At 47.8% G+C, this 136,727-nt stretch overlaps 4 protein-coding genes, 1 long non-coding RNA gene and 1 other non-coding gene across 11 annotated transcripts in view; 5 read left to right on the top strand and 1 right to left on the bottom strand.

The window, feature by feature from the left end:
• Positions 1-3,231: 3,231 nt before the first annotated feature.
• On the top strand, positions 3,232-9,861 carry LOC133361575 (uncharacterized). Its single transcript, XR_009757386.1, has 3 exons — positions 3,232-3,296; positions 3,600-3,785; positions 9,190-9,861. It is a non-coding gene; the product is annotated as an uncharacterized LOC133361575 (long non-coding RNA).
• A 27,267-nt stretch (positions 9,862-37,128) lies between these two features.
• Positions 37,129-88,280, top strand: CRTC1 (CREB regulated transcription coactivator 1). 3 transcript variants are annotated; one of them, XM_061558721.1, is made up of 14 exons: positions 37,129-37,261; positions 39,954-40,061; positions 43,822-43,953; positions 63,290-63,351; positions 63,913-64,022; positions 66,944-67,002; positions 67,958-68,022; positions 70,532-70,788; positions 74,668-74,936; positions 78,006-78,395; positions 81,117-81,218; positions 81,927-82,010; positions 82,840-83,077; positions 83,386-88,280. In XM_061558721.1, exons 1-14 carry the CDS (start codon positions 37,148-37,150, stop codon positions 83,577-83,579), a joined length of 2,184 nt encoding a protein of 727 aa, XP_061414705.1. In that variant the 5' UTR covers positions 37,129-37,147; the 3' UTR covers positions 83,580-88,280. The 3 variants fall into 3 exon arrangements, with proteins under 3 accessions (XP_061414705.1, XP_061414853.1, XP_061414770.1); XM_061558869.1 differs by having other exon boundaries at positions 37,142-37,261; positions 78,033-78,395; XM_061558786.1 differs by having other exon boundaries at positions 37,142-37,261; positions 82,840-83,050.
• Positions 88,281-94,715: 6,435 nt separating this feature from the next.
• LOC133355710 (peroxisomal membrane protein 11B-like) lies at positions 94,716-102,981 on the bottom strand. Of its 3 annotated transcripts, none has more exons than XM_061573071.1 (4): positions 102,693-102,981; positions 100,077-100,195; positions 98,044-98,149; positions 94,716-96,698 (listed from the first exon to the last, which is right to left on the bottom strand). In XM_061573071.1, exons 1-4 carry the CDS (start codon positions 102,746-102,748, stop codon positions 96,212-96,214), a joined length of 768 nt encoding a protein of 255 aa, XP_061429055.1. In that variant the 5' UTR covers positions 102,749-102,981; the 3' UTR covers positions 94,716-96,211. The 3 variants fall into 3 exon arrangements, with proteins under 3 accessions (XP_061429055.1, XP_061429143.1, XP_061429229.1); XM_061573159.1 differs by having other exon boundaries at positions 100,077-100,192; XM_061573245.1 differs by having other exon boundaries at positions 98,044-98,204; positions 100,077-100,192; positions 102,693-102,703.
• Positions 98,610-98,692, top strand: TRNAL-CAG (transfer RNA leucine (anticodon CAG)). The gene has a single exon. It is a non-coding gene; the product is annotated as a tRNA-Leu (tRNA).
• Positions 102,982-109,493: 6,512 nt separating the features above from the next.
• Positions 109,494-120,493, top strand: MFAP1 (microfibril associated protein 1). The gene is made up of 9 exons (XM_061565521.1): positions 109,494-109,711; positions 111,698-111,950; positions 112,494-112,644; positions 114,324-114,511; positions 115,164-115,272; positions 115,705-115,865; positions 117,367-117,526; positions 117,978-118,067; positions 119,270-120,493. The coding sequence occupies exons 1-9, from the start codon at positions 109,624-109,626 to the stop codon at positions 119,453-119,455; spliced, it is 1,386 nt and encodes a 461-aa protein (XP_061421505.1). The 5' UTR covers positions 109,494-109,623; the 3' UTR covers positions 119,456-120,493.
• A 9,426-nt stretch (positions 120,494-129,919) lies between these two features.
• The window catches only part of LOC133355901 (perilipin-2-like), a 10,261-nt gene continuing 3,453 nt past the window's right edge, over positions 129,920-136,727 (top strand). For both annotated transcript variants that reach the window (XR_009756806.1, XM_061573358.1), the window contains exons 1-6: positions 129,920-130,083; positions 132,130-132,185; positions 133,001-133,256; positions 134,203-134,285; positions 135,092-135,293; positions 136,428-136,607. Coding sequence is in view for 1 of the 2 variants with exons in the window: in XM_061573358.1 (XP_061429342.1) it covers positions 132,156-132,185; positions 133,001-133,256; positions 134,203-134,285; positions 135,092-135,293; positions 136,428-136,606 (750 nt within the window). In the remaining variant the exon portion in view is untranslated. The remainder of the gene's footprint in view (positions 130,084-132,129; positions 132,186-133,000; positions 133,257-134,202; positions 134,286-135,091; positions 135,294-136,427; positions 136,608-136,727) is intronic.

The following is a 136,727-nucleotide window of genomic DNA, read 5'->3' as shown; positions in this document are numbered from 1 at the left end:
GAGTGCGGGAGGGAATGAGTGGAGAGTGAGAATGAGTGGAGAGTGCGGGAAGGAATGAGTGGAGAGTGAGAGAGGGAATGAGTGGAGAGTGCGGGAGGGAATGAGTGGAGAGTGAGAGAGAGGGAATGAGTGGAGAGAACGACAGGGTGAGGTGTTGCTCGTCTGTGTGTGGCGTGCTACCCACTTCAACTTGTGTTGGACGCGGAGTGCGACTGGGTGAGTGAGACTGTGTGAGTGACTGTGTGAGTGACTGTGTGAGTGACTGGGTGAGTGACTGACTGAGTGACTGTGAGTGACTGTGTGAGTGACTGTGATTGACTGTGTGAGTGACTGTGTGAGTGACTGTGTGAGTGACTGTGATTGACTGTGTGAGTGACTGGGTGAGTGACTGACTGAGTGACTGTGAGTGACTGTGTGAGTGACTGTGTGAGTGACTGTGAGTGTGAGACTGTGTGAGTGACTGAGTGACTGTGTGACTGACTGAGTGACTGTGAGTGAGTGACTGTGAGTGACTGAGTGTGAGTGACTGTGTGTGACTGAGTGAGTGACTGGGTGAGTGACTGTGTGAGTGACTGTGTGAGTGACTGTGTGATTGTGACTGTGTGAGTGACTGGGTGAGTGACTGTGAGTGACTGTGTGAGTGACTGAGTGAGTGATTGGGTGAGTGAGACTGTGTGAGTGTGTGAGTGACTGTGAGTGACTTTGTGAGTGACTTTGTGAGTGATTGTGTGAGTGACTGGGTGAGTGAGACTGTGTGATTGACTGAGTGAGTGACTGAGTGACTGGGTTAGTGACTGTGAGTGACTGAGTGACTGTGTGAGTCTGTGAGTGACTGGGTGTGTGAGACTGTGTGAGTGACTAGGTGAGTGACTGTGAGTGACTGAGTGAGTGAGTGACTGTGTGACTGTGAGTGACTGTGTGAGTGATTGGGTGAGTGACTGTGTGAGTGATTGGGTGAGTGACTGTGTGAGTGACTAAGTGACTGGATGTGTGAGACTGTGTGAGTGACTGAGTGACTGAGTGTGAGTAACTGAGTGACTGGTTAAGTGACTGAGTGACTGAGTGAGTGGCTGTGTGAGTCACTGTGAGTGACTGAGTGAGTGACTGAGTGACTGTGAGTGACTGTGAGTGACTGAGTGACTGAATGAGTGACTGTGTGACTGAGTGAGTGACTGTGTGAGTGACTGTGAGTGACTGAGTGACCGAGTGACTGAGTGACTGAGTGAGTGATTGTGAGTGACTGTGAGTGACTGTGTGAGTGACTGAGTGAGTGACTGGCTGAGTGACTGAGTGCGAGACGGTGTCTCTGTCGTTCTCTCCACTCATTCCCTCTCTCTCACTCTCCACTCATTCCCTCCCGCACTCTCCACTCATTCCCTCTCTCACTCTCCACTCATTCCCTCCCGCACTCTCCACTCATTCTCACTCTCCACTCATTCCCTCCCGCACTCTCCACTCATTCTCTCTCTCACTCTCCACTCATTCCCTCTCTCACTCTCCACTAATTCCCTCTCTCATTCTCCACTCATTCCCTCTCTCATTCTCAACTCATTCCCTCTCTCTCATTCTCCACTCCCTCCCGCACTCTCCACTCATTCCCTCTCTCACTCTCCACTCATTCCCTCTCTCACTCTCCACTAATTCCCTCTCTCATTCTCCACTCATTCCCTCTCTCATTCTCAACTCATTCCCTCTCTCTCATTCTCCACTCCCTCCCGCACTCTCCACTCATTCCCTCTCTCACTCTCCACTCATTCCCTCCCGCACTCTCCACTCATTCTCACTCTCCACTCATTCCCTCCCGCACTCTCCACTCATTCCCTCTCTCACTCTTCACTCATTCCCTCCCGCACTCTCCACTCATTCGCTCTCTCATTCTCCACTCATTCCCTCTCTCACTCTTCACTCATTCCCTCCCGCACTCTCCACTCATTCGCTCTCTCACTCTCCACTCATTCCCTCTCTCTCATTCTCCACTCCCTCCCGCACTCTCCACTCATTCCCTCTCTCACTCTCCACTCATTCCCTCCCGCACTCTCCACTCATAGTGCAACGTGCCGGCCTTCATAGGCATCCGCTCGCCGGCGCCACTTGCCCTCATCGGCCTGCGAGCGCAAGACGGTGGTGGGTGGGTGGGTTGGGTGGTTGGGTGTGGATCTTCGTCTTTGTGTCGTCTGTGCGAGCGTGTCTGGCAAAACAACCCCCTACCTCGCTGCGGCGGTGACAGACGGCGCTGTGGTCGCTGTGAGCAGCGCCGTCAGTGGGGGGGAGGGAGGAAGAGAGGGAAGGGGGCAAGGCGGATTACCCCTCGTGTCATCCATGCTCCGGTCCATCCGTGGAGAGGAGAGGGACTGGCAACCCCCTCACCCCTCCCGGCCTTTAATTTCACTCAACCAGAGAATCCCACTAAGAATGTGCCAGGGTGAGAGTGGGGGGATGGGGGGGGCACATGCGTTTCTGACCTCTCCCCCCACCACCACCACCACCCCCTATGGGGGGCTGATGGGGGGGCTGAACCCCCCCCCCGCCATCCCCACAACTGGGATCCTGCAGACACTTACACGACGGCTATGTGACCCCCCCCCCCCGCCCCACCGGCTGAGAGAGCCGTGGCTGCCACTTGCACAGCGCGTGGGGGCTGTGTATGGGGGGCGGCGGGGGGGATGATGTCTTTATTATGCATATGAGTGAATTATGTATGTGGGTGCATTGTGTGCATGGGTGTATTATGTATATTTTATGTAAATTAGTAGATTGTACACTCGCCTTTTGCCGGACGGGTGTATTGCGGTAGATGTGAAACTTGCAAGCGAAAGGCAGACGGCGACGTGATGTTCATTGCATCAATTCGTGTGCAATGTGTAAGGGCGCGGTGACACAGACTTATTGCATTTAAAGGTTATAATCCCTTGTTCATCATGACGTCCTTTTTACTCTGATGTCTCAACAGCGTTACGGAGACCGCGTGACGTGAGGGTTCTGCCTTAGTAGTGAGGGTTGTAAGTTGACGCCGAGGAGGGGGGAGGAGGCGCCTCGGCCCCTCATGTGGAGTGACGTCAGCCGCTAATTAATATTAATGAGGGGGTGTCCATTTGGAAGACGTCACCTGTTCATGATTATTAATGAGGGGGACTGTTCGATGTGGAGTGACGTCACCTGCTCATGACTATTAATGAGGGAGTTCCATGTGGAGGACGTCACCTGTTCAGGAGTATTAATGAGGGGGGCTGGCCGACGTGGAGTGACGTCACGCGCGGGACACACAGACATTCTTGGCTCATTATAGCAGTAAACATGTGAGTAGATTGCAGAAATAACATCTCGCCATGGTGGGGAGATGTTATCTGCCTCGTCTGGAACACAGGAGGGCGTGGGTTCGATCCCGACCCTGACGCCTGCTGCTGTATATTTGGAGTTTGCGTGTCTCTCTCTCTCTCTATCATCATCATCATCATCACGGTGGCTAGGAGATGTTAACTACCTCGCCTGGTATACAGGAGTTCGTGGGTTCGATCCCGACCCTGACGCCTGCTGCTGTGTATTTGGAGTGGTCGCGTGCATTTTTCTCCGAGTCCTCCGATTTTCCCCTCCACATTTAGAAACATCGCGCAGAAGGGACAGGCGATGTCGGTCCACACTTCGCTGCGCTGGAATTCTGCCGTCGAGCCGCGGGGTACGGGGCTCCTCCTCGATGCCAGAGGTCGCAACCGGGTACCCGATACCCGGCTACCCGTACCCGTTTGCGACCCTGGTGCGGCCGAGTACGGGTAGGCCGTGAGTCACTGGTGAGTAACCGTTTGTCACTCATTTCCCAACGTCTTGTCTCTTCTCACAATTCAAGTTCCTAGAATCAACCCACCCGCGCCTGCAACATGGCTTCATCCCAGAGGTCGCAATCGGGTACCCGATACCCGTTACCTACCCGTACCCGGCCGGGTACGGGTAGGGTACAGGTACGGCCGGGTACGGGTGCAAGTACCCGTTTGCGACCCTGGTGTGGCCAGGTACGGGTAAGGAATCAAAAGCCGTTTGCGACCTCTGCTCGACGCCCACGGGAAGGGAGTCCCCCAACGTTTAGTCAACTCGTGCGGTGATTCACCAACCCCCTGGCCGCGTGCAGCGTAGCCACCGCCGCCTGTTGCTGACTCCTCCCAACACTCTCGCACGTCTGGGCTCACGGCGGAGGGGACTGCGCTGAGACGTCGCTGAACGCGCGCGGTGTTCCCACTATAACGCGTTTTCGCCGCAACGCGGTTCTTCCATTCGAGAACACTTTTTTCGCAATGCGGAACGCGCCCGTTATAACGTGGAACGCGTCCGTTATAACGTGGAACGTGTCCACGTTATAACGTGGAACGCGTCCGTTATAACGTGGAACGCGCCCGTTATAACGTGGAACGCGTCCGTTATAACGCGCCCGTTATAACGCGTCCATTATAATGTGGAACGCGCCCGTTATAACGTGGAACGCGCCCGTTATAACGCGGAACGCGTCCGTTATAACGCGCCCGTTATAACGCGCCCATTATAACGTGGAACGCGCCCGTTATAACACGGAACGCGTCCGTTATAACGCGGAACGCGTCCGTTATAACGCGCCTGTTATAACGTGGAACGAGCACCGTTATAACGCGTCCGTTAACAACGCGGTTTCTGAGCGGCCGACGACGAGCTACGGTATAACTGCGGTATGAGCGGTATGATGACACGCGACGCGGAATGACGCAGCACGTGGCGGCGTCCTCTCATCTCAGTTATTTGTCGCGCCGCGGGGTGACTGCAGACTGATGATGTTCCAGCGCAAATGTGATTCAAAGCCCCTCGCTTAACGCGGTTTTCACTTAGCGCGGCACTTTTCAGGAACGCAACTACCGCGTTAAGCGAGCGATTGCCCGAATTCCACCGAGGGCTTTGCCCCCTTTCGTGTGGGGGTTGGCTTCGGAGCTTCCCAAGAGGAGTCGGAGGAGAAGAGAACGAATGGAGAACAAAGCGAGGAAGAGGAGAAGGGGCTCAGTGCGAACGGAACTCGTCGCTCGATGGGTTAATGACGCGAGAAGTGCCAGACGGGAATTCACCTCGGGCTGGAAGGGGGGGGGGGGCTGGAGGGGGGTGGAGGTGGGGGGGCAGCTGCATCTTGCAGGGAATGTTACCCTCTCTACCCCAATATTCTCTCCCTCTCCTCACTCTCACAGCTCTCCCCTCTTGGTTGTCTCTTCCCTTGCTCACGTTTTAATATCCATACCTCTCCTTGGCTCTGTCTCTCTCGCTCTCTCTCTCTCATAATGTGCGTTCTCCCTATGCCCTCCCTCCTCCTCCTCCCTCTCTCTACCCTCGCCTTCCCTCTCTCGATATGCCTCGTGGTTATCTGTGCCTCTCTCTCCGTGCCTCTCCTGTGCTCTCCCCTCGCCCTCTCTCCTCTGAATTCTTCTCTTTTTTTACGATCAGAGGAAACAAGAAGATGCTCGGTGTCGTCGGCACTTTGCTTCGTTCATAATTTAGTTTTTTGGGTTTTTTTCATGCTTTGCTTTATGTACACCCCCCCCCCCCCCTTGTCTCTCTCTGCCTGTCTCTCTCTGTTTCTGTGTCTCTCTCTGTCTCTGTGTGTCTCTCTGTCTCTGTCTCTCTCTGTGTGTGTCTCTCTCTGTCTCTCTCTGTGTTTTTCTCTGTCTCTATGTGTCTCTCTGTCTCTCTCTGTCTCTCTCTGTGTGTCTCTCTGTCTGTCTCTCTGTGTGTCTCTCTGTCTCTCTCTGTGTTTCTCTCTGTCTCTCTGTGTCTCTCTGTCTCTCTCTGTCTCTGTGTCTCTCTGTGTGTCTCTCTGTCTGTCTCTCTGTGTGTCTCTCTGTCTCTGTCTCTCTCTGTGTGTCTCTCTCTGTGTGTCTCTCTCTGTCTCTCTCTCTGTCCCTCTCTCTGTGTGTCTCCCTCTGTCTCTCTTTGTGTCTCTCTCTGTGTCTCTCTGTCTCTCTCTCTGTGTCTCTCTCTGTCTCTCTGTGTCTCGCTGTCTCTCTCTTCTCGAATGGCTGCAGTGGTTGCGCTCCATTGCAGAGCGCGGGGGGAGGAGGGCGACGGCGGCGGGGGATGTGGGGGGGTGTGGGGGGGTGGGGACAGTGATCACGGGGCGTGGGTGGCAGTCGGGGATGGGAGGTGGAGGAGGGGGGGCGGACGTGGGAGATGCGGGGGGTGGGGGGCAGATGGCCTGGGGGCCTCCATATCCTCAGCAGTGTTGGGTGGGTGGGGTGGTGGGGTGATGATGGCGGTGGTGATGGTGGTGAAGTGTGTGGTGGTAATGGTGGATGAGTGGATGAAGTGGAGTGTGCGAGTGAGTGGTGAGAGTGGCTGTGGGAGATGCAGGCGCAGACGAGAGAGAGAGAGGAGCGAGCGAGAGAGAGAGAGATAGGAGATGTTAAAACAAGAGCGAGGTGGAGGAGGGTGGAGGAGGAGGAGGAGAGAACGCCCCGAGATAAAGCGATCGACGAAGCTACAAAGGCGCTGCGAGCCACACAAAAGGCTGCGATCCTTAGCGCAACGCAGCCTCAAGGAGCCGCTCCCACACACACAGAAGGCACAGGCCCCCCGTGTAGCCTGCGACAGACTGTTGGGGCAAGGGCTGCGAGCGAGCAGCTACAAAGGCTAGCACCAGTGGCGATATTTACACTCCGCACCAGGTGCAAATTTGAGGCTGAGTCGACCTACGGGAGGCCCAGGACCGCTTCAGATAATCGTCACTGGGTGTTAAATTCCGCGGGCGGGAATCGAACCCGGTTCGCCGGGTTCGTAGCGCAGCGCGCTAACCGCTGCGCCACCGCTCCTCCCCCCTCCCCCCCTCCCCACATCCCTCCCCACATCCACTCCCCACATCCACCCTCCTCCTACCATCTCCACCCCCGCCCCTTGTTCTATTAAATTTTCTCGGCACAAAAAGGCGAAATGAAATCTTGGGGACGGTCATTTATTTATTTCGAGCTGAGAGCCAAGAGCCAAGGAGGCTGTGTGGGCGGTAGCGGCGCGGGCGGCGGTGGGGGGGGGGATCACGATCGTGGTGAGGCTGGCCGGGCTCTTGTTGGGAGGTGTTGGGGCCAGACCCAGCGGCCACGGCGTCTGTTATGGAAGTTCGCCTGACCCATCACCCACGCAGCCTCCCCCCCCACCCCCCCCCACCGATTGGCGACTATCTAACAGGCCACGCAGCCACTTCGCCGATGAGACCCGGAGGAAGTAAAAAAACAGGACGCATGATAATAGTTTTTTTAACCTTTTATCTGGCAACAAAACTGACACCTTTTTTACAAGGAGTCATGTTTGCATAGACCACAATACCTGCAGTCGTAATGCAAACAAAAAACACAACTCTGATCATGTATGCACTGTCCTTGAAGTTGATTGGTCCACACCCGAGACAGCTTTCCTTAGAGCCTAGTCTCACATGGTGTTGGACCAGATGACGCCAAAAGGCGCAAAAAAAGGTGTCAGTTTTGTTGCCAGATAAAAGGGTAAAAAACTAATTATCATATTTTTTACTGGCAAATGAGGTTCCAACGGTGAACAGGACGCATGTTTTAATCCACGGGACCGCATGCCAACCCAAGAGCCCAACGTTGGGCTAACGTCGATGCAGCAGTTCCAACCGCATGCCGACGTTGGGTCAACTCTGGCGTGTTTACTTGGGAAGCCTCCGCACAAAGCTATCGAACGGCTTCGTAACCTCCACATCCACACACACGCACAACGTTACCAATTTCACCTCGCCCATGTGCACGAGGAATAATAAGCAAGTATTGGTTGCAACCATTTACCCGGGGAAATCCGCTGAGATGGAATGCAAGGCGGACACGTGGGTTGTTTTATCGCGACACGAGAGATGGTGACAGATTGGCGAGGCTTTCATCCAGCAGTGGATATATCATGGCTGCTGATGATGATGTAGATGATGATGTAGATGATGATGTAGATGATGATGGTGAGATTCAGGACGCTGTTGTCTAACAGGGAGTCCAAAAATGACAAATCACAATCATTTCACGGAAAGTTTCCGCTTGCAACTACCAGCGATTGCATAGAATCTGACTGCTGCAACGTGTCGGCTTTTTTTTTACTCAGAACTTGATTTGCTACGAAGAAGGGCCATTGCCCGAAACGTCACCTATTGTATATTGTTTCCCTGTTAAGGCCACAACCACAGTGTGTCATTGACGAATGTGTAGAGGTTGTTGTTGTTGCTACCAGCTGCATTGGTTTAATTCGAGCAAAGCTCTATGGACCGGTTTCGAACATTCACTTTCTCATCAGCAGTCAGGCTCGCTTGAACCAATGCTGGTGACCTGTCAGATGTCATCGGCAAGGGACCTGTTGTTTAGATATGGGTCCGAGTTTTAAGTGCATTTTTTGTTCGCCGATCAAATATAAAGGTCACGCCGTGTCCGTCCAACCTTTTGGCGATCAGTATCGGGTTTTTTCGGAAGGACCTATACGGTGCGTTTCGACTGATCACATTGATTTATTTTTCAAATTATTTTAATCGAATTACCGGCACTTATTCCAATATTAAACGAAAGGTAATTGAACATCCATCAACGAATTCCTTGGGTGGAGCGGTGGCGCAGTAGTTGGACGCAATGCGCTCCGAACCCAGCGGACTGGGAGTTCGATCCCGGGCCACGGCTAACACCAGTGGCCCGGTGATATCTGAATCGTTCCTGTCCTGGACACCGACCTCTCTCCTCGACAGCAACCCGCACCGACCAGCCTGGTGAAGTATGGTCGAACACATCTCGCGACCGACACGGCGTGTAGGGAGGCCTTCATCCAGCAGTGGATTGACAAAGGGGCTGTAAATCAACTCATTGAGCGCATCCTGTCTGCCCCCCCACCACCCCGACTCCACCCCTCCCCCCACTCCTCCTCCATCCCCCCCTGACTCCCTCCCCCCCACATCTCGCTGTTAAATTCCCAATCGTGGCCCCAGGGCAGTGTTCCATCAGGGTGACGGGTGTGCTCACGTTGCGTTCACGCGACCTCGCCATAGCGAGGTCTGTAAGATGGGGTGGTCCAGTCGAGAAATAATAATCTGCTATGGTGACAACAGTGAAGGATAACAAAAAAACATGCATACGCATGGATTCTGGAGAATGTTGCCAACGTGCGGTTTTGTTCTAGGAAGTAATGTGTTGTTGTTGTTGTTGTTGTTTTTCTTAGTTGGTTGGCGAGTAAACCCATGCAGGAAGAACTGTGGAGGCTCAATTCCTTTGGCACGGACGGAACAAAAAGCTGCAAAAGTCGTGGACAGCCCCGACGCTTGCGAATGAATTTACACCAAGCGGCAGAAAGAGCAACACATGGATCGGAGGACACATGCAGCAAGTTTGAGACATCGCATTGAATGTTCACAGAAGTCGGGCTTGGGCAGGAAAACGTGATGATGATGATGCTCGCGAACTTTACGTGACACTAAATCCGTTCGAAGGATGAATTGACACCCTGAACACCCATCATCAAATGAGATGCTCCATCTCCAAGAATTATCCAGGTGAAGTGTTTTAATGAATTAAACTTGGAGAGCCTTTGTCCCAAGTGACGTATAGGGGCCCTGATTTTTAAAAAGGCGCTTGAATTCACATTAAACGGCACTATCAATGTCACGTGGGATGTCTTTACATTCATCAAAAAAGAACATCAACAGGCCGATGGGCCGCATCTCCTCCGTGAATGGTCAAAATTATGTATGTGTTTCTCTCTCTCTATGTATCTCTGTGATATATGTCTGCTTATAGGACTGCCTATATGTCTCTGGTTCTGTGTTTTATCTCTCTCTCAAATTTAGCATTCTCAGGAAGAACGTAATCAACCAGGCAGGGTGTTGACTGTTATGTTATCCGACTCGCTGTTGTATTACATTACATTTCTAAGTATACTAGATTTGTGTTTCTATTTCATTTATACCTGATGATGATTGCTTGTGTTGCAATCGAAACGTCGTATGCTAGTATTTAATTTATTATTTTCTCTTTATACGTGACTTTACCGAAAGAACCAAAGAGTAATTCCTGCTAGTCACGAAAGCTTCAAATTAAGTTTAAAGACACCAGCCCACAGTACGTGTGTTGAACTTCCTTCGCACCGTACGTAGCCAACCGTCCTAACTCGGAGGCGTGACGGAGGCTCACGATGGAGTCGCAGCCGAAGTCGGGAGCTCGCCCTAGAAGGACGACCACCGCGTGTGATGACGTCAGCATGGGGAGGGTGGCCTTCATCCAGCAGTGGATAGACCAACGGCTGACAGATATCTGAGCAATGACAACGATTCCCCAGGTAGCCTTAACAGACTGTTGGGGCAAGTGCTGTTAGCGAGCACCTATAAAGGTCGTGGGTGGCCAGAAGCACGCCAGGCCGTCTTTGTGTACACAGTAAACCAGGCGATGTTTACACAGTAAACCAGGTAGTCGTTTGAGGCTGAGTCAATCTAGAGGAAACCCACGACCGGTTCAGATAATCGTCACCGGTGTTGGCCGATGAGCGGGAATCGAACTCGGGTCGCCAGGTTCGTAGCACAGCGCGCTAACCACTACACCACCGCTCCAATCCATCTGAGCTCACACACACACACACCCTACACATACACACATACACACCCTACACACACACACCCTACACACACACACAGCCTACACACACACACCCTACACACACACACCCTACACATACACACATACACACACACCCTACACACACATACACACCCTACACACACACTCCCTACACACACACACCCTACACACACACACACCCTACACATACACACATACACACCCCTACACACATACACTCTACATACACACCCAACACACACACACCCTACACACACCCTACACACCCTACACACACACACCCTACACACACACACACACCCTACACACACCCTACACACACACACCCTACACACACACCCTACACACACCCTACACACACACACGACACACACACACATACACCCTACACACACACACCCTACACACACACACCCTACACACACACTACACACACACACCCTACACACACACACCCTACACACACACCCGACACACACACACGACACACACACCCCCTACACACACACACCCTACACACACGCCCTACACACACACACACCCTACACACACACACCCTACACACACACCCTACACACACCCGATACACACACCCCCTACACACACCCTACACACACACCCTACACACACACACCCTACACACACACCCTACACACCCCCTACACACACACCCTACACACACACCCTACACACACACCCTACACACACACCCTACACACACACACCCTACACACACACCCTACACACACCCGATACACACACCCCCTACACACACACCCTACACACACACCCTACACACACACACCCTACACACACACCCTACACACACACACCCTACACGCACCCGACACACACACACACCCTACACACACCCCCTACACACACACACCCTACACACACCCTACACACACACCCTACACCACACACACACACCCTACACACACCCTACACACACACCCTACACACACACACCCTACACACACCCTACACACACACCCTACACACACCCGACACACACACCCCCTACACACACACCATACACACACACTACACACACCCTACACACACACACACCCTACACACACACCCTACACACACCCTACACACACCCGACACACACACCCCCTACACACACCCTACACACACCCTACACACACACCCTACACACACACACCCTACACACACCCGACACACACACCCCCTACACACACACCATACACACACACTACACACACCCTACACACACACACACCCTACACACACACCCTACACACACACACCCTACACACACTCGACACACACACCCCCTACACACACCCTACACACACACCCGACACACACCACACCCCCTACACACACACACGACACACATACACACACACCCGACACACACACACCCCCTACACACACACACCACCACGCGATGAGACAACGAAAAATCTGACTTCCTCTGGCCATTAGTCGTGGGGGTTCGTGGGGGGGGGGGGAGGAGGGAGGAGGCGGGGCTGCCCCTTAGCCCGACCGCTTTCATCTCCCCGCTAATGGTTTGCAGGCGGCGTGCTGCTGCTGCTGTTGGCTCGCGGCTCGCGGGCGGCCGGATCCCTCGAGCGAGCCCAGCCCCGAAACTCCCTGCACGAGAGGGGAGGGGGGCGGGGGTGGGGGGTGGGGCGAGAGGGGGGGCGGGGGGGGCGAGAGGGGGGGGGGCGGGGGAGGGGGCGAGAGGGGGGGGGCGGGGAGGCGAGAGGGGGGGTGTGGGGGGAAAGAGGGGGGGCGGGGAGCGAGAGGGGGGGCGAGGGGCGAGAGGGGGGGCTAGAGGGGAGGGGCGGGGGCGAGAGGGGGGGCGAGAGGGGGTGGCAAGAGGGGGAGGCGGAGGGAGAGAGGGGGGGGGCGGAGGGCGAGAGGGGGGGGGCGAGGGGCGAGAATGGGGGCTAGAGGGGAGGGGCGGGGGCGAGAGGGGGGGCTCGAGGGGAGGGGCGGGGGCGAGAGGGGGGGGCAAGAGGGGGAGGCGGAGGGCGAGAGGGGGGGCGAGAGGGCAAGAGGGGAGGGGGCGGGGGGGGCGAGAGGGGGGACGAGGGGGGGCGAGAGGGGGGGGGGCAGAGGGGGGAGGGGGGGAGTGGCCGGGAGATTAATTAATTAATTAGGGGCAGGCGACACAAAGGCAGGCAGGGGGACGTCCTCCTGCTGTTGCTGCTGCTGCTGCTGATCCGTGTGGAGTGCGGGACGCAGGAGGGAGGTCGCGAGCAAGACGTGGAGATGAGAAGCATGGGGGGGGGGGGGGGGGGGATGGAGGGGGGTCTTAGCCAAGACAAATGAATGCTGTAGCTGTGTAGCACGACCGCTAACCCGAACCAACTCAATCTTGGTTTTAAGCTTTCGTGACCGCAGGAATCTATACACTTTGGATCTTTCGGTAAAGTCATGTAGGTATAAAATAAAATTTATATACGACGTTTCGGGCGCAACACAAGCGTCCGTCATCAGGTGGGACGGACCCTTGTGTTGCGCCCGAAACGTCGTGATTTATTTGATTTTAAACCTCCGTGACTTTGCCGAAACGAACCGAACCAACTCGCCAACCGGCCAGCAGCACTCGCCTAATGGCCAGTGAGTCACTGGCCCTCATGCCACCGAATGTCAGACCAACCTTGTGGCCGAGCAGACGCCGGCATGAGAACACACCCTGAGCCTCACTCCCATCGCCAATGAGACCGCTTTCTTCAACTACCGAGCCAGCCACAGGATCGAGCGTCAAACCTCGAGCCCTTGCCTACTGCCAAACCAGCCGCTGCTAACTGTCCAGTCAGTCACGAGTACGAGGCTTAAGATATTCAACCAGCCACTAATAAATACTATCCATAACTCGCCAGTAACCCAAGCAGGAACTAATAACTAGCACTACGCCTAGCCTCAACTAACTAGCCAGCCAGTCACTAGTACCACCCCTAGCTCTACCACACTAGCCAGTCACTAGTACCACCCCTAGCTCTACCACACTAGCCAGTCACTAGTACCACCCCAAGCTCTACCACACTAGCCAGCCAGTCACTAGTACCACCCCAAGCTCTACCACACTAGCCAGTCAGTCACTAGTAACACCCCAAGCTCTACCACACTAGCCAGTCAGTCACTAGTACCACCCCTAGCTCTACCACACTAGCCAGCCAGTCACTAGTACCACCCCTCGCTCTACCACACTAGCCAGCCAGTCACTAGTACCACCCCTAGATCTACCACACTAGCCAGCCAGTCACTAGTACCACCCCTAGCTCTACCACACTAGCCAGTCAGTCACTAGTACCACCCTTAGCTCTACCACACTAGCCAGGCAGTCACTAGTACCACCCCTAGTTCTACCACACTAGCCAGTCACTAGTACCACCCCTAGCACTACCACACTAGCCAGTCAGTCACTAGTACCACCCCTAGCTCTACCACACTAGCCAGTCACTAGTACTACCCCTAGCTCTAACACACTAGCCAGTCACTAGTACCACCCCTAGCTCTACCACACTAGCCAGTCACTAGTACCACCCCTAGCACTACCACACTAGCCAGTCAGTCACTAGTACCACCCCTAGCTCTAACACACTAGCCAGCCAGTCACTAGTACCACCCCTAGCTCTACCACACTAGCCAGCCAGTCACTAGTACCACCCTTAGCTCTATCACACTAGCCAGCCAGTCACTAGTACCACCCCTAGCACTACCACACTAGTCAGTCACTAGTACCACCCCTAGCTCTACCACACTAGCCAGTCACTAGTACCAACCCTAGCTCTACCACACTAGCCAGTCACTAGTACCACCCCTAGCTCTACCACACTAGCCAGCCAGTCACTAGTACCACCCCTAGCTCTACCACACTAGCCAGTCAGTCACTAGTACCACCCCTAGCTCTACGACACTAGCCAGCCAGTCACTAGTACCACCCCTAGCTCTACCACACTAGCCAGTCACTAGTACTACCCCTAGCTCTACCACACTAGCCAGTCAGTCACTAGCACCACCCCTAGCTCTACCACACTAGCCAGTCAGTCACTAGTACCACCCCTCGCTCTACTACACTAGCCAGTCAGTCACTAGCACCACCCCTAGCTCTACCACACTAGCCAGTCACTAGTACCACCCCTAGCTCTACCACACTAGCCAGCCAGTCACTAGTACCATCCCTAGCTCTACCACACTAGTCAGTCACTAGTACCACCCCTAGCGCTACCACACTAGCCAGTCAGTCACTAGTACAACCCCTAGCTCTACCACACTAGCCAGTCAGTCACTAGTACCATCCCTAGCTCTACCACACTAGTCAGTCACTAGTACCACCCCTAGCTCTACCACACTAGCCAGTCACTAGTACCACCCCTAGCTCTACCACACTAGCCAGCCAGTCACTAGTACCACCCCTAGCTCTACCACACTAGCCAGTCAGTCACTAGTACCACCCCTAGCTCTACGACACTAGCCAGTCAGTCACTAGTACCACCCCTAGCTCTACCACACTAGCCAGTCAGTCACTAGTACCATCCCTAGCTCTACCACACTAGTCAGTCACTAGTACCACCCCTAGCTCTACCACACTAGCCAGTCAGTCACTAGTACCACCCCTAGCTCTACCACACTAGCCAGTCAGTCACTAGTACCATCCCTAGCTCTACCACACTAGCCAGTCACTAGTACCACCCCTAGCTCTACCACACTAGCCAGCCAGTCACTAGTACCACCCTTAGCTCTACCACACTAGCCAGTCAGTCACTAGTACCACCCTTAGCTCTACCACACTAGCCAGCCAGTCACTAGTACCACCCTTAGCTCTACCACACTAGCCAGTCAGTCACTAGTACCACCCCTAGCTCTACCACACTAGCCAGTCAGTCCTAGTACCACCCCTAGCTCTACCACACTAGCCAGTCACTAGCACCACCCCTAGCTCTACCACACTAGCCAGTCAGTCCTAGTACCACCCCTAGCTCTACCACACTAGCCAGTCACTAGTACCACCCCTAGCTCTACCACACTAGTCAGTCACTAGTACCACCCCTAGCTCTATCACACTAGCCAGTCACTAGTACCACCCCTAGCTCTACCACACTAGCCAGTCAGTCACTAGTACCACCCCTAGCTCTACCACACCAGCCAGTCAGTCACTAGTACCACCCCTAGCTCTACCACACTAGCCAGCCAGTCACTAGTACCACCCCTAGCTCTACCACACTAGCCAGTCACTAGTACCACCCCTAGCTCTACCACACTAGCCAGTCACTAGTACCACCCCTAGCACTACCACACTAGCCAGTCACTAGTACCACCCCTAGCTCTACCACACTAGCCAGTCAGTCACTAGTACCACCCCTAGCACTACCACACTAGCCAGTCACTAGTACCAACCCTAGCTCTACCACACTAGCCAGTCACTAGTACCACCCCTAGCTCTACCACACTAGCCAGTCAGTCACTAGCACCACCCCTAGCTCTACCACACCAGCCAGTCACTAGTACAACCCCTAGCTCTACCACACTAGCCAGTCACTAGTACAACCCCTAGCTCTACCACACTAGCCAGTCACTAGTACCACCCCTAGCTCTACCACACCAGCCAGTCACTAGTACCACCCCTAGCTCTACCACACCAGCCAGTCACTAGTACCACCCCTAGCTCTACCACACTAGCCAGTCACTAGTACCACCCCTAGCTCTATCACACTAGTCAGTCACTAGTACCACCCCTAGCTCTACCACACTAGCCAGTCATTAGTACCACCCCTAGCTCTACCACACTAGTCAGTCACTAGTACCACCCCTAGCTCTACCACACTAGCCAGTCACTAGTACCACCCCTAGCTCTACCACACCAGCCAGTCACTAGTACCACCCCTAGCTCTACCACACTAGTCAGTCACTAGTACCACCCCTAGCGCTACCACACTAGCCAGTCAGTCACTAGTACAACCCCTAGCTCTACCACACTAGCCAGTCAGTCACTAGTACCATCCCTAGCTCTACCACACTAGTCAGTCACTAGTACCACCCCTAGCTCTACCACACTAGCCAGTCACTAGTACCACCCCTAGCTCTACCACACTAGCCAGCCAGTCACTAGTACCACCCCTAGCTCTACCACACTAGCCAGTCAGTCACTAGTACCACCCCTAGCTCTACGACACTAGCCAGTCAGTCACTAGTACCACCCCTAGCTCTACCACACTAGCCAGTCAGTCACTAGTACCATCCCTAGCTCTACCACACTAGTCAGTCACTAGTACCACCCCTAGCTCTACCACACTAGCCAGTCAGTCACTAGTACCACCCCTAGCTCTACCACACTAGCCAGTCAGTCACTAGTACCATCCCTAGCTCTACCACACTAGCCAGTCACTAGTACCACCCCTAGCTCTACCACACTAGCCAGCCAGTCACTAGTACCACCCTTAGCTCTACCACACTAGCCAGTCAGTCACTAGTACCACCCTTAGCTCTACCACACTAGCCAGCCAGTCACTAGTACCACCCTTAGCTCTACCACACTAGCCAGTCAGTCACTAGTACCACCCCTAGCTCTACCACACTAGCCAGTCAGTCCTAGTACCACCCCTAGCTCTACCACACTAGCCAGTCACTAGCACCACCCCTAGCTCTACCACACTAGCCAGTCAGTCCTAGTACCACCCCTAGCTCTACCACACTAGCCAGTCACTAGTACCACCCCTAGCTCTACCACACTAGTCAGTCACTAGTACCACCCCTAGCTCTATCACACTAGCCAGTCACTAGTACCACCCCTAGCTCTACCACACTAGCCAGTCAGTCACTAGTACCACCCCTAGCTCTACCACACCAGCCAGTCAGTCACTAGTACCACCCCTAGCTCTACCACACTAGCCAGCCAGTCACTAGTACCACCCCTAGCTCTACCACACTAGCCAGTCACTAGTACCACCCCTAGCTCTACCACACTAGCCAGTCACTAGTACCACCCCTAGCACTACCACACTAGCCAGTCACTAGTACCACCCCTAGCTCTACCACACTAGCCAGTCAGTCACTAGTACCACCCCTAGCACTACCACACTAGCCAGTCACTAGTACCAACCCTAGCTCTACCACACTAGCCAGTCACTAGTACCACCCCTAGCTCTACCACACTAGCCAGTCAGTCACTAGCACCACCCCTAGCTCTACCACACCAGCCAGTCACTAGTACAACCCCTAGCTCTACCACACTAGCCAGTCACTAGTACAACCCCTAGCTCTACCACACTAGCCAGTCACTAGTACCACCCCTAGCTCTACCACACCAGCCAGTCACTAGTACCACCCCTAGCTCTACCACACCAGCCAGTCACTAGTACCACCCCTAGCTCTACCACACTAGCCAGTCACTAGTACCACCCCTAGCTCTATCACACTAGTCAGTCACTAGTACCACCCCTAGCTCTACCACACTAGCCAGTCATTAGTACCACCCCTAGCTCTACCACACTAGTCAGTCACTAGTACCACCCCTAGCTCTACCACACTAGCCAGTCACTAGTACCACCCCTAGCTCTACCACACCAGCCAGTCACTAGTACCACCCCTAGCTCTACCACACCAGTCAGTCACTAGTACCACCCGTAGCTCTACCACACTAGCCAGTCACTAGTACCACCACTAGCTCTATCACACTAGCCAGTCACTAGTACCACCCCGAGCTCTACCACACTAGCCAGCCAGTCACTAGTACTACCCCTAGCTCTACCACACTAGCCAGCCAGTCACTAGTATTACTTCTGCTGCTGGTTGACGGGACGTGTTTAAATAAAAAAGAAGTCTAATTCAGAGGCAGCGATTCGAATCCAGAGTTCTTCGCGTGTTAAGCCCGCCGAGAGAGAAAAGCCAGCAGGCAATGTTCTCTGTCCCTGCACTCAGCACAATCAAATGACGTCGTCCACGACCAACCCATCGGGCACAAAAACCTTTCTGGGAGCGCATACGCTCGCCGCCAGCATTGGTTCAGGGCATGCAACACTCGGGACCAGGTTTTTCCACATTTAGGGTCTCATCAGCCAGAGTCAGGCTTTGATAGAACCCGGCCGTGCGGTTCACTGGAAGTGTAAAGAGCACGTTTATTGTCATTTTTGGTTCTTTCGGTAAAGTCACGTAGAAAGGAAATAACAAAATAATAATAATAAAACATATTAAAATACTAAAATAATATAAGAGAATTATTTTATAATGTTTTATTTTTATTATTTTATTATTTCCCTTCTACGTGACTTTACCGAAAGAACCAAAAAGATGAATCCCTGCAGTCACGAAAGCTTTAAATCGAAATTTCACGTTTATTGTTTTACGTGTAGAGACAGATCTAGGAGGAGGTTGAGAGAGGGGGGGGGGGTATTGTCTGCGTGTCTCTTTTAGTTCATTCGAATTCTCTCATCGCCTCCTGTCCAACACCCGTCGGCGACAGCGTCTCCGCGTCTTTGTTTGGCCACGGGGTCATGCGGATTGAGCGGTGTCTGGCCGCGTGGACAGCCGGCAAAATAAACAAACTCCCATCGCCACCACCAACACCACCGTTAACATCAAAGACAAAGATCCCCCGCGTGTAGCCTTGACAGACTGTTGGGGCAAGTGCTGCTAGCGAGCTCCTACGAAGGCCGGAACGACGAGGGAAGGGGGTGGGTGGCCGGCACTACGCCCGGCCGCCTTTGTCTCCCCAGTGGCGATGTTTACACACTGCGCCAGGTACTCATTTGAGGCTGAGTCTACCTAGGGGAGGCCCGAGACCGGTTTAGATATTCGTCACTTGTGGTGGCCGTGAGTGGGAATCATAGCAGAGCGTAGCGCTAACCGCTACACTTACGCTCCCGACACCATTAACATCACCACCACCATCACCAACAAGCATTACCTCCACCACCATCAGCATCACCACCACCATAACCACCACACCATCACCACCATCAATATCACCGCCACGATCACCACCACCACCATCAACATCATCAGCATCACTATCACAACCACCATCACCACCATCAATATCACCACCACCACCATCGCCACTATCACCACCACCATAATCAACATCACCACCACACCATCACCACCATCAATATCACCGCCACGATCACCACCACCATCATCATCAGCATCACCATCACAACAACCACCACCACCACCATCAATATCACCGCCACGATCACCATCATCATCACCACCACTGCCATCGCCACCATTACCATCAACATTACCACCACCACCCCCATCAACAGCAGCAGCAGCGCTGATTCCAGCTGTGCCGAGTCACTTCCCTGCAGCGAGGGGTCACACGAGGCCACGGCGGTGCCGGCATTGTTTATTTATTTATCTATTTGCTTGTTTATTTATTTCTCCAGCCATTCACGAGAATACCGCGCCTCGCTGCTCTGTGGAAGTGCCCATTAGCCCTGCCAGTGACCCGATCCCTAACCGCAGAGCCCACCACACACCAGCACCAGCCCTGGCTCTACCACACTAGCCAGCCAGACACTGGTACCACCCTGAGCTCTACCACACTATACAGCCAGACACTGGTATCACCCCTAGCTCTACCACACTAGCCCACCACACACCAGCACCAGCCCTGGCTCTACCACACTAGCCAGACACTAGCACTGACTCTATCACACTAGCCCACCACACACCAGCACCAGCCCTGGCTCTATCACACTAGCCAGACACTAGCACTGACTCTATCACACTAGCCCACCACACACCAGCACCAGCCCTGGCTCTATCACACTAGCCAGACACTAGCACTGACTCTATCACACTAGCCCACCACACACCAGCACCAGCCCTGGCTCTATCACACTAGCCAGCCAGACACTAGCACTAGCCCTGACTCTATCAGACTATACAGCCAAACACTAGCACTAGCTTTATGAGACTATCCAGACAGACACTAGCACCAGCCCTAACTCTACCACACTAGCCAGCCACTAGCACTAACCCTGACTCTATCAGACTATCCAGCCAAACACTAGCACTAGCTTTATCAGACTATCCAGACAGACACTAGCACCAGCCCTAGCTCTACCACACTAGCCAGCCAGTCACTAGTACCACACCTCGCTCTACCACACTAGCCAGTCAGTCACTAGTACCACCCCTCGCTCTACCACACTATCCCGCCAGACACTAGCACTAGCCTTGACTCTATCAGACTATTCTAGATTTTAAGCTTTAGTGATTGCAAGGATTCATACCCTTTGTTTTTTTCGGTAAAGTCAGACTAGCCCTGACTCTATCAGACAAGGCAGCCAGAGACGAACACTCGCCATGTGTACATACGCTGCTGGAGGAGGGCCGAGTCCAAAGAGTAACATCCCCCTCTGATGTGAGCCCTGGCCGGGGAGCCGAGCTCTGATCGTCGGACTTCGTAGCGCGGCGCTCGCTGTCCACTGGCGCTGCCAACTCCCGAATATGATCGAGACTCCACGTGGGCCAAGCGATCTCATCGGCCATGGTCTATCCACTGCTGGACGAAGGCCACCGTCTCATGCGGCCGTCATCACGCGCGGTGGTCTTCCTTCTCGTGGCGCGTTCCCTACTTTGACTGCGACTCCGTCGTGCGTCTCCGCCACACCTACGATTTAGCACGGTTGGCTACGTACGGTGCGAAAGAAGTTCAACGCGCATACGTACGCACCGAGCAGCTGGTTCTACCCCCCGCCCCGGCCCCACCCCGACCGCGTCCCGTGCCGTGCTAAATGACAGGATAACTGCCAGGTCATTTGCAGAGGATGGGAGGAAGGGTCTTGGGGGCTGAGATATTGGGCAGAGCCGTGACGACGAGGAGGAGGTGGTGGAGTGGGTGGAGTGGGTGGAGGTGGGTGGAGGTGGGTGGGGGGGGGGCCCGTGGGTGATTTTCGCATCGCTCAGGCGGCCCGGCCGAGTCATTACCGCCGCATTAGTCACGCGGGCCGCGTGCGCGGTTTGTCGCGCGCCGTGTGAGTTATTACTGCGAGCATAATTATTGGGAGCAATATCATCCTTTTAAGAAACACAAAAATCGATGTCGTTGCTCAGTCGGCCGCAATGCGATGCGCAGTCTTTCGTGTTTCTCTTCCTCCACCCGCCCCCGCCGCGGATGCTGCCGTTTGATGTTTTCCGCTCGCTTCGATTAGCGAGGCACGAGAGGGTTTCGGGAGAGACTTTGCGTAGCTTGGCTCTTCCTCCTCCGTTAAAGGAGCGCATACCATCAGTGGTTTACGACTATACAACTGCTGCTGCTGCTGCATTGCCCACAGTTTTGGGCTGCGTGGCCACAATCGCACCCGCCGATTAGCACGGTTGGCAAACGTACGGTGCGGAATAAGTCCAACAGACATGATAATTGTTTTTTTACCCTTCTATCTGGCAACAAAACTGACACCTTTTTACAAGGAGTCATGTTTGCATAGACCGCCAAAAGGCGCCTTTTGGCGTCATCTGGTCCAACCCATGTGAGACTAGGCTCTAAGGAAAGCTGTCTCGGGTGTGGACCAATCAACTTCAAGGACAGTGCATACATTATCAGAGTTACGTCTTTTGTTTGTATTATGACTGCAGGTATTGCGGTCTATGCAAACATGACTCCTTGTAAAAAGGTGTCAGTTTTGTTGCCAGATAGAAGGGTAAAAAACCAATTATCATATTTTTACTGGCAAATGAGGTTCCCATAGTGTAGATTCAACAGACATGTACATCCATGCAGCAGAAGATGTGGTCTCACACATCGAGGTGGTGGTTGCTGAGCCAAGACGATTCCCTCTCGCGTAGCCGAGTGGTGAATCGCCGCTGCTGTGGCGATGCCCCCCCCCACCGCCGGCCTCCTCGTGCTGGTCCGTGTTGTGTGAGTCGGGCGAGTCCACGTGGCACGCACCGTGGTTTTGCTTTGGGGTGGTGGCCGCATTCTCAGCCCAGCGCCAGGAGCTTTTGTCATCTCCCGTCGTGTGCTTCGTGGGCGCCGTGGTGGCTAGGGAGATGTTTATTGCCTCGCCTGGTATGCAGGAGGTCGTCGGTTTGATCCAGACCCTGACGCCTGCTTCTGTATATTAGGAGTTTGCGGCGTCTCTCTCTCTCTCTCTCATCATAATCACGGTGGCTAAGATATGTTAACTACCTCGCCTGGTCTGCAGGAGGTCGTCGGTTCGAACCCGACCCTGACGCCTGCTGCTGTATATTTGGAGTTTGCGGTGTCTCTCTCTCATCATCATCACGGTGGCTAGGAGATGTTAACTACCTCGCCTGGTATGCAGGAGGTCGTTGGTTCGATCCCGACCCTGACGCCTGCTGCTGCTGTATATTTGGAGTTTGCGTGTTTTTCTCTCTCATCATCACGGTGGCTAGGAGATGTTAACTACCTCGCCTGGTCTGCAGGAGGTCGTCGGTACGATCTCGACCCCACGCCTGTATATTTGGAGTTTGCAATGTTCTCCCCGTAGTCGCGTGGATTTTTCTCCGGGTCCTCCGGTTTTTCCTTCCACATTTAGAATCAACATCACGCGTTTAGAGTATTCGGCTGCTATAAATGTCATTTGTGACCGGGTCACTTCTGGAAAAGAGCTCATAGCTTAGTGCCCCTTACCTGGTAAAATACAAAAAAAATACTTGAGTTTAGTTTAGAATTAGTACCAGCTGCGAACCCGCAAACACAATTACTCCTAATCCCCAGTGGTCGCCGGTCTTGACCTTGAAGTGAGTGACGCCTGGGGAGATAAGTTGGATTCCTGAGCTGAAGCGGCGGAAACTGGGGACCGGCAGTCATTAGTGAGACACGTGGAGATCCCAAGATTTGGGGTTAAAATCCCCGTGGGTCCCAATCCATTGCCCCGACACAGCCTCCACCCCCTCGTCTAACTCCCCGAGGAGGCGCGTGAGTGACGCTCACCTCTCCTGCCCTCGCGTGCGTGTGTGTGCGCATGTATGTGCGTTGAACTTCTTTCGCACCGTACGTATCCAACCGCGCTAATCGGAGGTGCGGGGGAAGGACACCAAACTAAAACCCAAAAACGCAATTCTAAAGATATTCGTTTGTCAATCTCGATGATTTAAAAGTTGCATCGCTAAATTGTCTTCCTAAAATCGGAGGGAAGAGCGTTCCAGACGGCCGCGGAGGCGGCGGATCTGAAAGCGCGCGATGCGGTGAAAAAAAAATCTCACGAGCGAGATTTGTCCTTGCAGTTCACGACCATCACTGTGGGACGTTGCTCTATCCGCTGCTGAATAAAAGGATGGCCTCACCGCAATCGTGACAATTATCCATGCTCTATCCGCTGCTGAATAAAAGGATGGCCTCACCGCAATCGTGACAATTATCCATGCTCTATCCGCTGCTGAATAAAAGGATGGCCTCACCGCAATCGTGACAATTATCCATGCTCTATCCGCTGCTGAATAAAAGGATGGCCTCACCGCAATCGTGACAATTATCCATGCTCTATCCGCTGCTGAATAAAAGGATGGCCTCACCGCAATCGTGACAATTATCCATGCTCTATCCGCTGCTGAATAAAAGGATGGCCTCACCGCAATCGTGACAATTATTCATGCTCTATCCGCTGCTGAATAAAAGGATGGCCTCACCGCAATCGTGACAATTATCCATGCTCTATCCGCTGCTGAATAAAAGGATGGCCTCACATCAATCGTGAGAATTATCCATGCTCTATCCGCTGCTGAATAAAAGGATGGCCTCACCGCAATCGTGACAATTATCCATGCTCTATCCGCTGCTGAATAAAAGGATGGCCTCACCGCAATCGTGAAAATTATCCATGCTCTATCCGCTGCTGAATAAAAGGATGGCCTCACCGCAATCGTGACAATTATCCATGCTCTATCCGCTGCTGAATAAAAGGATGGCCTCACCGCAATCGTGACAATTATCCATGCTCTATCCGCTGCTGAATAAAAGGATGGCCTCACCGCAATCGTGACAATTATCCATGCTCTATCCGCTGCTGAATAAAAGGATGGCCTCACCGCAATCATGACAATTATCCATGCTCTATCCGCTGCTGAATAAAAGGATGGCCTCACCGCAATCGTGACAATTATCCATGCTCTATCCGCTGCTGAATAAAAGGATGGCCTCACCGCAATCGTGACAATTATCCATGCTCTATCCGCTGCTGAATAAAAGGATGGCCTCACCGCAATCGTGACAATTATCCATGCTCTATCCGCTGCTGAATAAAAGGATGGCCTCACCGCAATCGTGACAATTATCCATGCTCTATCCGCTGCTGAATAAAAGGATGGCCTCACCGCAATCGTGACAATTATCCATGCTCTATCCGCTGCTGAATAAAAGGATGGCCTCACCGCAATCGTGACAATTATCCATGCTCTATCCGCTGCTGAATAAAAGGATGGCCTCACCGCAATCGTGACAATTATCCATGCTCTATCCGCTGCTGAATAAAAGGATGGCCTCACCGCAATCGTGACAATTATCCATGCTCTATCCGCTGCTAGGCGAAGGTCTCGTCACTCCGTCGCCATCTCACGCGAGCATGCGATGCCACCATTTCCAGATCCCGTGCATGAGCGGATTTCACCGCTCCATCTCCTCGAGGGACGTACCTCTCTCTCTCTCACTCTCCCGGGCGCGTTCCTCGCCTTTGGTTACCGTTCGTGTCACGAGTCGCATTGAGCGTCCGCCACCCATCGTTTTTTGTCGCCATGATCAGAACCTTTGTTTATTGAGGCTGGAGAAATCCGATGAGCTACAAAGCTCTTTTTCACAGATGTCCAGGAGGTGATGTGTCCCCTACCCTAGCCCCAGGGGGTGGCAAGCTACGGCTTCGGATCCGCACGAGGCTCTTCGAGGAACTGCTTCTTAAAATTTTGACTCAAAACTTTCGTGACTGCCAGGAATCCATATTCTTTGGTTTTTTCGGTAAAGTCACGTAGATAAAAAAAATTCTTTAAAAAAAAAACGTGAATAAAAATACCACGACGATGTATTATTATTTTTTTCTATCTACGTGACTTTACTGAAAGAACCAAAGAATATAAACTGCTTCGTGTTCGTAATTTATGAAGGGGATCACCGTTTCCCATTCGCCACACAGTGCATTGCGGCTCTTGAAATTAAAAAAAAAGCCTCTTGTTGTTTCGGTTGCCTACTCCTGCTCTAGCCCGTGCACTCACTGCCACTATAATAGCCACGAGTGTGTACCCTAAACCACGCGTTCCTCTCACCATCGCTCAGTGTAAGTCAACGCTCAGCGTTGCTATGGCCATTTGTCAGTTGTTTTTTGTTTGTTCCATTCCTTGAGAGCTCATTGTGAATACCGAGAAGGGTGTAGGTTTTTTACGTCTTCTCACTGCCATAGTCGGCAGGTATAATGATCTCGACTTTTGTCAACACCACGACTCGAACCCAGGTCCTCAGTGTTAACGGCTCAGCGTCTCTGACCCCGCAGTCACCCGGCCGAGCGAGCTCCGGTTTAAAGACTTGTGCACGCATTCCTGGCGCTAATAATGCACAGATTTGTCTCGCTGAAGTCTAGTGGGGGTTATTATTTTATTTTAATAAGTGCACTGCAGCAGCAGCAGCTATGCACATTAAAGTAATTGGGTCCGCATTTCTCAACTCTGGGTTCCCACTGGGAGGCAATGACCTGGGATTGAAACTCAACCCAGATGTGGGACCTCTGAGCCATCACCGCCAGGCACTCGAACCGTTGTGCACTTGAACAGCTCCGTTTCTCATCCGCGATGAGATAAGCCGGTAGCCTCGAGTGATCCTGAAGCGAGGCTATGAGATGGGTGGTGTTAGCGAGCGCCTATTAAGGCCGGCGGGAGGCACACGCGCTGTGGGTTTAGGTGTCTGCAGGGTTTGTCGTGCGACAACGCTCCTTAAAGAGATAAAGATCCCCCACGTAGCCTTTCGCAGACTGTTGGAGCAAGAACTATTAGCGAGCACCCATTAGAGCGCATGAACGGGTGGTTGGCGAACACCATCCCCGGCCGCCTTTGTCTCCCCAGTGTCGATGTTACACACCGCTGCAGGTAATTCATTTGAGGCTGAGTCGACCTAGGGGAGGCTCAGGACTGGTTAAAATAATCGTCACCACACGCACGCCTGCCTTACAGGAAGCGCAGTAATTAAAAACTTCCCTCCTCCTGCCATCACCAACGCGCATTAGCAACCGACCGACCCCTCCCACCCCCCCCCCCCCCCCCCCATTCAAAAGCACGGAATCTGGCCCCGTGTTCATGAACGCCACGGTTACAATCAACGCATTCAGTTGACCCGGCTTCTAATTACACACCAAGAACTAGGCGCAATTAGTGGGCAAACCTTCTACGGCCGCAGAGGTCTGGCCCAGCGGTCGCGTTAATTGGGGTCTAAATCTCCCACCCGCACACGCGCGCGCTCACCACGCAGCCTGCAGCCCGCCGTAATAAAACCTGTCACCTCGAATGTTCCGGGCCATCGCGTTCGCTGGGCGCCGCTTTCGCTGATTGATTCAGATCGCGCACGCGATGGAGGAGCGCGGGGCGGTTGCTGGCGGGCGCAGTGGTGAGGCCCACCACTGAACAGCAGGTAGACAAATGATCTGGTGATGCTGCTGCGTTGGTAGTGGTGAGACGCTTTTGCGGCACGAACCTAGTGTCACCTGAGTTGGCGTCCAGCCCACGACTGAACATCAGGTAGACAAATGATGTGATGATGATGCTGCCGCTGCGTTGGCAGTGGTGAGACGCTTTTGCGGCACGAACCCAGTGTCACCTGAGTTGGCGTCCAGCCCACGACTGAACAGCAGCTAGACAAATGATCTTGTGATGATGATGCTGCTGCTGCGTTGGCAGTGGTGAGACGCTTTTGCGGCACGAACCCAGTGTCACCTGAGTTGGCGTCCAGCCCACGACTGAACATCAGGTAGACAAATGATGTGGTGATGATGCTGCTGCTGCGTTGGTAGTGGTGAGGCGCTTTTCCTGGCACGAACCCAGTGTCACCTGAGTTGGCGTCCAGCCCACGACTGAACATCAGGTAGACAAATGAGCTGGTGATGATGATGATGCTACTGCTGCTGCGTTGGCAGTGGTGGTGCACAGGCGAAGTTGATATATTTTGTTGATGGCATTTCGTCAATAACACTGTGTGGGGCATTGAAAATAAAAATAAATATGTAATAGGCGACGTTTCGGGCAATGACCCTCCTTCACATCAGATAGAGAGGCCGTTTGATAATTGGAGGGATAGGGAGGCCTCCCTATGTGCTGTGAAAAAGGACAATAGCCCGAAACGTCGCCTGCTATGTACGTATTCTTCGTGAAGCCACACAGCGTGCTTGACGAATGCGGTTAACACCCACAGAGAGTGTCATCTGAATCGTCCACGACAGCTTGGTGAAGTATGGCGAGACATCCCCGTGACCGACACAGCGTTAAGTGATCCTCATTTCAGCAATGGATTGACAACGGGCTGTTACAAATACACGCTCACGCAGCCATGACGGACGGCACAGTGAAGCCCCAATCGTCGATCCACTGCTAGATGAGGGACTCCCCGCACCAATCCTTGACCATACTTCACCACATCATCGCATCATCGCGCTGGTCGGTGAGGATTGCTAAAGGTGGAATGTTCCATGCGTTGAAAAAAGTGAATGCAGAAAATATATATGTAAGAAATATTAAACAAAAACGTTTTTAAACACGCTTAAATTAAATGTACCGTACTAGTAATGGAAGAACTCCACGACTCCAGGAAGTGGCCCCGAAGCTTGCCATAACGTAAGGGGCCGTGGCCAATTACAGCCAACGTCAGTTGACCGTGGACAATTAGACCCAAGCCGAAACAAACACATATAAAAAATAATGTTTTAAAATACATGTTGTTTTTATTTTTTATGATAGAATATAGTATTGTCATCAGTATGACATAAGTATACCAAGTTTGCAGTCGATGCCACATTGGGAAGTGGGTAAAAATTGAGTTACAAGATTTGAGGATACAACAACAACGACAACAATGAGAACGACGACAACAGACAGAGTGAGTTAAATAAAAGCGTGTAACACATGCCTGCGGAGGGAGTTGGGTTGCTCGGTCAATGGCCAGGGTCAACGGCGGCGTGGTGTATTCCGCAAATATGGCCGACTGTGAGGGCGGGCACAAGCCGGCGTGAGTAGGTTAAACGTTGAGTTGTATAAGGGCACCACGGGGTGACCAGCCTCTCCCCACCCAGCCCCACCCCTCCCACCCCCCACCCAGCCCCACCCTCCCCTCCCCACCCAGCTCCTCCCCACCCTCCTCTCTCCACCCAGCCCCACCCCTCCCATTTTTGGATGCACGACGAACGGACGGACACAATAATCCCCTGTGGGTTGGTGTAACCAGGAGGTTCCTACCAGTATAAAATGGTTATGAGGACATTCCAAAATGAGGGTTCGCAAGCAGCGTGAGTTCCCTCTGAGCAGGTCGGGCGGGGTTAGGCGTTGATTTGGTCGCGAGGCGATGTTGCACTTTACCCCCAGGGATGCACATCTTCCTCAAAGTTTCATAATTAGAAGGTGAATTGCTCAGACGAATCATTCTTCTGAAGGCGCGTCACCCCCTGCCAGAGACAAAGTCGATTATTATCAGACAATGTCTCCTTCACATATCCGTCTATGCCAATTAACATTTTTTTAAATAAATATATTTTTCTTGGTTCTTTCGGTAAAGTCACGTAGAAGAGAAATAATAAAATAAAACAAATAAAACATCATAAAATAAAATTCTCACGACGTTTTGGCCACAACACAAGCAGCCGTCCTCAGATGAAGACAGCTGTCTGAAAGACAGCGCTCCAATGAACACTGCTAAGCTTGGCCGCGTATTTTAAGCTGGGTGGGAGGAGAAGAGCGCCTTGACAAAGGAGTTTACATATCAACAGAAGAATTTAGCATTGACGGCTGCTTGTGTTGTGGCCGAAACGTCGTGAGAATTTTATTTTAATGTTTTATTTTTATTATTTTATTATTTCCCTTCTACGTGACTTTACCGAAAGAACCAAGAAGATGATTCCCTGCAGTCACGAAAGCTTTAAATCGAAATTTAAATATCTTTTTTTTTTTTACAAATCCTATCAACCCCCACATCCTTCTGGGAGTGCGTAATTTCAGCAGCATTCATTTATTACTAAGCAACACTTTGTGACCGGTTTCAACAAGAAGGGTCTCATCAGCCAAGGTCAGGCTCGCTTGAACGAATGTTGTAATATGGCAAGGACCCTCTCTTTAAGACATGGTTCCGAGTTCAACGTGAAATCATATTTTGGGAAACACAACAGAAAATACGAACCCACGTTGTTGTGGAGAATATCATAATGAACCCTAATGTATGGTTAAATTATGTAGTCTTCTACAAATGGAGCGGTAGCGTCCTCTAGCGGACTATTTTATTCTGGCTCATGATAGCTAAGGGGCCGTCCATAAATGACGTCACGCCACTCGGGGGGGGGGGGGGTCAGACATTTGTGACGATGTGTGACGAGGGGGGGGGGGGTGAGAAATTTGACGTCACGTTAAAATGCGCAACTTTAAATAAATATAGACAACACGTTCTACTTAATTAAATAGGCTTTTTAAATAAATGTTTTCTCCTACAACATCAGAGTGCAGCACCACATTAAATACGCACTACAATGACAATAGTTTAAAGCGATTTGAAGCATGTTATATTGGGGAGGGGGGGGGGGCAGAGCTTTGTGACGTCATATTTGAGGGGGGGTCTGACTAAAAAATCGTCCAAAATCGCGTGACGTCATTTATGGACGGCCCCTTACTCCTCGGCTGAAGGAGCGCAAACTGCAGTGCATTTTTATACGGTCCACCGTAAATTAAATTGACAAATGACTGCAACATGTTAATCGTCGTCATCAGCCATGACCTATCCACTGCTGGGTGAAGACCTCCCCAAGCAGTCGCCATCTCTCACCGTCTTGCGATGATGCCACGATCCATAACCATGGCCTGAGTTCTAGATTTGAAGTTTTCGTGACTGCAAGGATTCATGTACTCTTTAGTTTTTTCTGTAAAGTCACGTAGGTAAAAAATAAAAAAAATTAAATCACGACGTTTCAGGCGCAACACAAGCGTCCTTCTTCAGGTGGGGACAACTTAGCGAAAGCGAAACGTCGTGATTTAATTTATTTGAATGTTTTACCTACGTGACTTTACCGAAAAAAACAAAGAGTATAACCATGGCTCGGTGGACGTTCTTCTCAGTCGAGGTCGATCCTCTAGGCATTTGGCTGACACTGGATTTGCACCATCGGCCAAACAATTCTTTCTAACCGTGGCATCTAATGCTGCTGCTGCTGTGTTGGCAGCACAATCAACAAAACCAACTCAACTCGTGTCGTGTGTGCGGCTTTAGAAGGTAAACACGCGCTGTTTATGTAACAGGTGACGTTTCGGGCAATACTCCTTCACAGCAGATAGAGAGGTAGCGACGACGCATCATGGCACATTGATATACTCTGGTCACTCCATGCGCTGTAAAAACGGACCATTGTTTTATATTCGAATTGTATATATTTTAATTCCAAGGCCATACACACACAGTCTTGTTATTGATGAATGTATCTGTTTCTCATAACCAGGACGTGTGGTGCACAAGCCCACTTAACATTTGATTTAAAAATTACGATTATCATCATTTACTCTTATCGTTTCGCCAACCCGAGTTCTACCCCACACGCAGCTGTACCCCGAGTGATGATGCACGCTGCAGATCGATAGCTGTGCTATTAGAGAACAAACACCGTAGAGCCATTGATCAGATTCAATCTTGTTGTTGTTGTTAATGCTGTTGACATCACACGCACCCGTGCGCGTTCATCGCATAACACAGCGGTTCCCGCTAACCCATTCAATTCTTTAGCGGACGACTTCAGATTCACCACAGAATAATACTGGGGGCCGAGGGGGGTTCAATGTGGAGATGTCCTCGGCCATGGTCTATTCACCAGAGGTGTGGACTCGAGTCATGTGACTTGGACTCGAGTCAGACTCGAGTCATGAATTTGATGACTTCAGACTCGACTTGGACTTGCATAACAATGACTTTGTCCCACCTCTGCTATTCACTGCTGGATGAAGGCCTCCCTCCACCAAGACATCGCTCTCTCTCTCTCCATGGGTATTGTGATTGACGCAACACTCACAATCGTTTACATTTAAACAAACACAAAATATCGTAATAGGGGTTTTCCCCTTTTTTCTGGCAACAAAACTTTATCCTTTTTTACAAGGAATCATGCGTGCATTAACTACAATACTTGTGGTCAAAATGCAAACAAAAACCATACTCTGATAATATATGCATTGTCCTTGAAACTGATTAGTCCACACCAAAGACGGCTTTCTTTTGAGCCTCGTCTCAATTGGTGCTAGACTATAGGACGCCAAAAGGGGTACAGCTCAAAGACAATGCACTATCTATACAAAATATCGATTACAGTAATCAACGCGGTGAACGTCTTCTCGGGTGCGATTAGCTCCTTTGAGCTGCCGCGCCGTCGTTTTAGTCTCGACCAAGGGTCGCCCTCTTTCACTCCTATAGCCAGGGCCCTAGGGGCCGTCCATAAATGACGTCACGCGATTTTTGACGATTTTTGACCCCCACCCCCCCTTCGTCACACGGCGTCACAAAAAGTCAGACCCCCCCTCTCAAATATGACGTCACAAAGCTCTGCCCCCCCCCCCAAAAAAAAAAAAACATGCTTCAAGTCGCTTTAAACTATTGTCATTGTAGTGCGTATTTAATGTGGCACTGCTCTCTGATTTAAAAAGCCTATTTAATTAAGTAGAACGCGTTGTCTATATTTATTTAAAGTTGCGCATTTTGATGTGACGTCACATTTCTCACCCCCCCCCCCTCGTCACACATCGTCACAAATGTCTGACCCCCCCCCCCCCCCTAGGTGCGTGACGCCATTTATGGACGGCCCCTAAGCAGATTTAATTTTAAATTATTGAGAGAGGAAAAAACAAGGTAAGCCTAAAAATATTACAAGCGAAAATGTATTCAACTAATTTTTGACGCATCGATAACAAATTCAATGTTCTGGCGGCACGACCGCGTGGCGAGCGCCATGTTGCTTTACTTTTGCTTAAGCTTCAAGATTTGTTTGACTGTTATTTTAGTCGTAATAAGCCTCACTTACAACGAGTCAACGAATTGTCACCAGTGCAAATAAATTGCAACGAGCAGCCAACACATTAAGAATGAAAAATATTTTTAATTTGGTCAAAATTACTGCATAAAAAAACAAGTTATTCCCCCAGTTTGCCTTATATAGTATTATTTCAGAAGTGGAAGTAACTAGGGCTACTTGGGTGCTATTTTAGGCTAAATTAGAAGCTGAAGCTAAATACAAACTGTCTCCAATTAAACCATAGTATAACAACGCTTGTCTTCCCTTGCACTGGTCTCTATCGAGAATGACATTGTGTGATAAACACCGCTTGAAGATGTTACTGCTCATTTTCCAATAAAAATAAATCTCGAAAAGTTAATCTCCGGTGTTAATATCTCTCAGACCTTACGAAAAATAAAAAGATTTACATGAATCTGCCTCTTTATTAAATCCTTTATATTAAGTTCGCTTGCTTGCTTGCGTGCTTGCTTGCTTGCTTACGACCGTGCAAATCTTTCGGTCGTTTTTTAACCCACTTCCCGTGATCCAATCGAGCTGACATTTTCCACACAGACTCGTTGTGACAGACAATTAATGTTCGTGAAAATTTTTTTTAAACATTTTACACTTTTTAGGCAAAATTTTTTTATTTTACATTTATTCAAATAGAACTCATTCATGGCTTTGGCTGAACGTCACAGTATAGGAGCCCAGAGCGTAACCCCTCCACAGGCCGTGGCGGAGTAGCGCAGTTGGTAGCGCCCTCGCTTCCCATGCCAAAGGTCGCGGGATCGATCCCCGCGTCCACCACAGGCGAATATATTTTTAAATCCTTTATATTAAGTTCGCTTGCTTGCTTAGGACCGTGCACATCTTTCGCTCGTTTTTTAACCCACTTCCCGTGATCCAATCGAGCTGACATTTTCCACACAGACTCGTTGTGTGTGACAATTAATTTTCGTGAAATTTTTTTTCAAAAATTTTACACTGTTTAGGGAAAACAAATTAAATATTTAATTACCAATTGCTTAATACTGGCAGACAATCATCTGACCCATAGATTGCAGCCATCTCAAGCCAGAGGACGAGAGGACTCTAGCCGCCACGCATATAAAGGATTTCGAGTGAAAAACTTTGTTTTTACGGGTTTACTTGTGTATATACACTGCTGCCTATCCTTGCTATATAAATCTATTCAAGAAGATATCTTGGTTACATTTTTTTTATCATACAAACAACAACAAAAACATTGTTAAATTTCGATTTAAAGCTTTCGTGACTGCAGGGATTCATCTTCTTGGTTCTTTCTGTAAAGTCACGTAGAAGGGAAGTAATAAAAGAATACAAATAAAACATAATAAAATAATTCTCACGACGTTTCGGCCACAACGCAAGCAGCCGTCCTCAGGTGAAACCAGGTCTGTCGAGGCGACAGCCTCTGTCGCCTCGACAGAAGAATTTAGCATTGACGGCTGCTTGTGTTGTGGCCGAAACGTCGTGAGAATTTTATTTTAATATTTGTATTATTTTATTACTTTCCTTCTACGTGACTTTACCGAAAGAACCAAGAAGAAAAAAACATTGTTATTTTTATATAGACCCTAGGCACAGTGCCTAATGTGGTCCTTTGGCTGACACGGTCCTGCTCCTAGCCGTGACGTATCCTACCCAAGTCCCAGTCACTCTTCTCGTGAACGTCACGGCTCTTACATTGCGTTACGTTCTCTACTCCACGCGTGCACCTCTTCTCAGTAATTAATTACAAGCAAGACCCAAACGTCGCACACCTCCTGCCTTTGACATTCCTCCCCCCCCCAGAAGACGCTGGTGGTGTAACCACCACCCCGCGTTGGAACGTCATCGGCACGACGATGACGTTCCATAAATGGGAAATGAAAGACACAAGTTACAGGCAGTAGTGCGACTGCATGTGTCCATGCAACCTAGACGGCACGGTAAACCACTACGGCCTGCGCTCTTTCAACGCGACACGAACTCAATATCTCTCTCTGCTGAAGCCCTCTTGTCGTGGCCAACAGCAGCAGCAACAGCAGCAGCAAACCTCGACATTGGTATAAAGCTTCTGAAGCACATTGCTGCTGCTGCCATCACACGCAATTATATAAATGTTCAATTTTCTTTGCTAGTGGTTCATTGGTGCATCGAGGAGCCTCACGATATACGCATCAAGAATTGATAACTATTTTTTATTATTGTTGTTATGCAGCCATTAGGGGGCCGCTATATTCGCCACGATGTTTTTTTTTTAAACAATAGGCTGTATAGCCGTACTCTTCAATCAAAATAAATAAGGAGATAAAACGTCTCCGTATATAGTATCTGCCTCTCCGCGCAATAAAAAATATTGTGACACCACGTAAACCAATACGGCCTTCTGCACGTGCATAGCATGCGCCATGAAGCAGGGTCGTTGGCCGAAACGTTGCCTATTATATTTATTTCATTTTAAGGCAACAGTATCACTGACGAATGTGGTGACGTTTTTTCTTTAATACCAGCTGCATTGGTTTAATGCGAACAACAATCTGGACTGGTTTTGACATTCTGGACCGGTTTTGAAATTCGGTTTCTCATCAGCAGTCAGGCTCGCGTGAACCATTGCCAGTGAACTGTTAGATGTTATCGGCAAGGGCCCTCTCTTTAACATATGGGCCCCTAGTTGGACGCATAGCGTGTCAACCCATACGGTTTAGCCCGTATTCTTGTACAGCGAAATTGAGTTTTTAGGTCTATATGGCGTACAGCTCGTTTCAATACGGGCATCAACAAAAATGATTGTCTGTTTGTTTGTGTTTCTCCCTTGTGATGGAACTTTGTTGGATGAGCGTTGCGATTTATATAAAGGAGCACGGGGTGACCAATAATGTCTGAATTGGTCTGTAATGAAACAGGAGCCACTGATAAGGGGTTGACATGTATGTGGACGCAACATTACATAAGACGTCACTCTTTAAGCAGGTCACCACTCCAATATCGTGACAATTCCTCGTATCGCTGACGGGTGACATCGTCCTGTGAACACTAGTAATGCATTGATGATTGGATACTTGTAATCGATTGGTCATCGATGTATATAATGTTCAGTGGGGGGGGGTGAATGTTATGTATGAGGTGTTAAGTGATTGTGGGTGGAGGGGACAGGGGGGTGGAGTGAGGGGGGTGAGGGGGGGCGGGGTGAGTGTAGTGGCTTGTGGATGGAGGGGAAAGGGGGAAGGAGGAGAGGAGGGGAAGGAGGGGAGGGGGGGAGGAGGGGAGGGGGGATGAGGGAGGAGGGGAGGGAGTGAAGGAGGGGAGGGCGGTGGAGGGGAGGAGGAGGGGAGGAAGGAGGGGAGGGGTGAAGGAGGGGAGGGGGCAGGGGAGAGGGGGGTGGGGCGAGGAGGGGAGGGGGGAGGAGGGGAGGGAGGGAAAAGGGGAGGGGGTGAAGGAGGGGAGGGGGTGGATGGGAGGAGGAGGGGAGGGGGGGAGGAGGAGGGGAGGGGGGAGGAGAGGGGGGAGGAGGAGGGGAGGGGGGAGGAGGGGAGGGAGGAGGGGAGGGGGGGAAGGAGGGGAGGAGGGGGGGAAAGGGGAGGGGGTGAAGGAGGGGGTGGATGGGAGGCGGAGGGGAGGGGGAGGAGGGGAGGGGGGAGGAGGGGAGGGAGGAGGAGGGGAGTGGGGAGGAGGAGGGGAGGGGGTGAAGGATGGGAAGGGGTGTGGATGGGAGGCGGAGGGGAGGGGGTGGATGGGAGGCGGAGGAGGGGAGGGGGGAGGAGCGGAGGGGGGGAAGAAGGGGGAGAAGGAGGGGTGGGGGGGTTCAGTAGGCGGAGGCTCAACGAACGCGACCCGCGCCACGCGCGCGCCCATTCACTCAGCATTGAGAGCGAGCGAGAGAGCGAGCGAGAGAGCCACGGGCGCTTCACGTTTCCTGCCAACGTCGCAAAGCTTTGGCCGGGGAGGGGGCGGGGGGGCGGGGTGAGGGGGGCGGGGTGAGGTGCTTGAGGGGAGGGGGCGGGGGGGGGTGAGGGGGCGGGGTGAGGTGCCTGAGGGGAGGGGCGGGGGGGGTGAGGGGAGGGGGTGAGGGGAGGGGGCGGGGGGGGGTGAGGGGCGGGGTGAGGTGCCTGAGGGGAGGGGCGGGGGGGGGTGAGGGGAGGGGGTGAGGGGAGGGGGCGGGGGGGGGTGAGGGGGCGGGGTGAGGTGCCTGAGGGGAGGGGCGGGGGGGTGAGGGGAGGGGGTGAGGGGAGGGGGCGGGGGGGGTGAGGAGGCGGGTGAGGTGCCTGAGGGGAGGGGCGGGGGGGGGTGAGGGGAGGGGGTGAGGGGAGGGGGCGGGGGGGGAAGGAGGCGGGGTGGGGGCAAGGTGGTGGGGGGGGGGAGGAGGAGGAGGGAGGGGAAGCGGCCATCATGGCGTCCAACCCGCGCAAGTTCAGCGAGAAGATAGCGCTGCACAACCAGAAGCAGGCCGAGGAGACGGCCGCCTTCGAGGAGGTCATGAAGGACCTGAGCATCACGCGAGCCGTAAGCAGAAGCCGCGGGCGACCGTGTTTTGTGTGTGAAGCGAGTGAGTTGTGTGTGAGGAGGGGAGAAGGTGGTGTTTGTGTACGCGGTCGCATGCCCGCATGCAGCAGCAACAACAACAACCGGGGGTAGATCTCCCCCCAATAACAACAACATCAGCAGTAGTAGCTCGTTATCGTTCGTGTTGCTGCTGTCATCGCCATGGCGGTGGTTGTTGTTGTTGTTTTTGTTTTCCTCACGGTCCCGTGAGGCCTACGGTTCGACGCGGGGTACACCGCCGGGCTTGGCGCGAGCAAACCCCGCAGAGATTTAGCCGAGTGCGGCTACCGATGGACGGGTCAGGCTTAGGTAGGAAAAACAACAATAAACGTGTATTGTTGGTTAAATATAATTGACATTGTGTTCATGTGTTTTGTTCGCCGAGTCGAACAACATTTTTTGGGGGGGAGTGAAATTTATCTCGGGTAAAGTGGTGCTTGTCACAACTTGAGCGATTTAAAATCTCGCAACGTGTCAACCCTATGGGTAATTTAACATTATTATTGTTTAGCGAAATTAATAAAATACTATAGCAATATTAGGGCGCTTCGTTCGCTATGTATGTGTACATGTCGCGGTGTGTGTGTGTGATGGTTCTCAATGAATGGGATGTGATAATATTCCTGGAATGGGCTAACATCGCGTATGTTGTAATCATTCGAATGATCTCATTGCCAACCTCAACAGTCTTGTAATCATTTCGGTTATATTGGCAATTTAAATGTATCTCATGTTATAATTTCAGTCGTGTGATAAACATAGCAATCGCGTCGTGATCTCGTTCTGTATCGATAGTGTTAATAATCATCTCATAATATTGATTAACACAATTATCGCATTCTCTTCTCAACCATCTTGTTATCATGTAAGTCATCTCAACGCAATCATGTCACAGTCATCAATCATCTGGGTTATCACCTCAACCATCGTAACCACCTTTGATATCATTCACCTTATACATTTTCAATCATCGGACAGTTATCAATAATATTCTCATCTCTTTTGTCATTTGCAAATCTGTCATCTCATAATCTCAACACGGGTAATCGATTGTCTCAATCATCTCATAATGCTGTTAATCTGATAATCATCTCAGATCTCTCATAGGATCTGTCATGTCATGTTCATCAACAGCCGCATGCATTTGCTTGCTGGCTGTCAAAACACGCCGTGGCAATGTAATCAACGGAACCAATTCTCAGGAGCCTTGAGCCTGCGGATCGTGGTTAATGAAAGACACAGAGAAACAAACCGTGCACACGCAGATACACAGGCACGTCAAGGAGAAAAAGTTTATTGAGACTTCGTCCTGGCATCATCAAAAGGACATAAATGTGATCGTAATGATGTTGTGGTATTTTGGGGAAAACATGTGGCGTAGTCGTTGCACCTTCAACCCAGACAATCTAAGTTCGATTTCAGACCAATAGCTAACACCAGTGGCGAGTGATCTGAAGCGATCCTGGGCCACATGCCACCTTGACAAATCCGCACTGACCCAACGTGAATTATCGGCACCCCCCCCCCCCCCATGATTGACACAATGTGGTGTGGCCTACATTCAGGAGGGGTTTTTCAATGAATAGCATTTTTTAAAATTAAACTATTCTAGTTTGAACTCCAGCTGATCTTTCCTTTCTTGACCGCAAAACAAATCCATTTAATTGACCAATTTTTTTTAAGTTCACTGCAGCAGTAACTCTTATTATTTACCCAGGAATTCTTCACTGAAACTCAAGCCTCTTTTTCAGGGTTCTGCATTGGCATTTTGGGCCAATTATTGTTTTGAGGTGTGTTTTGCATTGTTCAATTAAATCTAACAGGATGTGTTTTAGCATTATTTCAGCAGGATTTAAATTATCATTTGAACTGCCAATGTTATTGTTTCTTGCACCATGTATCGTTTTTCATAAATGTGAATCGGGTAATGTGACGTGGATGCCACAGTACTGTAAACGTATATTTTTTCATGTTCCCTGTAACATACAATACATACATATTTTATGTAAAGTTAGGTATTTATAGTCAAAACATCATAATCGCATCCATCCTTTATTTTATTTATTTCTACTCTATAATTTTAGCAATATCTGATTCATTTCATGCAGCCAGCACCATGAATTCAGTATATGAAATACAAATTGTGGGTTTTGATGGCATCTTTGAGCCAAAGGTCAGATCGCTGAGCTTGCACTGGGGAGATGGTAGGTTCAAATCCAGACAGCCGCTGTTCATTAAACTTGGTTCTCCGGTGAGGTGATGGTCTTAACCGGTCATCAGTGACTGCACAAAAAAACATCACTTAGATTTTTTTGTGCACTTAATGTATCCAAACTCCACCTTTTTCAGATAAAAAATATTGGTTTATCTTCTATGCGATGGACAATTGGTTCCTGTTACTATATTGAGCATAGGTCACTTAAAGGAATCACAAGAGCTAGCTCCTTGATATCCTGTCTGACGTTTTCTACAAATGAAGGGTTGCGCGGATCTGCAATACACCTGAACAGATTCCTCGTCTAAATAACGTGACGCCGATAGCACAATCGGAATACATTTGGAGAATAAGATGTTTACAAGGTTTAACAAACAAAAATCCTCCATGGAACCTCACGCGTCTATATGTTTGTGTGTGCTGTGTCGTTTTTAACAGCTACACTTCAAGGCCCAACAGCTGCAGCTGGCACAAAGCCGCACTCAGTACTATGGAGGATCACTGCCCAATGTCAACCAGATCGTGAATGCCCCGCTGGATTTTCAGGTAAGCATCCTGCATGTGCAGTTACCCACCTCACTGCACGGTGGCCCCCCCTGAGCAACTGGTCTCCTTCCATTGCTTCTGCGAAAATAACGCAATGAATAACAGTGGCAACTAGGCCCCAGGGACAGCTACCTGCATTAGAGTGTAATGCGCACCGCACAACTCTCATATGAAATGGAATGTTCCAAATGAGTTTCGGTCAAACCTGTGTCATTAGAAATACGTGTAGATTTAATATTTGGATGTGCCATTTTTCTATGGGGGTGTATATTGGGTAGTGATCGAAGTGGGAGCTTCGTGGTAGATAGAGTCCTTTGTGTAGCGAGCATGTGTATTGTATTTGTTTAGCATTTTACTCGCTGAGGGTCCATTCTTCACACCGTGGCATTTTGCAGATTAAGCGAAACCACTCTTTCAAACGCATTCATGTCCTCGGTACATTTTTTTATTTAGTTGCTTTGTTTTATGAGCCCTGCGGCCTACCGCCAATTCAACGGTTTGTGTTTTTTTGATGTTCAGACAAATTATGAAGTTTTCATCGCATGCAATATATTGTTCTTTGGGTCTTTTGGAAAAGTCACGTAGATAGGTTCAAAGAAAAACTAAAAAAAATACCTATCTACGTGACTTTACCGAAAGACTCAAAGAATATGAATTCCTGCAGTCACGAAATGTTTATGTCAAGATTTAATGCAATATATTGATGTGTATAAATATAAACTGGCACGTGATGGGGCCTGTGGCCTGAAGTTTGAGAGCCACTGGTGTATTTGACCGTATTAGATGTCCTTTATGTCAGTGCACATGACATTTCATGGCCAGGCATATTATTCGGCGATTGTGAAGTAAATATTCAACTCTGTTGCATATTTGTTTTGTTGGTGGTGCACCACTTGATCTGTGTGTGATTGTGTGCGGTGAGTACAATTTCTATAAAGTATATCATTACAAGTTTGCAAACCAATAACACAGATGTTTTCTTGTATACATGCATCTAGGCTGTGTTTTGCAAATAAACTTGAAAATCACAGCCAGCTGCTCAATCATATTGCTATAGTGACATTGCAGTGATGTCACTACGGAGCCATAATCGTGTGTTTGAGTGTAACTTCAAAGCCTATCTTTTTTATTCCTAAAACTTAACACAAAATAGCCTTGAGCATACAGCCTAAATAAGGTGAGAGCTATTAGTTTCTTGAGTTTCACATTTCCTTAACAGGAAACCATCATGCTAATTCCATGTAGAAATAGCACTGTCTTTGTGTCAACATGTGCCCCAGTTGATGGAACTATTGTGGAAATCAGGCTATCAACAATAACATAATTTTCATAATGGAAATAATAATAGCATTTCAAATTGTTGCAGTCAGCCTGACGACATCATCTGGAATGTGCCCTATCTCGTCCGATCACAGAAGCGAAGTATGGCTAAATCTGGATAGTGCTCACCATTTACAAACAGGTTATTAGAAGCTGCAGGGCTGCGATTGATGCAGAAGAGGGCAGTGCAACAAAATCCATTGTACTGCACTATACTCCCAAGTCCATGCGCCCCCCACATTCAACCTGCACTAACCAGGGAAGTGGAGTATGGTCACATAACTCATACAACCCGCATGGTGTAGGGAGGCCCTCATTCAGTAGTTTATTTGCTAAAGGCTGTACATATACCACTCGTGGATGCCATTTTTTCAATATAGTGTCATCTAAAACTTAAGGGATATTTGTTTTTGGGTTTCGTCTCCTCTTAAGATGTTAAGGGGAGGTGCCGCAAACTGAACTTAAAGAAATGAATCCACCTCATGAAAATTTTTGATGCTATTATTTTAAGACATACAAGCACAAACTGTATTGGCACAAACATAAGGAAAACATTTGCAGTGTACTGACCTGTTTTCTCTGGCAGTCTCTATATACTCACCTCATGCAAACTATACTAACGGTGAACCCCCCTCTATCAATAATATTGTGGCTAATTACTTAAAGTTCAACAATTGGTTCAAACACAAATTTGCTGTCGCTAAACACACCTTTTATCCAGTTAGGTTTACTCAAATCAATAATACTCTGCAGGCGGCTAGCCCTTCCCAAAGGCGCAGTGGTATCACACAGTTTGTTGGCGTAGCGAGTATATAATTCCCCATGGTTGACGGCTGCTTCCGGACTTTGTTCGCAGTGTTTGTTCGCTAAGTTAATCGAGTGACGGCCAAATTGTGACGTAATTTGTCCACTCAGTAGATACTGAGTTAACTCATAGATTGCGAGTGTTTACTATATTTACGTGCACTCAAGAGAATACACTGGCAGTTTGGTCGACACTGAGGTAATTATATGAAATTTTGTTTTAAAAATAAATTGAGCATTTACCGTTCATGGAAAGGGAAGATTTCAATGACCACCTGGGCGCATGCCCAGGCGTATTTACAAATCGTGTGTTTGTGTGTAACGAGAAGGGTGAGATTCTTTCAGCAGAGTAATGATTGCTTGCAGCAGCTCTAGCATTAAGGTTAATCATGCCCTTGTGCGTAATTGCATTGCTGATGGGAAAAGGTATGTGTGGAAGAATTTTACTTGGGTTCAGTTCGTTTTCTGAACATTCCTCAAAGGGTTGACGACCAATGAACAGAATAATTAACAGCTGTGGCAATGGAATTATATATTTAAGTATGTTTTGCCATTTTCACGAAATAATGTGATTCCAATTACATTTCAAACAAGTATTCTGTTACGAATAGCTTTGCTAAGGCAGATCCTCAAATCTTGTTTGACGCCATCAAATGTGATCATCATCAACCTAACACAACCGCATTTTCATCTCGAGGCTAACTCAGAGGACTGATGAGTTGCCGGTCATCATTTTTGCATGAGGGTTTGTGACCAGCAATTCTAAAAGTGTTTTTCACCTCCAGTCGTCACAACCCACACCCCCACAATGCACCTTTTTATATAGACAGTGCGCAGTGGCTTCAATTGGCATAAAATATAAACACATCTGGTCATGCTGCATTAGCGGTGGTGCACAAATAACGAAAAAACTCAACACATTCGTCAAGGAAGAGTGTATATAATAGTTGACGTTTTTTGCAGTGGTTATGAAGAAGGCCCGTTGCTTGAAACGTCGTCTATCTTTCCTTTTATGACAGTATTATTGATGATTGAGTTTTTTCATCACGACAAGGTGGTGGTCTGTCACGTCGGGAGGACTGGAGTTGAGAAACACAACTTTTAGTCTGAAAAGTCAATAATTAGGCTGATGGCCTAAAAACTATTTTATTTACAGGTGGAGATGCAGAACAGAATTATGCTTATAAATACATGTTTTAACTATATTTCTCCACTACAACGCATAATGAGTTTGTGTGCGGCATAGCTTTTTGTGTTGAACAAGGTCCCATTGTTTATACGGTATGCTCTTTACTCGAACATTCGGTAATCCACCAGCATAACCGGTTCAGGATTTGCTTAAACAAGTTGTTATTGATAATATTGCCTGAAAGGGCAAGAATCTGATGGACTAAAACATACTTTTGTATATTTGTGGAGACATTTAATGAATTCTGCTGATATACACTTCTTAAATACATGATGTTTTCTGAACTCATCGCTGACTTGGTTTTTATTTGCATATTCGCGGCTTCCCTTGATCCTTGAGCGCCGCCAGATTTTCTTGGCCTTCGTTGTAACAACACTTGTATGGATGCATCCAGTGGGTTTTGAACAGGCAGGATATTTTTGACAGCCGAGGGGTTTTGCTCCACAGACGTCCTTCTACACAAACCTGGACACGACGCGGGGAACACGGCACCACGGCCTGGTTGAACGCGTGTCCAGCCGGAGCCGCCTCATATCCCCGCACCGCCGTCAGCTACCCATCGACAAGCACGGCCGACAGATATCCTTTATACTGAGCCAGCATTGCGACAATTCTATCCGTTTGTAAGAATCTGTCCTGTTGCACGCTTTAAACCATGCATGCACACTGCGGTCGATGTGCAGCACGTTTCAAAACTAAATGTACTCCCACATCTCTAGTTTTTTCTAGAATCGATGTTAGTTTTGACGAAGGGCGTCTTGTACTTTGTGGGAGGTGACGCAGCTGTTCGTGCTGCAGAGATTCTGAAATACGTTACTTTATCTTTACTCTACAACCGAGCAGATGGCAAAGCAGGCTCACTTGGGCTCACTCCTGCTTGATAGCCATTTTATTTAAGAGGGGGCAGGATTGGATCCGACACTGGTACCAGCTCCAAAGAAGATGTTCTCTGCAGCGCAAAGATGGTCGTATTGGGGGGGGGGGGGAGGGATTCTGGAGACTCCACCTGAGCATTGATTGATGTGCACTCAACGAGCACACAGCATCAGCCCTTTGCTTTCAACCCATGCCATATAATGCACGTGAGTCACTATGCTGCTCTCAGAGTTTTGTCCTTGGTGAGGCGGTATTATGGCCGCTTGGAAGAATTGGTGATTGCAATTTATTTTACAGTGTTGGACTTGACACTTTTCCCACTGCAGCCATTAAACACAATACACGCGTCTGTCCCTACGACACTGTTTTGTTTTCCTTTCTCGGCGGCAATTTGGATACATTTTGTTGAAAAGCAAGACTGCTTGTTTTTAATGCTGAGAGAAATCCTTAGATGGCAAATGGAATTACAGTTGATCGTCGATTATCCGGCACGCAATTATCCGGCTTATAACATTATATGGCGGTCCTGGGCCGATCCGGCAAAACCGCTCCAAAGGTTGTACACCAGCCCGGTGAATGGCACTATGTGCGTGACAAAAAAGATAGCTATGCTTGATTTCAGTGTCAAATACATACAGTACATTAAACACTACATACAACAACTTAAACAATGAAAATACTGAACGTATATACAATTTTCTTCTAGATTTGAAGCTTTCGTGACTGCAAGGATTCATACTCTTAGGTTTTTTCCGGTAAAGTCACGTAGGTAAAAAATAAAATTAAAAGTTAATTAAAGTATCAGGTGGGACCGTCACATTTTAGCTGTGACGGTCCCACCTGATGACGGAGACTTGTGTTGCCTCCGAAACGTCGTGATTTATTATTTTATTTTATTTCCATGATTACATTTTATTAACTTTTAATTTTATTTTTTACCTACGTGACTTTACCTAAAAAACCTAAGAGTACAATTTTCTTGACTAATAACTACAGTAATAAAAACTGAAAAATATTCATTGCAATTCGGCAAATAGTGCGTGTAATTCTGCGTTTGCCAGAGCACCGGTCTAAAGGCTGCATCAGTCTCCTGATCGTCAAACACATGTTGTTGAAACAAGAGCATAGATACATCACCCCATGCAGAGTCTTCGAGTTTTGAGTGGTAAGTATGTTACAGTAAATACACTAACTTTTTACAGTAGGATATTTAGTTTTGTATATTTGTATGTTTACGCTAATTTCAAATAGTAAACAAATTTAAAACACTAAAAAAACATCTATGCAACACCGAAAATCAACGTTATACAAGAATGTGCAAAAATTATATATTTTAAATACTGATGCGATTATCCGGCGTATTTAAAAATCTGGTGCCCCCTCCCCCCCCCGAAGCCACTGAATAATCGATGATCTACTATATAAAGAGACACCGTCGTTGGTCTTTTTCATAGGTATTCTGACACTTGGTGAGTGTTTTTAGATGTTTGTGTGCTTGGGTATGTGGGTGTTTGGGTGGGTGGATTGGTGTGAATGATTGTGTTGTCCTTCCCCCGCACCTCCGATTAGCACGGTTGGCAAAGTATGGTGCGAAAGAAGTTAAGCATACATACATACATACATCGTGGGTCGACTGGTTGAGTGGGTATTTGGGTGGATGTTTGGATGAGTGGGTTTTTGCGTGGGTGAGTGGGTGGATGTGCGGTTATCTCAGTCGTAGCAGCTGTCACTGGATTGGGTTGTGTTGCCGTGATGAGGCCGTGCAGTTTTAGGCCTTTCCTCCACAGTTATTGTATTTTTTCTTCAGTTTCTGCCACGTACAGTTGCCAGCTCCAAGGGTTGCATGTTGCATAACAAAGGACACGTGCTTGCACTTGGCAGGTGGCAAGGGCACAGGGCCAGCTGCTCAGCCACTCTTAGTGACGCTTGACCATTGCCAACAAATTTCGATTTAAAGCTTTCGTGACTGCAGGGATTCATCTTCTTGGTTCTTTCGGTAAAGTCAGACAGAGTCTGAAATTCAGACTCTCAAATTCAGACTCTGTCTTATCGACAGATCTGTTCTTCACCTGAGGACGGCTGCTTGCGTTGTGTCCGAAACGTCGTGAGAATTATTTTATTATGTTTTATTTTTATTATTTTATTATTTCCATTCTACGTGACTTTACCGAAAGAACCAAGAAAACATTGCCAACAAGTCCTGGGCTTGGGCTGGGTGGTACGGGGTGTGCTTGAGGCAGCGTCCGATGCGTTTGTTTCCAACTCCAGAGGCAAACGTGTGGTGTGGATTTGTGTGATTGGGGTCATATTGAGATTGGTTCTCTGACATCGATTGTTTTTGACGTCAGTTGTGCGCCTGTGTTTATGTTGTCATTGATGAGTAGTATCAGCTACAGCGTGATTAATAATAGTTAAATATAGTACATTCGAATGTACTTAATGATACTGCTGGTACTTTTTTATTTTTAGGTTTTTAAACAATGGTACTTGCAGTAAATAGAATAATTTGGTGTTTTGACAGGAAGCATATGAAAAATAACTTCATGCTTGAAAATTGACAACCTATGTTGCCCTTTGATTTTACTCTGTTCATAAATAATTAGTGTGAACCAGTGTAGTTAAATATTGAGTGAATCATAATTTTATAACAGCATGAAACTCATTACTGTAATTGTTCCACTTCCGATTAGGCCATGTTTTAGATTTGTTCAAATAGACAAAGTTGGCTTCTCAGGGGAGATAATTAGTGGATTATTAATCATATGCACAGTGTAAGAATGTGCCCTTTCTACCTAACAAAGGTTATGCAGAGCCTGGCTTTAGGCATAGATGAAATATTCCGGTGGAAAAGATATAATGTTATTTCATGGGATAGCCGCATAAAATGTATTTTTAATGATTTGCATGTAACATTGGTTGAAAGGAAATGTTTATACAGATAAGTCCTTCAATAAAATACTAAATTAGTTCTGAAAATTGCCTTCAATCCATCCCTATGATTAGCTCTTAAAATTTGTATTGCTTTACAGTGGACATTTTCATCTGGTTAGCCTTAAATTAAATACATAAAGTATGCACACATGGTTTGTAGATCTAGTTGAATATGAAATGAGTTTGATTTTTTTAAAATCTCTTCCACGTAAATAATCCACAGGAAGATGAGTAACAATGCTGTTTCTTTGTGCTGTGAACTCTAATGCAAATTGCTTTCAGTAGCTTTGAGGATCTGCCTCCCGTAATCTTCTACTATTGTCAGTGGTTTCTCCGCCAACTGCTCATTACTGAGACATCCTTCATTATAAACGTATTGCCCCCGGCTCAGTGTAAAGTGATGCTTGTAGCTGTTGACATCTAGGATGTGGGGCGTGAACTTCACACATTGTTCACGAGGCATTTGGAGATTCGTTGATTCAACGATTTAAATAGATTCTTACACCAAATAAAATAGCATTTAGGCTCTCCGATGTGTTTCCGGGTTGTTACAAGTGTTGCCGACCTATCCATACTGGACATCTGTAAAAATGAGCTTCATAGCTCATCGGATTCCTCCATTCTAAATAAAGATTCTGATTCTGTTCGATGTTTCACTCCCATGTGCCGGGAGCTTCTTCGGAATCTGAATCTTCTTCACAAATTAAAATCTTTCAGGAACTCAAACTTTCAGTTCTTGAAAAAGCTTCCAATATCTGGAACTAAGCAAAAATCTCGATTTAAAGCTTTCGTGACTGCAGGGATTCATATTTTTGGTTCTTTCGGTAAAGTCACGTAGAAGGGAAATAATAAAATAATAAATGTAAAACAATTACATTCTCACGACGTTCGTAAATAATTAGTGTGATCCCACACCATTGTAGACCTGAATCCCTGCAGTCACGAAAGCTTTAAATAGAAATTTTATGATGGATTAGTTAGAATTCCTAGAAATAAATGCAATTTTTTATGATAATGTACCTGCTTGAGAGTAGATTGAGCAACACAACATATGAGACGGCACAAACAAGACGGAAAATAAGGACCGTTCGTTAAATTGCCGGTGGTGGGTCTCGTGGTTGCACTGCACGCCTGTTTTTACTGGAGTGGACATAACGTAACCTGATCAGCATTGCAACACGTGTGGCTGTACTTGCGAAAATACGCAAAAATTACAGTCGTGGCATTAAAAACATAAAACAAAATAAATATAGCCAGAGGTGTTTGTGGAGGCTTTGGGTACATTTCAGGTGGTATTTATTTAGTTTTTAAGTGGTACCATATGTAACTTAACCCTAGCATGTAAATTTTTATATTTTGTCACAAAAGCGGTGACATGGCATTAGATTCGCTTTTTAAATTTGGAGCAAATCATCCTGGTTGGGGGTTTCTTTGTCATTAATGATTTTTTCAGAGATTGCTGCCGGATTTATGGGTCCGGTTTACGTTCTTTGCGAAATAACCAAACAGTGTTAATTATGCTAATGAGACCCGACATTTTTTTAAATGTATCGTTTTCTCATTTCTGGCACTGGCCTTTCTTCAGAGCAGAGAATCACAGAGAGGATTTGTATCTGTTGTAAAGAAAATTACTTTCCCGAATTGTAACACGATTAAATTTGTTTCCTGTTTTTCAGTTCCACAGCCTTGTTAAATGAAGGTTGAAAGTGTTAATGTATCAGCTCCTTACTTGCGGCCATCTCTGTAATGCGTGAGGGCATGATAGTTCTCATAAATTGATCCTGTATGAACAAAACGTGAGCGTGAAGTTGTCTTGCTGTTATGGACTTAGCCGATAAAAAAAAACTGCCCAAATGCATCAGTGTTTCCTCGCCCACTAGTATCATGGACGTACTGTTTCCTGCGTGCTTGACGTGAGTGCTGTCATTATCACTACTTAAACGCTTGTGGAGACGAATGTATGTAGGAAAGCGTTACAGAATCCATGTATAGTAGACTCGATTATCCGCGTGTGGTTTATCCGATTTGTGGATTAACTGCGCACCTGAGATTTTGACATAAATTAATAACTCATGGATTTTCCCTTAAGCCCAAATTAAGAATCTAAAAACAGTTATACATTGGCAGCGTATAAATATACGTATAAATATACGCTGCCAAGCTTGGTGGTGTTCATTCAGACGCTGTCTTTCCGACAGACCGGTTCTTCAACTGAGGACGGCTGGTTGCTTTGTGGCCGAAACGTCGTGAGAATTATTTTATAGGTTTTATTTTTATTATTTTATTATTTCCCTTCTACGTGACTTTACCGAAAGCACCAAGAAGATGAATCCCTGCAGTCACGAAAGCTTTACATCGAAATTTAAACATATATTTCTTAAATGTTTGAATGGAATTAGAGACTTACGGTGAAATTAATAAATAACAACATACAAATCTGCTAAATGTAAGAAGTTGAGCCATCCATAATAGAGGTTTTTGGGTTAGATCCCGAAGCATTGAATGTCCATGGCTTATGACCGAGTTCCCGATAGCATAAACAGTCAAATGGAAAAATAACAAAGCCATTAATCATCAATAAAATTGCTTAAGGTCATCAATTCTCATCACGTGACCAATCTACCATCATCACGCACATGTATTTTAGTTTTTATTTAATACACAAGCACAAACAAGAAAAAATATACTGCTTATTTTTTTCCCTTCAATTTACTCTCAACTCTATGACGGATGTGCTTTGGCTACAGGAAAAAAAAACCAGGCTTGTTTTGCGTCGTCGTGAAACGTGTTGTGTTGTCGAGCACAGAAAAATAACATTCCACCATTTCACGCATCTGCTTGAGCCTGCAGCTGTACAGCCACAAATTTCTTTGTAAGCCATACACCACTGCTCCTGTTCACAAAGGCTGCCCTGAGCAAGAGTATGTGGGTAGCATGAGTGTCCATTAAGTCTCGGTGAAACCGTGGCTAGGTTCACAATTACTTTGGTCATTCCTCCCGTTTGCCTGTATTTAACCCGGCGGCACGCATCACTGTCGGGGATGGAGCTTTAAAAATCCGTGCGTGGACTTCATTATGACTTTTAAAACGTGCCCTGCATTCGTGCAAGCAGATCTGGTGGTTGGTTAATTGATTTATTACCACACGCTATTTGCACAGCTGCCATTTGGGATGAGTGAGCCAGAGATCTGTCCCCGGTTAAGAAGATGTCACCTGTCTGCTTGTGTGGGTGTGTGTGGGGAGTGGTGGTGTCGTGGTAAGTGCACTGCGCTACAATCGCTGACCATATCTAACATCAATGGCAATTGATATAAAAACCAATCCTGATTATCAGCCTTAAATGGTTACCTGGTGCTCTGTGAGTAAGTACCAGCATTGGTGAGTCAAAGCTGGCCAGGTGTGGTGTGGGCAACATACTTCCTCGTGTGCCATTCTGACCTCCATAAGTGCTCGCTAACAGCACTTTCCACAACATTATGTTAAAGGATATTTGTGAGATCTTTGCTGTATTGTGTACGTGTGAGTGTTTTGGTTCGAGCATTGGTCCGGTGGTTAGTGTACCGTGTTACAAACCATGCAAACAAGGTTCAATTCCAGGACTTAACATCAGCGGCAAATAGTATATGAACCTGTCCTAGGTAACCACATTTTCGATTTAGCCTTGAGTGAGTACATTGGGCGCAATGTAAATATGTGCACTGTGAAAACAATGGCGGCCATACTTGCTGTTGTCGACAGCACACCCTCGTGTGCGTGCCGATCTGAACAAAGTTCTTGTTGACAGATTTGCCCCAGTAGTCTCTGGCTGTATGATGATACGTTTTTATACGTGTCATTGACTGTCAAAAGAACATGCATGTGTGTCTGATCAATGATTGAGAGTCTCAATTATAAACGTGAGAAATTTAAATCATCTCCACAAGCTAGATCTTACACTATGATTGCAGGATACTGTGCACCAAAGACTTGCTGCATGTTTTGTTACATCTCGGCAAAAAAATAATATGTTGTGGAATAAATCATGAGATAATGCATTTTTGCAATGTACGGAAATCCTTTGAGTTTGTCGCCAAGGAAAATTATGTTTTCATTGCAGTTGTAATTAATTTAACAAATAGACACGTGCATGCAAGCAAATACACACACCTGGATACTTCTAGTAATGGGATAGAAAATAATAACCATCCATTAGTCATAGTGCACAAAAAATATTCTTGTGTGTGATGTCCTACGGATTATGTGTAAGTGGAGCCATTGTTCGCCCACACAGGTTGGGTCTGCTAAAAGGCAGCGTGTGGAAAAGATGCCTCAAATGTATTGTTGCTTGCAAACATTTGCTGTTGTGTTATCAGCTTATTTGTATAGTTGCATTTAGAATGCTTTTTGCAAGAATTCAGTTGTCCCTGCGCTGGCCAGGTTTGGATGCAGTCGTTTATTTGCCTAACGTCTTAGCGAGGAGAATCAATTTGTAAAAATCTCATCAATTCATTGCAAACGGGCTTATCCTGGTGCACACTAATATATTGTAGGACGATAATTATCGACGAGCCTGGATAATGCTTCTATGGGCACCACCATACATAACAGGCGTTGTAGGGTGCTATGTAGTGGTTATCAGGGGGCGGTGCAGTAAAATCCATTGCTGTATGCACTGCTATGCTCCCACGTCGATGCTCCTCACCGTAAGAAACCTGCACAGACCAGCGTGGTGAAGTATGCTCAGATTGCCCTCCCGAACCATTGGCATGGGGAGGCTCTTTATTCATCAGTGGATTGACAAAAGGGCTGTCCATGTATACGTACGTCATATAATGCATGTATGTTCAGATGCAGTGAGTTACTGACGTCCTGCTCGAGTAAATTCACATAGCCTGAATACTGGCGGAGCCAGTGGGGGTGGCACGTACCCCCCCCCCAATGATCCGATCGAAATCCCTAATTTTTATAGGATCATTGCGGTTTATTAGTAATAAATCGGCATTTTGCGACCCCCACTGCCACTGTGTAGCATATTATTACGTGCCAGGGACTCTATGAGATGATAGGACAATAGTCTGAGTCCATAATTGGCAATTAGTAACGGCAAAGCAGTTATAAGTGACTCAGAATTGTGTGCAGTTGCGTATACAGTACACGACTTCCCTGAAGGCATTCACCTTCAGCGAGCGCGATGCCGATCACACAACGCGGTTCGAATTCGACCCTCGATCGATGGCTGCGCCATCGCCGCACACGCGTCGAATAAAAAGCAAGGGACAAGTCCTTACCTACTAACAACTCCTAACATTTTTCATTGCTGGACGGGTTGCCCCCCCTACCTGAAAATCCTGGCTCCGCCATTGAGCCTGAATATTATATGTAATACTATATATTATCATCGTGACCAAAATTCTCATTAGGCACTTCATCACCTTGGAGGAAGAGACAGCTTTTTATTGCAAATTCCAGCTACTTATTTGCTTCTTCAAGATTATCTTGAGGAAATATTTTGTTGGCTTCTTACAGCCCTGTCATGTGATTATTGTAATAACACATCAAGCTGTATTGTAATTATGGAGTAAATTTTTATCATTTTGATGAACAGCATCAGAGTAATACACCTGTTCCCCCTTCTCAGTTCCTGTCATCGGTAATGGTAATTGCAGTTTTAACAGGTTAAATGAACGGTAAGCAATTACTGTATTTTTTTCTTCTAATTTCAAATTGGTAGTTATTGCAGCAGTAATTGTCATCCCTGTCCTTAATTAACCCCAATGCAGCGATTATGAAAAGCAAATCGTTAAGCCAAATTATATCACGCACATGTATTTTGCAGTGTAAAAAAAAATCTGCATACCGTATTCTCCAGATTAAGAAGCATGCCGGAAAATAAGATGCATCTCCCATTGATACGGGTAAATACGACGCAGGTAAATATAAACGAAAAAATGACAGACTGAGAACTATGATATCCCATATGAAATGCAGTTCTAACATTGTATTGTTTTACAAATGGTGCACAACCGATAATCTCAAAATTGTTGTAGTACTGGTTAGAACATAGACATCTCTGTTCTGTCTCCACATATAGAAAAATATATAGTGACTTTGTGTACACTACCAGTAAACATGTGCTCTTGATTTTTTGCAAAAATCAGTTTGGCTGACTGACTGGCTAATAGATTGAAGGCTGAGTGTAATTTATCCTTCAGGTTTCAGGATTTTCTGAAATTATTACGTAATACGTGGCGGTCCAGTGTGGGTGAATTTTTGGCCTCAATCATTTGTCCACGTGTGTATTTAGAGCAGTGGTGTAATGGTTTTTGCACTGCACTATGCACGCTGACATGAGTTCTATTTGCGGCTACAGCGAACATCAGTGGTGAGCGATATCTCAACCATTCCTCGGCCACCCGCTTCACCAACCTGCTTCCCTGCCCAGCTTGGCGAAGAATGGTCATACAAAAGTGCCTCTATGACTGACATTGCATCGGGAGGCTTTCATCCATAAGTGGATGGAAAATGGGCTGTAAACCATGATTATCACGATTATATTTAGATAACTAATTCTCACATTGTGGCTTTTTTTTGTCCAAACTTAAATTCTTGGTCATCCGATTGATGCAGAATAATAACAGTCTTCGCTTACCTTTGGTTTCCCCCCTTCCCAGGTCTCCCTTGCAAAAGCTTTGACGAATCTCAGTGGTCCGTCACCCCATTATATAGAGGACATTTGATTGAAATTGGAACTGAGCTATCGGTCACCTGGTGGCATGACCATGGGTACCTACAGGGGCCTTTCATGAGCATGAACCCTGGCAGAAAAATAAATTACAGGTACATGTTTCACAGGCACCGATCCTTGACATTGAATTACATCGTGCTCTTGCCGTTCGTGTTGTAATCCAGTAACGATAAATAGCTGAGAGAATTTGTCCTTTTTAAATAAATGATGTGTTGATATATGAAACTATCATTCATTATTAATGAGGCAAACCCGATTGACATGTCACACAAATTAATGTATAGTTCTTGTGAAGTTTGTTAATTCTCTCCATTGGCATGTTGACGGTATTATTAAAATAAGTAAGTATTGTCCTCTCCTGAAGGGTCATTTGAAACATTTTGGTATTTTAAATTTCCAATATTCCAAATGTGTTGCCGTTCCAGTAAAGAGTGTTGTGTTTTCTCAGCATTTATACGTGCATTGTAAGGATCTTGTTAGTGTTACTAGGTCGTAAGTTTTGTTTCCATGTGCCCAGCACATCTGAAAGGATGCTTGCAATCAAATAATGTTCTAGATTTTAGACGTTGGTAGTAAATTAACCACTTGCAGTATTCGACTGGCACTACTGAACAGTCATTACAGCTGTATTTCCTTTGCAACGACTGGCAAATTCCATACTGGTGGTCTAAGTAGGAACTTGAAATTATATAAGAAGACAATCATATGCTAAACATTTTAGCATTAGCAGTAAAAAAATGTTATTTGTCCATGGAAGGTAAGCTTTACTGCGTCTCTTTCAGGAGGGTCTTTCATTGGATGATTGACCATTGTTTTTTAATGAGTGTTTTGCTTGTGGAAGGAAACAGCAGTGCTCACGGAACCCATGCACATGAGGTAATATTCAAAGGGCCACAGAAAACTGCTCACAAACCCACTTGCTGTGGCTGTCAACACCTGGCTATTTCACTGTTCAGTAGGGTTGAGTGTTTCACCAGTTCTACGTGATACAGTTCTGTATTATAGACATTCACCACCATTCCCAAAATTGTCTTAACGTTGGTCATGAAGGAAAACGTTGAATGGTTGTATTGGTAAACAGCCTTGGTTGACGAAATCATAAAAAAACAGATACATCTGTTTGGTTGACGAAATCATTAAAAAACAGATGTATCTGTTCTTTTATGATTTCGTCAACAGATGTATCTGTGTTTTTTTATGATTTCGTCAACCAAACAGATGTATCTGTTTTTTTATTCGTTAATTGGTATAGCTGGGTTTGTTCCTTTGTCCATATCGTTCTTGTCAATTCATCAGGTACCTGGGCAACTCGGATGAGAAATGATGCTTTGTGTGATTTTAGCTAAATTATTGCATGGGTTGTGAATATCAGCTCTGTTTTTACGACCGCTTTACAATGCTTCTGATGGCAGCTGGGCTGACTCCTGCTGAGTCCCATAGCCCCAACCGTAATACCATGTTTACTTGAATTAACAAGAGTGTGTAATGAACTGTGAATTACATTTTAAGAATGTCATATTTTTTGTGTAATTTAATATGAAAGTTACTGGTATGAAACGGGACACGGCATGGGACTATTGCATCAGCTTTACATTTTCATTGGATATGTGCTGTATGGGTTAGAGTGGTGGTGCAGTGGTTGGCATGCTGCGCTATAAACCAGGCAACCTCGATTCAATCCCTGGCCAAAATCAGTGGTGAGTAATATCTGCACCGGTCCCTGGACCCTTCCCTCTTCACCGACATGAGCTTGACTATAAGTCTCGTCAAACAACCCGCATTACCGATGTGGTGCGTGGAGATCATTGGAGAAGAAGAAGAGAGCCACAAAATAAGTGTACTTCATATATATACACAGTAATATGAAATGTTTTATCTCTCTGTTATGAAAAAGGGCCATATATTTGTTCTACTTGAGGATATTGTTCCAACAAATGTGTTGCGTTATTGCAATTCGTTTTTTGGTTGCTTGATTTGTTTATGTGTTTACTTGTACTTTTGCACGACTGTCAACACACCAAAGAAGGTGTTTGTATATATAGTGTTTGGTTGGGTGCATTATTCGAGCACCTGACTTTTAAATCGAGAAGTTATGAGTTCAAATCCTGGTAGGAAGTTAAGTCAGCTCTTCATTCTACTGGGATCAGTATAATGTGTGCAACTGTGTGGTTGTTTCAGAAATGTTTTCAATTTGTGTGTTCTTCTGTGTGGATTTTATTTACGTTTATAATGTTCTGTTTCACTGTAATTATTTAAACCCAGGTCTCCCATGAAAGAGAGACTCCTTGTCCCATTATGCCCTCACTTGGCTATGAGCAGTTGGGTGAGGGAGCTGTAGGGTAGTGGTTAGCGGACTGCGCTACGAACTCGGTGACCCGAGTTTGATTCCCGTCTACGGTCAAGACCAGTGACGATTATCTGAACCAGTCCTGGGCTCCCCTAGGTCGACTCGGACTCAAATAAGCACTTTGGTTCCCGTGTGTAAACAAAGCTACTGGGGAGACAAAGGCAGTCGGTCGTGGTGCGGGCCACCCACCCCCTTGTATACCATGCTGGCCTTCATAGGTGACCACTAACAGCACTTGCCCCAAAAAGGCAATTATGGCTATTCGGGGGATTTATGTCTTTGTAACCTGGCTATAAAGATCCATTATTACAATGAGGGACTTGCCCCTGCCATGAGAATATGGAATGTCCAACACTGGCTTGGACTGCTAGACAAGCGATGAACAGTGCCCCATGTTTATTTGGGCAATAGATAGTTCTGAGGACAAAAAAGCGCCGTAAAATAAGATTTCTTTTATTGACCAGAATTTGTAGTTTTCTTCATCCGATTGTATCATCGATTGTAGCTTGGTGCTGCAACCAGAGTGCATTATTTAATAGCCTTCTACTGTACCGTGTTAATGGAATAATAAAAAATATATATCTATCAAGGACCCTGCCTAACACAATATAGTAATGTGAAGTGTTACTATGATTTATTGTGTAAAATTGATCACAATCCACAGACGAGCCTCTTTGTCAACAACGCTGGTCGAACCACAGCTTTGCTCCATAATGACCTTCATTACCTCGCAACAGAATTACTCCCAACGTTGTTTTTTCTTGTCGGCCTCTGCGGGGCAGCCGTTTTCCAAAGCTCTCCAGATAATGGATCGCTGCCCTGGAGGACCGAGCTGCCGCCAGTCTGCGCTGGAGCCAGGCGCTCACTCGCCAACATCGAGGCTGTTGTGTCTCTTGGCACCATTGAGACCGCATGCCCATGAGCTGTTTGTTGCCCCTGAGGGGTTCTGGGTGGACCTGCGATACAGTTGTACCTCCTGCAAAAATATTGGGTGGTGATCAGTGATATGAGTGATGGATTACACTGCACTGCAGTCACAAGCAACTGTTTTAATTTCTCGCCTGTGCCTCACGTGTGTAGTTCTAACGTGATTAAGTGAACTTCAGTGGCTTTGCAATACCGAGAAGCTGGGTAGTTCCTACGTTAGATCAATATTTTGTTATAATCATTACATTTATAGAGCGCTTTTCATCAAGGATCTCAAAGCGCTGCACAGGACGCAGCAGCAGACACTCGGCATAAACATAATTATATTATAAATACATAACAGGCTGTCCACATATCTCGTTACTGATATATGTGGCTAAAGATGTCTTTCCCGTCTACCAATATTAACAGTAGACCTTTATAGCCAGGGGCGGGCCAATTGAAGACCTGGAATTAATTAAGTACAGCAGAACAACACATTTAAAACAGAACACAGAAAAATAAAAACCCACACATGAAACAACACATGATGTCTTCCCACAAATTGATACTCATTTTATTGACCCTGGAGGGAATGAAGCCTTGATCTGACCCAGTTGAATGTAACACCGGACTCACTCACTGCAGACACCGCCTGACATTTGAGCCTGAGTGGCGATGTATAGGATGCTTATCTGTACATTGAGGTCACAGCATGGAAGTGATTTGCCCAGATAATGCAGCCAGACCCAGTTAGCTGCAGAAGCGCAGCAATGACACTGGGTCCATGTTGACCCATTGTCTGGAGCTCCCAGTTGGTATCAGCAGAGATACAGTGTTTCACTTCCTGGTACCCTTTTAGAGAAAGACCTAACCAAAAAAAGGAAGAAAAAATCATGCAAATGCATGCATTATGGAACGCTTTACAACATGTGTTTGTCCTTGGAGTAGTTATTGTATTTTTGTTTTATGAATGCTTACTTTCGCGACCAATATCCATAATAGAGGTTTTTTTGGGTTATATCACGTAAATATAAATGTATTGTTTAACCTGCCACCACTCGACTCAACCAATTAGGAAGGTTTGTCACATGAATAAAACATGCCAATTCGTTCCTAGTTCAGCACACCGGTGAGTGTAAATGTTGTTGGTTTACTCTTCAACACCGGTGTACTGAAGTAGTAACAAATTGACAAAAAAAAACTATTATGAATGCTTACTAACGACTATGACATATGGCTCAGTTATTGAACATTAATGAGGAAATTGGAACAAAAACTGAAGGGGGCACAAAGAATTATGGATAATGCATGTTTGGAATTCCATTTAGAGACACTTTCTCTAATCCGATAAATGCAGCCCACATTTTAATCGGCACACACAGTTAACAATTTATATGCTTATTTTTTACTCTTGGGTTTTTCGGTAAAGTCACGTAGGTAAAAAATAAAATGAAATAAATGAAAACAACTAAATTAAATCACGACGTTTCGGGCGCAACACAAGCGTCCTTCTTCAGGTCGGGACAACGTAGCGAAAGCACAACCACTTAAGTGTGTCTAAGAGATGGCTGTGTGCTTATTTTTTGTAAACTTTATTCTTCTGGCTTCCCTGTGAAGAATTGTCATTGCCTGAAACATTGGCTATGTTATATTTAAGGCATTGTATTTGCGAATGTACTAATAATCTTGGGAGGTATTTTTTCTGACAATTCCCCATTTTTGAACCATTGGTCCACTGTGTACATAGCAAATTTAATTTAGAAGTTTGACCCTTCCAAAGTGTATGTTGTGGGTTATGTATTATTGAATAATGACAATTTTTTTTTAACCAGGAAAGCCTCACAGTCTCAAGACTCTTGTTCAGGAGGGTACCTTTGCCTTGGGATGTTTTGGTAGTAATGAATGTTTAGCATGTGCCAGGAAACCAGACGACTTGGGAAAAACCCCACCACGAGTATCAGGTGGCTGCTCTAACCTGCTTAACTTCTGAGATACAATATTATTGAGTGCAATCAGGGTGATTTTGTTATTGGTTTGTATGCATGAAGAATTTTTTTTTATCCACTCCAGTTCAATTGTTAACAGCCATTATAACGTATTACTTTAGTGCAGATGAAATCTAATTAATGTGTTGACAAGTGTAAGTGATTAATACTTGAATGTAATGAAGTGAAAAGTTGCAAATATCACCCATTCCTCTTGGAGTAATTGGCTTGCACGCATGCTTTTTGACTAAATTATGGGTCTTTTTTTCTACTCCATTTATCCCAGAATTGTTATCACAAGTGTAACAGGCACGTAATTTGAGAACAAAAATATATTTCGAGAAAAAAAACTCGACGCCAAATTGACACTGAAGGGTCGCTATGCCCATTCCCCGGGGCGATATACATCATAGTCGTCGGGCTGTTTCCTGGAGATTAGCAACAACTCGAGTTGGCAGGAGGAATAGTCAGTCGGTGACAGATAAGAGAGGCGTTCCGGCTGGCTTGGCTGTCAGCTTGCGTTGTTTACATGTATCCCAACACACAGCCTGAGGCACAGCACAGACTTCTAAGCTAGTGACGTATCAAGACGAGCTGGAGACTGTCTCGGCCAAGAATTCCTGCGAACCCTTTTGCATTCTTAAAGAAAGAGACCCCCCCCCCAAAAAACGAAAAGTGCTTTATCATCAGTAATTATCAATCTTCCGCGAGGTAAAGGCCTTCCAAAGCCATCTTACAATACTAACGCATGTATTTAAAGTTTCCCCCCCTCATTAAAAGAAACCTTAAATGAATGTCAGCAACCTGGGACCCACAGACTAGGCATGAATATATACAGATAGTCCCCGAGTTACGATGGTCCGACTGACGATATTTCGATCTTACGATGGCGATAGCGATAGGACAAAATTGTAAGATATTTTAAATTTCGCGCGGCAGGCAAACGCAGCAGCGTACGAGGTACGATACTGTACATTGGGATTTCATTTTAGGGTTGCCACGATACGGTACGTTCAATGCATGTCAAAAGTTTTTATAGCAGATCGGATTGTTTCTTGAAAAAACTTTCTATTAAATTGCAGTTCATATAGGTAGGCTAAGAATTTACCTTGGTTTTTTAACTTTACATTTTACTGTGCAATACAGTATTGTAATTAATAAATACATACAGTATATAGTTTATACAGTACGGTACTGTAAATTGCTCTGTTTTTCTAAATTATCACCATTCTTTAAGACTTCTGGGTAGGCTAGGCGACTATATTTTTGACTTACGATGGGGTCGTAACGCATCTCCATCGTAAGTAGAGGACTACCTGTAACATAAAACACATGTTTTTTTTTATCTTGGGTGGCATTTTCATTTATTTGCCTCTGACTAAATCCCTAAGAATGCTTGAAGCTAAGCAGGTTGAGCCTGGATAATGCATGAATGGGCAGCCACCATACATTATGGCTGTGGTAGACTACACAGAAACATCCACTGTTGTACTGTCCTTTTATGTATCCTTGAATCTGTACTGACCATTGGTCAGAGATTCCCCATATAACCCACATTGTGTGGGAGGCCTTCATCCAGTATTGGGTTGACAAAGGGTGATTGCTTTTTCCTGATATTGTTGGGGAGACCGCCTCGTTATTGTAGTGGGCTCATCACTGACTTACATGGCTGTGAGTGGTGGGGGGCTTGTGGCTTCGGATGGACTGAAATTATTGAAATTTTTGTGCTTGCAGATGGAGGAATTTTCTATCTTTTTAGAGAATCATTAAAAGTAATGATGGAACATTTGGGTTTCCACAATGAATTTTTCATGTGCATGAATTTTAAGAACATTTTTTCGCTCACTTTTCCTTGAGAGGTTTTGTGGCTTAGCGGTTTAATGAGTTCAATTTAATGTGGAATATTTTCATACTTATTCATATCACTACAAATAAGAAGGAAAGGCATTTCAAAGATTCACGGTGAACAGAATTGTAAAGGGGAGCCATAGATTTATTTGTGTAACATTTTGAGACTTAACGCTTTGAACATTTTTGTACAGTGGTAAATAAAGCATTCTTCAATCATGATATTAATCAAAGAATGTCCAGCCTAAACTTTGATACCTATAAATAATTGTGTACCAAAAGCACCCAAAAATACCATGCCTAATGAGATATTCGCCTGGTTTTGTGCGGTGGCAGAGGACATTTATTGTGTTATCTGACAAAGGCCGCTGTATAAATAGACCCGTAAATTGGACACGGTGTTTTTTTTTCTGGTTAACTTTAATAAAGGGAGTCAATGTTTGCGCTGCTCTTAGCTCTGTTCCGTTATGTACCCTGCACGCCCCAAGGCGGCGTAGCCTAGCGCTGACTCAGGCAGCGATTTTTCTACCACACAAACATGTCAAGATGCCGTCCGTTGTCTCCATCTGACACGCAAATTGGAACAAAGCGGAGCAGTGTAAACAAAAATAACATTAGTGTTAATTTAATGAAGGTGCTAGGAGCACAGGTGCATTGAATGTCACCGTTAACCAACCTTGTTCTGAACAAGACATATGGTAGATTGGTCTGCCAGCTGCTATTTTCGTCCAATTGCAAACCTAAGGTAAGGTGAAGAAGCAGTCCAACCGAGCCCTGTAGTGTCCTTGCAGGTGCTGAAGGGGGTTGATCCCCCGCTGCTCAAGGCTCGGCCCATTTTGCTAAACTCTTTTAGTCAAGTTATAAATTGTTGCTCCAAAATTGGTACAATGAAGCAATGGGCACTGCAGCCTTTCCTTGAGCAGAATGCATTATCAATAAAGCAGATGTTATCATTACGCATTCTGTTTAGCATTTGTTAAAAGTTAGCTTAACATCAGCTGTGTTGTGACCCCCCCCCCCCCCCAAATATATGTATGCCCCTCGTCTTTAAATTAAGTAATGCTACACGACCGTGTCAACCCCTACTGCACCATTGTAACTTGATACCAGCTTTTCCTTGATCGTTTTTGTGGGCAGAGGTAAGGCAATGGTGATGGGGTGGAGGGCATGTTGCCGTGTAATTAGCCACAGTGTTCTTAGTAAGCTTTTTGTTAATGGACAAGAAAACGACGGTTTGTGTTGCTTGCGGACTCTGTTAAATACACGTCGGTAAATGCGACCATCTGGCCTCTGCTTGCCTCTGAGAAGCGGGTGCGGTGTTTGCCAGCCCTAAACCGACCATGCTTGGGGGACCGACCACCTGTCAGCAAGGTCTGCCTCGCGGGTTGGATCGGTGCCAAGATGAGTTGCGTGGGTTTTTGCCGTGATCACGTGAATTGGATCATTTTTCTGAAGCTGCTAAATGTGTTGCCGATCTAACCAAGGTGTTACCATTGCAGGGTCCAGCATCAGGATGGAAAAGTATTTGCACAGAAGTTGTTCGAATATGCTGCTGTGTGTCCTCATCGTCGTTATCATCAGCCGTGATCTGCTGGATGAAGGCCCCTCCATACGCTGCAACGAACTATCTGGCTCCTGTACATGAGCTGATTTATTTGCTCTATTTTAATTGTGGTTCTCACTGGTGCATTTCCTCCTTTGGTTACCATTTTTAGTTTCTACCACTGGCAATGATTTCCAGGGAAGTGTCCTTAACCAAGCTCTTTTCATTTTCTTAACAGCAGTATGATGACTTTAACTTGGGGTATGTTCTCCAATTTATGCATTCTCATTTCTGTTTCTAAGTGTGATCTGAAAAGCATGGAGCTGTGCATGCTTTTATATATGCAGTGTTTTATGTATCTTAACTGTGTATTTACTGTATGCTAAGTATAAGTTATAGAGAAACAAATATTGTTTTTATCTGGCTGTTTGGACGGTCCCTGAGATATGGACATCCGATTTACGAACATCTACACTTAAGAACGAGCCACCATAAGATATTTTTTTTTTAACCATCTGAACGTTTGGTTTTTCTTGTGAACGAACCGTGGAACTAATTTGTTCGGTGAAGCAATCCTCTGCGAGATGCAATGAGTCTCAGCATCTCACTGGGAGTGAGTGACCCTAGGGGTTTGCGTAGGAGGGGTGGATGTTGCTACACACTGTCTAGGTGTTTCGTCCAGCACTTGAATTGATGAAGGACGGCACTGACCAAATTTCACACGGATGTTTTCCTTAACGTTACGAAATCACGTGGACAGCTCGCCATATGGCTCCATCTACCTGTCACCTCCTCCCGACACCAGCTGGCGCAGGTGAGATACTGCCGGACTCACTGGTGCAAGCAATAAACGTCTTAATTCTAGATTTGAAGCTTTCGTGACTGCAAGGATTCATACTCTTTGGTTCTTTCGGTAAAGTCACGTCGGTAAAAGATGAAATTAAAATTAATAAAAATAAAATAATAATAAATCACGACGTTTCGGAGGCAACACAAGTCTCCGTCATCAGGTGGGACCGTCACATCCATATTTTCTGTATCAAGTGATGACGGAGACTTGTGTTGCCTCCGAAACGTCGTGATTTTTATTATTTTATTTTTATTAATTTTAATTTCATTTTTTACCTACGTGACTTTACCGACAAAACTAATAAACGTCTTTTCACAGACCAATTTACATAAGTTGTGCATTATCTGTGATTTAGCTTCGTCTGGTTTCCTATTTTGCATCTGATGGTAATGTTTCTGTGTAATTCTACAACTGGCTTTTCAGAGCAGAGTCATTTGCTAATGACCGCGGTCGGGCTTTTCCCCACCCGGCTACTGAAATCACGGTGGTGGTGGTGGTGGTGTTGCCGCTTGCCCCTCCTCACAGGACGAACTCGGACTCGGCACTGCACACAAGCGCCGTCACCACGACGCCGCCAGACGGATTCTCGGTGCTTGGGCAGCAGGCAGCGACCGCACAGCCGGCACGACGGAACGGTAATGCTCGTCACCGCTTGTGTTGTTGTTGTTGTTTGACACAGCGTTGGTGTACGGTGTTTTTTCTGCAATATTTTGCTGTCTTTTCTTGGATTTTCTGTTTGCACTTAGTCACTTTAAGATGTTTTCTTGTTCATGTTTTTGTTTTTTGTTTGTTGCGGTTGCACCCGACTCAAGAGCCGAATGGCTCACAGGGCTATACCTAATAAATGAACTTGAACTTGTAGCGCACGCATTGGGTTCTTGTCCTCTCCTAATGTGTTACGGACAGGGAGGAGGTTGGACCAGCATCCGGTAGGGCAGCTCCACGCATTCGGTGACCTCAGTCAAATCCTCCCATGACCAAAAGTCGTCATTTAATATCGCCGTATTTTTGAAAATTACCAGGTATGAGGTCGATAGGGCTTGGATAGGTGACCACCATGTAAAAAATGTGTTATCGGCCACAGGTTTTTCGTGATGGGCAGCAGAAGGTTGTACAACAACAAAAATCTACTGTTGTACTGTACTTAAATGGCTTCCCGACGTGTATGCTCACATTGAACAACCCGTACTGACCAACTTGGTGAAGTATGTTTAAATTTCAGCCACGATCCGTGTGTTATGGGGATACCCTCATCCAGCAGTTGATTGACACGGCTCTACTACTAATTCTACTAGACAGTAAAAACACAACTAAATAATACATATGCGATATCCTTTTAAAGGTCAGTTGTTTATATGTTTAGAAAATGTGTGTGAATATCCACAGTGAGGAGACAAAGGCAGCGGGGTATGGTGCTGGCCGCATCACCCCCTGTGTGCAATTCCGGTCCAACAGACCTTATCCCAACAGCCTGAAAAGGTTATACAGGGGATCTTTTTGTGAGTGGTGGTACAGTTATTGACGCTTTCCACTACTTACCTCATGACCTGAGTAGATTGCAATCCATGTGTAGTGACATCAGGGATGTCACTGTATGGTGCAGCTTGTGTGTCTGTCTGTGTGTCTCCGTGTCTGTGTTTTGTCTCTCTCAAATTTAGTAATCTTTGTAAGAACGTAATCAACCAGGTTGGGTGTTAACTGTTGTGTTAGCCGACTCTCTGTTGTATTGCATTGTTTTTCTAAGTTTACTAGGTTTGTTTTTTACCTGATGACGATTGCTTGTGTTGCAATCGAAACGTTGTATTCTATTATTTAATTTATTTCCTTTCTACGTGACTTTACCGAAAGAACCAAAGAGTAACACGTTTTAGTAAATTGTATGTAGTGCTAGACTGGTGAATGTAAAAATAATCCGTCTTATAAAACGTGGCTTCGGGCAAACTTGGGGAGGCAATAACCCAGTGGGATTAATGTGCTTCAGAAAAATTTGGATACACGCTGAAGCTGTGAGGTATGGTTTTGTGCCCTCCGTAGATGTCTGTGTGATACTTGATGTTAATTCAGCTCAAAACAAAATTATGACCTGAAATCATTAAACAAAATTACATGAAAACTAATTGAAAGCCTGGTAGAGCAGTAGCGTAGTCGTATTCACACTGCTATGAACCCGTCGACCAAGTTCAATTGCGGTTCATGGCTGATGTCAGTGGCAAGTGATATCTGAACCAATCCTCAACCCGCCCCCTCTTCCAAGCCCACACTGACCAGTGTGGTGAAGTATGGTCAAATAAACCCCCACTACTACCATGGATTGTTTTGTTATGTTATTTTAAATTCTAACCATCAAATGCATTGTTTTGTCTTGAAACGCTTTGTAAAACCCACCTTTAACAATGATACATTTTCCGGTCAATTATTTAGATCAATACTGGTCTATAAAAATCGACTTTTATTGGGCTGTAAGTTACATCTTCGCTTTCAATGTCGACCCACCCTGCAGTGCATTCTGTCAAGGGGCACCTTCATCCTAATTGGGCTGCTTCTGTTTCGCATCGAGTACCTGTACAGTTTTAAAGGTAGACGATGTGTAGGTTGAATAATGTGCCCATATGAAGCTAAAATTACCAAACGGCATGGCTTGCCAGTGACAGCCCCATTTTCAGAAAGCCTGTCCCCCCGTATCCCAAAGAATTTGCGAAATACGGGATTCTGTCCTAGTTTAAATTATTCTGGACTCATGCTCGACTCATGATGCTGAGCAAAAGAGCGTGGCTATGTGCATAGTGAGCAGGGTTGTCAGATGAGACAGGCAGCATCTATGAGCAAAAGGCCAAGCCAATGATCACAAACAGCGCGGCCACCCACCGCATGGGCAGGGCGGGTGGTTGAGTGCACGTGGCTGTCTAAAGCCAGAGGGGTTTCCAGCTCACCTTGTATCTTGGTTGAGCCTCCCAGATATTTGGTATGTGTATCTAAAGCTGCGGTTAAACGGTGTAACGTTTTTTCCCATCATGTTATCATGACAATGTTCTTGTCTTTGTTGCTCCGATTGCCATGAAATCCAACACTAAGGATAAAAAGTTATACGTTGGTCTGAAACTCACTGCAACCTAATTTAAATTCAATTCAAACTTTTGCTGATCTTGTTGTTGTGCATGCAATAATACTTTGGTTAACTGGGCTATCATATCAACAAGAAAAAAAAATTGGTAGTGACCAAGCGGAGACGATCATCTCACAAAATTTGGGGAACCAGTATTTAACTGTAGTGTTTTTTTTTTTTGTTGCAAAGCTCCAAAGGCCCAAAATGGCAAGTGGTCAGCAACAAACGTCACTCATGAAGTTGTAATAGATAATGTTTCTTGAAATCGAGCATAAGTTTTAATGACGTGAGATTAGAGACAATGGAATATCATTCGAAGGTCGAGGAGTGTGAGAAAGAAATCTATTTAAAGAAGTGTTTTGACCTGCAGTGTGGTGGTTTAACGCGGTACGGACGAGGCGATATAATCACGAGCAGCTGCCTGACATGGGTCAACTCTACTGTGCTCCACAGAGGAGGGGCTTTTGATTGTGGACAAGGCGGCCGTCGACAAGCAGGCCTGGGAGACCAAGGTGGGTCGCACAGACACAGCGTGGAGCCGCAAAAGTCCCGCGGAATTTTGAGAAGACCCAAGGGAGTGTGCCAGGGTGGGCTGCATTTGGGGGATATTCGCAACGCAGTGAAAACCTTCCTGGGCCATCTTCAGACTTTGGATTGGTTCGCAAGTACGGCTTAATTCAACCAGGAACGTGCATGTCGGCGATCAAGTAAATGTTTCCACACTCGGGACACTGCGCATTTCTCTTGCTTAAGCTGTGGCTACGAGTCACGTGCCATCTGCTCCAGTCTACCGGCTACCCAGAAAGCATTGGGTGAGAAATCAAGCCTTGGGTGCAAGGCATGAATACAGTAATACCCCCCCCGGTTTACGTCGGGGATGCGACGACAAATATCGAAAGGAGGTAAATCAAAGCGATTTACAGGGTAGATGGAGGCGACGGCTGAGAGGCGATGGTTCCAAGAAAGGACGAATAATGCTTTCGGCAATGTAAGTGTGGGTTGAGGCAAGACAAATCAGGTAGCGGTATTAATAAAGTGACGACGTATTTGCCAAACAACGTAAAATGGGGAGACGTAAATCGAAGTATTACTGTACTTGCTAATTTACACACTTGGTAACTCGACTGCTGGATCACGGCCCAGATGTGGCCAGCGAGGACTCTTAGCTTGGCTAACTGATGGAGACAACTCGCGCTTTATTCATATGTAATCGCGAATATTTATTTTATCCATGCAGGTATAGTTATCTACTTACAGTACTAACCACAGAATTCTATTTCATGAGACCTTTCTCGGCATAAGAATGCTGCCGTGGTGTTTGTGTTTGCAGAATGTACTTGCAATTCCGAGGTTGCCAGTTCCATTCAATCTCCTGGCATGGCATTATTACGATTAAGATTTTGCTGGGCTGCACATTTCCATTTTTTCCTTCACATTGTTTTTGGGTTTTTTCTGCTTTCTACACAGAATGCATCGCCATCGACGACATCATCGTCATCTCGACCAAAGTCGTGCGAAGTCCCCGACATCAAGTAGGTCACGATGGATGAACACGCATGACGTGCGCAATGCCGGATTTAACCGCGTGCGTGATGAGGCCCGGTGTCCAACAGCTTCCGTCTTGTTTGTTCTTTTTTTGCCTTCCTAGGCCTAATTAGGGCTCTACACCTGGGGAAATTCATGAGCCATAACCAGTGATGTTTGGTAATTAAGGGTGAGGCGCGGCGGGAATTTGTAGGTTTTGTTGTGGATGAGTAGAAGGTACTTTTACTGGTAGGAACCACCTGGTTCCACCAGCCCACAGGGGATTATTGTGTCCGTCCGTCTGTCGTGCATCCAAAAATAGGAGGGGTGGGACTGGGTGGGGAGGGGAGGGTGGGGAGGGGCTGGGTAGGGAGGGAGGGTGGAGCTGGGTGGGAGGGGTGGGGCTGGGTGGGGAGGGGCTGGTCACCCCGTGGTGCCCTTATAAAACTCAACGTTTAACCTACTCACGCCGGCTTGTGCCCGCCCTCACAGTCGGCCATATTTGCGGAATACACCACGCCGCCGTTGACCCTGGCCATTGACCAAGCAACCCAACGTTCCTACCAGTTTAACATTCCAAGGGTTCGGCGCTTAATTGTGCCAGCTTTTATTTTTAGCATTCTCCCATTGGAGTTGACAAATTATTTCAACACTCTCTGATCTGTTTTTTTGGGTTCTATCGTATGCTGTTTCGGCATGAGAGAGCTACACAGGACAACCATGAAAACATGCGTACTACAGTACACCCTTGATTCCGAGATTTTTATAATTGCGCTTTTTGCATATTCACTACAAATTTACTAAAGTGCAATTGGAAATTCGCGGGTTTGCATTTAAAATATTCGCAGCCACAGCATGCTACTGCCCTTCAAAAATTGTTGTCATGTGGTGAGGCGTGGGAGCGGTGTGGATGGTGAGAGCGCAAAAATAGCTCACGGCTCTTTCGCCATCTCTCTCAGTCTGGCTTTGTGCGCAGCACTGTTTACACGCGATTACTTTCCTTGACAATGTTTTTGGAATTGCGTACCGTACAAGTCATTTATTCATTGATATTTGCACGTTTAAATGTTTACATTCGTCATTATGAAAGGCAAGTTAAATAATATTTGTAAACGTAATAAATGTTGTGTGTTCCCTAACCCTGTTTTCCTCAAACTGTAAGTATTCATATTCGCGGATTTAACATATACGCCGTTCTCCATGAAAGTATCACCCGCAAATATTAAGGGTTTACTTTGCTTCAAACACTTCAAATCTAGCAGTCCCCTGGTAGAGAGCGCACACACACATACACAGAACATGTTAATTTCCATCTCGTAATATAATCAGGGATCCATCTCCAGACGTAGGCACTCACTGCCTCATTCGTTTTTTTTATCAGCTCAAGTTTTGTTAAGACAGCCTGACCACCGCTGTCTTAGTCGAGAGTTTTTCAGATCCCTCTCGTCCGCCACATTGCAGTGGTGAACACCACCAGATAAAAGAAAGCGACAACCCAGCAAACGCATAGCTGTTATCAAGCAGACACTAGGCTTGTGTTAATTTACCTCTTCCACGCACCTTATTTATACTGAGGCATGAGCCTCTGCATATAGTTACAGCACCCGACTTTATGTACTTTGTACCTTGAATGTATTGGTACACATCACAAAGGATGTTTCTTACTGGTAGGAACCTCCTGGTTCCACCAGCCCACAGGGAATTATTGTGTCCGTCCGTCGTGCATCCGAAAATGGGAGGGGTGGGGCTGGGTGGAGAGGGGAGGGTGGGGCTGGGTGGGGAGGGGCTTGTCACCCCGTGGTGCCCTTATAAAACTCAACGTTTAACCTACTCACGCCGGCTTGTGCACGCCCTCACAGTCGGCCATATTTGCGGAATACACCACGCCGCCGTTGACCCTGGCCATTGACCGAGCAACCCAATGTTCCTACCAGCTCCCTCCGCAGGAATGTGTTTATATTCGGCATTTAAAATTTAACACTGCACCCGGCAACAATGAGTTAGACTTGGGGGTCACTGTTTCGTTTGCATTGTTTCTTATTATTTCTGCCTTCGTACATTTTAGTTAACTGAATTAGGCAAAATGTAAGATAAGCATATAGCTTGCATATTATTTCCATCGATTGTGAATCATTTATTTATCCAGATTATTTTCACATGCATGATTGTGTGTATCTGTCATGAATATAAGAATACATATTAAATGATGACGTGAGGAATCATTATATGTGGAGTAGATGTGCAACCGGGCTGAAAAGTGTCACATTGTCCAACACGAGTTTGAAACTGTTATTTAAAGACTTTAAAGTTACAATGCTGCTTTGCATTACCCCCATCTCTTCCAAAACATCTGGCCAGTGTGGAGGAGTAGGCCAAATACCTTCTTGAGAGCATCTCTATATCTCCTTTTCTAGTGGGGACTTCTTTATGGACAACAGTGGTGTGAGCAAGTAATTGGAGGGCTGCACTTTTACTTGAATCAAACCGTAACTATCTCTGCTTAACAACCCCCACCAGCATCTTCCCGTCGGGCGACCAAGACGCGTCGAGCGTGCCACACGTCCCTGGTGCCCTCAACACGGGCGGCTCGCTCCCCGACCTCACCAACCTTCACTTCCCGTCGCCACTGCCCACGCCGCTCGACCCTGACGAGTCTTCATCTGCCTTCCCGGCGCTCACCGGCGGCGGAGGTGGTGGCAACGGTGCCGCGAGTGGAAACGGTGGTGGCGGCGGAGGAAACATGACCCACCTGGGCATCGCGCCGCCAGCGCAAGGTACAGCGACCATTGCCAGTCGTCTGTGGTGACGTGAGGTATAAGCAAACCAAGAAAAAAGCTTAAGGCCCCAAACAGATCAGGGAGCCCTGAAGTCGTGAAGAAAATCAAGCTAAAAAAATTTCAGATCATGTAAATATCCTTGTAAACATTAAATGCCAATTAACATAACCATCTCAGAAATTTACATGATCTCTTTCTTCTCCGTAGCTCTCTTCTTAGTACCGTATATTTCGTGCATATTTCTGTCATCCCACTACATCTGTTTCTTGTCTATATCGCCTCTGCCGTCTCACACTTGGAGTATATCAATTGAAAAGGGCGGGGGGTGCACCAAATATAATATTCTGCTTTGGGCCCCCAGTGGGCTAGCACCACCACTGTCTGTCATGACCTGAAATTTGACACAAGCGGGACCCCATGACCGCAGAGTTAATGAACGCGAGTGTCGTGTTTCATGGGGATCCTCGCCAATGTGACCCCATCAAATTGGAGTGATGACCCAATTTGGGGTCATGACCCCCGAGTTTGAGAACGGCCACCCTGACAGAGTCTGTTCCGCTATTGCAGGTTGGTGTGGAATTTATATATTTTTTTGCAAAAGAAAATAGCAATTCTTTTTCTCCAATTCAATTGCTGCCTCTTGTCACAGAGATGAATAATTTATTCTGAACACTCCAGAACAATGCATCACCCTCTATGCTGAAGGACAGCTCCTGGGGGCAGATATCACGGAACTACTTGGAAGATCCCTTCAAGCCTGAAGCATATCGGGCGAATATCATGCTAGATAAGGCTTCATGAACCTGACTGCTGCTGCTGGGATTGTAAAGTCTGCTGCTTTCGCTGTCCATTTTGCTGTGCCTGGTGTTATCGTGCTTGCCACTGCTGCATGTAACTGCTGCCACACAAGCCCAGTCTACAGTAAGTGGTTAGTATCGTCACAATCGGCGAGCATCACATGTATACTCCATTACATGTATCATCGTGTTGTATTGCCACTCTTAATTCGTTCCCAGCCTTCTGTGGACTATGGAGAGTGGGTAGGAGGATGACTTAAGTCACAACAAGTGATGAAGCTACACACAGTCGCACCTAAATAAAGTTTAATATATTTTAATAAAGTTTTACCTTTTTTTTTTATTCACATTGTACTGGGCAGCACTTTTCTATACACCATGTTATACAATATTTTTGTCAATTTGTAGTAAAAATAGATATTCTTTTGGATTTTTGGAGCTGGTATTTCATTGTATATCAAAGATCATATCCTTCACAGATGGGATCAGATCCCGAATTTTATGTACTGTGTTAAATCGAGCCTGGATCTTGTGTTTGCTCAAGATTTTGGAAATCTTTTTGGCGACGCCTGCTATGTATGGTATGCAATACCCTGGCGTCTACAAACTAAGCTGTGTCTGCGGCAGTAGTTACATTGGGGAAACTAAGCGACATGTCTCGGACCGTGTTCGTGAGCATAAGGCAGATTTGAAACACAGTTGGACCAACACGTCGACCGTGGCTGATAATTGTTTTAATGCGGTTGGCTCACGAAATAAATTTCTCTAAAACGAAGGTACTTTGTAAACCCACTGGCTATCAACAAGGATTCGTTCATGAAGCCATCCATATATACAGACAGACAATTTCAACCGAGAGGATGGGTACAAACTCCGCAATCATTGGAAACACGTTATCAACCAGGTTAAGTCATAACTGGCTGTGATGTTCCCATCCCGCCACCTTCCGATGTAAATTTTTTCTTTTTTCCCCATGGCTTCGGCTCTCCGATTTCACATTACCAAGTTGAATTTCTCGCACCAACGCCGGTGGCTCTGCGATCTTACATTAACATGCTAATCTCTGACATTAACATAGCCACCCGCGCACTCATTGCGGAGGCCACTCTCTGATCTTACATTAACATGCTAATTTCTCACAGTAACATCACTAGCCCCATCCACTTCATTCATGACCCGAGGCCTACACCCTATAAAACAGTCTGCATTCTGCAGCTTCCCCCCCTCTTTCCTCCTGATAACGATCGCTTGTGTTGTGATCGAAACGTCGTCGTTTTTTGTTTATTTTATATTTATTCATTTTTATTCATTTGTACCTATCTACGTGACTTTACCGAAAGCCTCACTTGATACAGTAAATCTAGCTGTGACGGTCCCACCTGATGACGGAGACTTGTGTTGCCTCCGAAACGTCGTGATTTATAATTTTATTTAGTTTCTATTAATTATATTTTTGACCTACGTGACTTTACCGAAAAAACCTAAGAGTATTTACCGAAAGACCGAAAGAATATGAATTCCTGCAGTCACGAAAGCTTTAAGTCTAGCGTTATTATACAAGAAGATGCGTTACCTGACATGATGCCCAACTAATATCATTGGTGGTAAAGATTTTGCTTTACGTAACCATAGCACAAATTCGGCCAATACTTTTGTCATATCTGGGGTGGACCACATTTCCGACCTTAATAAAATTTAAAGTAAAGAAGTCACATTGATTGATATGATGCAGCACTCTCTTATTTATCATCCTTGCCGGCGGTCAATGACCTCCTTATCACGCGTCCAACGCTCATACCGTGGCTGCTCTTTCATCTCGTCCACATCTGTTTAAGCACCATGCAGTCGGTCGTAACAATTCTCTTTGTGCTTCTTTCCTAGCCCTGCTCCAACGAGGACGTCTTATTTTTACAAAGTCACTTTTCCCAAGTTTATATAACTTGGTTCAATAAAAAAATACATTTATCTATTACAGCTTCAGTCGTGCTATTTATTCTTGGCCGCTAAGCATTTTTCTCGACTTTAGAATTCCTTCCCATTCTCTCCTCCCAAGCTATTAGAATCTTACTCAATTCCAAAAATGTATCAAATCTTATCTATTACACCTCAAATAGTGCTTTTTGTCGCTGGCCCCTTGGCGTTTTCGGCCTTTAGACCTGTTTTCAGCAACCACGATTTTATCAAATTAATCGCCAGGTGCGGCGAACTTTTGACACACACAAGCACCTGCGCTTTTGTGTTTGCGTAAAGGGTTTTAAATGTTGGTTTATTATCCCCCTTCCACATTGCTCGTCTGGCTTTTTGGGCAAAAAGTGCTCCCTTGAACAAGGGTCTAAAACTTTTAGCTCAAATGCGATAACGCTGCTCACAAGTTCGCTTTATTATTTTCTTGTCGCCGTTCTGTCTGGTGTTTTCGGTAATATTTGGAAAGTGGTGACGGCTAGAATTTTTTAAATGTATTAGAAATTGTTCGGTTTATAGATGAGCAGCTGTAACCTCACTGCACCCTATTGCGTGTGCGTTTGTGCGCATGAATCTTTTGCCGTAATGCAGTGTTTATAATCAAATGTTTAATGATTCACTTCCTGAATGTTTGTATAGAAGCCTTAAAATAGGGACTATTAAGGATTTTTGTGTTCAGATTTATACAGTCATGATTTATTGCCCACAAATAAAAGGAAGCTACTGCAGTGTTTTTGTTATCACACAGGATTTCTGAACCAAAAGTCGACAGTTCCATATCCTGGCAGCGGTGGCATGACCCACCATTTGCAGGGTTGCACCTTTAGCTATTTGGCCCACAGGATGAAAAGGTTCCCTATTCCTTGCCTTATGGTAACACTTTTGTTCCCCTCCTACAACCTCGCCCCTCATTTTAAGTTCTAAGTTTATTTTGATTGGTTACATGGATAATCCTGTTTAGCCAGTCGTTCGGCTATTTTACTTGGGCGATCTTTGCGTGAGAACAGCAACAACAAAACAAAAACACCAATATTGCAGAGAACCAGCACAAGGGGTCTTTGAGCAATATGTCCTCACCTCTCTCTACGCTGTCTTTGTCTCCCATGTATCGTGTCAGCCATGGGGGCACGCCAGACTTGCCCCCGGAGAAACAGGCCTCCTCCCGTGGGGCCTCTGACCATGGCCCTCACCTCGAGCTCAGATGCCCACACGCAGCAACAGCAGCAGCAGCAGCAGCATCAGCAGCAGCAACATCAGCAGCATCAGCACCAGCAGCAGCAACAGCAGCAGCAACAGCAGCAGCAACAGCAGCATCAGCAGCAGCAGCATCAGCAACAGCAGCAGTCATCGCCGACCCTCTCCCCGACACTCTCGCCCATCTCACGGGTGAGCACTCTTATCATCATACACATAATTCTTATCATCATAATAATCATCAACATCGTCACCCCCCCCCCCTCTCCGGCAATTCAATGATTCAACGAATTGGCACCATTCAGGGTTGCGATTTTATTTAAGGATCAGTTTATTGTTTAATGTTGTGGTGAGTGATATTGCCTCGAGTTACTGCGAGGTCGGATTAACACATTACAACAAGACTTTAAAACATGTATTGATTATATATTAAATGGGTGGTTCGATTCACTTATTGTGAATTTAGCAATTGATATTAATCAATGTGCCATATCACCTGTAGTTTTCAGCATCTGCCATGAGCATCATCATCGTAATCATCATCATCATACGCGTCATCATTATCTTAGGCAGCGGCAGCAGTATCATCATTATCAGTCAGCATTATTCTTCCCAGCACATCACCCAGTCGTTATCCACTGCTGGATAAAGGTCTGTTCATGTAGATGGCACTATACTTGTTGGTGTGCAGCTATAGTCTGCTTCCCTCCTGCCTCACGTCATTACTCTTCTCTCCTCTTAGCCAACCCTTTGGCTTCATTTTCCATCACTCATTTTGTTGTTCATCAGTTGCGTAATCCCTTCTAGTGCCACTGCCTTCAGACTGGTGCAGTTGTATGAACGTCATTTCGCTGTTGGATGATGGCCCCTCACGACACTGCGGGTCATGGAGATTATTCGAGTATATATTCTTAGGTTTTTCGGTAAAGTCACGTAGATAAAAAAATTAAATTAATTAAAGTAAAATAAAAATAAAATAAAAATTACGACGTTTCGGAGGCAACACAAGCCTCCGTCTTCAGGTGGAACCGTCACAGCACGATAGCTGTATCAAGAGAAATTCCAAGAAAACAGTCCTTGTATATATCCTGGTTGAGGGTGGGAGGAGCCAAGGTAGGCCCTGGATATTATTATTGTGAGGCTGAAGCACGCTGTTAGGAATGAGCCTTTGTTGTGTAGACTGGTTGAAAAGAGAGAGAAAAAAGGCTCAGTCCCATTTACACGCACCTTTACATCAGCCTCACCTTAACAACTTTTTTCAACCAGTCGAGTATACTTTACACTGGTCAGTGCGGTTTGGAGCATAGGTGACGGGCTACAGTGTCCGATCCTATAGGATCTCAGAAGATAAGCAGGATTGAGCTGAAGATGACTACCATGCATAAAACAAATGTTCAGGCTGCTGTGGGAATACATAGTCAGCAGAGGACAGTGCTCCAAATGTCTATGCTCCCCACCTTCATTACCTGCACTGACCAGCGGGGAGTATGTGTGTATGTTGAATTTATTTCGCAACGTACGTATCCAACAGTGTTAATTGAAGGTGCGGGGGAAGGATAACAAACTAAACACAAAAAGTTGTTCTAAAGAAATGAGTTTTCAATGTACATTTGAAAGTGCACAGCTCCAATGGCTTCCTAATATTGGAAGGAAGAGCGTTCCAGGCGTCCCGCAGAAGCGCATCAGAAAGGAATCGATGCAGCGACCGTATTTGTTCGATGGTGAGCCAAAAGCCGCTGTGAGGACGGTCAAATAAGCCCCATGACCTGCACAGCGTTGGACGGCCTTCATCCAACAATGGATTGACAAAAGGGTTGTACATGTATGCCAAAGGCAGATAGTTATTAAAACAGGATGAAAATTGTGGTTCACATTTGGAGTAGATTCGTAAGGAATTGTAAAACGCTTTGTATATCATAAACAATGTGGATTGCCAAAGCTAATGCATAGATTTCCTAATCATAGTTACTTTTTCAATGACATCTTCAAATCTCAAAATGAAAAGAAATACAAACAACCGCTTACAAGCACAGAAATTGCTACATTCATCCAGCCTTTAGCTTCATCTGAGTGTGAGCTTACATTGCATTTTTAAATGAACTGGGGGATTGTGGTAAGCTCGATGATAATCCATGGGTGGTGGGTATAGGTGAGTTGGCGAGTGGGCGGGAAGGTGCACGTGAGTGGTTGGATATGCGGGATGGGTGGGCGACAGACAGGCGGATGGCCGAGTGGCTAGGAGGGAGGATAGCCAAAAATTAGAATATAATAAAAACCAAGCTCACGTCTGATCCTCGTACCATCTGCCGCCAGCTGACGAAGAAGCTTAGTGAGCGGTATTTTTTCCCGGCAAAGAACAGCAGTGCTAGCAGGAATACAGCGTGTAAAAATCCGCAGGGAAAGAGAATAATAATAACTAGCATTTTGCCCATCCAAGGACGGGTGTATTGCAGTAAATCTGAAACTTGCAAGCGCTAAACAGACCGCCACGTGATATTCATTGCATCAATGCGCGTGCAATTTGTAAGGGCACGGTGACACCGACCTATTTAATTTCAAGGTTATAATCCCTTGTTCATTATGACGTCCTTTTTAAATCCTTTATATTAAGTTCGCTTGCTTGCGTGCTTGCTTGCTTGCTTACGACCGTGCAAACCTTTCAGTCGTTTTTAACCCACTTCCCGTGATCCAATCGAGCTGACATTTTGCACACAGACTCGTTGTGCGAGACAATTAATGTTCGTGGGAAAAAAATTTCCAAAATTTTACACTGTTTAGGGAAAACAAATTAAATATTTAATTACCAATTGTTTAATACTGCAGACAATCATCTGACCCATAGGTGGCAGCCATCTCAAGCCAAAGGACGAGAGGACTCTAGCCTCCACGCATATAAAGGATTTAGAGTGAAAAACTTTGTTTTTACGGGTTATACTTATTTAATGGATAGAATTGCAACCCAGAAATAATAATGACATTTGATTGAATTGCTGGGAGAAGCAAGGGAGGGTAAATCGATTAAAGTAGCGTTTAATTACGTGTCTAGTGTTCAGGTATGTTGCTTTTGTTAATGTGCTGATTAAACTATGTGCCTAGTATTTAAGCACATGCTTAGTCTTAAAGTGTATGGCTATTGTTCAAGCACATGCAGTGTCTGTTGCGGCGTGTTGCTGATGAGCTGCTTGAAGAGGGAGGCCTCGCTGGTGCAGGTGGTGTGACGGCCTCCCTTCCATCAGCCGATGACATAATGTAGTTGTACAGTTGGTGTGCGATGTTTACGACTGGCAGGCCGTAACACTGGATGCTGCCAGCCTGGGCTTCGATCCATCCCTTGTACAGTACCCCTTCTACCAAACGCAACAACAACCACAGCAGCAGCAACAGCAGCAACAGCAGCAACAACAGCAGCAACAGCAACAACAGCAACAACAGCAGCAACAGCAGCAACAGCAGCAGCACAACCCTCAGCAGCATCAGCAGCAGCAGCACCACCACCATCACCACCAGCAGCAACAGCAGCAGCAGCAACAACAGCAGCAGCAACACCAGCACCAGCAGCACCAGCAGCAAGCGGAGCAGGCACAGGCACTAATGCAGACTTCCCAACAGGCCGCGATGCACCAGCACACCATCGACACCAACGCAGTCAACGTGAGTGAGATGTCTATTCTATTTCTGAGGGCAAACCGCGCACCGGAGGTCTAATTTATCCATCCGTTACTTCCACATGTTCGGTTGGTGGATAATTGTGCAAGCCGAACATAGCCATGGCCCAAATTATCGACTGTAGCAGCAAAGAATAAAATGTGTTCCTGGAGTAGGCAACACAAGCGCAGGTAACTACGTCAATGTGGTTTAAATTCTGTCTGGATGTTTTGTTGACTAAATTACCTTACAATTACAAGTATCAACACCAGGTCATCTGGCAAAATTACGATGAGCACCTCTTGCCAAAAGCTGTGCAACATGACCCAGAGTTAAAGATTGGCCTCTACAGAATGACATCATAGCATCACTTCTGAGGTCCCTGTAATTAGCCAAATTTATTTAACGAAACAATTTAATGTGATAAAATTTGTACATGATTTTTGGTTCATGCAGCCATCAGCAACTGGGTGGTTTAATTACGGGTAACTGCAACACATTCTAATCCAGTATCTCAGAGTGGTACAGTTTGAACTCCTAACAAGGTCATTATGGACTCATTTGCTGACCACCCAAATACACCAATAGAACATCTGTAACATGAAACGGCTTGGAGTTGTTGGTGAGATTGTTAACCTCTTTTGCATGACTTTTCAAGTCCCCAAAGAATGGAGTAAAGTGCAATGCTGAGCGATTGCTCAGTGAATCCATGTTTATTTAGAACCAGGTGAGAGCCCTTGGACATTGACAAAGATAATCGATCAAAACCACATTTTTTAAAGAAATAAGCATTGAGAGGTGCAATATTGGAATTTCGCCCAGGGACAGTGTTGTTTGACTATACTTAAGCGCAATAGTCAATGCAGGTTGGTGAAGAGGTGGGGTGGAGGGATAACAAAACGATTTTGAGATATCACCACTGACGTTAGCCTTGGTTGGGAATCGCATCCTGGTCACCAGGTTTGTAGCTCAGTGTGCGAGCCACTGCACCACCCTTCTGCAGGTAATTACAGAATTTATCATTTTAACAATTAAAAATAGAGCTTACAGTTTCATGTATGCTCCTGTGTAATATGTGCCTTTAAGGTATGGTTGAAGATAATCTTGTTTATATCTTCCAAGCAGTGAATCCAACTGTTCATTAAGAAGTGACAGGGAAGAAATATATATATTTTTTTAATGTGAGAGAGGTGCAATATTGTTTCCATTGCAAGGAGCATTGTGCTCGAATGAACAATTTCCCTTGGGACACACAGCATAGGAATTACGAGGTGGTTCGTGTGGTGGCACCTGTGACATACAATACAATGTGGATTTATACACCATCATAATGCGGCCGCATCTCAAGCCTCTGTATGGAAACAATATTATTTATTTTATAGAGAGAAGCAGACAGTCGTAAGCAGAGAAAAAAAAATATGGAGTCAACAGCACAGATAGCTGGGGGAAGGGGTGTCCCAGGCTATGTGGGCAGCAGAGGCGAATGAGTGACCTCCCACTGAGCAGAGGTCGCAAACGGGTTTTGATTCCTTACCCGTACCCGGCCGCACCAAGGTCGCAAACGGGTACCCGTACCCGGCCGTACCCGTACCCTACCCGTACCCAGCCGGGTACGGGTAGGGTACGGGTATCGGGTACCTGATTGCGACCTCTGGGATGAAGCCATGTTGCAGGCGCGGGTGGGTTGATTCTAGGAACTGGAATTGTGAGAAGAGACAAGACGCTGGGAAATGAGTGACAAACGGTTACTCACCAGTGACTCACGGCCTACCCGTGCCCGTACCCGGCCGCACCAGGGTCGCAAACGGGTACCCGTACCCGTACCCGGCCGGGTACGGGTAGCCGGGTATCGGGTAGGGTACGGTTTCGGGTACCCGGTTGCGACCTCTGCCACTGAGCAAAGGTTGACTGGGGATTTTAACAGAAAATCTTGGTTGCTGAAGTGGGAGAGTACATGGAATAGTGAGAAGAGAGGGAAGAGGTGCACTGTGGTAATAACACTTGTGCCCCACAGCAATAAGGGCCTTGGGTCAATTCCCAACTCAGGCACCTTCCCGCGTGGAGTTTGTTATTCGCCTGTTCTGCATGGGCTTCCTCTGGCTTTTCCGGTTGCTTCCCATAGCTAAATGAACTTACAATGTAATTGGTTATTGACCAAACATCCCAATGCTGAAAAATCGCCTACGAATTACTCTAATGGCATTAAACATAACAACATCGCCCCCTACTGTGAAAACTTGGCGGGACCTTCCTGAAAAGGTCTTAAGACTGTGAGGCTTTCCTTGGTGACCATGCATAAGAAATAAAAATGTGGGAGTAGTGAGAAGAGAGAGGCAAGGTAGGAGAGTACACAGAGGGGAGAAGTAGACAGGGGTGAGTTTGTGTATAATTTTGAACACTTTTGAGTGCCGTTTTCAAATCTGTTTAACACGTAGGCTTTCGTAACCAATATCCATAATAGAGTTTTTTTGGGTTAAAAACCCACCACCACCCAATACAGCCAATTAGTAAGGGTTGTCATGTAAACAGAACATGCCAATTCGTCACAAGTACAGCACACCGGTGTGGTTTGGCTCTCCAACACATTTATATAATCACTCGATCTAATCCAAAAACCTCTATTATCTTTTCACATCTATTTGGGATTTGAATGGGAGCCAGCAGGATCAGTGGGAGTTTTGTGACACTGAACGTTGGTTGCATCTCACGATCCTTGTCCCAAAACAGGTTGCCCTGCAGCAGTACCGCAACAGCACGGGAACCCCGACCAATCAGTCGCCCACATCGCCCGTCTCCAACCAGGGCTTCTCCCCCAGCACTTCTCCACAGGTATGGACACACATCCACAGCCTCCTGCCGCGCACCTGCAAATCGTCTCTGCGTGGTTTGTTTAACCAAAAGAAAGATCCGATTGACTGTTTGTGGTCTATTGGTGCCTAACCTTGGGCTACTTCGGGAAATTTAAGATGAAGCGTGCTTTAACACGTAGGCTTTCGCGACCAATATTATTGATAATAAACGTTTTTGGGTTAGATCGCGTTGTTTGTAAATGTGTCGTAACCCTCCACCACCCGACACGGCCAATCAGCAAAAAAGTGTCACGTTGACAAAAGACAAATAGTTCACTACTTTAGCCCATAGGTGTGTTGAAGAGTAAATCCACAACATCATCGGGCAATTCTGGCGAATTGCCTGATAATGCTGGATGTAATTACCAGCGAAACGTCGTACTCAAAAACTGTATGTTGTGGATTCACTCTTCAACACACCGGTGGGCTAAAGTAGTGAACTATTTGTCTTTTGTTAACGTGACACTTTTTTTCTGATTGGCCGTGTCGGGTGGTGGAGGGTTACGACACATTTATAAATAACGCAATCTAACCCAAAAACGTTTATTATGAATGAAGCGTGCTACCTGCATAATCCAGGAAGAAAGGGGTGAGGAACTTTGCCATGAGTAGCCCTAGAAGTTGGTGCTAGAGGGTGGATGCTGCTGATGTTTACCAGACCCGTGTGTGTTTGTGCCTTACCCAACAGACCACAATACTCGGCAGTGTGTTCAGCGACTCTTACCTTGACCAGCAGCTTACGTCACGGCAAACCAGCGCACTATCTATCCAGGTCAGGCTTGTTGCTGACTGCAGGTAAATGTTGGTGAATGTAATTGCAATGTTATGAATAATAATACTGGAATTACTTTGACAAAACTACCAAGAATATGCAAATCTCCGACGCTAAGGAGCCAGGATAGGGCTTGGATGGCTCACAACCCTGCACAAACAGGTTTTCAAACGGCCGTGGGGCTATGCTCTACGGAGCAATGGGCACATCAGATAACCCATTTTTGCACTGTACTACTGCTACCGTCTCTGTGCTCCCCACCGTCATCAACCCATGCTCATCAGCATGATGACGGTTTCAGCAGAGACCACGCAATATAAATGGGTACATCACAATTAGTCGATTGGCAGGGGCGCGTGTGGCGTGGTAAAATGTGGTTCCTCCCACCTCTTCAGAGATGTCTGGCCAAAATACCCCCTCTAGAGGCAGTGGTCTCGAGCTCCCTGTAGTGGAGGCCATCAGTTCCTAGGTTCTATCCCGATCCTGACGTCTGTATATTGGGAGTTTGCATGTTCTCCCCATGGTCGCGTGGATTTTTCTCCGGGTCCTCTGGTTTTAAAAACATGCGTTTATGAGTATTTGGCTACTTTACATTTCCACATGATAAGCCACTTCGTTGAGCTATCATTTGTGGCCGGCTTGCTTCTACAAAAGAGCTACATTACTCAATGGACCTTACCTGGTAAAATTAAAATAGCTTCATAGTTGTATCAGCAGTGGGGCGAGCAGGCATTTGCAGCGTCGCACCTTTACCCTTACGCTTCGACCGACTATGGTCGCAGTGCACTCACGAGGTTTGGCACTTCCGCCCGCACGTTTGTGCACACAGCTGGAGCAGTTCAACATGATGGAGAATCCCCTGGGCGGTCTTTCGCTCAGCTCCGGCATGATGTTCGACCCCGGTGCGCCGCTGCAGTACTCGCAGGCCTCCATGCTGGGCTTCTCAGGCAGCCAGGGCAGCTTGTCGGGCATGCAGCACCTGGGCAAGCACGGGGCCTTCTCCAATCATGCCGGCAACATCCCCAACATCATCCTCACCGGTGAGATCGACCTCCCAACTTGCCAAGGTGATGTCTTACCACAGTCCGTGTGCCTGTCACCTTTTGCACTGTCACCCGTGTAACGCTTTGATGCTGATTTACACCTCCGATTTAACACGGTTGGCTTGATACGGTGCGAAAGAAGTTCAACATGCACATCATACGTAGTTATCTGTCGGCGATGTTCTTTAAATAATGCGTCTTTATATTTTTGTAATCAATAGTTATTGAAATTGTAATGCTGCTCTCCGAAATGCAGCCCGCCGTCAAATTATCAGGTGCAGTCGAAAGACGAGACGCAAACCACGCTCTGCAATACCACGCCCCACACACAGGCGAATCGCCCCCGAGCCTCTCCAAGGAGATCAGCAACACGCTGGCCGCTTTCGAGGCGGATGCCAACTTCCCCCTCGACGACGACCTCAAGATGGAGCCGCTGGGCCTGGAGGGCCTGCGTATGTTGAGCGACCCGGACATGGTCCTGGCCGACCCAGCCACCGAGGACACCTTCCGCATGGACGGCCTGTAGGACGTCGTGGTGCATGTGTGTGTGATGCTTGCGCCATGTCCGTCGTGTGCGTCATGCGTGGTGTGTGGTGCTGAAGCAGTGTCACCGCTTCGCCCACACATCGACGGCCCTGGTGGGATGCCAACTGAGTTGTTGCAAACAGCTTGTGCGGGGTGTTGCAAGGACCATGCGAGCATTAAACTGTGCGTCTTTGTTTTGTATGTGTGTGTGTGTGTGCTGAACGGGTGTTGATCGCATGGCGGTTGTTGCTACGACTTGTGCTTGTGGTGCTCACGAAAGCTTTCCAAAGGAGGGGCCGATCGTTTTTCCACCAAGCCCATCCTGCATGTCACTACCACGCCAAGCAGGCGCCGAACTGTGAGCGGGCACGATGGTCGCACTTGGCACACATGTGTGAGAAATGTTTGGTACATTGCCATGGCCTGTTCAAAATTTTTATCTTTTATTTTCTTGATTTTCTTTGGACGAGGATTGTGGTCGCGTGAAGTAAACGTGCTACACATGCCCCAAGTTCTGGTTTTCGCTCCGGTTTTCCTTCTGGCTGTTACCGTGCATGTCAGCATGGAACAGGCACCGATGCACCTTCAAACCCTCTGGGCTTTTGCGCAGCGAAGCTAGTTTGGGAAAAAATTCGTGTTTTGGGCAGGGCTTGTGCAAGTGATGTCATGGCGGGTTGGTTAGGGTTGGGAGGCTGATGTGCATTTGGGTGGATAATCGAGTTAGCAGTGCACTGTAAGTGCATATTCACTGCCGCTGAGGTCTTTTGTCTTTCGTGAGGCATGAAGAGTCACGAAAAAATGTGTGTGCTCCATCCCAAAAAGAAAAAAATGTTGCGATGAAGTTCACACGATAAAAAAGGCCACATTTGGTGAAGTATTAAGTGCAATTTTGCTATCTGTTCTTCAAAATGGGTGGCATTTTATCATGCAATCTCTTAGATCAGTGCATATTAGATTTTTGTTTTGTTTACGTCTGTATTCTGTTAGCTGAATCTCTAGGCATTGAGGGAATTAATTTATATATTGCTTTTTCTTTAAGTAACTCAAAATCATGTGCATGGAATGACTCGTTGAGTATAAAACAGTTGCCACCCACTACGGTCTAAGAGCTATTAAATTATCTTGAACCTTAAAACTTAAATTAAACGTAAGTATTTGTTTCCGTATTTAAGATATGCTTATTATGTAACAATCGCCGTTGCTGACTGCCGATAATGCTTCGAACCCTCGTCACGAAACATGACGACCGTTTGGCGAAATCTGTTCACGTCTCGTGTGGCATGGCACTGTTGTAAACATCGTACATACTGATAGACGTTAGCTGATGGTGATGCCTGTGAATCCCCCTCACTTGAGCACTTGATTTCTGACGTTACGTAACGGACTGTGCCATCTCGCGTTTCCAGCGCAGGTACATCAGGGGCTGGCGCGCATGACTGCATGATACCGTCTTACGTTCGCCATTTGCGCGCAGTTTTAGCATTGGGATTTTTTTTTTTATTCACCTAGGATGGCAAGTATACTCGCACCCCAGAGCTGACGGCTTTCACATCTGTGCTGTTTGGCCCTCGGCAATGATCACGAAGCAGCAGTGAACATTCGTTCGCTTTTATTCGTCGTAGGCAGTGTTGTGTCGTAGCGCGGTTGCCATGGGGCCCTAGTGCGTAAAATTAAATGGTGGGGTTGGAGGGTGCGCCGTTGTCACAGAATCCGATTTCCCCACCTCTTCGTAGCCTGGCGTCCAGGCTCCCGTGACTCGTGAGCCTCGGTGCGACTCCACCGACTGTAAATTCACTCGATGGCTTTGGCCACTGGACATAGGACTTTGGCCCGGAGGGATCATTGCGTGCATTTCTTTCGTCTGATGTCACTCTTTTGACAGACACCGTGAGTCGCGTGCGTTTGGCCTTTCGAACGTAAAAAAAATCCACACGAGCGTTATCTCGGGTGGTTGTTGTCCGTGCCGGTGGGGTATTTTGGACTTTTGTTAGTCTCTTGGTTTAAAAAAAAGAAGTGGTGTTTACGGTTGTTAATGTAAAACGTGAAACGTTTGACCGCTTTACTCTTCGACGGGGATTACAAGTGCACTGTTAAATGGGGACCGGCATCGATAATTCACTGCATTGCATGCTATCAGCTGGGTTTCCCCCCCCCCTTCTTTCATTTTGTTTTCTATTGTTTTGACATTTTGTGTGTAAAACCCATTCTATATTATACATTTTTTAAATACTAAGGGTATAGCAAAGTCTATAGGTATATGTTAATGTTTCACCAGATTTTTTTGCGTGTTATCGTAACAAGCTATAGGGAACTAGATGTCCCCAAACAGCTCAAGCGGCACATTGGTTGCAGTGACACACACACACATCGAGAAAATGCCAAACCACAGCCATTGTATAGTCTTGTACTCTGCTCTGTGTGGAGCGGAGGTTGTCGACAGCTGTCTGCGAAAATCAGGTTTACAGTGATAAAACCTAATTTCGTTCGTCACAAGTGTTCTAATTCAATCACAATGGACAATTATGTAATAATTTGTTTAGCAGAGCGCAAACTGAATGGTTATCATAATGGTAATGTTATTTATTTAGACTGGAAAGCCTTGTGTGATGTCACTTCTTTTGTCAAGAGGGTTATATGTTCGGATGACTGGTCAGTTCCATTTTAATGAGGCGTTTGCATTTGGGAGGAAACCAAAAGTGCCCAGAGAAAACGCCGCATCCAACTTGGCCGTTTTAAAGTCTACTCATGGGCATTGGGACGCTCCTGTGGTGTAAATGGTTTAGCCCATTAGACTTGCTATCCAGAGGTTGCCAGTTCAATTTTCTGATGGTGTGGTGTTTTGAAACATTAGGAAATTAAACATTGGGAAGGATTATAAAATCCCATCGCCAATGTCCACCCAACAGTATTAATGGGTACACCACGGTTATACAATGGCAAGTCATCTGTGGCAGGGTGAAATGTGGGTACACCCAACTCTTCCAAGACATCTGGCCAGCATGGAAAAGGGCCAGAAATACCCTCGAGAGCTCTCTAGTGTCGCCTCATCCACCAGCAGTGGCATGAATAAGAAATTGCAAGGCTGCACCTCGACCTTTCGATAGGCATTATAGGTTCACACAGGAGCCTTTAGCCTTCAGCTCCTGTGTGAACCGTGCCAACAGGTGTCCATCCAGCAAGGTCACAGAAAAGGGATGTCCAATTTGTATCAGCCATCCACTATTGGATGGAGCCCTCTCCAAGCAGTCACCATCTCTCAAGATTCTGCAATGAAATAGTCCGGCTAACACTTGTGGACGAGCTGAATTCTCATTGTTCCAGCTCTGTGGTAGACGCCCATTTGGCATTGTTCCCTCCTTGGGCCGCCACCCCATCATTACTCCCAAACACTGCCATCATCTCTTATCTGTGACGTTTCCTGCCCCGAGCCCAACAACTGGTTACGCTCGTCACCTTGAGCCAACAGTGGTGCATATTGCATTTCGAACTTTGGGGAACTTCGAACTTAGGTTGTTTACATTGCTCATGACCCACCATGGTATATCTTAATGTCGATTAACAACTTTTCATCGCACCCAGAAACATGACGAACATTAGTGGTGATCTGAACGGGTTCTGGACCTCCCTAGGTCGACTCAACCTTGATTGAGTACCTGGTGTGATGTGCAAATGTAATGGGTTCCGGAGACACTTGTAGAGGTAACTTCTTTATTACAATACAACACTCCAACAGTCCTGATACTCTGTTACAGCCTAGGAACACAGCCTAGGGACACAGCCTCCTCCTAGCGTGCCTGACTGGCTACGCTCTGGGGTCCTTCGGCTACAATTACCCTAGGGGAGGCTACCTGACCCGACCCAGCCAAGGTGCGGGTCTAGACTCTGGCTTCCTCGGAACTCACCCTTACAAGGGCGCCGAGCCGAGAGTCCTAGAGTCCCACCACTGGCCTGCACAGCGTCCCAGCCCTTACAAGGACAAGCGGGACGAGGGGGTCCAGGGTCCTAAGCTGGCTGGTCTTGGGTCTTCAGCTGTGACTGGCCCCGATCGGCTAGGGAGCGGCCCTTTTATGCCTCTTGCCCATCGCGGGGTGGGGTTGTGTGGGATCCCAGATACCCCACAGCCCCCCGTTGGTGGCGCCAAGGGGCTCAGCTGTCTGGGTTGTCTGGGATCCTAGAGCCCGGCGCCTAGGGCTTAGCTGCCTAGGATCCTAGAGCCCCCAGCAACCCCCCCCCCCCCTCTTGGGCTGGCACAGTGGCCCCTCCCCTGGGGGTCCGAGGTACCTGCAGATGGGCCCTGTCCACCACTGCCGGTAAGTGTGGCCCATCTATGGCACTACACAACTATTAGCACTGGGCAAAAACAAAGGCAGTTGGGCGGGTTGTTGGCCACACGACTTTCTTTAGACACCAGGCCGGTCTTATTAGGTGCTCGCTAACTTCATGTGACATTAAATCTACAAAGGATGTATTCACACCCTGAACATCCTTGTAAATAAGATGTTCCATATACTAATAATAGGGGTTTTCCCCTTTTTTCTGGCAACAAAACTGAAACCTTTTTACAAGGATTCATGTCTGCATTAACCACAATACTTGCAGTCAAAATGCAAAAAAAAAACCTACTATGATAATATATGCATTGTCCTTTAAACTGATTGGTCCTTGAAACTGATTGGTGCAAGTATTGTGGTTAATGCAGACATGAATCCTTGTAAAAAGGTTTAAGTTTTGTTGCCAGAAAAAAGGAAACCCCCTATTAATATATTTTGGTACTGGCAAAGGAGGTCTAATGATGGAGATGTTCCATCTCCAAGAATTATCCAGTTGAAGTGTTTTAATAAATTAAATTTGCTACGCCTTTGTCCCAAGTGACGTATGGAGCCCTGATTTAAAATAAACGCACTTAATTAAAATGAAACGGCACTGATTAAAATTTCAAGATGCACTTCCTATGTCACGTGGGATATTTGCATTAATCAAAGCGCATCACAACATCAACAGGCCAATGCTCACATCTTCTTCATGAATGGCAAATGAAAGACAATCCACAGTATGCATTTTGAACTTCTTTCGCACCGTACGTAGCCAAACGTGCTCATCAGAGGCGCGATTGTGACCGTGCAACCCAAACTACGAACCGAGTAGAAGTAGTAAACAATTGTGGTCTGCGCTCCTTCATCGGAAGAGGTATTCCAAAACTCCTGAAGCCCTCTCGTGGCCAGCAGACCTCGACATTGACATTTTTTATCTCCTGAACTTATTGCCATGCACAAGAATAGGATATACATAGTAATGCTTTGCATTTGTAAGGTGCATTTCATGCGTATATGTGTGTGTTAACTTTATTTTGTACTTCGTGAACATGGGAAGGCACACCACAGCGAGGACTGATGTGTGACTGCAGAGTTAGATTTCAGTGTGTGTGTTGAAGCCAGCAGGTTTTGCTATCGTGCCATTATATGGCTCGGTTATTTTACGTACAATTTAATGTTGTTGGTCAGATTTTAAAGGAGTGCTCACCCACCTGTACGTATAGCTAAAGTTATATTTATTGGACCATCACCTGGGTCCTATAGTGTGGGAAAGATTAAACTCTTCCAGGAAGGCACCAGGTGTTGCAATGTAATTGTCACGTGACACAGATGGCCTGTTAAACAATTGTGGACGTACCTTTCTGACATGATGGGGGTAATTAATTACCAAAATCATGAAGTAGATTTTTACATGGGCATCGTGCGTCCACCAATTCGGACTGTGGTTCAGGTAAAAGATTAGGAATAAATGCTCATAAAATACCATGGTGCCGAACATACTCGGACCAATTTACTTCCTTTTTTTCCGCGCTGGGATGGTGATGGTGCATACTTTTTTCGTGTGTAAATCCATTGACTTGTTCTATAAGTAAGCCATATTTTGTAAAATTATAGACAATTACCTTCAAAATAACAGCCCACATGACACACATTACACTCGTATTATTTTCGGATGATTTCGAAATTTTACACTGTGAGATTACCTAATTTGTGGAACTACCCAGACAGCAATGGACAGTTTTAAAAGCATAAACCCGATTTGACACACAGGCAAGTTAGCGTACTTTGCAATATAGAACTGTTTTGCCATTATTTGTGAGCTGGTGACTTCTACCTGTGTGACCGTGCGTAGCGACCGCTTGTGAGAGCCTAACTGTAAACGCGTAGGTAACGTGTATGTATGCAAACATAGGTAACACGTGAAAACATAGTTAATACATGCAAACTCCATGCCAAACTGGGAATAGCGCGCAAGTTATGGGAGCTAATGGCCAGCGAGTAAATACGTGTCTTGTGTTGTTTGTTTTCCTTTAGAGACTGATTTTGTTGTTGTTTGTTATCGCAAACTCCAAAATGTGAACGTGCAATTGTTTAAAGTGTAGCAGTTTTAGCGGGAGAGAGGAGGTCTTTATTTTTTGGTCAAAATAACATCATCTTGTGTTTTTCGAAGCTATTGCTGCGAAATGTTTCACAAAACTATAAGTGGTGGGGGAGGCGGAGGGGAATTAAAGACTAAAACGCAAAAAAAAATCGGATTCCGTCACACACAGTGCATGACTCACCAAGCCCGTGTTGAGTGTGAGTGCTTTGGAATGCAGCACTTTATTTTACGTACAATGTTGACAATGCGCCATAACGCGTCTCAGAAGCGATGCCATACCCTTTTAAAACCGTTTGCAGGATCCGCGTGCCAGCCAGGCGACTTGTTTATTGTGTATCATGCACAGGTCTTCTAAATATACAGTGGACACAGTGACATGCGGCTTGTTCTCTTGAGACCGGTTGTCGGAGGGAAACGTCTCTTTAGAGTTGGTGATAAATTAGCTTCAGAACCCTGCGGGAATTTATTGTCGTATGTCGAAAGGTGAAAGTTTTTCAACAAAACTTTATACATGCGTGTGACATGCATGTATGCAACAACCATGCAAAGTTAGCTTTTGGGGTATAGTGTACAGTTGGTATTTTTTAATTTATTTATCTGCCTGTTTGCATGTTATCTATGTGTTAAATGTTTTGTTTGTCTCGAAGTACTTTTTTTATACTTAAACAAAAAACACATAAAAAAATAAAGTGTAATTCTGCCTTATTGTTGGGATTTGATGTTTTAAAGTTTGAAAAAAAAAGTCTAAACAAATATTTACAATAAAACCCAAAAGACATTGCATTCAGTATTTATATAGTTGTGTTCCTGGAAAAGCATTTGCAGCGATATTTACTCACAGTTGAAACCCCATTCATCAAACAAGTATTGCCTCGCTGCAGTACTTTTCTTTTATTCAGTTGGATTTGTTTAGTGAATTGTTTTAAACACGAAAACTTGCATTTCAAAGTTAAAACAGGAAAGTCGTTTACAGTGCACAAGACGAGTGAAGAATTCCCACTTCACAAAGCGGGTGGTCCTGTTTGAATTGGGAATTTGTAATAATCAGGGCCTAATTTTTCACTGAACGTTTTCCCCGCATCGCTGACAATGGGAGTAGTTGACACGTGACCAGTAGCCACGTACATGCACGAAGAGGTATCCTGGATGTGGTGTGCCGGATAGACCCAGATGAAATTATGCCCTGTGGATAACTGTCCTGCATTGGAGTCTCCCATTCAAACGCTATGTTACTTGTGAGTGCAATGTCTTTAAAAAAAAAAACTTTGGAAAAAAAACTTTAAAAAGATGGCATATCATAAATTCCTGGTGTATTCGTCTATGGGAAGGCTAATCTTAAGGTGGGGTGGTGGGCGCTTGCTCGGATTACTGGAATTTCTCTGATTATGCTAAACACATGGGATCTGTAGTGCCGAGTATGTACAATATAAGTGTGTCAATTTCTCACTCCGTTCATATCACATGTGCTGCGTTATAATAACACGGGCTTAGACTCACGACTGTTAAAGCTCACGTGTTTGGCAGCTCCAAACTTCCGATATTAAGAGAAAGGGTCTGAAGACAAACATAACACTGAGCTCTGTGTTGTCAAGTGTCTCTATTTTTGTGCATTTCCCCCCCAATTTTATCCCAGTTGTGCTCCAGGCATCATGTCATGGGACAAAGAATCGATTTGGAACTCTCACAGAGCAATGCAACCCTTTGTGTTCTAGAGAATGGGCCACTGAAGTAGATTTTGCAGAGCTACCTTTGATATCCTTTCAAGCGACCTCTTGTCGACACCATAGGGGGCAGCAATTTTCCTACCTGCCCTCCGACAGAGTAATGTTTGTCACATGACAGCCCAACAGATATATTTAATTTAAAGAACTGTAATTTTGGCAAATAAGTGCAGAATAAAATTGAATATAGTTTTTTCTGTGCAAGCATTGATGTCCGGGCTGAGCCTCATCTCGCTATACCTGGGAATGATTCATGACAGGCATCTTGCTTAGATTCAAACCAAGAATCTCAGTGGTGCCTGCTCAGTCCGTTTGATTTCTGAGTCCCACCCGCCCACCTCTTAATAGTCTCTTTATTAAAGAGCCACATGATTCAGCCTCAGTATTACCTCTCTGACCGGGTCACGTGAGTGCGCCGATCAACAGAGCTAGCATTAAACAGACCCCAAGCCTTGACTACATTGCCACAGACCCCACTTTTACACCAATATCGGGAGGCTTCTGCCAAAGACTGTAGCCTTAAGAGGTATAACCTGATCCAGTGTGTGCCCTTGCTGATGTTATTCATGAATTAATTTTCAGTCTTCACTGGTAAAGCCACATTTTGCCGTAATCAGAATTAGTTTGTGTTTATTTATCTGGTTTCACGGGACACCGCTGAGTATTGAAAATTCTATCTTATTCCTCCCCACTCCTATTTTCCGAGATAGCGCAATTCTCATATTTGAAAGCATCAGTGCGCCCCACTTGTATTTCGGGAGAAAGGGTTGTCACGTTTGTTTGCATGCCACGTTAACGGTGCCCTGGTTTTTAAGCCCTCACTGGTGTGTGCGACGTATCACGCACTCAAAGCTAACAGCAGTTTGTTCTTCATCAGCATTGGCACCCGTGTCTTGGGATATTCGTGACAATAGCATATTTGTCATGTTTCAAAAAACTACATTGGCTTCTTCAACCGGTGTACATCAAAGAGTTAAATGGTGCTCACATGCTTTAGTAAACCCCCCCCCCTCCAAACCAGTTTTGTTTGAGCTCAGGAACGTGTGCTCATGAATTCTGTCAATACTAAAAATATTCCACCCAAGTGGTTAGAAACTAACAAAGTGCACAGGGAACAGTATATAATTATATATATATATATAACGATGCATTACGTCTGCAGTGTATGCCAAATATAGAATTGCCTAAATGTGTTGGTCATAATACTGTCGTTTGCATTAAGTGGCTATCAGGGGATGTATTTTGAGGAGTCTCCTTTGAATAACCAGTATTATAACCTACGTGTTAACAGCCGCAAGTACTTCAATTATTCAGAGAGGGAACAGGAGAAAAGTGAGCCCTCTGCAAAGACATTCAGTAGCAATCTGGCAAAGTTTCTCCGGGATGGCTTCCTGCAATATTAAACGACACATTTCAAATCTCACCCACTGTATGGTCCCTACTAAGCCTCCCCACGAACTGGGGCACAAACACAATGGTACAGTGTCTACGAGCGACTGCTTATTGAGGGATAAAATCTCTGGGTGGAGGTCAGTAGCGATTCTCGGACACTGCAAACAGGGGCACCACCTAACACGGAAGCGGTGGGTGGCACTCATTCACAACTTGTGTGCAACGCATTCTACAAGTGTGATATTCATCTTTCCGAGATAGCAGCCGTCCTCCTGTTCTTCACCTGATGACGGCTGCTTGCGTTGTGGCCGAAACGTCGTGAGAATTGTATTTTATTATGTTATATTTTTATTTTGTATTATTTCCCTTCTACGTGACTTTACCGCAAGAACCAAGAAGATGAATCCCTGCAGTCACGAAAGCTTTAAATCGAAATTTAAATCGAAATTTAAGTGTGATATTCTATTAGAGTAGACATTGGAGGTCAGGTTTCAACTCTCCAACTTCTGCTGGATCCGGCTTGCAAGAAGGCAGCAATGCAGAGAAGTGTAGCGCCATCGGCAACATTCGGTCGTGATGACCTCTTTAGCTTGAACCAGAGTATATCCCCAGCCACCCATAGGGGCTGCAACTGAATGGGGAGCCACATGGAGTGGCACTGCTGTTCATTAGGGCGCACAGCCCCCTCTCCCTAAGAGGGGGAGTAATTCTGCGATGCCCACCACTGGAAGCTGATTAAGTAAACATGCATCTTGTTGATCAGTCCCCCGTCTTTGTCTGGATACCTTTTCCAGACCAACTGATATTGGTCGTTCCAAGAATCAAATGGTCGAAATGTTTTGCGACACTTTCAGCCTGCACGTTGCGTGGGCACAACGCGATCGCGCGGGCGCGTTGTGCCCGACACTTTGTCGCGCTTTGGGCGAGAACAGGGATTGACATTGTTGTCCGGCATGACTGCACAGAGTATTGACATGCATACGTGTGTGCGTGCGCGCGCATGTGGGTTAAACACGCGAAGGTGCTGTCTGCACCCCAGATCATTCTCCAGGCTACAGTGTAAATGTCGGGTAATAAAAAGCACGTTTATCACTGTGAACGTCTGTGCTGTGCAACCTGTTGTGTGTATGGGGCTTCAGTTTGAGAACCCTGCAGTTTCACAGCAAAATGAACTGGGCCTGGCTTTTCCCAGAGGGCCCCCCCCCCTGAACTGGGTCTGGCTTTCCCAGAGGGCCCCCCCCCTGAACTGGGTCTGGCTTTCCCAGAGGGCCCCCCCCCCTGAACTGGGTCTGGCTTTTCCCAGAGGGCCCCCCCCCCAGCTCTGTGTACCATGAAAACGTGACACAAAGAGCCCGTTTAGTTGTTAACATTACTCCTTATTACCCCCCCTCCTCTTCGGGACGGACGGATGCTCTGGGGGGAAAAAAAACACCACGCGCCGGTGTTAAAAAAAATCAATCGGACCCTGATGTGTACAAACTGCAAGTTCCCCCCCCCCCCCCCCCCTCACACAGCACCAAGATTCCTAGTGTTGCTTGGCCAGTCATGTAAAGTATCAACCCCACTGCCCGTTCGTGTGACCTCTTGTCGTCTCTCGATTTGCCCCGCTCCCAACTACTGCCTTACTTTCTTGTCCTGGCGCAAAAAAAAAGCGGATTGTGCGCGCCTTTTTTTCCACTGACTTTTATACGGACTTTCAATCGCTACCTTAATTTATTTGCTTGGTGAAAAAAAAAATGAGAGCTTTTAAAAAAAATTAAACTCGTGGATTCTGTTCATGGTTGTGCAAAAAGTACGTAGTTGAGTAGCACGTGTTGATTTTGTTACCAGCGATGTGACAGCTTTTTTGTCTGGCATTTTCATTACTGTTACTTGTACAATATGGTATATTGCATTAATAAAAAAATATATATACATATACATTGGACATTCTGTGTTTATTGGCCTGGTGGCATTTGTATACGCATTAAAGCACATTTTCAGATGTACTAAGCATTATTTATCCAAAAAAAGCCACGCTAAGTTATTTTTCAGGAGTTTTTTGCAGCCACATTGGGTTTATTTTAAGATGTTTTCAGTCAATTAGTTTATGCAAGTGGAGGGAAACTGGAGAAAACTCATGCATGTCATGGGGCAACACAATCACCGTACAGATGGAAACGGATGGGAATACGTCCACTTGCTCTATTCCACACTGCTGGATTACAGTCCACGTACAGAGCCACCGCTGCCCACACTTTCAGATTTTTTCCCCCACAATTTCAGCCAGATTTTGCAGTCGGCATCATGTCACGAGAAAAAGCATCCAAATGGAACTCTTTGAGAGCTGTGTGCAGCTCTTTGTATTTGAGAACATCCCACAATGTAAGGTATCACAGGACTACTACTGAATACGTGAAAATTTACCTCTGGTACACGCCGTAGGCTGCGACACTTTCCCATCCACACGGCTCCTGAGAGAACTGTTCAACGAATGATAGAGCTGAGCCAAATTAAGTGCAGCACGAAATTTGTATTTGATGGGTTGTTTGGTGTAGTCATTAGGGTCTGGGCTGAGACACCAACTCATTATACTTGAAGCCAGTTTCATCACAAGCGACCAGAGGTGTGGACTCGAGTCATGTGACTTGGACTCGAGTCAGACTCGAGTCATGAATTTGATGACTTCAGACTCGACTTGGACTTGCATAACAATGACTTTGTCCCACCTCTGAGGTGTGGACTCGAGTCATGTGACTTGGACTCGAGTCAGACTCGAGTCATGAATTTGATGACTTCAGACTCGACTTGGACTTGCATAACAATGACTTTGTCCCACCTCTGCAAGCGACTGCAAATTTGAACCCAAGATCTCGGCGATGCCAGCTCGGCCCTCTGATCTCCGTGCCACCCGGCCACCACTCACGAGTCATTTGTAAAGAGTCATACGATAGCACCTCCTCTGTATATACTCTCTGACCACGTCACGTGTTGGTGATTACCACCATGATTACCTTTCTGAATAATCGCACATGCCATGCGGGATTCCATCTGCCTGAAGCACAGAAGGCTGCCAGGGTGGCGCTGTGTGCCTCTGTGCACACCGTGTGCTCGCTCGCGTTCCCTGTCACGGCCGCAGCTTCAGCCCGGGCTGCATCAACTGCACGAGTCCCAGGATGGAGGACGCGAGACCGCACAATCCGATGATGCCCTCGTCAACTCGGAGAACGCCCAGCCTATCGAGCGGACTCGGCAGGTCCAGCACGTTCTTCGCCAGGTCCACCCACAGCTCCGGCCGACGTCTCAACTCTCCCCAAAGACCAATGCCCTTCCTTGTCATCGTCGTCTTCGTCTGGGGGAGGCCCTTGACGCGTCCCCATACATCGGTCGTTTCTGGCCGCTGGGCGGCAGGTGTCTGCACGTTTCGACCGGCCGTCTCATCGTTGTTGTCGATGATGACGGTGATGATTTCGTAGAGGTCCCGCAGCAAGCAGGCGATGAGCGAAAGCAGGTAACAGCGTGCTGCTTGTGCCCCCCAGCGCTGGGAGTCGAGGTGGGGGGCCAGACGAACCTTCCAAGCCCACAGCAGGTTATCGCACACGAAGTACAGGGCCCTGTGGGGGAAACGGGTGGGGTTTACCTGACGCATCAGCAAGCTTGTGTTGATGACGTTCACGCTTTTGGGCAGTTCCACAATTTGTTCTACGTGATTGTGCAGCAATGATTGTGCAGTCGCAATGTTGGTGTGGTGGCGATGGTAGCGAGAATGGTGGTGTTGCGGCGGTGTGGTGTTGACGGTGGTGTGATCTTGGTGATAGTCGTAATGGTGCAGTGATGGTGATATTGGTCAGGGTGGTGCGGTGGTGTGATATAATTATTACTATTGGGCTTTTATGTAAATGTCCACTTGAGTTAATGGATTGTACAGGGGGGAAACACGGCCTTCAACCTCACACTAAACTTTTATTGATGCCGTGGAATATTTCTAAGGAGCAACACTCCCAGCAGCGGACAGGTGAGTTAAAGTCGCATTCCCGAAAAACATCAAATTTCAACCCAGAGAAATTCAGAGAATGTAAAAGACACTTGGCCAGGGCACTTACAAATTTGCCCCGGACATCTGCACGACCTGTGAACCGTAGCCTCGGTCCGTCCGCTCGGGAGATTATTAAACAGCAAACGTTCCAACAGCGCCGAGTTCGCGGAGGCAAAGGTGAGTGCCAACTTGTTTAGCGAAATCTCAGTGACGTTTCTGAAGCATTTTGGCTGTGAACAACCCTTTAAATATGCGGCCTGGGGTTAACTGGGGTTAGACCCTGCACTCTTTAGGGGCTCGTTGAAGGACTGTACGTTGCAAGGCCGTAATTATAATTAATATTGGGGGGGACACATTCCCCCCAATATTCAACTTTTTCTCAAAATGTCCCCCCCTCCCAATATATTGCTATAAAAAATGCTATGCTATGTAAATAATAACAATTTACTAAACCTTGGCCACAATATCTGGACTTCATAAATCAATGCATAGATTTATGTTTATATGATTGTGGTTATGGTTGTACTTTATTAATCCTTAATCATCTCTGCCATTACATACAATGAAACAAGAAAATGTAAAAAAGTAATAACAGAGCAATGTAATACAATACACTATTAGACATTGTTGTAAAAATAAATAAAAAGTCCATCCCATGTGTTAGTGAATTTTTTAAAATATTTTAGGCAGGAAATGAGTTTTAAAATGTAGATATTTTTTCGGGGTTGGGACCCCCTGGAAGATTTGGTCCCCCCCAATGTTGACTCCATGGCTACGGCCTTGGAACGTTGCATATATTTGAAAAACAAACTGATGTCCCGGCACAATAGTTATCCTCCCCGGCGTGTGTGTCCCCCGGGTGCAGTTGCACCGACTGCGCACTGCTGGGTGATGGCTACTCCACTGGTGGACAGCGACCGCACCTCGTGGCGTGCACGGAGCTTAGACAGAGGCGCAGCACGGGGTTGGAGAGACGGGCCGAGAGGCGCAGGGCGTGCAGGCTGTTCACGCTCCTGCCAAGGCGCAGCACTGACACAGAGACAAAGGTCCCCCTTGTTGCCTTAACGCACTGTTGGGGCATGTGCTGAGGCGGACACAGGCATATACAGACACGAATACAGCGGTAAAAAGATACACGCAACTCCGATTTGCACGGTTGGCTACGTACGGTGCGAAAGAAGTTCAATATACACACATAGTGGCATATGCAGACACAGAGGCATGCACGCACAAAAAGAGGTAGAGCTAAAAACACAGACACACCAATATCAATACCCGCTATTCGCAACAAAGTGACGGTAAGGTCACCAGGGGGCCCGTGCCAATTCCAGGTGCACTTTGAGGCCACGTGAAGTGTTGAAGGCTCGCTGGCATATCCAGGAACAGACACACAGGCATATACACATGCGCACACAAATACATCAAGGGAAGCACGTGTCAGAGACACGTACAGACACACCAAGGCACAAAACACTCACAACCACGTGCAGTCAGGATGGCCGAGCGGTCTAAGGCGCTGCGTTCAGGTCGCAGTCTCCCCTGGAGGCGTGGGTTCGAATCCCACTTCTGACATGAGTTTTATTATTATTATTATTTGTGAAAACTTTGCACAGTTGCCGTGACCAAGAAGGGTCATTTCCCGAAACGTCTCCCCGTTACGTTTTTATTTCCTTTTTTATAGTGACGGGAGGTTTGAGAAATGGACGTCACATCAAAATGCGCAACTTTAAATCAATATAGACAACACGTTGTACTTAATTAAATAGACGTTTTAATAAATGTTTTCTCCTACAACATCAGAGTGCAGCGCCACATTAAATACGCACTACAATGACTATAGTTTAAAACGATTTGAAGCATGTTTTATTTTTGGGGGGTGGGTGGGTGGGGCAGAGCTTTGTGACGTCATATTTGAGGAGGGGGGGGCTGACTTTTTGTGACGCCGTGTGACTAGGCGGGGGGGGGGGGGTCAAAAATTGTCAAAAATCACGTGACGTCATTTATGGACGGCCCCTATGAGCAAAACCAACTAAAGCCTCCAGCAAATCACGTGGTCTCTGCCCCCCTGTGGTGCAGCTCACTTCTGCTCCGTCTGGAAAGCCCTGTGGAAGCCCCGTTCCAAAAGCAGGGGGAGAAACACATCATCAACTCTAGATTTGATGCTTTCGTGACTGCAAGGATTCATATTCTTAGTTTTTTTCGGTAAAGTCACGTAGGTAAAAAATGAAAATTAATAAAAGTAACATAAAAATAAAATTTTAAAAATCACGACGTTTCGGAGGCAACACAAGCTTCCGTCTTCAGGTGGAACCGTCACAGCACGATAGCTGTATTGAGACAGCTGTATTGATACAGCTATCGTGCTGTGACGGTTCCACCTGAAGACGGAAGCTTGTGATGCCTCCGAAACGTCGTGATTTTTTTTATTTTATTCTTATTTTACTTTTATTATTTTTATTTTTTTTACCTACGTGACTTGACCGAAAAAACCTAAGAATATACATCATCAACTCCATCGCTCACTCGCACAAGAACTTCGCTCGCACTCACGCAATCACTCACGCAATCACTCACACTCTGCAGAACACGGGAGGGGGAGAGAGAGAGAAGGGCTGGGTGCAGCACTTGTGGTAATTTAAAAAAATACAAAAAAATACGTAGAAAACAGAAAAAAGAGAGGCGGAGAGAGAGGGGGGAGAGGGAGGGGAGAGGGAAGGGGTAAGGAGAGCGGAGGGTGAAATCTTTCGTGAAGGGGGGGGGGGGGTTACATAAAGCAAAGCATTAAAAAAAACTAAATGATGAACGAAGCAAAGTGCCGACTACACCGAGCATCTTTTTGTTTCCTCTACTGCGCCTCCCTGTCGCTCCTGGCCGGTGAAGTGGAGAAACTAAATAAGGCATGTGTCAGCGAAGTGGGAGCCCTGGGTCTCCATCCCTAACCCGGGCGCGAACTCACGTTTGCGGCTCAGCTTCAGGTGGGACATCAGGGCCTTGAGTTTGTCAGACGCCTCGGGCCGGCGCCAAGTGCGCTCGTTCACGTGGCTCGCGAGGGTGCACGCGTACTGCGCCGTCCTGCTGGGTTCATCGCATCGGTTAGCGGGCACCTTGGGGGTCGTGGACGGCACAACCCGGGATTCTTGATCCGAAGGACGCGGCTTGCGTTCCACCTCCCTCTGCACGGCGTTTTAAAAAAATATCGTAGCACCGTGCGTCTACTGTTTATGTATAATCATGTTGTCATTTATATAGCGTCGTCGGTCGTGCACATTGCATCTGGCAGTCGCGGAGAAACCACAGGCAAGCTGGTGGAAGGCAGCCGGGGCGGGAAGTCGGTGCCACCAATAATGTGTCCACAAGATCTGCAGTTCTCTGTATATTAAGTTGTAATTTATATAGCGTCGTCGGTCGTGCACATTGCATCTTGCAGTCGCGGAGAAACCACAGGCAAGCTGGTTGAAGGCAGCCGGGGCTGTAAGTCGGTGCCACCAATAATGTGTCCACAAGATCTGCAGTCCTCTGTATATTAAGTTGTAATTTATATAGCGTCGTCGGTCGTGCACATTGCATCTGGCAGTCGCGGAGAAACCACAGGCAAGCTGGTGGAAGGCAGCCAGGGTGGGAAGTCGGTGCCACCAATAATGTGTCTACAAGCTCTGCGGTCCTCTGTATATTAAGTTGTAATTTATATAGCGTCGTCGGCCGTGCACATTGCATCTGGCAGTCGCGGAGAAACCACAGGCAAGCTGGTGGAAGGCAGCCGGGGCGGGAAGTCGGCGCCACCAATAATGTGTCCACAAGCTCTGCGGTCCTCTGTATATTAAGTTGTAATTTATATAGCGTCGTCGGTCGTGCACATTGCATCTGGCAGTCGCGAAGAAACCACAGGCAAGCTGGTGGAAGGCAGCCGAGGTGGGAAGTCGGTGCCACCAATAATGTGTCCACAAGCTCTGCGGTCCTCTGTATATTAAGCTGTTCTCAGCCACTGAATGAACGATACTCAATATCGAGTATCGTACAGAAGGGACAGTTGGAGGAGATTAGTCCGCCTTCTCGCGGCGGGTCCAGGGTATGGGCACCTCCTCGACCCCCCACGTGAAGAGAGCTTCTCAACATTCGCGCGGTGGTCCACCAACCCTCGTCGCTGCCTCGACAGTGGTGCATCGCAGGCAAGCAGCCACACGTGCAGAGAGGGAAGCCGCCACAACCACGGGCTAACTGCTGGAATCATCCCGTCTCTGTGTCAATGGGCCCATGATAGTCGACTCAAAGACACAGACAGAGAACCAAACACACAAAGACAACACACACGCATCGACACGCAAAAACACGGCGCTTGTGCCAGGCTAGGTGCACTCTGAAGCCACGTGAAGTGTCGAAGTGACTCTGGCAGGTCACGGAATAGACCCAGGTGCCATGGGTTGACTGATTGAGATGACTGGCAGATGCACCAACAGACACCCAGACACATACATTATGATGTACAGACACACATAAATACATAGATACAAAAAGCCAGGCATAGACAAATCCAGAGCCGGACACACAAAGAAAGGCACCGAGACACAGACAAACACACTCAGACACTCAGACACACACATTGTTATATACACGACATATATAGACCAAAGACAAACATCTCCCATATAGCCTGTAACAGACTGTTGGGGCAAGTGCTGTTAGCGAGCACCTATGAAGGCCGGCACAGCACACGAGGGAGTGGGTGGCCAGCACCACGCCCGGCTGCCTTTGTCTCCCTCTTGGCGATGTTTACACGCACCGCACCAGGTACTCATTTGAGGCTGAGTCGACCTAGGGGAGGCCCAGGACCGGTTCAGATAAATAGTCACCGGTGTTGGGCCGTGAGCGGGAATCGAATTCGGGTCGCCAGGTTCGTAGCGCAGCCCGATAACCGCTACGCCACCGCTCCCCAACATATAGACCACACACTCACACACAGGCACGCATGGACACATCCACACATAGACAGACACACATGGACACAGACACAGACACACACATAGACAGACACGCATGGACACAGACACACACACACATAGACAGACACGCATGGACACAGACACACACACACATAGACAGACACATGGACACACCCACAGACACACACACACATAGACAGACACGCATGGATACATCCACAGATACACACACATAGACAGACACACACAGACATACACATAGACAGACACACACAGACACACACATAGACAGACACACACAGACACACATATAGACACACAAACACACACAGACTCACACATAGACAGACAGACACACAGACACACACATACACACACATACACACACATAGAAACACACAGACACACACATAGACACACACAGACTCACACATAGACACACAGACACACAAAGACACACACACACATAGACAGACACCCATGGACACACACACACATAGACAGACACGCATGGACACATCCACAGACAAACACACACATAGACAGACACACAGACTCACACATAGACATACACACATAGACACACATACACACACAGACTCACACACAGACAGACTCACATACAGACACGATACCTCATCAACTTCTCCCTCGCTTGGCTGTCAGACAGGAACTCTGAGATGGTCTCCATGCTGTCTGTCAGCTCTCCCGTCTGTCCGTCTGCCGACTGTGCGGAGTCAGTCCGCGTTCCCTCGGAGTCCCCGAAGTGTGGACAGACAGGAATGACGGAGCCGCAAGCGACGACGACTATCGTGCACGCATGTGTCAGAGTGCGTGCGTGTGGGTGTGTGTACTTTGTGTGTGTATGTGTGTGTGTTGGGGTATGTGTGTGTGTGTGTTGGTGTATGTTGGTGTATGTGTGTGTGTACTTTCTGTGTGTTGGTGTATGTGTGTGTACTTTGTGTGTGTATGTGTGTGTTGGTGTGTGTGTGTTGGCAAAACAACCTCCTACCTCCTCGCGGTGCCGGACGGGCAACACTGTCGTGGGCAGTGCTGTGGGGGGAGGGCCAATGCCCATTGGCCTCTCCCCTCATGGCGTCTGTGTCCACCACAGCGGCTAAACGGGGGCTCTGGACGGGTGCGAGGGGCTGGTAACCCCTCCACCTTCAATTAACCACCAGTAAACTACAAACTAAACATAAACCGGTAACTAATAAGCTTGTGCCGGAGGCCCCGGGGGGTCAGGCTTTTATGACGTCTCCTGGCCAAACCCAATTTGGCGGAGCCAGGAGATTGAATTTTCACACTCGGGGCTCCTCCAGAAACAACAAAAAACCATTGCGGATGGCCACGTGGAATGTTCGAACACTCACTGCGGAGGAGAGGCTGCCACTCCTCTGTCGGGAGCTGGACCGGTACCGCCTGGATCTCTGTGGCATTCAGGAGGTCCGGTGGACCGGTTCTGGCTCCTGCCACCATGAGGGGTGGACAGTCCTCTACTCGGGGCAGGAGACTGCCAAACAACAGGGTGTGGCTCTTCTTCTGAACAAAAGAATGAAGGGGGCGTGGGAGCGTGGCGGTGAGGTGTGGGAAGCTGTAAGCCCCAGGATAATTTGGGCTCGCCTTCCCATCAACCAGAGGCGAGGAGTGGTGGTCGTGGTTACTTATGCCCCCACCGAAGACGAACATCCGTGGAGGGATGCAAGCAAAGCCGATGAGTCAGACGCTTTCTATGACCTCCTGTCACAGGTGCTGGCTAAAGTGGCCACTCGGGACAGAGTCATCTTGTTGGGTGACTTCAATGCCCGAGTTGGTCATGATGCTGACACCTGGTCTGGAGTGATTGGAAGGCATGGGCCAGATCAGCTCAATAATAACGGTAGGAGGCTGCTAGATTTTTGTGCAGCCCATGGGCTTGTAATTACCAACACGCTCTTCCGGCATCGGCGCATCCACACAACATCATGGATACATGCCGGGTCCAAGCAAGAACATCTGCTGGACTACATAGTGACGGACCAGCGAATGCGAGCCCATGTCCTTGACACCAGGACCTACCGTGGAGCTGATCTGCCCTCTGACCATCGACTAGTCATCTGTAAGATGCGCCTGCCTTTCTTCCACTCCGGTGGTGGGTGTACACCCAGGATCCCATTCCAACCAAAAGTGGCCTGGTCTCAGTTAGCTGATGAAAGTTGCAAGCGAGAATTTCATCATCGCTTGCAGCTGATGTCGAGGGTAAATGGGCGAGGTTTAAGACTGTGACTCATGCAGCTGCAATGGCTGCTTTGGGTACGCGGTCCAGACCTCCCCAGAAACCCTGGCTGACAGAGGAGGTGTTTAGGTTAATTGAGAAAAAGCGACAGGCCTACTCTCATCGCCTACAGCATCCCACGTCAGAGAATGAGGAGGTTTACCGCAGCCTTCGCTCGGAAGTTCGGAGAGCCGTAAGGCGCTGTAAGGATGGGTGGTGGTCGCGGGTTGCTGAGGAGATGGAGTCTGCCTCAGTGGCCCGTGATCACAAATCACTATTTAACTCCATCAAAAAAGTAACCTGCAGCGCCACACCTATTACCATCATTAGAGGAAAATCTCCGACCCCCAGGAACAGGTTTGCAGATTTGCTGAGCATTTCTGTGAGGTCCTGGGGGAGGGAAATTCTCTCAGCCAGGAAAACATCATGGCACAAAATGGTGATAACCCTGCTGAGGCTGCGGTGCCTCAAATATTGGAAGAGGTCACTCCCTGTGAGTGGCTGGCTGAGGTGCCAGCTGTTGAGGAAGTACTGAGGGCGATCCGGAGTCTGAGACCAGGGAAGGCACCGGGCAGAGATCATCTCCCAAGCGAAATGCTGAGGGAGGGTGGCGTTTGTGCACAGACTGCCCTATATGACATCATAACAACAGTCTGGACCACTGGACGGGTTCCGCAGGACTGGAAGGATGCCCTGGTGGTCCCCCTCTTTAAGAAGGGGGACCGTACCGACTGTAACAACTACAGGGGCATCTCACTCCTCAGTGTGCCGGGTAAGGTCCTGGCAAGGATTATTCAACATCGCCTTGCTAGGCACGCTGAGGAGAGGCTTGCGGAGCCCCAATGCGGTTTCAGGAAAGGGCGGTCCTGCACAGATGCCATATTTTCTGTCCGTCTGCTACAGCAGAGGTGTAGGGAATTCCAAAAAGACCTACATCTCTGCTTTATTGACCTGGTCAAGGCCTATGATACCATCAGTAGGACTGGGCTCTGGGTTGTTCTTCGTGCTTTCGGAGTCCCTGACCCTCTGCTCACGATCATTAAAGACCTTCATGATGGTGAGCGGGCCCGGGTAAAACTACGTGGCCGGGAGTCGGAGCCTTTCCCTGTACACCTTGGGGTGCGACAGGGATGTCCTCTGGCTCCCACATTATTTAACATCTATTTTGACCGCGTAGTTCGTGAAGCCTTCAATAGCTGTACCGGGGGAATTTCCATTTGGTACAGATATAATGGGAGGCTGATCGATGCCCGGGTGCGATCAAGGGATGGCTCCCTATTGGTCAACCACGTTATGTATGCCGATGATTTGGTAATAGCTGCTCATTCAGAAGAGGAGTTGGAGACGCTGCTGCTGAGACTGGAGCGTGCCACTAAGAGGTGGGGCCTTACCATCAGCCCCACCAAAACTAAGCACCTGCCAGGGTATTTTGTACCATCGGACACTCCACCCCCACAACTCCCAATTGGTGATGGGGCAGTTGTGGAGAGAGTGGAGAGTTTCCCATACCTGGGCAGTGTGCTTATGACCGGCTCCAGTTTATCAGCAGAGGTCTCACTCCGAATCAGTCGAGCGGCAATATATTTTCATCGGTTGCGTAACGCTGTGTGGAAGCTACCTGGTCTGTCGCTCCGCACGAAGCTTCAGGTCTTCTCGGCCACGGTCATTCCCTCCCTTCTCTACGCTTGCGAAACGTGGACCCCCCTGGTGGAGCATCTTCGCCGGTTGGAAACATTTAGGCTGGCCTGCCTACGATCCATCTTGGGTTTAACCAGGCTGGATTGTGTGAGGAGCTCACAAATCCTTGAAAGATCTGGGCAAAGTCCCATCAGTGAGCTCCTCCGGCAGGCAAGGCTGCGTTGGCTGGGTCATGTAGCCCGCATGCCCAGCCACCGCATGCCTAAACAGCTTTTGTTCGGCCGGATCGAGGGGGCTAGACGGGCGCGGCACGGGCTGGAGAAGAGATGGAGTGACGTGGTACAGGAGGACGTGGAGCTGAGTGGACTTGCCGATGACTGGTACCAGCGGTGTCAAGATCGGCCTCAGTGGAGGAGGCTCGTGAAGGACGCTACTGGGCAGTTGGAGGCAGTCGCCCTCCAACAACAACGGAGGGCGGAGGAGCGACGCTCACAACAACGAGCGGAGCGCCGGGTGGCTAAAGCACAGCAAGTTGGTACAGTAGGGGGCACAGGTGGTGCATCAGCCAGTCATCTCGGTCATCTCGGTCAGTCGACCCGTGGCACCTGGGTCTGCCCCGTGACCTCCTGCCAGCGGGCGTTCGACACTTCACGTGGCCTCAAGGTGCACTTGGCCTGGCACAAGCATCGTGGTGACGTCACCGCCACTTAGTGGCGAATGGCGGTTGTTGTTGTTGTTGTGTTGGGATATGTGTATATGTGTGTGTCTGTGTGTGTGTATGTGTGTGTTGGTGTGTGTTGGGGTATGTGTGTGTGTTGGTGTATGTATGTGTTGGTGTATGTGTGTGTACTTTGTGTGTATGTGTGTCTGTGTGTGTGTAGGTTTACGTGTATGTTAGTGCATGTGTGCGTGTGTTGGTGTATGTGTGTTGATGTATGTGTGTGTGTCTGTGTGTGTGTGTTGGTGTACGTGTGTGTTAGTGTATGTGTGCGTGTGTATGTGTGTGTCTGTCTGTGTGCGTGTGTATGTGTGCGTGTGTGTGTGTCTGTGTGTGTGTATGTGTGTGTGTGGGAGCGGTAGTGTAGCAATTAGCGCACTGCACTACGATAGACTTTTTAATAAATGTTTTCTCCTACAACATCAGAGTGCAGCGCCACATTAAATACGCACTACAATGACAATAGTATAAAGCGATTTGAAGCATGATTTATTTCTTGGGGGGGGGGGGGGGGGAGCAGAGCTTTGTGACGTCATAATTGAGGGGGGGGTCTGACTTTTTGTGACGCCGTGTGACGAAGGGGGGGGGGGGCAAAAATCGTCCAAAATCGTGTCACGTCATTTATGGACAGCTCCCTACTCGTTATGTAAGTGTGTACGTGTACTGTGTGGGTGTGAACATGTAGGTGCTCGCTTACAGAGCCTGCCCCAACAGTCGGGGGGGGGATCTTTGTCTGTGTATGGGTATGAGTACAAGCTCTGACTCTGCTCGCCCTGACAACACTTCATATGCATTCACTCGGCAAGTGACACGTGGAGCCCAAATTGGGCAGAGACACGTGGAGTCGCATTGGTTATAGCCCCATTCACCCTCGCCCACATCTACCCCCCACTCGCACCCCCTGCACCAATACAGAATCAGATCACAGTTGATCATTCACGATGTAACACGATTTTTGTTCCTGGGTAGTAAGTACTCTTGGGTTTTTTCGGTAAAGTCACGTAGGTAAAAACAAAAATAAATAATACAAATAATATAAATAATAACAGAAATAAAATAATAAATCACGACGTTTCGGAGGCAACACAAGTCTCCGTCATCAGGTGGGACCGTCACAGCTAGATTTACTGAATTTACTGAATTTAGCTGTGACGGTCCCACCTGATGACAGAGGCTTGTGTTGCCTCTGAAACGTCGTGATTTATTATTTTATTTATATCATTTTTATTATTTATTTAGATTTTTACCTACGTGACTTTATCGAAAAAACCTAAGAGTATGAATCCTTGCAGTCACGAAAGCTTCAAATCTATAATGAGTAATAAGTGTTATTTTCTAATTGCTTATGCCTCAAAAGTATAGGCAATGGCTATTATGCCCCACAAACGTTGCTTTTGTGACCAGGACTTTACGTGAAGGAATGACACAAATGCACACCACGTTTTCTAATTGACAATAGGTACATTGCAAAATATCACTGTCCTGGTCACAAACGCAAAGTTTGTTAAGAATAATAGCCACATGCATGGCCAGATCTTCTTTAGAAGGTAAAAATCGAAAGCACAAATAAAGCCACGGCCACGTTAAGTGTGAACTTACTTTGTTTCACCAAACCCTATGTATTTATTAGCATTGTACACTTTTTTTAAACAATTGAGAACCACAGTTGTTGCAAGGCTGCAGTAAAGTTTATGTCATCGATTCGGGTTGATAAAGGCTAACCACTAAACCGGTAACCGTTCTGCAAGCGGAAGGTTTATCCACTGGAGGGAGCTCTGGAGGTTACCGTTCAAAGTTGGGGGTAGTGTGGAATGAAAATACTCACGACTGCAGTGGAAGCCCCAGATGCAATGCCAGATTAAGGAGTGCGGGGCCTGTAGAATATGTTATAAAGGGGCCCTAAATAAAATAAAAACACGTAAAAATGTAAACACAAAATTTTACTTGCATAGCAAAGTAATTGTATTTATTCATTTGCTACACAGCCAGCTAATACGACAAATCGCTCACCTTAAACACCCAGTCGTTCATAACAGTTGAAGGCGGTATAGTACTATAGTAATGGAGCAAGTGCAGAATCACTGAACCGGAATGTGTGGCTTGAAAGCATTTAGCGCGGGGCCCTTAAAAGTGCGGACCACCGTAGCGTAGCATAAGTAGCTACTTTTTGCAACGACGATAATCCCGCACTGCCCAGATGTCTTGGAAGAGCTGGGAGTGCCCAATCTTTGTCCCACTACTCGTGACCTGTCAATCAACCATCTTATATCACGGGGAGGGGGGGGGGGGCTAACAAACTTGCACGTTAACTTTTTCGTTTTTTTATTAGAAGTGCAAAAAAATGAAAGGCACACGAGATGGACAATAGACCAAACAAACATTGACAACAACAAATTGCTAACTTCAATTTAAATCGATATCGCGATTATCGTGATATTGTAATGTGTATATAATATCGTATTCGTATTCAATATTATATATCGTGATGTTTATATGTAATCTCGTATTAAATGGCATGTATTAAATATGGTGATGGAAATATAATATCGTATTCAAAATTATGTATTAAATATCGTGATGTAGGTATAATATTGTATTTTTTCAATATATATCGTGATGTATATTGTATTCGTATTCAATATTATACATTAAATATCGTGATGTATATATAATATCGTATTCAATATTATACATTAAATATCGAGATGTATATATAATATCGTATTCAATATTATACATTAAATATCGAGATGTATATATAATATCGTATTCAATATTAAATCGCGCTCCCCCCCAGTCGCGGCTTCCGTAGTCACGTGACCGCCGCGTTGAGGCCTGGTGTCGGGGCAGGCTTGGAACGAGCTTGAGAGTCGCCTCGGACCCCGAAACCCTCGACACTTAAATCGTCGCCGTCGTCGTCGTTTCTAGTTTCACTTCGTTTTGTTTTACCTCCAGCATGGCCATGCCCTCGCTGTCGAGCCATGGGCCGCGGCCCGTGCCCATTCAATCGACGGCGGGAGCCGTGCCCGTGTACAACGAGAAGGGTGAGCCTCGAAGCCTGAGCGACTAGGCCCAAACTTCGCGGAGTCTTAAAAATAAAAATGTATTTGCAACGTTAATATTAACAGTAATCATTAACGTGTATTTGTTAAGGCCTGCTCAGGGCGTTGAACGCGCTTCGGTCGTCCGTGTCTGCAATGGAAATGTAAAGTCGCAAAGTCCAGCAGCTGTCCACGAAATGCCCCTAAACCGTAACGGTCCCATAAGTGTCGCCCTAAACGTCCACTTTAGTGGGGTCAGCACAACGCGTGACGAACCCGGCGAGCTGAGTTCGATCCCCCGGCCACGGTTAACGCTTTACCAACCCGATGTGGCCGGTGTGGGTAAAGCTTGGCAAAGCGTGGGTTAATCGGCACCTCGTGAGCGATACGGCGTCGGGAGAACGTCATCCAGCAGTGGATTGAACAAGGGGTGGTGTTGACAGGCGGTGATATAAGCCAGGCATCGATGGATCATTGCGGAGACTTACATTGTCTTAGGGGCCATCCATTTAGTAGGCACGCAAAAATCATCCAGCAGTGTATAGAACATGGGGTGGTGTTGACAGGCGGTGATCCAAGTCAGGCATCGATGGATCATTGCGAGAACTTACATTGTCTTAGGGGCCATCCATTTAGTAGGCACGCAAAAATCATCCAGCAGTGTATAGAACAAGGGGTGGTGTTGACAGGCGGTGGGTGACCAAGTCAGGCATCGATGGATCATTGCGGGGACTTACATTGTCTTAGGGGCCATCCATTTAGTGGGCACGCAAAAATCTGTCAAAAATCTGACCCCTGCCCCCCCATCCCTGTACGCACGCGGACTTTTTACCCCCCCCCCCCCCCCCCGAATCCTATAGATCGGCCGATATTTAATCCATGCAGAAACAATCAAGGATTAATAATGTTCACGTGTTTAAGCAAACAGATAGTCCACCGCCGGACTATCTAACTCATTTGAAGGCCAATGTAGACAAATTATTATCGAGGCTTCACCCCCCCCCCCCCCGTTTCCCATGCGTACGTACATTATATTCTTGGTTCTTTCAGTAAAGTCACGTAGAAGGGAAACAATATTGTCAATAGGCCACCCCATACGCATGCGTACGAATTTGGGTTAAGCCCCCCCCTCCCTCCATGCGTACGTACTAAATGGATGGCCCCTCATTTACGTGTTAATTTATTGCAGTAGTGCTTAGTTCATATAACTTATGTATCAGTCAATTGTTTAAAACCTGAACTTACGTTTGCAAAGTATACATGTTCGACTATGTAAGATGTTGACTGTTCAAATCATGCTCTGCGTCATTTAGGTCAATGTAGCAAACACAAGTGTTCAAATTAAATAAACATAGTTTTAATCAGTTAAATCAGTTAGCGAGCCTTAATCGATACAATGCATTTAATTTACGGGTGGGTGAATTTGCATAAATTTAACATTCTCACTTGCACAATTCGATGCATGTATCGAGTGCATTGAGTTGATGGTTTCAGCCCGGTCCCCAATGACGTAAAACACAATCCATCACATTGCATTAATTCTGCGCTTAATTTGGCTATCTAGATTTGAAGTTTTCGTGACTGCAGGGATCCATACTCTTTGGCTATCTTCAAAATATTACAATAAAATATTTTGGTTCGACTGTCATCCGAGGAACAATACTCTTTGTACCCGTTACTGTGTGGAACAGAGGTCACTTGACGGGATCTTAGAGATAGTTCTGTGGTATCTGCTTCTGTGAGCTGTTCCCTAACATGAAAACTTGCATTGGTCTGGAAGAGTTCCATATTGATGCTTTGCTTCATGACGCAATATTAATGGCACAATCATGATTGCAGAAAAAAATGTGGGACAAATATCAATCACAACTCAAACAGAATCTCATTTGAATCGAATTGTAATCTCGGAGCAGCAATTAATCGACTTTTTCGTGGAATAATTGCATCACCACTCCAACCACTGCTTGTTTCCTCGATCTCCATTCGCAGGCGAGCTCTCCATGGAGAAAGTGAAAGTGAAGCGCTACATCTCGGGCAAACGGCCCGATTATGCTCCCATGGAGTCGTCCGACGAAGAGGAGGGGGAGGACGACTTCAAGCTGCGGCGCCTCCCCAAGGAGGCGGATCGCGATGCGGAGCGAGACCCCCCGGCGCTGCTCTCCTCCTCCTCTTCCACCGCGGCCAACGACGCTCGACTCAAGCGGCTGCAGGCGCGAAAGCTGGAGGACGACGTGGAGGAGAGGTGTGCGACCAGAGCAAGCCCCCCCCCCCCCCGTGCCCCCCCCCCCCGTGCCCCCCTGTGTTAGAGAACTGCCCGCAGAAGCGGATATCGCTAAACCACTTCCGAGATCCCTTCAAGCAATCTCCGGTCCATGCAGTTCTGTCGCCGACAGTGATCTTCATCACTTGACGGTTACATTGATACATAGCAGGACTGTGTTTCCAGATGCCGTGCTGTTAGTGCCAGAGCCAACTTTAGTGGAGGGAGGGACAGTCGAGACATGTTCCCAGGGCTCAAAACTCCAGATTGGCCGACAATATATTATATACACATAAACATTTTTATGCAGATAAGTAGGACTGGTTATTCGTTTATTGTTGTTCTTTCATTTGAAAATTTCCCTCCCAATTTTTTGCTGGTGGCATCATGCAGTAACTAACTTGCGTGTGGCATAAATCATAAATAGTTTATTCAAACGCGCGATTCAACGCATGTGGTGCGAGCTTCAAAATCGTTTTTATTCGAGCAATTGTGACAAGTCTGCTCGCTTTTGCCGGCACACAGGCTGGCCCGGCACCGGCAGATCGTCGAGCCGGAGGTGTTGGAAGAGGAGGAAGACGACGACGATGACGACGATGATGATGACGATAGGAGAATCCCTCTCGCCGACCGAGAGGACACAAGCGAGGAAGAGGAGGAGGAGATTGATGACGAGGTGGGTGGACCCTTCACTGCAGCCATAGCCACCAATGCAGGCTTCCGTGAACTGTTCCTACTTCTAAACTAGAGGCCCCATCACTGCGTGGGGTCGGCTGGTCAGATTTTCTTTCCCCAGTGTGCTTCTACTATGTGCCTCTTGTCACGTCTACTGTTCTCACATTTCCACCACATTCTCCCTTATCACCCTCGGTCTCCGTCTACTCCTGCCCTGCATCTCCATAGCCCTGTGAATTACATCTTTCTTTCTTTAATGGAATCGCACCGTATCCATCTTTGTCTTCCTATTGCCCGTTTTGCCTTCTCTTTTCCCAGGTAGGAGGAGGCTCCCCGCCCCCCCCCCCCCCCGTCCGCAGGACATGCCACGTTCCTCTCTCTGACTAAATCTTGCATCGTTCTATACCGATGTCCCAATTATTTTATCACATCTTTGTTTTTATTGTCCATCCTATTCTCAACATCCTCCTAAAACCTCGAATCTCTATTGCGTCTGTCTTTCATATGGTATCCTTTTTCATTGTCCCAAGTCTGTGGTCCTATTTCAGTTTTTTGTTATTTTTTCCTGTTGTGACGTTGATAGCTGGTGAGTGAATAGCACCGGACAGGCCACGTTGTGGGTTCAACAATTAGGGGTGGCAGGGCACGGTTTTAGAAACAACGTATTTCCTATATTGAGAAAAAAAGACAACTTTATCCATAATAGAGGTTTTTTTGGGTTAGATCGCGTAAATATAAATGTGTCGTTAAACCCGCCACCACCCGACAGAGCTAATTAGTACGGTTTGTCACGTAAACTAAACATGGCAATTCATTACTAGTTCAGCACACCGGTGTTGGAGAGTAAACCCACAAGGTTTACAATTCGAGTACGACGTTTAGTCGGTAAATACAACCAGCATCATCAGGCGACAGCCAGAGTTGTAGAAAAATCCTCCCGATTTTGATCTTAAATAGACGGATAAATGCGATGTCGTCACTTGTGAGCTAATCAGGTGCTAAGACTAGAGGGGCGTGGGGGGGATTAAGCTATTCATATAAATTACAATGGACAACTTTGCGAACAAGATTAGTCTCAAGCAGCAACCACCACCCTTCTGTAAATGTCAGTCTACAAGTGTAACCGCCATGGGAGACACTACGTCGGTCTCGACAGCCACAGTTGCGCATGCACACAAGGCGTGATATGGTCAGCAAATTTAAATCCAGCGCTTGATGCAAATAATGAGAAAAACCTACAAAGGCAGGAAAATTGTCACAGGCCGGGAACATGGAAATGACAATGCACAACGGTGCGCTGCTCACGAAAGACCAGGAAGGCACGACTACCATCATGCCTTGCATGCATGTCATATAACCACCACATTGCATGCGCAATGCTCTCAGCCTTGTCTGGACCACCAACTCCAAAGAGAACTGAAAGAGCTGCCGAATTATTGTATAGGCCACACCAACTCAAATAAGTTGAAAGTGTGGCCCGTCCCTTGAGGCAGCGGTGAAACAAAGGGGCAACCGTCGACTGGCTTCATCCTCGCAGTGGACTCGCTGGAACAGTACCGTCGTCGGCAGCGTCGTCGTCAGACAAGAGACGACCACGCCGCCACGATGTTCTTCCGCTAGCGAGCGAACGATCCCCGCTGACGTGCCCCTCCCCTCCTTGTGCCCGGCGGCGGTGCCCAGGAGATCGAGCGGCGGCGCACCCTGATGCGGGAGCGAGCCAAGGAGCGCGAGGATGACGAGACGGAGCTGCTGGACGTCGAGGACGAGGCGAAGTCGGGCGGCGAGTCGGGCTCCGAGTCGGAGTACGAGGAGTACACGGACAGCGAGGAGGAGGCCGAACCGCTGCTGAAACCCGTCTTCATCCGCAAGTGCGGGGGCCGTTGTCTTACCGCGTCGTCCGTCCCCGTGCCCTGTCGCGTTGTCCGCCAAGCATTTGCTCAAGCAATGTTCATCCATTAAGGACATTGACCCGTTTTCTATGATCTGCTGTCTTGTGGATCCCATTGTCGACTGCGTTGTCTGTCCCATTGTGTGGCACCTGCTGGGTCTGCCCTGTGACCTTCTGTCAGCGAGCCTTCGAAGCTTCACGTGGCCCGTGGCCTCAACGTGCACATAGCCTGCCACAAGCGCCGTGGTGACGTCACCGCCACTTAGTGGCGAATGGTGGTTGTTCTTGTATTGTCTATTGCATTGGCTGTCTGTGATGCATCACAGTCTACTCCATTGTCTTTTGTATTGTTTGCTGCATTTTGTGTTATATTATTACATTTCTCCTGTCTCTTCTGTTGTCTGTTGCATTTTCTGTCTCGTTGAACATTGCATTGTCCACTGCGTTATGCATCACTTTGCTGAATTGCATGTCAAATTGTTCCAATGCCTATTTCATTGTCTACTGCTCCATCTATGGTACTGTCCGCACCAAGCACGGTTCTGTCTTGAAAGAGTATAGTGCCGGCCTTAACATATGCTGTTCTATCGGTTGAGGCTATAAGGGGATCTCGTGCTTTGCCTGCTCGGTAGGAAGGAGCGCCTCACTGTACAGGAGAAGGAGCTGCAGACCCAGAAGCAGAAGGAGCAGGAGGCAGAGAACAAGCGCGTGGTGGAGGAGCGGCGCAAATACTCGCTCAAGGTGAGCAAGGCCACCACCAGCGCCACCGCAACTAGCATCGGCGCCACCAAACATCACCGACACCACCGTCGCTGCCACCGCCGATGCCACCACCCCCCACCAGCAGCACCATCACCAGCATCACCACCGTGGCCACTGCCACAACCAGCATTGGCGCCACCAAAAATCGCCATCGCCACCTTCACTGCCACCGCCACTACCAGCATCCCGTATCAGCAGCACCATCACCGCCACTAACACCACCACCGTGGCAACCACCACAACCAGCATTGGCGCTCATAGAGGTGCGCTTTATCGACCTGCTGGTAGTGAGGGCCCTTCCACCGGCTGGTGCTTGAGCAAGCACAAGCAGGGCTGCAGCTTGACCTTTTTGCGAATTGAAATCACAGCCACGGTCATCTTTTTTCTTCGTGCACGGGGTAATGGGCGTAGATTGTGGAGGAGGAGGCGCGGCGCGAGTTTGAGGAGAACCGGCGCACGCTGGCGGCGCTGGACACCATCGACACAGACAACGAGAACGACGAGGAGGAGTACGAGACGTGGAAGGTCCGCGAGCTGAAGCGCGTCAAGCGGGACCGCGAGGAGCGCGAGGCGTGAGTGGCACGGCACGGGGAGCGCACGCACTGCACGCAGCCGGGGGATACACACAGACGTGGGGCCGGGGGTACGCGCAGAAAAATCATGAGAAAAATCCCCCTGTATAGCCTTGAACAGACTGTTGGGGTTTAGTGGTGTGAGCGAGTAGCACCTGTGAACGCCGGCGCGACGCGCGAGGGGGTCGGTGCGGCCGGAATCCACGTCAAGCCGCCTCTGTCTCCCGAGCAGCGATGTTTACACATCGCGCCGGATACTCGCTTAAGGCCGAGTCGACCTGTGGGAGGCCCAGGACTGGTTCATATAATCGTCGCTGATGATGGGCTTATGCACAGGGCACTCGCCACACACGCACAGATGCATTGTAAGCTCATGGACACGTTTGGATTTTGCTTTATTCTCATAGCGTCAGGCGATCACAAAGACGCTGCAATGTTTCACAGACCAGGTCTGCAGTAGTTCTGCCGTAGGAGGCGATCATTGCTGTGTGGTTTCCCAAATGAGATATCCGCGGGGAAAGTTGTAAAATTTGGTGCCCGTAACGCCGGTACGCAGCGGCCTACTCGCACGTTGTGCACACAAAGTACGGGTATACATACAGTCGGCATACCAGGTATGCACAGAGTTATCGCGTAGCGAAAACAGCATTAAGCACATCGTACCCACGGAGTACGCACACACAGTTAGAACAACAGGTGTGCAGGGCTTGTTCTCTGCCTCCTGCTCCACACGGACGTACGTGTATATATGTTGAACTTCTTTCACACCGTCCATAGCCAACTATGCTAATGGGAGGTGCAGTACACGCACAGGGTATACAGAGAAACGGAGCGCATGATGGTGCATGTTTAAACTGGCTGCGGTAACCTTGTACCGATAGCATCATCTCTGAGGGCAGCCCGCCATGGTGGTACACGCCTGTGACCCAGCACTGTGTAGGCCAGGGTTGGTGAATCGCGTAGAGATTTGCTGAACCGGCTGGGCCGCGAGTTGGCAGCACAGCAAGCAGGTTGGCGAAGCGTTTTCCCCTTATACTCTTAGGTTTTTTTCGGTAAAGTCACGTAGGTAAAACATAAAATTAATAAAAGTAATAATAGAAATAAAATAATAAATCACGACGTTTCGGAGGCAACACAAGTCTCCGTCATCAGGTGGGACCGTCACAGCCAGATTTGCTGTATCAAGTGAGGCAGAGATTCCGAGATACAAGTTCTTAAATACAAGTTAAGGGGGAGGAGGGGGGGGGGAGCTTATCAGAATGTGGTAGCCAATGAATGGAACGTATTGGGAGGGTGGGGGCTAAAAGAGAACAAGAGGTGTACGTGGACCTGTTTGTGCACAAGCACCTGTTGGTGCACATGCTAGAAGAGAACGAAAATGCCCATGTTGTTTTTTACCCAGTGTTGGCTGACAATCAAATACAAAAAAGGAGAGTACCTGCCGTGCGTTGTTGTTGATCGGGGGGTGGGGTTGCTTTGTCCGTGGGGTCCCCCTGCGCAGCGCTGAGAAGGACAAGCTGGAGCTGGACCGCATGCACACCATGACGGAGGAGGAGCGGCGGGCGGAGCTGCGTGCCAACCCCAAGGTTATCACCAATCGCGTGTCCAAGGGCAAGTACAAGTTCCTGCAGAAGTACTACCACCGCGGAGCCTTCTTCATGGTGAGCGCTGCTACACGGGAGTCACGCCGTTCCCACGGGGACCGCGAACACGCGGGGACCGTGAGCGTGCGGAGACCGTGAGCGTGTGGGAGTGGTCACGGTGCAGGGGTCGGCGCGATGCGCGACAGACCTGGCGAGCAGAGTTCGATTCCCCGTGAAGTGTATTTAACGGTTGACACCGTCATAAACTTTTATTATTTTATTTCTATTATTACTTCTATTTTTTTTACCTACGTGACTTTACCGAAAAAACCTAAGAGTACCGTCATAAACGTTCGTATCTTACGTTGAATGTTTTCGCAAGGACGTTTATTCTGCCAACCGGATAATCCAGCCGTGGATGATCGAGCGTTGATTTGTGTTACCCACCGCTGGTACGACCAAGCCGCCTGGTTTGAGTGGTTGTTGACGTGGTTGTGGTTGTTGTTGTTGTTGTTGTGCAATTTCGCAGGACGAAGAGGAGAACGTGTACAAGCGAGACTTCACGGAGCCCACTCTTGAGGATCACTTTGACAAGACCATCCTCCCTAAAGTCATGCAGGTGGGAACCGGATACCACCTCGTCCTCTTATCTTCATGATCAAGACCTCATCATCATCGCCATCATCATCGCCATCACCATCATCATGGCCACCACCATCATGATCACGACCTCATTGTTGTCATTGTCCCTATCATCAGGAGAGTGAGTGGTGGGGAACAGTGACTAGATGATAGGGGAGAACTAGGGGAGTGCATGGTGGGGAGTCGAGTGAGATGAGAGGTAGGAGAGTGCGTGGAGAAGAGTAGAGTGAGATGAGAGGGGACAGGAGAGTTCATGGAGGGGAGTAGAGCGAGACAAGAGGAGAGAGGCAGAAGAGTGCATGGAGGGGAGTAGAGTGAGACGAGAGGGGAGAGGCAGGAGAGTGCGTGGAGGGGAGTGGAGTGAGATGAGAGGGGAGAGGCAGGAGAGTGCGTGGAGGGGAGTGGAGTGAGATGAGAGGGGAGAGGTAGGAGAGTGCGTGGAGGGGAGCAGAGTGAGATGAGAGGGGAGAAGTAGGAGAGTGCGTGGAGGGGAGTGGAGTGAGATGAGAGGGGAGAGGTAGGAGAGTGCGTGGAGGGGAGTGGAGTGAGATAAGAGGGGAGAGGTAGGAGAGTGCGTGGAGGGGAGTGGAGTGAGATGAGAGGGGAGAGGCAGGAGAGTGCGTGGAGGGGAGTAGAGTGAGACGAGAGAGGAGAGGCAGGAGAGTGCTTGGAGGGGAGTGGAGTGAGATGAGAGGGGAGAGGTAGGAGAGTGTGTGGAGGGGAAGAGTGAGACGAGAGAGGAGAGGCAGGAGAGTGCGTGGAGGGGAGTAGAGTGAGACGAGAGAGGAGAGGCAGGAGAGTGCGTGGAGGGGAGTAGAGTGAGACGAGAGAGGAGAGGCAGGAGAGTGCGTGGAGGGGAGTAGAGTGAGACGAGAGAGGAGAGGCAGGAGAGTGCGTGGAGGGGAGCAGAGTGAGATGAGAGGGGAGCGGTAGGCGTGGCAGAGTCCACGGAGGATCTTGAAGACGGCGAGTGTTGCGATCTTGAAATTGATGCGGCATTGCGCTGGGAGCCATCGGGGGGATGAGAGTGTACCGAGGTCACGTGGTCTCGTGTACAGAGTTGGAGGCAGGCAAGGGGGTGATCACATGTTGGATACCGGCTACCGCTCCGTACAACGCTGACGAGTTGTTTTGTGGGGGCCGACCACCGACCGCCCGTCCCCGTCCGCCCGCCCGCAGGTCAAGAACTTTGGCCGTTCAGGCCGCACCAAGTACACTCACCTGGTGGACCAGGACACCACGGCCTTCGACTCGGCCTGGGCCCAGGACAACGCGCAGAACACCAAGTTCTACAAGCAGAAGGCAGCCGGCGTGCGTGACATTTTCGATCGGCCCGCCGTCAAGAAGCGCAAGACCGCGACGTGACGGCACGGCCGCTGTTGTTGACGCCGTCGGCTGCGATCCCCTCGCCCCGTCGGAGCTCCCTTGTCCCACCACGGGTTACGAGAGAATACACGCAAGTGTGTGCGTGTGTGGGTGTATGTCTTTGTTGGTGTGCATACGTGTGTGTGTCTTGTGTGTGGGGTGTGCGGTAGTGGCGTGGTTTGCACGTTGCATTGTTCCGAACCTGTCTGTGTGTTAGCGAGTGTGTGCGTAATGAGTGCACGCAAATGTGTGCGTATGTGTGTGTTCGTGAGTGTGTGTGTATGCGTGCACGGACGTGTGTGCGAGTGTGTACGCAAGTGTGCATATGTGTGAGTGTGTGAACTGAACGTATGCGCATACGTCTGTGTACACGAGTGTGTGCGTACGTATCTGTGTGTGTGTTAGCGAGTGTGCTTATACGTGTGTGTTAGCGAGTGCGTGAGTATACGTGTGTGTTAGCGACTGCGTGTGTTAGCGAGTGCGTGCGTAAGCGAGTGCATGCGTATACGTGTGTGTGTTAGCAAGTGCGTGCGAGTGCGTATACGTGTGTGTGTTAGTGAGTGCGTGCGTATACAAGTGTGTGCGTTAGCGAGTGCGTGCGTATACGCGTGTGTGTTAGCGAGTGTGCGCTGTGTGGTACCACGATCGCTTGCCCGATGGCTCGTGGCAACTGCAACGTACGGCAAGTAGCAGATGTCGGCCGTGTCTGTGTGACCTCGATCTGGTCCTGCGTCCGTTATCCTCGCCGCCACAATTTGTTATTATACACAGCACAACGTCGCAATATCCACCCTGACCAATTTTATATGTATACATGGGTGTGTGTCTACATATATATACACACACACGCGCACGATACGTGTCTATGTATGTACGCTATGGTTTGTATGCGGTAACCCATGGAGCAGGGGAAGCCGGGTGGTGGGCCGTGGGCGCTGCATGTCGCGAATGCCTCTCTCCTCCGTCTGCATTTTCCAACGCAGAAACTTTGTAAATAAAAGTTTTGAAATGAGTAACCGGTTTTAGGAAAAAAACACACCGGAGTGCTTTGCTTTTGTATCACGTCGTGGTTCGTTCTTGTCGAAGTCTTGACTACGAATGGCAAGCTGGTTGTATGTGTGTGTCGTCTTATTAAAACTTATTTTACCAGGTAAGTTCCCGCTGAGCCTTGTAGCTCTTTTTCAGAAGCGACCTGGCTATCACGAATGATAGCTCAACAGAAGTGGCTTATCACGTGGAAATCTATAGCATCAGCCAAATACTCTAAACCTGGGGTCGTCACCATGCGTCTCCTGAGCCGCATGCTCTTGAGCTCGTGACGTTGATTCTAAATGTGGAGGGGGGAAAATCCTGGAGGATCCGGAGGAAAATCCACGCGAACCACGGATAGAGAGACGCTGCAAGACTTCGTAATATACAGCAGGCGTCGGGTCTGGATCGGGATCGAACCCACGGATAGAGATACCCTGCAAGACTTCGTAATATACAGCAGGCGTCGGGGTCTGGATCGGGATCGAACCCACGGATAGAGATACACTGCAAGACTTCGTAATATACAGCAGGCGTCAGGGTCTGCATCGGGATCGAACCCACGGATAGAGATACACTGCAAGACTTCGTAATATACAGCAGGCGTCAGGGTCTGCATCGGGATCGAACCCACGGATAGAGATACACTGCAAGACTTCGTAATATACAGCAGGCGTCAGGGTCTGCATCGGGATCGAACCCACGGATAGAGAGACACTGCAATACTTCGTAATATACAGCAGGCGTCGGGGTCGAACCCACGGAAAGCGATACACTGCAAAACTTCGTAATATACAGCAGGCGTCGGGGTCTGGATCGGGGTCGAACCCACGACCTCCTGTACATCAGGCGAGGGAGTTACCATCTCGCCGCGTGGTATTTCCGTGCCGGGGTCGGGGAGCGAACCGTGGAGGGCTTCGTTGGGACTGGCCGGGCTCAAGGAAGCCCTGAAACGTTGCCGGCTAGTTCCATTCAATCAGGGAGTTAATAAGTATAACCCGTAAAAACAAAGTTTTTCACTCTAAATCCTTTATATGCGTGGCGGCTAGAGTCCTCTCGTCCTTTGGCTTGAGATGGCTGCCACCTATGGGTCAGATGATTGTCTGCCAGTATTAAACAATTGGTAATTAAATATTTAATTTGTTTTCCCTAAACAGTGTAACATTTTGGAAATTGTTTTACATGAACATTAATTGTCTCGCACAACGAGTATGTGTGCAAAATGTCAGCTCGATTGGATCACGGGAAGTGGGTTAAAAAACGACCGAAAAGTTTGCACGGTCGTAAGCAAGCAAGCACGCAAGCAAGCAAGCGAACTTAATATAAAGGATTTTTTAAAAAAAATAAAGCCAACAGTGAGGATGCACTATTTGTGTCACGCTCGCGTTAAATGTGCCATCGCACGGAGTGAATTGGCAGGACACGTCAAAGCCGACCACCGGGTTGGCTGTTGGGGCTAAATGCATTTGTGGGGGGAGAGGGCGAAGGGGGAAATTCAACACAATTTAGAAGCCTGTGGCTCTGCGTTATTGTTTCGTGCGTTAAGCGAAACTTGTGGCCACTGTGGCCTCTTGCGCACGGAGAGTCCCGAATAGGAGCGCGACTTTACGCGCCGAACTTTTGCAACATCGGTGTCATCATCATCTTCACTCGAGTTGTAACCCCCCTCTCCCACTGTCCTCTACCCCCCTCCTCGTGCCACCAGCCACACGGGCAGAGCTTAGGCGCAAATGAACTCGTTCAACTTAAGTTGGGAATCTTAAAAAAACAATAATGACACCGTTCGGTTGGTGTGGGTTTCGCAATGGCTTGGCCAATGTTGCAGTGTTACTCCCATTGACGTAATTGTGTACAGCATAATCACGGTTATTTTTAATTCGGGCAAATGGTCCGTAATGGGATAGTCACCAACGCTCCCCTTTACCATTACCTGTCTCGCAACGCTTTCATTCTCGCCTGAATCATAGCTTGCCTGAATTGCATGATTAATGATTTAAATGTCGGCAATTCAACTCGCAATTGCGCCTTTGCAGCCCTTTTTATACGTCAGTTATCCATGCGAGCCTCGCTGTCTGTGTGAGTGGTGTCTATGTAAGTCATTGGGTCTCTGTGTGAGTCTGTATGTCTCTGTGAGTCTATGGGTGTCTATGTAAGTCATTGGGTCTCTGTGAGTCTGTCGATCTCTGTGCGAGTCTATGTAAGTCATTTGGTCTCTGTGTGAGTATGTAGGTCTCTGTGTGAGTCTATGGGTGTCTATGTAAGTCATTGGGTCTCTGTGAGTCTGTAGGTCTCTGTATGAGTCTATGTGTGTCTATGTAAGTCATTGGGTGTCTGTGTGAGTCTGTAGGTCTCTATGTGAGTCTATGAGTGTCTCTGTAAGTCATTGGGTCTCTGTGAGTCTGTATGTCTCTGTGTGAGTCTATGGGTGTCTATGTAAGTCATTGGGTCTCTGTGTGAGTCTGTAGGTCTCTGTGTGAGTCTATGGGTGTCTCTGTAAGTCATTGGGTCTCTGTGTGAGTGTGTAGGTCTCTGTGTGAGTCTATGGGTGTCTATGTAAGTCATTGGGTTTCTGTGTGAGTCTGTAGGTCTCTGTGTGAGTCTATGGGTGTCTATGTAAGTCATTGGGTTTCTGTGAGACTGTAGGTCTCTGTATGAGTCTGTATGTCTCTGTGTGAGTCATTGGGTGTCTGTGTGAGTCTGTAGGTCTCTGTGTGAGTCTATGGGTGTCCATGTAAGTCATTGGGTCTCTGTGTGAGTATGTAGGTCTCTGTGTGAGTCTATGTGTGTCTATGTAAGTCATTGGGTCTCTGTGTGAGTCTGTAGGTCTCTGTGTGAGTCTATGTGTGTCTATGTAAGTCAGTGGGTCTCTGTGTGAGTCTGTAGGTCTCTGTGTGAGCCTATGGGGGTCTATGTAGGTCATTGGGTCTGTGTGAGTCTGTAGGTCTCTGTGTGAGTCTATGGGTGTCTATGTAAGTTATTGGGTCTCTGTGTGAGTCTGTAGGTCTATGTGTCTAAGTCATTGGTGACCGGGCTGAGACCATGTACTCACACTTGAGAACTCGATTTGTTTAATTGTGAAAGTCTGTGTGAGTTTATGGCTCTCATTGTGAACCTGATAATACCCATCAACTGGGAACAATTGAGAGCTTACGTTTCATCATCAATCTTGTCTCTATGCGAGTTATGAGACTATGGGTCTGTGTAAGTCTGTGGGTCTCCCGTGAGCAATTTTGTCACGCGTAACACTTGTGAAACCACTTTAATCAAGGGCGGCCCAACCCCGGATTCAAACGCATGTCCCCAGCAGTCAATGGCACCGGCTCAGTGTCTCTGACCTGACTATTGTGAACCCAGTGAGCCAAGGGTCCCCTCAGGATGCTATAAAAGCACTACAGTATTGATACATTCCATGAAATCATTTGTATACAGTCCCCAAGTTTCGTATATGTTTATTTTTCATCAGTCACCTTCTGTTGTTCCACACTTGGCGTTAAACCCCAAGCTTCTTACGGGCACAGTGACTCCATTGACACAAGCAAAACCATCGAAACATCATTTAGCCACGATCAATCCACTGCTGAATGAATGCCTCGCGGAGCCGCGTTGCACCAATCCGCACAGCAGCCGTGCAACGAGTTCGTCGCGTGGTTCCATCTCCCGTGTGGGATGTCCCCCCCCCCCACCCTGGGACGCGTTCCATTCCCTGGCTGCCACTCCTGTTAATGGCCCTCTCTCTCGATCGTCGCCACGTGTCTGGCCACGTGGCGGGACTACCCCAAGCGCCGCTCGCTGTCGTGAACGCGTCGAGTCACGGGTCTGTAATGAAACCAGCGGCGCCTCCAAGCCACGTGTTCCTTCTAGATTTGAAGTTGTTGTGATTGCACGTGTTCTTCTTTGTGCCCAGCCGTTTAAAACTTCCGAGCAAACGCCGCTTCCACGCTTAACTTTCTTGCGCGCTCTGCGGCCTCTATTCGCGAGCGAACCACGTGCCGCGCGATGTGGGTAGGGAAGGCACCGAGTTGTTCACGGTGCTTCAAAAACACGTTCCTTCGGAGTGGGCAGGTAGGAACATGGTTGAACAGCGCATTCGTGCACGACAGACAGACACATAATCCCTGGTGGGCAGTGTGGAACCTGTTGTTCCTACCTGTAAAACGTTAACACTTACATGGGACTCACATGGGACTCGCGCTTTCAATGGAGAGAAGAACGGATAATACTACAATGTAGCGAGATAACAAATGTGTGTTAATAGCTTCAAAAAGTCAAAGAGTCTCCATTTGTTCACCATCATTGTCAACGCGTGGCCTGGATTCTTCTCCAGGTGGTCTCCAGAGCCCGGAGGCACATTTCCCGTGGTGGTGTTGCAAATTCTCAGATGTGTTCACATTTTTTTTTTTAAGCACCCCTGTTTATATGAAAATAAAACCCGAAGAATAAAACATCTGGATTCAGGGAATGAATTCGGTCGAAATTATGAATGGGTGGAAGAAAAAAAACCCACGCAAACACACACCCCACTGGGCCATCCACTCGTTCATGATCTCACCCTTCCAGGAGGATCACGTGTTGGTTGGCGTTCGTTATGACCTCAACCGCGATTAAAAGTCATCACCGGGCACGCGTCCGATTGGTGCCGCGCATCGCCGCGCCTGGGGCTGGCGCTCGCTGCCACGGGTCTCGTGAGCTTGCGTGTCGGACGGGATAGATCCTGGCCCCGTCGCAGGAACGTGGAATCTTCGTTCATCGGAGAAGAACGCCGACCAAACGTCGCAAGGTATTTGTCGAAGGTGCTGTGGTGGATTATTGATTTGAAGCTTTCGTGACTGCAGGAATCCATACTCTTTGGTTCTTTCGGTAAAGTCACGTAGATAGAAAAAAAAACTAATACATCACGACGTTTCGATCGCAACAACAAGGGACCGTCTTCAGGTGTGAAGAAAGAACCAAAGAGTACGTGCTGTGGTGGTTTACAGCAGCGGTTCTTAGCCTGGGGTGCGCGCACCCTTCGGTGTCTGCGAGATGCCCTCTCTGGGTGGAGGTAAATCATCGAAACACGAATGAAGCCGCGGGCACGTAAGTACAATTTTGTTTCGTCAAACCCTTACGTATTTATTAACATTCTACACGCTTGGAGGCTTGCAGTAAAAGGTTAAGGACACACTCGTTCAGAGTCTGTCGAGCAGCTGGAAATCCCAAGTTCTGCGCGAGTTCACATCTAGATTTGCGGGTCGGCTCAGAGAGCCCATCCATCCCTCAGCGGTCGATAAAGTGAAGAGCCACCCGATTGGGAACATCAACGGCGGTTGTACTATGGATGGAATCGCCCCCCCGACGTACGAAGGTGGTGGAATTGTCAACTCCTGGCTCAGGTGGGGGCTGGAAAACGGGAGGAGATGGACACCGACGTGAATGAGTTACGTCGAAATGATGTTGCGCGCGGCTTACTGAGATGTATTCTAGATTTGAAGCTTTCGTGACTGCAAGGATTCATATTCTGAGGTTTTTTCAGTAAAGTCACGTAGGTAAAAATATATATATTAAAATTAATAGAAGTAAAATAAAAATAAAATAAAATAAAAATGTACTTTTATTAATTTTATTTTTTTACCTACGTGATTACTGAGATGTCTTCGTGCTCATTTCGACGAGGGAGGAAATCGCCAAAGGCTTTTTCTCCACGGGATAATGCGCGCCACACAAGAGGAGGTTGCGAGAGAGATGTAGGCTGCGCGTGCGTGTGTGTGTGCTTGCATAGGGGCTGCTCGCGAACAGCACTTGTCCCAACGGTATGTTGAAGGCTATACGGGGGATCTTTGTGGGGGAGCGGTGGCGCAGTGATCAGCGCGTTGCGCTCCGAACCCGGCCAGGCGAGTTCGATTCCCGCTCACGGCCAACGCCAGTGACGATTATCTGAACCGGTCCTGGGCCTCTCCTAGGTCGACTCAGTCTGAATTGAGTACCTGGTGCGGTGTGTAAACATCGCCACTGGGGAGACAAAGGCGGCCGGACATAGTCCTGGCCACACCACGCCCTCGTGTGCCGTTTCGACCTGCATCGGTGCGGCTAGCTAACAGCACTTGCCCCAACGGTCCTGTGAAGGCTATCCCGGGGGGGGAATATCTTTGTCTTTGTAATTGGCCACGTTTGTAATTTTATCAATTGGCCGTGTCAACGTTTTGGCTGGACGTTCCGTGTTTACTGGTCAATTATGAGCCGCATCATCGGTGGACCAAGTAATTTGCATTCTAACAACGGGAGTAGGAGGAGGCTTTCGCGACCAACATTATCCATAATAGAGGGGTTTTTTTAGGTTAGATCGCGTAAATATAAATGTTGTGTCGTTAAACCCGCCACCACCCGACACAGCCATTTAGTAAGGGTTCATACTCTTTCTTTTTTTCGCTAAAGTCACGTACACTGTAAAAAATTCTTCCGTAAATTTACAGTAACTTTTCTGGCAGAAAGTTACCAGTGAAATTTACCGTAATTATACGGAAGATGAAATCCCATTTTTTTACAGAAATATTAACACAAATTTACAGTATCTACTATATTTTCACATAATACCATCCGTGTTTTTTTACAGTAATTTCTACGTAAAAACACAGTTGTATTCAGTAAAAAAACAATATATTATCCCATGACTGTAAAACAATTAGATCTGTAAATTAACAGTAACTTTCCTGGCAGAAAGTTGGCAGTAATATTTTTTTGTAATTTGACCGAATTTTTTTTGAGAATTGTGTTATAGGTTAAAAATCAATCAATGAAAAACAACTAAATTAAATCACGACGTTTCGGAGGCAACACACAGTGATTTTGGCTGTAACGATTTCACCTGAAGACGGAAGCTTGTGTTGCCTCCGAAACGTCTTGATTTTATTTAGTTGTTTTTCATTTATTTATTTTCTACCTACGTGACTTTACCGAAAAAACCAAAGAGTATGAATCCTTGCAGTCACGAAATTTTCAAGTCTAGAATTAGTAAGGGAGTTGTCACGTAAACAGAACGTGCCAATTCGTTGCGAGGACAGCACTAACCGGTTGTGTGTTTGAGAGTAAAACCCACAACAATTAGGAACCGAGAAAAAAAATTACCCCTCTTGTGTCGACAAGTTATTATCCTCCCGTGCAAAGCGCGTGCGCGTGTGAGCGGTGGCGCAGCGGTTAGCGCTACGCTGCGCTACGAACACGACGAGCCGAGTTCGATTCCCGCTCACGGCCAACACCAACAGTGACGATTGTCTGAACCGGGCATGGCCTCCCCTAGGTCGACTCAGTCTCAAATGAGTACCTGGTGCGGTGTGTAGTAAACATCGCCACTAGGGAAACAAAGGCGGCCGGGCGTGGTGTTGGCCACCCACCCCCCTCGTGCGCCGTGCCGGCCTTCATAGGTGCTACGCTAACGGCACTTGCCCCTACAGTCTGTTCAGGCTATACGGGGGGAGGGGGGGTCTTTGTCTTTTTTGTGTGTAACGCTCAACTTGCTCAATCCACTGCTGGATGAGTGCCCCCCCCCCACACCGTGCGGGTCGCGGTGGGGGCTGGGGTGGGGTGGGGGGGTTGTTGGGACCATACTTCACCACGCTCGCTCAGTGCGGTGAGGCGCACAGATCGTGGTGCATTCAGGGGCCGTCCATAAATGACGTCACGCGATATTGGACGATTTTTTGACCCCCCCCCCTCGTCACGCGGCGTCACAAAAAGTCAGACCCCCCCCCCCCTCAAATATGACGTCACAAAGCTCTTCCCCTCCCCCCCCAAAACCATATTTCCATTTTGAAAATAAAACATGCTTCAAATCGCTTTAAACTATTGTCATTGTAGTGCGTATTTAATGTGCCGCTGCACTCCAATGTTGTAGGCGAAAACTTTATTAAAAGTATACTTAATTAAGTAGAACGTGTTGTCTATATTTATTTAAAGTTGCGCATTTTGATGTGACGTCACATTTCCCCCCCCCCCCCGTCACACATCGTCACAAATGTCTGACCTCCCCCTAGGTGCGTGACGTCATTTATGGACGGCCCCTTACGCACCCGTGCTTAATTTGTGTTTTCGATTATTTACTTTCTAAACTAAATCTGGCAATACATCTCGCACCCCCAGAACGGCATCTCGTACCCCCAGCGTGCACCCCAGGTGAAGAGCCACTGATCCTCTCTCAATGACGCAATGAAAATGAAGTCAGTGCCAGCTTGTGTCATCCCCTCCTACCCCCTCGCCACGTGCTCAACTCACAAACTCCAGCACCCTGGGATCATCACGGTTGGGCGACGCACGGTTGCGAAATAAGTCCAATATACGCACGTGCCCATTAACGGTGCCAATCAGGTGATCGCTGGGATAGCAATCATGCATCTCATATAACTGGTGCGGTGTGTAAACATCGCCACGAGGGAGACAAAGGCGGTCGCGCGTGGTGCTGACCGGCCTTCAAATGAGCTCGCCAACAGCACTTGTCCCAACAGTCCGTGACAGGCTATCCGGGGGATCTTTGTCTTTGTCAAAGGAGCTCGCCAACAGCACTTGCCCCAACAGTCCGTGACAGGCTATCCGGGGGATCTTTGTCTTTGTCAAAGGAGCTCGCCAACAGCACTTGCCCCAACAGTCCGTGACAGGCTATCCGGGGGATCTTTGTCTTTGTCAAAGGAGCTCGCCAACAGCACTTGCCCCAACAGTCCGTGACAGGCTATCCGGGGGATCTTTGTCTTTGTCAAAGGAGCTCGCCAACAGCACTTGCCCCAACAGTCCGTGACAGGCTATCCGAGGGATCTTTGTCTTTGTCAAAGGAGCTCGCCAACAGCACTTGTCCCAACAGTCCGTGACAGGCTATCCGGGGGATCTTTGTCTTTGTCAAAGGAGCTCGCCAACAGCACTTGTCCCAACAGTCCGTGACAGGCTATCCGGGGGATCTTTGTCTTTGTCAAAGGAGCTCGCCAACAGCACTTGCCCCAACAGTCCGTGACAGGCTATCCGGGGGATCTTTGTCTTTGTCAAAGGAGCTCGCCAACAGCACTTGCCCCAACAGTCCGTGACAGGCTATCCGGGGGATCTTTGTCTTTGTCAAAGGAGCTCGCCAACAGCACTTGCCCCAACAGTCCGTGACAGGCTATCCGGGGGATCTTTGTCTTTGTCAAAGGAGCTCGCCAACAGCACTTGTCCCAACAGTCCGTTACAGGCTATCCGGGGGATCTTTGTCTTTGTCAAAGGAGCTCGCCAACAGCACTTGCCCCAACAGTCCGTTACAGGCTATCCGGGGGATCTTTGTCTTTGTGAGTGTTGGCGATGATAGCGTGTTGGCGAAGCGGCAATGCCTTTGTCTTTGCGTGCAGCGTTTCTCTCGATCATCCCAATTAGTTCGTAATCACCTCCCCCCCATCCACCACCGTCCTCCCCCCTCTCTCCACGTGGCCACCACTTATCAATCGATATCGCCACTCAAACCGGTCGCCCTGCACGCAACTGCAATCGTGAACAATGAGTTTCGTGTGCGTTCATTGCGCGCGCGTTGTGGGTCTATATAGTGACGGCGTTTGAGAGTCTGCACGACGCTGCGTCATCACTGCTTCTGCCTCGCTCCATCAGCTCCCCCGGTGAGTGGCACGCTCTCTCGCCACGCTCGCCTCCGGGGTTCTCCAACGACGACCCACAACCACCACAGGGTGGATAAATTTGCCTGCACGGGGTTACTGGTTCGGTAGAGGCCATCGCTGCGGGGGTGAGCGTGGTTACAGCGCTACACGCGTGTGATGGGTTTGTGCCCACTGCGCTTGCTACCAACACAGGCAAGCTGGGTTGCCTTCCCTGCCACGGGGTAACGTTGGTGGCGGGTGTTTGTTGTAGCTAATGGCTCTTTCGACTTTGTCCTTTTTTCTTATGCGTAGGATGCTTTAACGCCGCATCCTAGGGAAGGGAGACAAAGGCAGCCGGGCGTGGTGCTGACCACATCGCGGTGGCGTTTAATGTGCTCGCTAACAGCCCTTGTCCCGCAAGGCTGTGTACGCTACACGGGGGTTCTTTGTCTCTCCTCTCCATGCTGCTTGCGACGTCGCCTGTGTTTATCCATTATCGTGATGGCTGGTGCTCGCTAGGAGAGACAAAGGCGGCCGAGGCGTGGTGCCAGCCACACACACCGCCGGCCTTAATAGGTGCTCTCTAAAACAGCGCTCGCTCCCAGCACGGGCGTGGGTCGGCTCCACTTCGCGAGTCGCGCATCTTGAGCGATGTGCGTGGGTGGGGGGAGCTCTTTGGTGTCCGCGTGCACGACCCCGACACGGATCTGTGGCGTAGTGGTTCGCACGTACCAACCTGGTAACCACGCTTTCAATTCCCGACCTCCACTCTTCAGCCATCGGGTGGCGACTGTTTAGTAGACCCCCCCCCCCCCCCCCCGCCTAAGATCGGCTCTGCCTCTTGATAAATCTGTGCTGGGGGGAAGGAAGACAAAGACGGCCGGGCATCGGTTGTGCCGCCACAAGCAGCACTTGTGCTGGGCTTTAATAGGTGCTCGCTAACAGCAACATTCCCCCAAAGCCTCTACAGACGGCCTGCGTGGCGCTCGTGTTTGCCATGCAGTACACACAATCCAGGCCATTGGATTTGTGCCCATGTTTATCTGGAAAGTGGGGGTGAGTTTGAGCCTCGTCCACACGGGATCTGGAGGGGTGACTGCATACACTGTCACACCGAGTAATACCAGGGGCATCGGTCTGTGAGGTGGGGGAGCATAGAAGTGCGGTACAGCATTGTTTTTTGGCACGTCACCAGGACCTTTTATGGGAACACATTTTTAAATGTGATTCGTGCGTGGTAGGCACATCTAGTAATTGGCTCGTGTAATAATCATCCCATGACGTTCGCTGCTACTAAAAAGGGAAGTAGTCGTCTAAACCCGAGGCTTGCTGCGCTTTGCCCCATGGGGGAGCCGGCTGCAGCGTGCGTCGACGTTTTCAAAACGCTTCGAACCCAAGATGACACCCACATCCACCACCCTGAATAGAACCACTTGATGTGTGGCTCTCCCCCAGGAGGGCTATTGACACGAGGTTCTGTTTTTAATTGCCGTGCCAAATTGTGACTTTACAATGCCCATTACAATCCAGCTCTGCAGGTATGTGGGACGCGTGGACTGGTAGGCGATGCTGCTGTCGGATGCACGTGTGGAAATGTGTAACATCGTTTGGCCAAATGCTCTTTCGAAGCACTTCCAACAGCGGCATCCCTGCAAGGCTGCGGGTTTGCCAAACTTTGGTCGAGTGCCACTAGTTTTGCGTGTAAGCCCCCTTACCAGCTGTATGCAGAGCTCCTGTGCTGAGACGAGTGGCTGTTTTGGTTTATTTGCGGCATTGAAATAGTCGATAGAGTTAATTGTTTCAAATGGACTACTGTGACTGTTGCATTGGCACGGTAAACAAATGGCTAGTATTGCCGTTCTTGTGGCGAGTGGCTGTTGCAGGTGAAGTGGTTTTTAGATGCTGGATTCCAGCCAGACCAATTTCGCGGTTTTAATTTGGGCTCAATTTTTTTAGTCGCTTTGTCCATCTGTGGGCTTGGTAAACGTATGACGTGCATCCTGATTAACGCAATCTGTCCTTGTTGCTGCCGTTTCTAATCTCTGCTTTCTCCTCTGCCCCTCCAAGGTCTGCAACTGCTTTGAGGATTCACAATGGCCGAATACGTTGAACAACAGTGCGAGGTTTGTCCACTCTGGTGTGTGTGGTCTTCGGCTGAGTACCCTATAGCTCCAACTTGGCTCTAATTCGTACAGGTCCCTCCCAAAATACATGGTCCGCCAAAATAACTAATTGCGCTTTTTTTTTTTAAAGCCAGGTCTAACATGGGCAGCTCCTGGATAGGTGGGAAGGGGGGGGGGGTCGCCATTGCCTATGCTCCCCACGGCTTGCTAGAACTCTGTTCAGTAATGTTTCCTGGTGGTGAGGGGGGGGGAGTCTGTTCCCCCACTTTGCACACTCATGGTTGATCCAGACGTACAATTGTCCTGAGCTATTGGGCTTATACTGGTAGGAACGAAGTGAACCAGCCTACAATAGGTTAGTCCGTCCGTCCGATTACATGTAGCAACATCGCCCCCTACTGCAAACACTTGGCATGACCCTACAAAAACCTTTAGACTCGGTGAGGCTTTCCTGGCTAAACAAGTGTAATAATACATTATGTTTATTCTTTGGTTATTCGTTCCTACCAGCCTACCCCGCAGGGTCCTGTTTTTGGAATTGCGTTCGGGCTGGGGTTTGCGTGGGCCCCCCACATGCGGCAACTCTAATCGATTGCTATGCACTTACATTGTGCCTGGCCGTAAAACTCTGTCCTCCGACTCTTGCAGTACGTGGGACTTGACGTGGCTTCATCCAGCCCCTGTTCCAAACTGGAAGAATCTTGTGCTCACTGGTGCTAGTGTGGAAAATAGGCACAACGATAATGATGGTGGCGGTGGTTGCTGGCTCCAGTGGCATTTGGTGGTGGGGGATGTTGATGACCACCTATCCACAGGCTTCCGTGGAGGTGCCGCAGAGCCATGCGGTGAACCCACACATCACCGCCACGGAGGAAGGTGTGGTGGCGCGTCTGCACCGCGTGCCGCTGGTTGCTTCTCTGCTGGACCGGGTGGGGGGCACCTACGGCACTGTGCGTGCCCGGGGCGGTGTCGTGGGTGCTGCGTGCAAGGTCGCCGAGACTGGCCTATCTGTCGCCACCACCGTGGCCTCTACCACCGCCTGGCCTGTGGCCTGGGCCCTGAAGCCGCAACGTGAGTAGCTGTGGGGTTGGCTCGATGTAGTGCAGTGGAGATCTCGAAAATCGTGTTCTGTGAGCCAGATATGGAATGCTGAAAGTGATCCACTCAACCTACGTGTAGATGGTGGGTGTGGGGTTTGCCAATTTTTGGTCAGTCTTGCACTGGCATTACGGTACAAATGCAATCGATTTTTAAGGCCGTGCTGTGTCATGGCACTTGACCGCTGTCTTCAAACCACTATGGCCTATCTGACCTCGTGCCCATATGTATCTGGGGGGTGCTGATCGGTCCAGTCTCTTGATCCAGTGCCCAAATGCAGCTGGCATGAGGTGCACTTGCCATGTCCCTCTCTGGTGGGTTGGTTTGTCAGTTTGTAGTAAACGCCTTGACCTGGCTCCTCCCCAAGGTTGCTCTGCCAGTCTCCTGTCGTATACAATTTTTCTGTCATGGGAAATGATGCTGAAGAGTTTCTAATTGCCATGAATTTTGCTAAGCACTTTGCCTCCACCACGTGGCAACATGCTGTGAAATGTTATTACACGCAAGAGGGTGCTTGTAAAAATGTTAACACTTTGAGACTATTCTTTTTAATGGAAAGAATGGGCAAAACTTGCATAACAAAAGTAACTTGCAGTAAGAGTCCACTTGCCATCGTTGTCAAGCGCCTAGACTCTTCTCCAGAGCCTGGAGGACACATTCTCTCGTGGTATTGCAAATTCTCTGAACTTTTTTGAAGCGCACTAATAATTTTCACGAGGCTTGCTGCTGACATTCGGCCGACGATAAATCGGCCAAGTGATGCTTTGGCCCAACAATCTTGTGCGGTTAAAGGCTCCATGCAAACGTCACAAAGGTGTACATCGAGACTTTTTTAGGACAAAATAATTGCTTGATGGGCTTGACTGAAAGATGTGGGTGTGAGATGTGACGTTGTAATGTGGTGGGTGTGGACCCCCAGTGGTGGTGGCCAGCCGTCTGGCGGTGAGAGGCGTGGACTTCCTGGAGACAAAGCTGTCGCTGCTGCACCCCTCGGACCACGAGGTTGGTCTCCATGGAAATGTAGACGGAGGCTTTTTTTTCTTTGGCAGTTGTAATACAGGCCACAATGTGACATCTCTGCACCCCACATCGCGAGGCTTGTCACGTGTGCTTAATGTAAACTTTTTTGTTTTGCTTGTTGGAACACTTTATTAAAGTTACACACTTATGACCCCATGATAAACATTATTTTTGGGATCGAATGATTGAGTCTAAGTTTATTTTGTACTATCTACCACAACATGGGCCTTGTATACAATGCTTGCATTTCGAGCCGTTGCTGCAACTCAAACCAATATTTTAAATGGCATTTCTAATCATCAAGTCGGCCTAACATTTTATACCATCTTGCAGAATATAATAATGGGTTATTCTGCACAACTGTTACCTTCGATTTAAAGCTTTCATGACTGCAGGGATTCATCTTCTTGGTTCTTTCGGTAAAGTCACGTAGAAGGGAAGTAATAAAATAATAAAATAATTATTTATTATTTTATTACTTCCCTTCTACGTGACTTTACCGAAAGAACCAAGAAGATGTTACCTTTTACAAGGGGTTGTGTTTGCATCAACCACAAGACCTGTGGTCAAAATGCAAAAAAACAGCTCTCTGATAATGTATACTTTGTCCTTAACTGGTTGGTCCACACCCAAGACAGATTTTTTTTTTTTTTAGAGCCCAGTCTATGGTGTTTGGCCAGATGACACAAAGGTGCACAATTCGGACAACGCACCATCGGAGTATTGAACTCTGTAAGCATTTGCATCAGACCTCCATCTTGCGGAACTCTGCTGTAATTTGTGCACAGGTGGAAAGCGGCGAGATCCCAGCTGCCTCCTCCGCCCTGGGCAGCGTGGCTGGCGCCGTTGCCAGCGTGCTCTCCGGCGCCGTGAGCGCCTCACGCTCCCTGCTGGGCCAGCTGGGGCCCAGGCTGCTGTCGGGTGTGGACTGCGTGCTGTGCCGCACTGAGGAATACGTCGGCTGCTACCTGAAGGGCCAAGGCCACGATGGTGAGGCCTGCAACTCCCTAGGGTAGCCACCTGTGGCTGATTTGCTGTACATCGATGCTGGTTAAACCATTGCTGCGTCCACACACCCCTGTTGGGTTTTAAGTGAATGTAACGTTAAATACATGGGTTTGAAACATTTGCAACTACAAGTTTAAGCACTGGCACTATTTTTCACCTGAAATGTGGCCAGCTCTCTCACCCAGTGTTAAGAACCACCTGTAGTAATTAGTTTTTAAATGAAACGTCAATTGCATCATGTCCGTACAGTCTAATGTAGAACCCGATTTTATGCCACACTAGCTGTACTATACCGGCTTTGCCGCGGACTTGGATTCACCATGCCTGGCTGCCTTTGCATCCCCATTGGCGATGTTCACGCACAACACACCAGTTACTTGTTTGTGTCGACCTAGGAGGCCCAGGACCAGTTGACGTGAGCAGGAATCTAACTCTGTTCGCAGCGTGCTAACCACTACACTGCGTTATGCTTCCACTTGACAGCACGACTCATTTGCCGTACAAAAAATATGCGTTGAGCTCTCCGCCCCCAAAAAAGCAGACTTGTGTTGTACATAATGCACAAATTATGAAAATCTGGAAAGTATCCACATGGCACATTTCAAGTTTGTATGTTGGGAAGTACGCTACACATTTTGAACGGACACACAATCACAACTTTGCCTTTCATATTTTATGGCAAGTGAGGCCCATCTGGAAAGACTAAGTGGTGCTCAAATGACACCAACGAATTGATTCCATGGCAGGTTCTGATTTTATAATGGATGCTGGGTGGCTCTGGTTTATGATGAAAAGGCCGCATGCAGAGTTGCCAAGCACCGATTCTTGTTTCAAACAGTCTTCAAGGTCTCATGGAAATTCATGGCTATTGCCAAATAGCTGTACAAAAACCTTCACGTGGGGGGGTCGTGATTTTGGCAGTCCTGAGTTGCACAGTGTCCCTCCCTGTTTACATGGCCAGTCTCTGCAATGGCAATCTCCAGGTGCAACACTGCTGGCTGTACCAGGTGACTACGTGACCCTGTCACACCTATGGGTGTGGGTTCCCTTGCGCACAGCGACAACCACCGTGTACATTTTTGTGACTTCCCCCCCCCCCCTCCCTCCACCTTCCAGGTGGAATGGCTCCTGAGGCAGAAGCAGTCTACCACGGGAAGGATTCCCACCCCGTGGTGCGTGTGGCGTTGCTGGCCGGCCGTGTGACGCGAGGCCTCTACGACCTGTGTGCGCGCAGAGCCAGCGCCATGCACCACTCCTGCGTGGGCTTCGTAGCAGCAGGAGCCCAGCGACGCTAATGTACGTATAGCCTCCTGCTGGAACACATCACACACCCCCCCCCCCCCCCCCCTGCCATCGGTGCTGTTTGTAGCACGTTTCTCACGTGGTGGAAATGCCGATTTGGTTGTGGTGAAGATG

Source organism: Lethenteron reissneri, chromosome 1 (genome assembly GCF_015708825.2).
Source record: "Lethenteron reissneri isolate LAM-NWPU_2019-01 chromosome 1, ASM1570882v1, whole genome shotgun sequence".
NCBI lineage: Eukaryota > Metazoa > Chordata > Hyperoartia > Petromyzontiformes > Petromyzontidae > Lethenteron > Lethenteron reissneri.
Note: the sequence above shows the minus strand (reverse complement) of the source record. Positions and strands in the feature narration are given on the sequence as shown.

Coding starts and splice junctions, on each gene's coding strand:
- LOC133355710 (XM_061573071.1), bottom strand. CDS start 102,748: ATGGAGACCATCTCAGAGTTCCTGTCTGACAGCCAAGCGAGGGAGAAG. Junction 100,196..102,692: donor GCGAGGGAGAAGTTGATGAG/GTATCGTGTCTG, acceptor CGATGAACCCAG/CAGGACGGCGCAGTACGCGT. Junction 96,699..98,043: donor AGCTCCGTGCACGCCACGAG/GTGCGGTCGCTG, acceptor TTTCCCCCACAG/GGCCCTGTACTTCGTGTGCG.
- MFAP1 (XM_061565521.1), top strand. CDS start 109,624: ATGGCCATGCCCTCGCTGTCGAGCCATGGGCCGCGGCCCGTGCCCATT. Junction 111,951..112,493: donor GAGGACGACGTGGAGGAGAG/GTGTGCGACCAG, acceptor GCCGGCACACAG/GCTGGCCCGGCACCGGCAGA. Junction 115,273..115,704: donor GGCGCAAATACTCGCTCAAG/GTGAGCAAGGCC, acceptor TAATGGGCGTAG/ATTGTGGAGGAGGAGGCGCG.
- CRTC1 (XM_061558721.1), top strand. CDS start 37,148: ATGGCGTCCAACCCGCGCAAGTTCAGCGAGAAGATAGCGCTGCACAAC. Junction 67,003..67,957: donor AGCAGGCCTGGGAGACCAAG/GTGGGTCGCACA, acceptor CTTTCTACACAG/AATGCATCGCCATCGACGAC. Junction 78,396..81,116: donor TCGACACCAACGCAGTCAAC/GTGAGTGAGATG, acceptor GTCCCAAAACAG/GTTGCCCTGCAGCAGTACCG.